We start from the raw sequence: 142,253 nt of genomic DNA, 5'->3' as shown, positions 1-142,253 counted from the left end.
CATGAGCCATCAGCTGGGAGAGTCAGCATAGGGCATATAGGCTATGACTCAGTTTCCCACAGTCCAATTCCTTTCATGCTAGTACTAACCAGTATCGGTATCACGAGTGCCAAAGCTCCACATCTTGCTCACAAGCTGGGGACAGTGATGCTATTGGCATGGAGGAACATCCCAGTAGATAAGGAGGCCAAGAGCATGGCATGTACAGCAGAGCTGAAGCCACTATATCTAGCAGGAGCTTTTCTTCCCCCCACTGGCAGCAGGAGAACATGAGTCTGTAGACCTCCACCCTTTCCAGCTGAGAAGCATCTGCCACAGCCCATTTCTTATAGCCAATATACTGCCTCTGCTTCCACTTCCCTCCAGAAGATCTCTTTTCAACAGCTGCCTCCAAGGACCCTCTGCTCAGTCCTTTCTCCAAGCCATTCACCCCAGCCTCACCCATAAAGCTCAAGTTAAACCTCAGAAAGCCTCATCTGCTTCTCCCCAGGAGCTGCATGGCCATTTCCATGGATCCATATCCCCACTCCACTTAAAGTGGAGCCTATAATCAGGACACTTAGGGCACACTTTGTAGCAGACTCTCATAAAAACTGTTGCTGGTCTCAGCTCAGCTTGAGAGGAGAGGAACAAGAGGATCAGCCCAGGTCCCGCTGCTGTTCCCTAAGCATAGAAGCAGACTTTGCTCAGATGATCCCAATACCAGGAAACATAGCAGAGAAATAAGCTTCTACAGCAGGGTCAAGCCAGGGTCTAAGCTCTGTGCACCTGGAACATGATTTAAATTGCTGGAAGCCCAACAAAGACCATCTTGCCGGTCAAGAAAGATTGCCACCCCCAAGAAGTGAGGTGGCAACCTACAGAAATTATGTGTGGTGGGGATCCAGTTATCCAGAATAGAAGAATATAACTTTTCTTTCTTTTCATTAGAGCAGAATTTCTTATCATCATGTTCCCTACGCTTCACTTCTGTCCTTTAGCTGGAATAGGGCAGAAGAAAACAGCTTGTGTGTACTTTAGCCTGTAATGATGGGGACATTTCTTTGGGGATGGGAGAGAAATTCACATCAAGTTAAAAAGGAGAGACTGTTGGGATAGCCAAAAGTACAGCTGTAAGCCAGAGGTACAAACATGTTCCCAGCCTTCAGGAACAAGGAAGAAGGCAAAAAAGGCAGGCGCAGAACCAGGAGTCGCACGTGAGCACTGTGCACTTAGCTATCCACCGCCTACAAGTACCACTAAACACCAGTCCACCAAACTTTTACAGCAGGAAGAGGAAACCATAGCCAGAACCATTCCTCGGGAAATTTCCACATGAACCTCTCATCCAGTAAACCAGCACAACCTCTTCCTTCTCATTATTCATTCATGTAATACCTCTACAAACTGTGCTCCTTGCTATCTTCACTTCCCTCTGTTTGTTCCCCTGCAAGATGGGTGGCAAAGCCCTAAGCTCCAAAGATAATGCTGTGCCAAGGCAGTTAGACACGGCTATGTCTGATTCTCAGCGCTATTGTCTGAATATCTCACTGCTTGCATGGAGATAGGACTTCTCAAGCCCTTTATGAAATAGGACAGGGCTTTTGCTGACCCAGGGAAGCTGAGGCGCAATAGAACCTATCCAAACCACCTCCCACAGCACCTAAAATAAACTTGAAAGCCTACTGTGATGTCAAAGTTTGAGAGAGCAATTGAGAGTTTCTGCTATCAAGGGTTTTGGGGAATTCGAATCACATCTGGGATGCTGGAAGGGCTGAGGGTTGCATTCAAGGTCCTCATACCCTGTCCTGCTGTCTCAAACATACTAGAGCTGGACGATTTTTATCATTTCCTGAACACTGTTATATTCAAGTGCACAAGGAGAGGCGTAACTTCAAGATGGCCACCAAGCCAAACAGAAGCAGCTCTGGTACAAACAGGGATGGAAAAGAAATAAAAAATCAGTCAGAATAAGTTGGAAGCTCTTCTGGACTAAAATGTTGGGTGGAGGATTTTGCACATGCCAAAAAACAAAGAAAGCAAGTAGTGGCACCCGTGGCTTATCTTAAAATTGTCTTTCTACTACTGGAGTGTATGCGGATAAAACACAACTCAGTATTACAAACTAGCAACAGAGATGTTGGTGATAGAAACATGATAGCATTATACCTACAGCAAGAACAAGAGGCTGAAACTACTAAAGGAAAAGTGTAAATTGAATCTATCAGCACAAGCCACAAGCTGCCACTCTGTGTTCCCTACAGCAACGATGAAAACGTCACTGATGTGGTCACTGCTAACTATGTGCAAACCCTTGCCAGAGGTAAAGCTGGTGCTGTAGAGTGATGCACTTGTAGCAGGGTCGGTGCTATACAGTTTTTTCTCACCCATGAAAGAGCATGCCATTTTACACCGAAGGATCAGAAGATTAACTGCATACAGTTACTGCAGAGTCTATGAGAAAACAACAAACTATAGCACAATGCTATTCTTGTCGTGGAGCCAAATGGCAGCAACTTCTTTGCTTGCCAACGCATTCAATCCTTCGTCTACAGGACTGCTTTCTTGGGCCAGAAAGTTCAAGCATGATATTAGACAACCAGAGATGTTGAGTGTGTTTTTCTTGTGCTAAGCCAACACAAGAATATATTGCAGCTTATGCATTGTTTTTTCTGGCTTGACTTTACGTTGGCTTATCAAATCATGAACATCACCACCTGCCAGGATGGAGGAGATGTTTTCACAGACAGATCATCTAATTTATGTTATTATTTCCTAGTTCATAGATTTTAGGACCACTGCAATAAACTATTCCAGTTTCATGAGTAGTACAGACTAGAATCAAGAAGGTTGTAAAATTTCAATACCGTCACAAGTAGGGCAAGAGCACATCTCTGCAACTGCAAGAGGCTATTACAGAGGTCTAAACAAAGATGAATAGGAGATGATTGTAGCTTGGCCCTCATAATGTAAGGCTGAAAGGAGACAGGCTCATAACAAAGAAGATTAAGCACTTCATGTAATGCGTCACTGAACAGTTCAAGTCTGACACCAGACATTAAGGAAACAGAAAGCTTGCATGGACTTAAAACCTGAATGGACAGATTAATGGAAAAACAATTCATCAAGGGCTCCTAATCACAGATACAGCAACAGCACCTCTGAGCCACCAGATGCTGGGAGAGCTACCTGTGAAGCATCATCCTTGCACAGGCACCCACTGTTGGCCTCTGTCAGAGAGAGGGTTTGGGACAGCTGGACATTTGGTTTAATGTGGCTCTCAAATGGAAACCACTGGCAGGCCACACTGAATTTTCAGGACTATCCTGAGCCTGAGACCAGTCTTTTAATCTGTGCCTGTAGGCAGTGGATTTGTGAGCATGGTCCAAGGTCGTACTTCACCAAATCTAGGGCTGCATGTGCTCCAGAGGGTTGATCCCTGGTTCCCCAGGAAGCAGCTGAACAGACGTGAAGTGGGTTGATCTGGGAGTTCTTCATTCTCCCAGTCGTTCCCAAAACCACATTTCAGAGCAGCATAGACAGAGCCTTGAGGACTTGTGCTCCTCTGTTTGAAGTACAAACCCTTCACATCAGTTGTCTTCTAGCCTTGGAAAAATACTTAAGGTACTTAAGTGTGAAACCAAGTGAGTCTCCTCCTTCATCCCTGCCAGGAAGCGCTCCAGAGGGGTGGAATTTGTTTTTCCGATTAGACTTCACACAGCACGACCTTTGCCATCTCCAAGCCAGGTCGGGTTGATTAATGGGCTGTCATCCCAGCACAATGAGGTCCAGAGGGGTGTGGAGTTGCTAGGACATTCTTGTAACAGCTTCTGCAGGAGAATCACTTTTGGATCGCTCTGCACCATTAAGCAAAGAACCTGGGGGTCTTTAATTTATCAGGTGGGAAGTGAGGATAATTACTTTTCAAGCAGCCAATATACCCGATGTGCACTCACAGCGGAAGCAAAGCATGGAAGTTGGGGGATTCAGACACTGTTTACATTCCGGTGAAACTGGATCTCAGAGCTATACACCAAGCTTGGGAAGGGAGTGTCGGACCGGGATGTAGAGGAGGACAGGCTGTTATATAGAGTGACTGACAGATTAATCTAATAGTCTGGACTCTGAGGCTCCACAGGTGTTCAGACCAGTGGTCGGACCAGCCAGATTTGCAGACAATAAATTCCAAAGCTGCATGGGGCCATCATGACTAATTTTGCTAGGGGCACTGTCAGGTGTGCGATAGGATACAGGTCCCCCCCTGCAAGGACCAAAAGGATCAAGTGAATATTGAGATCATTTTGAAAAATTAATTTCTTTCCCCTTTCCTACCTCTCTCTGGTTTTGATATTACACTTTATTGTCAGGATCTTCAGTCACTACATAATGTTGTGGTTTAACCTGGCAGCAGCTAAAACAACCACAGCTCACTCCCCCACTTCAGTGGGATGGGGAAGAGAATCGGGAAAAAAAAAAATTAAAATTTGTGAGTTGAGGTAAAGACAGTTTAATAGGACAAAAAAGGAAGAGGAGGAGGATGATAATAATAATAACAACAGTAATAATAAGAGAATATACAAAACAAATGATGCGCAGCACAATTGCTCACTACCCCCAGACCACTGATGCCCAGCTAGTTTCCAAGCCACGGTCTAAACCCCTGTCCCCAGCCAGCTTCTCCCAAGTTATATACTGAGCATGATGTCATACGGCATGGAACTTTGGCCAGTTTGGGTCAGCTGTCCTGGCCGTGTCCCCTCCCAGCCTCTTGTGCACCGCCAGCCTCCTCTCTGGTGGAGCATATGAGAAGCTGAAAAGTCCTTGACTTGGTGTAAACGTTGCCTAGCAACAACCAAATCATCAGTGTGTTATCAACATCACTCTCATCCTAAATCCAAACTACAGCACTATACCCATTACTATAGGAAGAAAATTAACTCTATTGCAGCTGAAACCAGGAGACATAAACACATAGAGAATCAAAGCCCAAAGGTGGACCACACTTTCCCTTCTCCTGAGCAAAGGGCTGGAGTAGTTTCCTGTCACACAGCACTGTAGTTACTGTTTATTTAACTTTCAGGGGAGTGGTTAAAAACATCAATGTCAGATGATGGTCTCATCCAAGAGAAGCTTTTTTTGTATCTTAACCTGGGATCCAGGACCCCTCTGTGCTCTTTTCCAAAGGTGGAGCAGTGGTTTGACCAGTGACTGGTCTCTGAAACTGGGATGGGTCAGCTGCACCTGGCCTGGGAAATCATTTGGGACAAGAGTGGAGAGTGAGGGATGATGGATTCCTCCCATCTAACGAAGGCTGTCTGAGAGGCAGGACCAGCAAGGCTTGCTGTCATGCTCAGGAAAACAGTTGGGAAGGAAGCAGCTGAAAAAGAGAGAATCTAAATGTTCTTTTAAATGCCTAGGAAAAAGACTTGGGAACTGACATCTTTAGCAAGCAGACAGATCTCTGTAGGAGGCACAAGAGGGATGGGGCAAACACAAATCCTTTATCTGAGAGGAAGAGTGACTGAAATCTTGCTGTGAGTGATGCTAGTGAGCCTAGCATCCAGCCTTTTTTCCCATCCAACGCAACCAGAAGACACAGAAAACTCAGTATTTTGAGATCTGGAGCCTGTGTGCCATCCATCCTTTGAATATGGAGGGCTATCACTGAGCAAAGAGCCCTTTCCCCTGATCCAGGCCATCCCGCAGGAGCCATGGAAACATCATACCTCTTCCGCCTTTAGGTGAAACTAACTCATCAATGATATCTTAATAATATTTAACAGATGCACGGACCTCCCCTGGGATCAATAAATACATTCTGGGCTCATCTCCTATCCTTCTTAACAACACTAGTTAAAAGAACAGGAGGGGGGGAAAAATAACCCCAGATGCAGCCCAGTGCCCTGAGGGATGAGGCTTGGGTCTCAGAGCCTTCCTCATGCTGAAACCCCCTGCGAGTGAAATATGTCTCACTTGGGGCGAGAAGCAAAGAGATGGTGATCTATCAGCTGCTAAAAGGCATCAGCACCAAGCAAGGAAGGGGAGAAGCAGGCCCTGGGATTCAGGGAGGGATCATGCAGCAGCACAGGCAGCGGTGCTAGCGGCAGAGGCGGTTACAGAGGCCATAAATCTCGTGTTTCTAGGTCTGGGCGGCCCATCAGCTGGGATCAGGCAAGAGTTTCCTCCCCTGCATCATGCAGCACTGGTGTCAAGGACCTGAATTATGATGCTGAGTAGTGTAGGGGAAAAGGGCTCTGTATTTTGAAATATCTAGTGTTGGCTCACCATCAAAAACAGTATAGCAGGCTGCATGGAGCACCGGTCTGGGATCTCCAAGTCTTGAAGCAGCAGGATGGCTGCAGGTGGCTGCAGGACAGTTGTATCTAAATGCATTGCATTTGTGTTTCCAGCACCCTGGGAGGAAAGACGGGATGGTATCATTACTCCTTTCTCTAGAGTGGCAGCAGAGGTCCACAGGCATCACAAGAGGCCCCTGAATGCCAAAGAAGCCCCCTTATTTCTAACATTTCCCCCCTCCTTTCCCCAGTGTGGTGAAAGGAGTTACTGATCCATGACAAAGACTGGGCTGCAGGTGCCTGTCCTGGTTTCAGCTGGAACAGTGTTAATTTTCTTAGTAGCAGCTGGTGTCGTGCTGTGGTTTGGCTTTAGGATGAGAATAATGTTGATAACACACTGATATTTTAGTTGTTGCCAAGCAGTCAAGGACTTTTCAGCTTCTCATACTGCCCTGCCAGCAAGAAGGCAGGGGAGATCCAATAAGCTGTGAGGGGACACAGCCAGGACAGCTCACGCAAACTGACCAAAGGGATATTCCATACAATATGACATCATGTTCTGTATATAACTGGGGGAGTCAGCCAGGAGGCAGCATGGCTCAGGAACTAACTGAGCATCTGTTCCAGGTGGTGAGCAATTGTGGTCTGCATCACTTGTTTTGTATATTCTTTTATCATTATTGTTATTGTTGTTATTGTTGTTGTTGTTATTATGTTCCTTTTCTGTCCTATTAAACTGACTTTATCTCAACCCAAGAGTTTTACCCTTTTCTTTTCAATTCTCTCCCTCATCCCACTTGGGGGGGGGGCGGGGAGAGCGAGCAACAGCTGTGTGGTTTTTTTAGCTGCCTGCCTGGTTAAACCACAACAATGCCCCTTTCACCCATTGTCCTCCTTCCCCCTGTCTTCCACGACTGCTAGGTGCCCCGAGCATTGTATTATATCGGAGAGCTTTAGGCAGAGGATCAAGGCTTTGCTCTGTGCTTGTACAACGCCTAGCAGCTAAAGCCATTTGCCATGCAGAGCTCAGAGGCACTAGCTCAACAGTACTAGGAATAATAAAATACCACAAGAACAGTGTAGTTTCAGTGAAAAAATCTAACCACACATGAGCAGGGGGAATTCAGCTTTCTGGTGGAAATAAAAGGGTAAAGCAAAGCTCTTAAGGCTAATGAAATTTTCCTGGCTGTCATCAGGGCTGCAAGAAAAAAAAATGGGCTTTTCCTGTTGATTTTGCTATTTCCTCAAGCCAGTAATTATTTCCTTCACTTGCTCTAAGCTCTCACACCTTATCCTAGTAGTCTCAGAGGCTACAAGGATCCCACTCTGTGTATTTATCTGAGACATTTTGACAAGGTCCATTTAGACAGAGGAAACTTCTCTGTACTTTTATATGAGCAGTCATAAGGGTACATTGTCAGTTCCTTTGGGAATTTATGTGGGCAAAAAATCAGTTCCTGGTACAATGGTACTAGACAGGCATCTTTAACTTCCTCTTAACAGTAAACTGTCATGTTTTCAGATGATTAGAAAGAGATAGGCACACACACAGAGACATGCAGTTTGGTAGCCTGCGAATTTAATTGAATCATGAACTTACCTGCTGTGCATCTAATAAAATGGGTTCCTGAGTTAAGACATGGATCTTCCAGGGACCTTAACAGATAACACAAATTGTCATTATGCTACCTGAGGCTTTGGAGATTCAGCTTACTAAATGACCAGTTATCTCAGTATTATCTCAGCCATTTACAGACCCTCACCAGTTGTGAAGAGAGTGGTTGGGTATGGCTGGAGATAACCTCTTGGCCCTCTTTCTTCTGAATGGAGCAGCCATCTGGTCAAGATAGGGGAAATGTGACCTCCACAAGGGCACTGAGAATGGACATTAACAGGGAAAAATGGCACACAAAGAAAGACTTCATGTTAGAAAATATACAAACTATTTGTAGCCTAGTCGAGAGCTTTGAGCTAGCAGATGGCTTGACTGCAGCACTACCAAGTCAGTTGAAATGGTTTCATGGCTGTGAACATCTTAGAGGAATCTGTTTGCAACACCCACCATGGTACATATGCTTAAATAACACCACTTGACCTGACAACTACACAAACAGAATCCCCTTTAGAGGACCATCTTGTAGCACCTGTCAAAGATCCTCCTGCTCCTTTAACACAAGATCTAAGTGAAGAAATGGGGAATCTAACACCACACTCGCACGCTGTCTCACCCCACAGAGAAAACACAGGCAAAGTGAAATCCTTCCCAATCTGTCATCCACAACCAACCTGCCAGAAAGCAGCACGTATCTGTAAATACACTGTGGGAAGGAAAACACATTGTTACTACACATAAAAACACGCTTCTATTAGGAGAGAGGACAGAAATATGTTCGAGGCTAGCTAGCAGCAAGAGGGTCTCCAAAGTACGTGCTTCCTAAGAGCCCTCGATCCTTTCCACTGTAAGCGTTCGGCATGGCTTGAATCAATATTGCCAGTGCAAAATCTGTTCTTCATCAATGGCACAGTGTTAAGGCGAGCCTATGCTTTGCTTTGCCTTTCTGTTGGGATGGACGTCAATCGTCAGCTGCTAGGATCATGATCTAATTCTCTGGAAGACAGCAATGAGGTTACCAGGGGCAGTTCATTCATGTGGGAGTTTTTCTGCATTCGTCATTGCACAGAAGTAGATTTTTGCAAGAGATTATACCTTTTACAACTTTTCTGTTCCCTGGGTAAGTGCTGTTCTGGTCAGACCAGCAGAATTTGACAGTCTCACTCTGAACCTCTTTCTCTCCTGCTCCACCAGTTTAATTAACAAATGCTGAGGTGAAGAGTTCAGTTTCTTTCCCTAGTTATGTCCAGGGTCTCGCAAAGTGGGGCTTTGCTGAGCACAAGATCTTCTAAGAGTTATGTCAGTTGAAAATACTGTAATACTTTAGGATGTCAGTGGTTCCTCTTGGGAATGATCTGGGTATTTTCAGGCTGGGATGCTGCTTACAGATGTGGAGCCTAAGTAGCCTGCCTACCTTCCAGCCATGGGACTAAGCTGCCAAATAATCAATGGACATATGATAAGTACTGTCAATACACGACCAGAAATCTGGCCAGATGATCAAACTTAGGTGTCTACTCTATCTGTTTACAAAACACACAAATATGTAGCTTAGAGAAAAGGAAGAGGGGATGTGATGACTAGGATATCTCACAGATCTGTGAAACAAAAATATCGGTGAGATAGAGAGATGGCAGCAGAATAATTCTTTCCCACAGGAGAGGTGATTCATCTGAGATGGAAGATGAGGTACTGTCACTGTAAATAAGGGAAAGATGAGACATTCTGGGATAAGATAACTTTGTCCATATATTTGCCCTACCTTAAAAATCAGCTGTATTGTTGATCTGAAAATGCAGGACAGGCCGAGTTTACTGAGGGGACAGTTCATTCATAGCAGAGGATGTTAAGTCATTGGTCTGAATTAACGAGTAATGGAAAGAGGACACCAATGAGAACTGTTTGTAAACATCCCTATGAAATATGACAGGGAAAAGAGGGAAGAGATTGCTCAGTCCAGATCAGCAACACCTCCATCACCAAAGCTACCAGACCAAGCCTGGGACCTCAGCCTAGGAAGGTGATCTACCATTCCTTTTTCAAGGCTCCTCACTGCGATGGGGGAAAGCCATTTCCTTTTTGAGTCTCTTTGCCTGGTCTATGAATTAAGACACTGCTCTCCAGGGATATCCATCTGGAATGCATCTGACATATTTCTCCGGTGTTGCATTTGGCTCATGGGAATTGCTGTCCTCCCGAATCAGATCAGGGGTCCATCTACCCCATCTGCCTGTCTCTGAGAACAGACAACACCAGATGCTGGAGGTGAAGCTGCAGGAAACCCCTGTGGTCAGGAGTTATAGGATATCCTATCTAGGGAGACATTTTCCTTCAAAAATCCTATTGCTGAATGTTAACAAATGGAATGGAACGTGAGGTTTCTGCCTTCTCTAAGAATATGTGCCTGTGAGCGAACACAAGAAGTTGCTATTTATGGGTTACCCTCCCTCAGCTGAGCTGCTGTAAATAACCATATATGCCGATGGCCTGCTCCTGCTGAGAGAGAAAATGTGTTAGCTTAAAACTCAATGAACTCCTAGTTCAGCCCTGGCTCTTCCTGAAAAAATAAACTGCAATAAAACAAGAGTTTGGCTCATGTTTGATCAGCTCCATCCATCTGAACACACCCCACTGTTCCTGAATCAAGTATGCATTGAAGCAAGATCATACTGGAATTGCACAGCAAGTGAAACTATGAGAGCTGGCTGTTTTAGGTACAGCGCTTTCACAACAGGGCATAAATCTTCTCTGAGAGCAGGAGGACAAAGAGAAGGTACAAAGGAGAGGAAAAACAAGGTGCAGCTCTTATTTTCTGTAAAGGACCCAGACAGAAAGTACAAGCTCGAAGTCTTGACATGATGTGCTTAGATTCATATTTTTGTTTTACAGAGTGAAAAAAAAAAAAAATAAAAGCCTTACATTCCACAGCAGCAAGTCAGGACAAAGATGAGACTGAAACCGTGTTTGCAGGAGGAGAAACTGCAAAGATGCAAGACAGTTACCGAGAGAGAAAAGGAGCCAGCACTGTGGGGGTGTGAGCGGTACCTCCAGGGCTGACTACTGGGAGACTGAAAGTAGCCTTCCAGTAAAGGCCTGGTCCACAAAGCAATGGGGTGCCTGAATCCCACTGATTAATTCCTTGCTCTGCAAAGGAGTTGAGTGAAGGTAATGTTTAGGAAACAGAGGGGAAATGCACTTTCTGCAACTTCATGGATTTCAGCACCGAACGAATGATGTGGAAATCAGCACAGTGCTCAACTGTTTGCATCTACTGTAGGGCATTAAACGGTTGAAATCTTGCCATCAGTGAGAGCTATGACCAGATTTTTCAGAGGGAGAGGTGTTATATACCTGATGGATGAGAAAAGGTTAGGTCTGATACAGTGCTGTTGGACTCGATTACAATTATCTACCTTGTGCCAGTTCTGATCAGGCAACACCAAACAACACAGCTCTGTGGATTTTTTGATCCCAGCAAGTGTCCTATCCTTGGCACTGCTGGATGGAGTCAGGTTAGCTTAGCCAGCAGGTAATGAGTAGCTAAGCAGGTCGTTAGGCAGCCAGGATGACTGATGAATCTGGGGTTCCTATGGCTTTGTGCCTCGTGAGTCATCACCCATCCCGATTACCTGGTGTTAGAAAAGGCTGAGCCCATGCCTGGCTTTCTCTGGACATAGGCACTGAAGGAGTTTCCCTCCTTCAGCCAGCTGCTCATCTTATAATATGATCCAGTACACATGAGATGATGTTATGGGAGAAGAAAGACAAACCCACACAGTCTATTCTTGTTGCTTTAGGAATGAGAGTGAACAAGATAACAGCCCTTCCCAAAATGACTGCCTCTGAGAACTCACTCCTGGTCTGCATCTGAGACAACTCACTCCTGGTCTGCATCTGAGACAAACTCCCTGCCCTGCTCTTAGGGACTCCAGGACTTGACACACTTCCAGCCTTTCCCCACAGCTTGTAACGTTTCAGTGTTATCCCGCTCACCTGAGGAAGATAACATAAGACTGGATGAGATAATGCCCTGAGTAACCTGACCTAACTTTGAAGTTAGCCCTGCTTTGAGTAGCAGTTTGGATTAGAGACCTCCTGAAGGGCCTTTCAACCTAAACTGTCCCAACCTAAACTATGCTCTTCCAAGGGGACAACCACCACTGGAGATGTGCCACAATGCTCCTGCTGTCTGGATGCAATCCGACAGTGATATGCTGAGCCTCCGCAGCAACGCGCTGGTTTGATTGCTGAAAGACAGCTGCCTCCAGCGAAGGTGGAAAAGGCAGTCCCCAGTTGTTGGGTCTATTTAATCCTTCCCAAACTTGTGCCAATCAACACAAAAAGGCTTTTCTCAGCAGAAAAAAAAAAAAAAAAAAAAGACGAAAGAAAGAAAATTAAATAAGCCCTCATTCAAGGAGCTAACCATCCTGTCAGCCTAACACTTGAAGCTCCTGAGGGCTACCTTGTATTTCATCTCTCCTCTTGCCTTTCAGATTCTGGATTTCTCTTTCCCCTCCCCTCCCATTACAACAGCCCAGCCTTTGAGCCAGTCCTGGCACCTCTCTCCCTCTTGTGCAATGTTTGCCTACTGCATGATCCTCTCTCCAGCAAGAAGTTTCTCCTGCTGTAATGAAAGCTGACAGCAAACAGGGACCAAGGCTCATTTTCTGCAGAAATGCACACACCTCACAGATTCCTACATGCTTCTTGCTGTTGGCCATAATAAACTCTCCTGGCAGTCATAAGCAGAATTAAAGCATGTTTGAGTCCCCAGCTGGGGGGGCTGATGGCCCAGCAGATAAAACAAAAATTACTATTGTATTTCCAAAACAGCACCGGGGGAGATGTCTTTCCATGTGACACCACATCGCAAGAAATCACACAGATTTTTGCTAATGTTGAAGCTTCAGGGGATTGTTGTGTGAAGCAGAGAGGCAATGGCTCTCTACAGCTCTGCATCTGAGTCATTTGCAATTGTCTATGCCCTCACACGTATCAAAGGCTAAATCTGGAGAAATCTGGGCAGGATATGGGGCATTCAGGAAGGAGATATTTCCAGGATAATATCTAATAGGTATCATCTTTGAGAACAAATCATTGCAGGATACCACAGCACAGAGGTTATTAGGTAAGCCCAGTGGGCACTGAGATTGCTTTACGTCCTGTGCATTCATGGTCAGGTTGGTTGTGAGGCAGGATGTGTCTTCCTCTCCCTTTCCCTTCCCCTTCCAGGTTGGAGGATGAACTGAGCTCCCACAACAACCTCCCTCCCAAGAGCTCCAACATACCTTTCTGATAGCAACCCTCTCCTCCCTGCTAGAGACCAGCTATCTCATGGTGGTGAAACATGGTGGCTATTTAAACACAGTCTTAGCCTTATACAGCAGATTAACCCCGTCTGTCACAGCGGGACTGGGGCTACGTGACGAGCGGGGGGGAACCCCTCACCCGCCTCTTCTTTATCTAATAAGGATATATCAAGCCATAGCCCTATATGTAGTACCAAATAGAAGTAGTAGAAGTACTTTCTCTAGCCAAAGAAGCAGGATGTCTTTGGGAAGAGCAGCATGCAGTTAGCCAGGCAGGAATTAGGTAAAGACAACAGAAGCCTTTCCTGTAACACTTTTCCAAACTCCTTGTAGTGACTGAAAGGAGCTCTGTGTCCCTTTGTTATGTATTGGGATGTGCCTCTAAGGCAAAGATCCATCTCTGTTCCTTGTTCATTGCATGGACAGCTGAGTCTGCACTAGGAGACCATATCATACCAAACTGCAGAGCTCTCAGTGCTGCAGTGGGATGCTGAGCACTCATCTGGATGAACTGGATGCAGACAAACAATCCACTAAGCTTAGAGTTCCTGGAAATACCTCCTCTTCAGTACCCAGCTGAAGACTTGACTGCTTTCCTTGCAGTCTACACTGCAAACATTTGTTCAGCTTGGGATGCTCAGGCCATTTGCATTGCCATACAGATCCTGTACTACAAGCCCCTCTGGAGACAGCATCTTCCCTTTTCCAAACCACTAAGCGGGTGAAGCGTGGATATACAGGATAGCCCGGACAGACAGATTTAGTGCTTTTGCCTCTAGCAGATTTTAGAGAGCTGCAGTCCTTAGCTAAGAGTGGAGGGACTCTCAGAGCAGGCCTGAGGTGGCCAGGAATCTGCACTTTTGCTGCAGTGCTTCATACAAAAACAAATAAGGAAAGAAACAAAACATGTTGACTACTTCAGTTTGGGGTACTGAGAATAACTGTTATTATAACTCTAATGGCCAAAATGCAATCAAAGATCCAGGGTCAAAATGAGTTGTGAACTGAGTAGACCTACTGAGAGACTGTCTTTGCACTGAAGAAATTATAACAATACAGAGAGGATATTGCAATGAAAAGAGGGTGGTATTTCCCCAGGGAAAATGCCCCGCTGTAGGAACAGTGGTGAGGGCAGGTTCTGGAGGTCCCTGGCTGAATCAGGAACTGGACACCTCTTTTTCATCCCTTTCCAAGTCTATCCATCCCTCCCATCATTTGAATTTTTCACTTTTGTCAAAGCTTGTTGAAAACTAACAAAACTTCAGCATTCAAAGCCCTGTCTTTTTAAAACACCCCAGTGTCCCCACAGGATGAAAGTCAGTCCCACACGAATGGCTAGTAATAGGAGTTAAATGGCTTGCCAAAATTCTGCTAGTTCTGTCTTCATGGCTGACTTCCACTCTCCGAAAGCTGAGCTCACACAGGTCTGTGTTTCTGCTCACAGTGCCAATGCTTTGCCCTTCTGCTTTTGTTCAAAACTGCTGGAAAAAGAGGATTGTTTCTTCATCGGTTATCTGAAACCTTGGTGATCGTATTTTTCATTTCACAAGAGGATGGAGGGGGTGGAGATTAGACATTGCCTATAGCAAACTAGCAGTATTTCACTACCTCTGCGATGAGAGTTTCCAAAACCTTCGTAATCTGCTCGTGAAAGAACACACTGACCGTGAACTTATTTCTTCCAACCTCATTCGCTAGCTTTGACCCTAGACCTTCCTCTTGGTTTAGGATATTGGCTGAAATCTTGCTGTTGGGATTAATATGTCTCTCTCTCTTTAACTGACCTCTAGAAGGGAAAACAAGGTTTGCCTTACAGGGAATTAAGAAGAGGTTTGCAAAGCACCCAGAAGATAATTACTGAGCCTTTTCTCTATGCACAGCAGTGTCACTGAAATCGAGACGTATCACATGAGTTGGACCCAAAAGGAGTAGGAAGCATGAAGCAGTTTTCCTGTTGGAATCAGTTTTCCCATCTCTATGTTTTACTGGTTTGGCTGGGAGAGGAGAATGGGAGGTGAAAGAGATGTGTCTGTAGCCATGGAGCGACTCAGCTCTGGATCTGAGACAATGAATGCCCCTTCTTCTCTTAGCCTCTTGCCTTACTCAGTCAAGACCACACAATGTCCTTAGGCTGCTGACAGTTCCTCGGCAGCCAAGTTCCAGTTTATTCCTATAGACTTTTATGGCTACATATATCATCCTGAGACAATTTAATCTCTAAGTATCATCAAGTTTATTCTCTTTGATCTGACAAATCCAGTCTCTTTTTTTCTTTGCTTTTCAACAATCTTTGTGGTTAATCTTTTGCCCGTTGCAATGTTGTTGCTCTGCAGCTGTAGCAGGTCAGGGAACTTAGCTGCTGACTCTGCAAATATTGTTCTTAATCATGATTTGATGGCTTTTCATCCATAATGACAGCCGAACAACTATAAGCAGGGATCCTGTTCCATCACGTGAGTTACCCGAGTTTGGATAGTTGGACCCAAAAAAAAATACACAGACAAAAACCCTGCAACGAGTACCCAAGTGGCTTTAAGAGAAAGTCACTTTTTTCACAGCAGCATCCAAACAGGGAGCTTCTGGCCAGCTGGTCAGCTGAATTCCCTTCTTTTCAATGACCCAATTCACTCCTATCACTTGTGAATCAGAGGCATCCTTCAGGATTTGGCAAGAGGAGGGGTGCAAGATTCTTGGTCCAATCCCATCGGATGGACCAACAGTCCGTTCTTCCCTCCATAGGCCCCAATCCAGTAAAGCCCTTAAGCACGTGCAAAAACCCCCTTGACTTCAGTGGAATTTCTCACTGGCTTAACGCTAAGCATATGGTTGCGTTCATACCACCGCCTCAGCGTGCTTCTCCAATGGCTGTGTAACGTGCCCGTGACCTGGTAAGCAGCTGACACATTCCACCCGGCAGCAGTTCTCCACTGTGCAAAGCGATTTCTGCACCCAGAGTGGAAGGTCCTTCAGCAAGAGCCTTACTGCTAAATATCCTTTTATTTATTTCTTATCTTTGTGCCCAGCCCTCGGTAAAATATTAAACTGTCAGAAGGGCAGGGAGAGGGGAAAAACCCCTTAGTTTGCTTCTTATCAATCACTGAAAAAGGCTGCTAAGAGGAGAGGGAGCATGACGACCTGAATAAAACAGACCAGAGTAGGCCCACTACATGCAAGGATCGTAAGGGTATTACATGAGGGAGGGAGAAGGAGACTTAACATCTTGAGGAAAACATATCAAACTTAAAGAGAGCTGGGAGCAGGCAGGAATGTGCCCGTAGGAGACTTGCCTGACAGGTGAGAAAATTCTCTCAGCAGATGACAAACCCATGGCCAACACTTCATGGTCCCTTGCTCCTTTCTTTTAAGAATAACTATGCTTTCTCCAGCTGCTTTTCTTCATCCCTTTTCCTTAGGGTCATCCTGGCCCAAAAAAGCTTGGGCAGAGATTCTTCTCACCTGCAGGGCTTGTTCTTCTCTCCCATCCCATCACTGTGGCGGACATAGAAACACCACGGTTTGGAGGCCAGCTACAGAGATGCCTGAGGAAGCATTGCATGGAAACTGCAGCTGGGACAGGATGGTTGGGGCAGGATTCAGAACCTGCTACAGAGAAAAAGACTGAAAAGTTCTTCTAGGAACATTTTATTTTAAAAATAGGTTCACCTACAATTTAAGCCCATGTCTGTTCTGTTACATTTCCAGCTCCATCTCACCAGTGCAAACACACTGAGGACGATCGTTAGCAACCCAGACTAACAAGATTTGTTCAAATGTTTCCCATGGGAGAGAGCTGAACCTGGCCAACTTCTGTTGATCTTTCACCTGTCCCTGTGCCAGAGGACTTGGTAAAAGACACTGACTTTGTGTTGCTTTTGTTTGTTGACCTCACTAGATTTTACTGCTACAGCTCTGCTGCCCCAGCCATGTGTGTGCTTTGGCAGAGGGTGAATAACTTCAGAAATGTTGACATCTGCCCCATGTTTCCTTAGCAGGGTTTGGAGTTCATTGGCGATCGTTACTTTTGGAAAGCTGCAGGGAGAAAGTTGTTGACTGAGACACAAGTGACTCAACAAATAAAAAGCTTGAGCTAGAAATGTGAGGTATACCAAATTCTTCCCCTTGCTAGAAGGGCTGCAGTAAATTTGAAGAGATAAGGAAGCAGGTAAACTTGTACAGCCCATCCCCACCTTCTTTCTATTTGCTTTGCAATATTCAAGTTTAAAGTACTTAAAGTACTTAGTGTTGCAAGAGCAGTCACCAGACTTCAATTCTTCAAAGGCTTTCTGACTTCCCCCTGACCAGTTCATCTGGAAATTATTTTGCCTTGTGAAGAAGCATCTGTCATTGGCCAGAATTGGCAAAGTGGTGACATGAATGTGGGGGGAAGACCCCATTTTGACATCCATCCATCCAACTGTTAAAAAGCCACGTTTCTTTTTTCTCAGGTCTCCGCATAGGTGGTCCAAAGTTCCACTTGTTAGAAGGGACACTGAACAGGACTGAACTACTGCTTGAGTAGATATCCATGGGAAATTTGTATTTCACATCCTATCTTGGGGAATTAAATTAAGACTTTCCATCTGAAGACTTTGGTATATAAAATTTGACAACACAAAGGAGGTGTTTGCCCTGTGTAGGTTACTGGTTACAGCTCACATGATAGACTGAAAGTTGCTGAGAGAAGGTAGGTGTGACTGTTTCTGCCATAAATGTGTGTCTGACTTGGCAAGAAAATAACTTTTTTTTCTGCAGTATAAAAGGATATAAAAGAATAGTTTGCCATAATATCTGCACCAGGATGGAAATACATAGAAAAAAATCCAAATGGAAATTGCCAGCTGGTCACAGCTGACAAGGAAAATTTTGGAGGAGAAAAATGGTTCTGTTGGTTTTCAGTTCCTTATTTCTTCAAATAAAACCAAGTTGAGAGCACGCAGTGGACTAGTGGAAGATTCAAAAGTGTAATGTTGGCCTTCATAAGAATCCCCTTCTCTGGAAGGAATATTTTCATCTGTCCCACTTACAAAATGGATTAACCAGAAGTAGCACAGTGTGCCTCCTGGTAAAAGATCTAAGACAAACATCCTTAGACTTAATGACTTGGCCCTAGATTAGTCTCCCAAGAGGGAAGAAAACCACTGGTCCCATTTTCTAAAACATTCCAAACTAAACTAATTGTATAGCTGTGATAATTAATGATTTATCCTTTCAGTGGACAGAGAGAACAGATGAGAAGATTAATAGCTTTATTTAACTTTGATATCTGTAACTTCATAAACATGGCACTCATGTTGAGTGTTTATCAAAGTAAATAATGCATTTTGAAATCATGTAGAAAAATGGATAAATGTTCCGTGACCACAGGTCTTCAGGGGATGGCAGAAAGCAGCTTGCTTTCAAGGGCTAGCTACATATAATAGAAGTTTGAATGATGCACAAGAGATTTACTTGGTGACTGCGGCTTTTTCTTGTAGCAAATGGTCATGACCAAGACTTCAGTATTCTCAGAAGTGTTCAGTATGGGGGATTTATTTGTGAATTCTTAAGCAACCAAAATTATTAATATCTCCAACTGTTTTAGACTACTGATAGTTTTTGACTGTTTGGCTAGCCTGACATTAGTGTATAGGAAGCCTTATGAATTTTGCAAGTCTGTACTGTAAAACAAAAGAAAATAGATGGGAAGTGACTTCATTTTGCTCCCATTACCACCTAATTAAACATTCCCCTTAGAAGGAAGAAACAGATCCTCTAGAGGCATCAATCCTGCACCTCTGACTATAGCATGAGCCTAGAGAACTAGAAAAGATTACATTTCTTTAAAGCTTGAGATAAAATGTTGTGAAACAAATTCCACCTCTAATTTCACCTTATGCTGCATTTTCTCACTCCTAGCCATAAGTGGATTTGCACTGAAGGAAAGTTTTATCTCATGGCCATCATCAAACATGATTGCTCGTAAACAATTTGAGATCTTTGTGGAGCACCTTTTCAAGAAACACTGAGCTTCCACAACTCTCAGGGAGATCCTCAGCACCTCACCACATTGGGACCTTTGCTAACTGGTGTCCTCACTGCCAGCAGCATTGCATGTCAGTGGCACGTCCATTTCCACGTGGAGAAACACAAGTAGCTGGTGCGCACAAAACATATGAAGCCTGTCTCCAAATCAGCATACAGATCCAAAACACAACACTGATTTATTATTTACTAATTATTGTGCAGATTCACCTAATGGAGGAGAGAAAACCCTCTTTATCTTTGGTGACTGATTAGCCAAGAATCATGAGGAATGAGAAATGTAATCCAGATACTACCACCAAAGCAAGAAGAGTGAAATTCTGGAACAGATGGCCTGGAAAGTTTGTGAAATCTCCATCACTGGGGGATTTTAAGAGCAGTCCAGGCACAGACTGCTTTCAGTTGAGTTGCCATTGTCTTGGGGAAGATCACTGCAGTGAACTGCCTCTCAGGACCCCTCCCATCTGTTTTCTGTGGCTCTGAAAATTCCCTTTTCTCTGAAAAGTTTGAGGTGTATTTGCACACAAGAGCTGCCATGCACCGAGGTGTTCCAGAGGTGAGCAGTACATTCAGTAAATGCTTTCTTCACAGATTGCCTTGCCTGACTCGAAAGCTGAATGGTTTTTCTGGTCACTGAAACACAGACATTATAATGAAGGGAGCAGCAAAATCCACCACAGGCAAGGTTTTTGGCTACTGCAGCACTCCTTGGAGTGAATATCTACAGAAAAGGCGTGATTTGCTAGAACAAGAGTTTTGATGGGGATGAATCCCTGTGGGTAAGTGTCTTCGTACTTCCTTCTCTTGAGGAGACAAAAGCCCAGTGCAGCAGAGCCTACACTGACACCAGTCCCAGCCTGGGGAAGGGAAAGCAGCTGTCCCACCGGGCACACGGCAGCAGGATGCACATCACCCCTGCGCCCAGCAGCTAGAAAAGCTGAGGCACCCCCAGGCTGCTTTAATAAATACCCTGGCCCAAGTCTGGTTAAGAGACAGCCCATTTCTCCTGTAGAACAGCATGCTGGACCTCCCGGGGATACAGCAGCAGCACGATGACAGCACAACTGGAGACCCTCAGCCCCAAGTCTGAGCTGCCAGCTCAACGTCTCCCAGCACACCCCTTCTGTCCCAGGCCAGACACGAGGGAACAGCAGCTCTCCTTTTGTCTGCTAACGCTGCTGACAGCGTTTCTCTCTGCTGCAGATTACAACAAGCAGCCTCCTGCCCTCCCTGCCTGGCTCTCATCCACACAGCCCCTCAAAGTTCGGCCGTAAACCCCAGCCTCCCCCGGCCGAGCAGGGGAGGGGGATGTTTTGAAATGGCTCTTCACCGTTGGCTTCTTAGTTCCAATGCAGAGTTCAGGTCGCAGCAGACTCACTTGTTTGCTTATATTTAAAAGGAGGGGGTGGAAAGGAAGAAAGAAGGAGGACGTGGGACAGGAGATGCACAAACTTTTTGTTTTCAGGCAGAGCAAGAGCACCCTCTACAGCTTACTGCTCAGAGCACAGACAGGCTTGGAAAAGGAGGGTGGATTGCCTCTAGCCCTGTCCATCTTAGGGAGAAGGGATGGAAAGAGGCAAAGCACTGACTGACCCTCAGTGTTTCCTGGCTCATCATGGCCTCCAGGCTCCTTGCAGTGCCCTCAGACCTGTTAAGCAGACCAGCTTGGTCTGCCCAAGACACATGTAGGCTTTTGCAACTGTCTCCATAGCCAGAGGAGCGGGATTTCAGGGAAGGGTGAAGGTCACTTTGGTTCACTACAGTTCTGATCTGGAAAGCTGTTTGTACCAGCTTCAAGGATTGAGATCAGGCTAACGCCGGTCTGACTCTTCAGTTGTTGCAGTGTTTCCAGACATAAGTGTTGGAGCACCACAAGGTGGGCTGTCCTACACCGAGAGGATCAGAAAATCCCAGGGTTGGCTTGGATGTCATGAGACTTCACAAGAATGCAAAATGTTGTTTCTTTTTTTGTTGGATTCTGGGTGCTTTTTGTCTTTAACTCAGGGGTTTCTTCCTTATTGCAGAAGTCAGAAGTTTGTTCTCTTTCTCAGAAAGTGAAAGCAAAGAGCCCTGTCTTAGGAAGATCACATGAATCTCAAAGCTACAGCTTCATGACAACAACCAAAAACTGTTAGACTGAGGAATGAGGAACACAGCTATTAGTCTCCTCCCATCCCTTCCCATTTTCACATATGAATATAGTTTTTGTAGCCTGCTTGTATTAAAGATTAGATGATTTTGTGTTTAGAAACAAAAAGAAAAGCCCTTCCTCCACCTTCTATCTGACCTTAAAGACAGTGAGGAAGTTCTCTCCCTGCAGGTCCACAGAGCCTCTATTGATTGTCACAAGAAAATATTGTGAATTTCACAACCAGGGCCATCCTGGATAATCGCAACAGCACAAGGATGTGAAGGGACCTATTGTGTCACAGAATCCAGATCTCTGCCATGGCAGGCCACCAAGTCATACCCTCTCCATAAAATGATCAGCATCCATCATACAAGAATATCCTAGTTGTGATGAGGTAGTTAAAACTTTTTATGACCCTAGTGCAACCCTTTCTACAGCTTTTCCTGACATCAGGTGACCATAGGGTAGTTAATAAAACAGCCTAAGGTGGAGTGAGGCCAATATGGGCTAAGGACAACCAGAAAAGCCTATTTATTTGAATGGGGGGGCAGGCAATAGAGTTACATCATTTAATATTTGAATTAAATGGCACTGTAGATATGGCTAATGACACTACAATAGGAGAGTAGCAGAAGACCTCCTTATTTGTATTTAAAACACTTCACAGGACAGGTCTCCAAGAAGCTGATGTTCAGCCTCTTGATTCAACTCTTGCTACTGGAGAAGGTTGAAAGGAAAATCTACAGAAATTTAGAGAGCTTAAATAATGTCTTGTTGGCATGAATATTCATTGAAATAGCTTGGCTTTTCCTGTTGAATCCCAAGAATTAAATTATTTGGGGTGGGTGAGGAAAGAAGAACAGACAACCAGTATCTTTTGGCTTAGAACAGAATTGGTATGTTTTTCCATTTTCAACAACAAAAAGGTAAAATGGCACTTTCCAAAACTCCAGGTCCTCACTATGAAAGGACTAAAGCCATTTTGCCATTGTTTTCAAGGTCACTCATTCAGTCATGCAACATCTCTGTGATCAGATGCATGTCATCAGAGCATCAAAAAGAAGCGATGTTCCTTGACAGCAAACACCAGCAGCTTGTTGCACCTGGTGACTTGTGCAGAAGTCCCATAGAAGTCAACAAGCTATTTCTTGTGAAATTTTGTATCATTTCAGATCTAGTTCCGAGGGGCAGGCAGGATAATGAAATAATAACCAGGAAACCCATTCCGTGGCTTTCCAGAGCTAGAATTTGATCCAGTTTTTCTCTGTTGTTGTAATAGACGTTTGCAAATGGACTGATTGCCCCGGACTTTTCTTCAGCAGAATATAAGTTGAATTTTGTGAGAGCTGGGGCCCATTTGGCTTCTTTGGAGATCTGAACCATATTGTAACAACTAGAAATGACACGGTTGCACCCAGAGACTCCAAAGCTCCTAAATTCTGAAATCAGACCCAACTCATGAGTTGGCTGGTCTCATGTCCAAAACTATGAACAACCCTTTCTTCCTCCCAGCTGAAAGGATAGTTTGACTTGAAAACAGACTAGATTCATTAGGTCCCATTGTTTTTTCTCCTGCACATTAGAAGAAACAAACTTCTGGCATCTGTCTTCTCTCCCAGCTGCAGAACCTCTGGATCTCAGCATGTGCTGAAAGGGCCATCTGACTCCTTTTGCACCTTGCTTCTATACACACATTTTTGCCTTCATGACAGGTTTTGGAAAGATGGACCATGCTCCCTGCAGCATAGTTGCACTTAAAAGAGATTCCTGTGGTAGTGCTGTGATACAGGGGTGCATCTGCAGAACATGGCAACACCTCTACATCCTCTTGAGGTCAGGAACTTCATCACTGCTTCACCCACGTCCTGTAGGTGCTCTTGCTCCTCTCCCACAGTAGTCCCCAGAAATGCAGAAATCAAGCCAGGAGGAACAGAGATGATAACCTGGAGGTAGTCTTCTGCTTGCTCAGGCAAAAGCACTGGGTTTTCTGAAGGGACACAATGCCTGGTGCTACTGGGAAAGTCAGGAGGTCAATACCATTTGGGTGTTACAAGAAAAGCATCCTGAGATTTTTCAGTGCTGCAGAGAGTCTGGAGCTGTTTCGTTCGAGCCAGATGATGCCCTGCTCATCTTTTGCACGCACAGCTAGCTGCTTGTCCCTAGTTAGTTTTCTACGCAACTTATCCCTTAAGCAGGTGCTCAGGTCACAGCCTGGGCTAGACAAAGCCTCTCATCCCAACAGGGAGCAGCCCAGACAATCCAAGCAGAGAAAAGTGCCCCTCAAACCACAGGGATCTGACTTTTCTTTTGGTTTAAATTCTGTGTTCTTTTTGCATAATGCCTCATTTTGCATTTCAAAAGCCAAGCCCTAGCCTTTCTTCTTGCAGGTAATTAGCTGGAAAAATGCCAATTCAAGGCCCATAAGGAGTTAGGATATTCCTGATCCAGCTCTCTGTACTTCCTCTTTAAAGTTACAGGCATCCTCAGCAGTAGACCTTGAACACTTCATAGGACAAGTTCTTCCTGATGTATGCTTTAAATTCCTAAATGCATTTGTGATGCTCTACCCATGGTTAGGTGGAGGAACACTTTCAAGGAAAGCCATTGAATCCCAATGCCACCATCCTCTACTCAAGGCGAGACAACAGTCTGAATTTTCACCCACAAAATGTCATCTGCAAACACCAAGCATCCTCTGTCTGAGTTTCAGCACATGCTTTCAAACAGGCCTGAGATTATGGTGCTGCCTGTGTGGCCTCAGAGGCAGCTGCTGGGGTCACAGAGAGCAGCTTAAAATCATGGCTGGCTATAGCTAAACAGTGGCCACGTAAGCCTCAGTTGCAACAAGAGGGGATTGTAAATTGAAGAGAAATAGACCCTTTCCAAAGGGAAAACATCAGATTCCACCCACATTTAGGTTGTGCCTAATTGACAAGGATAGTTAGGCATAATTACCCTCAATTTCCAAAAGAAGGGAGGAAAACATGGAGGTTAAGGTTCTTTGCCCAAGGGTACTTTATGTTACATAGTGTTTCAAAGACAAGCATTTTGAGTTTGGACTCTAAAGTAGTGGTTTCAAAACTGGGATTTGAAAGGGTTTCCAGGCAAGTATCTTTGGCAAACCAAAGAACATCACATCCCAGAAAACCAACCCAGTCTTTCTTACTCCCAACCAACAGTACAATGCTTTGGGGCAACCAGCTCTTGTATGAGATGTCTAATGTTGGGTACAACTGAACATCTAGCATAGCTGACCCACTACTACAAGTGCAATGACAAAGAGTAAGTAAAGTGTCTGTTCCCCGTTTCAAGCAATTCTGATGGCTTCACAGCGATGAGTTGAGCAATTAGACATGCATTTTGCATGCACAATTGCACATCTATACTGTCTGAGAATCTGGTTCCAGGCTAATGCTTGCCAACAGTATCAGGCCATCAGTGTTTGAGCAGGGTGCAATGTGGCCCACATTCAAATGATATGTCTCACTTCTAAATGGATGGTTTCTTTTAAACGTCCCCATCCAAACAGCAGCATTGTCAGCTTCCTACAGACCCCACTGTCCAAGAGCTAATGTGTCTCCTGGTCACCCAAGGCAAAACACCTCTCTTTCACTCCAAAGCCAACTTACATGCCTCAAAATTTTGCCCTCGTTTCCTTAATCAAACTGGTGATGGGTTTGGATATGATTTCTTCAGTCTGAAGACCCTCCTGTCATGGCCACATGCTCCTCATTTTGCATGACATTTTTGCTTGCACAAACAATCCTTTGTACGTGCAAAAGCTCGCGTTTGTGCTTGCCAGTCAAGCAAGCCATTGTCTGCTTAGCCTGTCTTTGTGCTTGCAAAAATTCTAGGGCAAATGCAAAGGCTGGACAGAAGAGCCTTTGGGACTCCCAATTTTCTTAGCAGCCAAAGCCAGACACATTTCTAACTCACAACGACCTTATCACAGTGAATGCAAGCACACATCCATCCATCCCAGCACAAAGGCTGATGTCCTGGTCCTATCCAAGCTGATGGCAGCCTTGCCTCTGATTTCCAAGAGATGCCTGAATTTCACTTCTGTGTTTTTTTTCAAGTCTCCCCTTAGCAGAAACGATGCTCCTCAGTTGCATGTGCTCTGCCACTTGTAGCAGCGGAGGCAGCCACATGACCCAAAGTAATTAAGGCACCGAGTGCTCCGGCCGGCTTGCTCTCGCATTCTGTTTGGTCACAAAAGAGCAGTCATGGACCGTTTCGACCGAAAACAGACCTGAACACAGAGAGTTCATTGTCCCAAGGCCAGAAGAGATGGCTGCTGGGAAGAATTTGAAAGGCATAGGTTTCAGTATATATGTTGCTTTTCCGTGAAACTATATACACTTTTGCAAATTATAAGCTGTTTCCTGTCTACGTTCCAGCACTTTGGGCTCAAATTAAAATCTCCTTAAAATCGGACCAGCAGGAGGGGGAAGAAGGAGGAGGTGTTTGCTGGAGTTCTTGAGCAAATGGGAGGAATTTAAGGTCTTGTCCTCTCTAATTCCCCCCCTATAAAGGAACGTACTTCACCAGGTTGCCACACACTGAAATAAACTTGGCAGCAGTGAGAGAAGCAATGTTTTCTTTTGGGTTTTTAATGCTTTTGGCTTGAACTGCATTCTCGTTGCTTCTTCCTATTGCATTCTCCTGCCTTTCCATCCAGGTGCCACTTAGCACACTGGCCATTTTGCGCAGGGGCATGGCAATAAAGAAACCATTCCATCAGGCTGTGATGTTTTCCTTCCCTTTTGCCACTGGTGACCAGGAGGCCTCCAGGCAGGAGGCATTGGCCAAGGGATAGGTAATGTTTTATATGCCCCTTGCATGGGGCTTGCTTGCATACCAATTACAGCCTGGCACGCCTCTGTCCCCCCGAGGGCTGAGAACATCTGGAAGCATTCACAGTCCAAGCACAATCTGGGCCAAGTCCCAAACTGGAGGGAAAACAAACCAGGGAGCCCGGGAAGTCAGCAGAGCAAGGTTAACTCGAGGCACACCAGGGACCTGCCTCTGATGTCTCTGCTCCTCCCTCTGCTGTATGATGGGAGTGCTATGGGTTGAAGATATCCACCTGTTTGCTGACCCCATGCTGTGCCTCTTCGCCATCTCCACTGATCCTCTCATCAGTGCGAAGGATCTATCTCATGGGTTGCTTTCCTTCTGTCCTCAAGAAGGACTCCGTGTCCTGGTCTCAAACTCAATATTCACATATTTCAAGCCTTGAACTTTTCCAGCCTCCTGAAACTGGTCTCCTGTTTCCCTGGATAAGGTTTTCCAGTGCATCCTGGGTGCCTTGAGAGAGCACACAACCTCACCGAGACGCTGGCAGGCACTTCAGCTCCCAGGAGACAGCTGTTCTCTCTAACTCCAGTGCTCAGTCATGGCCCATCTTCAGGCACCTATTTCAGCCAGTAGAAAGAGCTCAGCACCTGCCAGGAGACAATTTGGACCATGCACTTTACACACTGACCTGAGGCTGGTGTGGTGCTGTGAGGAGCTCGTCTGTCTTTGCTGACATTGCTCTGAAGGGATGGATACCAGCTTCCTAAAGCGACACTGCTATGGTGACTACAGTGTTGTGCAGAGGTAGAGTGCTCAGTGCCAGCTTGCTGTGCCAGTGCAGAGCTCAGCGTAAGGTAACTCACCCTACTTCTGAGGTGGGTTTTCTAGGTCATGTTCAGTTCCACGTTAGCCTGGCTGGATCAATACTGGTCTCTAGGCATTTGTTTTAAAAGCTGAAACTCGAGCAAGTAAGGAAACCAAAGAGAATGGTTTGATGTAGAAGAAAATATGGACTGGTCTTCACATTTTTTTACTGATAGTTGTGTTCATAATGAAAGATAATGCCATACCAGAGGCATCTATGGACTAAATATGTGCATGATTTATAGCCCAATATAAGTTGTCAGTTCCGATTTACATCCAATGTTACGGAAACCATGAACAGTCTTTCTAGGTGTATCCTTGGTGGAGAAAGGTGACAAAAGAATGTGGAGAAAGCTTTTGGATTTTCTATTTTGACATACCTGCAACTTTGAAAGCAGAGTGGATGGTGGCTATCATGAATCCAGCCCAGGACAGCACCAAGGAAAGAAACAGGCAATCCGATGGGGAGACCATGATGTAGCATGAGTAGAGAGGATAAAAGTTCTTCCACCAGGACACAGGTAGCCTGGTAGACAAGGACATGTATTCACTTCAGATAATATAAATCAGAATTCAATTGTGGCTTCATGTTTTAGGTGGGGAATTTCATGGCATCAGATAGATTTGTAGTCTGGGAGACCAAGTCCATTTATGTGATCATCACAAGCAGGTACAGGACCAGCAAGAACAGCATTTCCCTTCCTGTACTCTCAATTTCCTTCAGCTCTGCTGCTAAGGCCAAGCAATGCTGAGAACAAAAAAATTCCTTCATTTTTGCCAGCTTCAGCTGGAAGGCCCAGAGGTCTGAACTCAGCTAAATAAGCCAATTTTTCTAAAACTGAATTTTATAAAGGAAGAAAAAATAATACAGAGAGTATAATAATACACAAAGCATGCTGTCACTCCTCCATGACCATGATTTGCCTTTTGCTGGAGGATGCAGAGGTGCAGAGTCAATGTGCAGAACTCAGAGGAGGATCCTTCCTACTCACCCACAATCAGTCGCCCTGGGAAGAGTATGTCTGTAGGCACATACCTGCTCTGGCCCCAGATCCGTGCTGAAGCCAAAGGAAGTTGTAGCTGCAGCAGGCAATTTCTAGAGCTACCCAGACCCCAGCTGCTCTTGGGGCCACCTTGCTGCTCTGCTCCCCCTGTCCACGACCAGCTCCTTGGGATGTGGTGTGCAGGTTCACTTGCTTTGCACCTCATCGCAACCTGATCCATCAGTCCCAAAAGATTTAATAGCTCTGCCGTGGTGGTGTGGGTTTTTTTCCCGTGCAAAGCAAAACACAACAGCCTGTGTTGAGAGGCCTGTCACAGACAGGTATATTTTGTCTCTAGTTAGGGTGCTCGGAAAAAGTACTGACGAGGCAGATTATGTCCTGTCTCTAGTTAGGGTGCTCTGAAAAAGTACTGACGAGGCAGATTTTTTGCCTAATGAGGGGAAGAAATAGAGGGAGGAAAAAACCCTGGGGAATCCCCTTCCATTATATTTCCATTATATTTTCCACTTGAGCGAACGAAACAAGGTAACTTTTGGTACAGCATTTGGGGTTTTTCTAATCAAGACGGCTAAGTGCTGTCTGAAACCAATGTAGACAGGGCTTCCCTTTGGTCTTTTGGCAACGCTCCATGTGCCAACCTCAAATCCTACAAGCAACAGTGAATTTTAAGTGTGCAGTTGAATTTGGCTGTGCCCTTCTCCCCATTTTCTGAGAGCTTCAGGGTAAAGCCTGGTCTGTGAACACCCTGTGCATGCCAGAGGAGGAACCTCTAGATGTTCCAGTAGAGGCTGAAGACAAGAGAGATTTAAGGCAATTACAATTGTTCTAGGTCCCTGATCATGCTAGGACTCTGGAGACCTACCATCAGCCAGGACAGAACTGATGAGTGTTATACCTGGCTGCCCAAGCTCTGTTTGTAGACAAGGAAATCAGCATCTCCAGACATCAGTTTATCCAACCTTTCTTGCTTCGTTCCTGAAAGCCGATGAATCCTTCCAGTCTAAACAATCTATTCTCTATTCATTGATCCCAACTGTTCCTATCCTAAGCATCACATGTCTCTACATACTCTTAATTTTAGTACAAAAACCAAACAAACAAGCAAAATACCAGTGGATGCAAATATTGACTTTATCTTAATTCCTGATTCCCCAGAGTGGCAAGACTCCTTTAATATAGCTCCCTTTCCTCATGGAAGAGGAGCACAACTTGAACGTATCAAGTTCCAACCCGCAGGGAGAGTTTATGAGCCGGCCGTAAGAGCCTGAAATGCGACTCCAAGATGTGTCTTTGAGAATATTGCCACTGAAAGCCCCTCGACTGAAAACCCTTCATATAAAAACATTCATTGGAGCAGCCAAAGGAGAATGCTGGTGTCTGAGTACAGACTGAGGAATCAGCAAATTCATTTGAAATTCAGATGCCAGCACTAAGACACATATGGAAACAGGCCCTACCCCTTCTAATCTAGATGATCATGGGGATCGGGTTCCTTGCAGGACCCAGGCCTCAGACAGACAGGGGATTTAGGCAATGGATGACCTTGAAAATGCCACAGCATAAATCACCATGCAAACCCAGGAGGGTGGGTCTGTTTTCCCCATATAAATATTTAAAGAACACTCATTTTTTCTAAGTGATAGATGACAAGCAGGTGGCCTGAAAACTGGAAATATTCCTGCCATTTGTTCAGAGAGCTTTCTACACAGGTTTTGCATTTACTTCTTTATCTATTTATTTATTTATTGGTGGTTTGCCATGTTATTCTCCAAGGCCAGGAGTTGGTTTTGGAAACTTTCCTGGAGAACGGCGCTCCTGCTCTGAGATTGCTTTCTAAGCCTGGTTTTGATTTTAAGCAAGCAAGATCTGATTTCCCTGCTTTGCTCCAAGCTACCTTGCAGACCACGCTGTGGGCCAGACCCTCAGCGCTTGCTCCGCAGTCGGGACTGCGCTGATTTCATTAGCATGTGAGTACAGCCAGATCTGATCAGCCCAAAGGGCCCAATGTCTTTTCTTTGACATTATGCAGTAACAGGTGCCCAGTGAAGAATATAAGGGCCGGGCAAGTGCACAGTGATGCTTCCCTGGAGCACTCTCCCACCCTCCAATGATCAAAGACAGTAGCTTTATGCTCAAAAGCCCTTTATTTATCCAGTTAGTTTTTGAACCCATGCCAGCTTCTAGCCTTAATAGCCTCCTGTGCCAAGGAGCTCCTTTGGTTAACTTTTGGAAGTTTTGGGAGTTTGAATTTGTTTCCTTGTTTGTTTGCATCCTTCATACTTTTCCTGCCTTTACAGATATCCATAAAATCTTCTCTTGGCCACTTTGTTTCCCAAATGAAGAGTTGTAATCTGCTTATTTCTCTTACAAAAGCTCTTTCCTGCTTCTGAACACCCCTGTCAGAAACATGAGACACAAGTGTGAAATCCATCACTAAGTCCCACCACCTGATGGGTCTGCGAAGTGGGCCAAGGCTGTTCGTATTTCCACTGTGGCAGAGCTCGTATCTACGCATACGCAACACATCTCTATCCAGCACAAACACATCTGTAAAGGGGAACTCTACCCCAGTGGCTTTTACAACGTAGATAGGAACTGGAGGGAACAAGGCAAAACACAAAGCATAAGGCAGAGGGCAAGGATATTTTCTCAGATCCACCAAGGCCAATTCCCAAGTATGGTTTTAAGAGTGGGTAGGTGAACAGCACTGTGAAAGCACTCTCCATGGCACAAAGTGGTGCTGGGACAGGGTATAGAGAGGACTGGCAGGGAGAGAGCAGGTCATGAGCCTCAGTCTGCCCTAGTTTATTTCCTCCCCCTCCTCGTTAGCATGAATAATAATGAAATAAGAGGAGGGGGGTTGCTGGCAAGGCTGGTGGCAGGACTCCTGAGTCCCTAAGGAGAGCGTATGCAATTATCTGAATCTGAATGAGTTAAGACTGAAGCCAGAGATAACCAGTACGAATAAATGAGCAGAGATGAGATCAGGCTGATGTAATTCACCCCAGGCAAATTTTGGATGTCTCTCTGGGCGGAAGTTTCGCTAACCAGCGCAGTGGAAATAGGAAATTAAAAACAAGCCTCTGAACCATGAATTTCACCATTGAGAGCTAACACAACTCTCTCCCCAAAGCCAAGGAGGAGGCCAAGTGGGGGAGAAAAGATCAGGTTCCCATTTATCTCCGATCTATCTCCCAGTCCCCAGCAGTGCTTTGACATGGTTGAGTGGCTTCCGATGAGTCACTTCCCTTCAGCCTCCCCTTCCAATTTTCCTCCACCTTGTGTAGTTAGATGTTGGGCTCATGGAGGTAAGACACAACCCCCTTGCTAGTGGTCAGACCTAACAGTCCTGACATTTGCCAAGGCTCCAGAAATTGTGCTAGCAATTTTTTGGAAGTGTTAAGCACCACTTCGCACCAACAGGACTCACAGAGACTCAACAAGCTTTCAAAACAAAGCCAGAAGAGAAAATTGAGCTACCGCTGTCTTTTTTTTTTTTTTTTTTTTCTTTTTCAGTGGAAGCATGTGTATTGAGAGCGGAACTGCTGACTGGTCTCCCAGTAACTGACATGCGACGACTCAGTGAAGCCATTGGCCATGGATGCACAAGAGTTGTTTTCTTCTTTTATCTCACCAGTCATATTTATAGATTTGCAGAATGCTCTGTACAGTTTGCAAATAACTGCCTCAAACAGCTCTCTCCATCTTTAAGATTTTTATGATGTGGAGCGTTTAGACCAATAATGATAGCCCACATCTCAGCCAAGCCTTTTCTTAATTGTCCACAGGGCTGGCGAGGAAATATAAACATTCGTACAAATGGCGACATTACTAAAAAAGCTTTGACTAGCTGGCATCTTTCCCTGCCAGTCTTGGGGCAGCTTCTTACTCTATATTTCCTAGAGCTCAATCCAGTCTGGTCTTAAAATAGCTGAAATGATGGCAGTGCCCTGAAAAAAAAGATAATTTCTGTAGAAAATGTAATGGCTGAAGACTTGCCTTCTGATTCTGTCCCTTGGGGTAAAGCTTTGTTACTTCTTTATTCACCTTCAGATCTCTCAGCTTCTTTTTGACACAGCACACTAGGGCCAGGTTTCTGAGGTTTCTGTTGGGAAGGCATAGCCTCCTCCCTCTCCCATCCATCTTCCACATCTCACACGTTGGAGTATCAGAGCCGTGGGGTGTCCCAGTGTCAGCTGCAAAGTGCCCCGGTCCCATTTAGAGTCTACAGGTACTGCCATGGTGCAAAAATATCCTTGTCTCAAAAGACAGTAGTTTGTATTGGAGGAAGTTTGGCTGAGCTACCTAGACATATGCCTATGGCACCCCTTTCTCAAACTCTATTCTTTTCTTCTGGACCTTCAACACCTCCTGAATAAGGTTATGACCTTTTTTTTGGAGCACAGCTTTCTGCCATGTGTCTCCCCAGCCAGCTGTCATGCAATTTGGTGATCTCATCACTCTTCCACAGTTTCTCCAGTTCACTTCCAGATTTTTTGATTGTCTGTCCTCCCACTTTGGCTATGCATCTTTGCAAAAAAACATACCCAAGGCCAAGTGTTGTGATCCAGGTGTGGCTGTAGCAGCAGCTATGACAAATCTTTCCCTAAATGTCTCCAAAACTGAGATGCTCACAAAATGTGTCATCAATCCTTGACATTACATGGCCTTGTGCCTTTGTGTTCGCCTCTCCATAGCCACCTATTGTATCTCACTCGAGACTGTAAACTCACTGATACGTGATGCTACTCTTAATTTGGGGGTTTAAATAGCACCAGGCAAAAGGAGAGAGGAGTGGGGAAGGAAATGAATCAGGTTGCTCAGTGTGCCCTCCAGATCAATGATTATTAATAAGAACCACCCCCAAACTGCCCATCTCTCTTGCACTTACAGTGAGAACCCCACCTCACCAGCCCAGACCTTGTGTACCCCATCCCAGCAGGGGCTAAGCTTCATTTCAAGTCCAACTCAAGCTATACTTTGTGGCATTAAATGGGAATTAAGTACTGAGCAGGCTTTATGCAAGCTCTGGGCAGAGAGGGAAGTTTTACCACAAAAGCATTATCAGAGATCGCTGACTCAACCGCTGCAGCACCTCATTTTCAATTGCATGAAAGCTGCAGGATCCGGGCTCCAATGTCAGGGGGGCAGGAGCTTCAGGGTTTCGGTTGGGGCCTATGTCCTCTTGCAAATTACCCACTGAAGACACAAGTGAAGCTGTGGGCTGTCATGTAATATGAGGCATTTTACTGCAGCTGGGTTGGGGTTTTAAAATAACATGATACCATGCAGTTGGGGAACAGAGCTAGGGAGAGTGCCACTCCAAGCCTTGCCCGCTGGGAGCCAGCGGCAGAGCCAGGAAATAAACCCACAGCTCCCAAGACCCAGACTAGTGGCTGAGCCACAGGATCATTCCTCTCCCCCTTCTGCAATCACAGCAATTGCCCCACCCAAGGGCCTGCAAGCTCCCCAGCATACCAGTACCCCCACAAGCAGAGTAGGCTTCCAAAACATCCCCGCCAGAATGACTGAAGTGATGCTGGGGCTTGTCCCCATGGCATAGAAAGGGCTCTTGCTGCTCCCCAAGATGTAATCATTCTGCGCCTCTGTGCCATGCTTGCTGGCAGAGTCCAAGGAAGCTGCAGTTGCTTCCACCTTCCAAGTATTCAGCTTCCTTTCTCAGATACTAGAAACCCAGGGAGTCCAGATATAAGGATTCTTCCCTCTCCACTAAAAAAATGCAACCATCCCATTTCATCTGCACATCAGAGAAGGAACATATGTCTCTTCACACCATCAGGTTGTCAATGTCATGGAGTAAAAGAGGTGCAAATGGAAGTTGAAATGCATGGTACTCTGGATAGAAAAGCATCAAGCTGGGCAAGTCTATCAAAAAGAACTTTCACCAGTGGTTGCTATGTGTTCTCTTTGGTTCCTGACAACCCCTTGGAAACACCCAGGTGCTGGGTTAGCACAGTGCCAAGCACCCATTCTGCAGCTGGACTCAAGTGGAAGTGGGCACTAAATGTACACCAATGAGCCATGTCCAGTGCACATCAAGTCATTCAGGGACCTCACAAAACACAAATTAGAAACATATGCCACCACATCCAAGTAAACGTTGCACAGGAAGCCTATTTCCAGGTATTTCTGGTCTCTTGACCTTGAATTTGCAAGTGGAGCACTATTCACTTCATTTTATTTGGTGTAATAATATCAGCAGAGTTCTTTCATACCTGTTACTCAAAGGATTATGTCAGCTCTTCTAACCTCATCAGTGCACTAGGAGTGTGTATTCAGCTGGACATTCACTGTAAACCCAATGTCTTTTGCATAGTCACCATCTTTGGGAGAACAGCTTTTCCTTTTTTCCAATTCACCTTTCCTTTTTATTCATAGATAATATATGCATAGATATATGCATGTGGCCCTGTTAAAACCCACTTCCATGCGCAACCAACCGTCACTGTTCAGTTGGTTATTAGCAGCCAAGGGGTTGAGCCAGATGGACACATCACTGCAAACTTGTGGTAATGACAACATTGCCCTGGCACACAAATTATAGGGTTTATCATCTCCTCTGCTTCATTGTTCCCTAGAAGTCTAGGTCTTCCAGATTGCAACCTGGTGCTCTAGGTTACTAGGAGCATTGGTACTATAGAAACAAAATAGATGGGTGGCTAGATGGTTGAAGACTTGCCAAGCCAACAAAAATAGCTGAGCAATTCCACAGCTTAAGCCAAGAATGGATAATTTCTAAATTCTTGAGAAACTCTTATTCACAGCCAGGTGTTCAGGGACCAGGCAGATACAGCTTAATGCTGCAACTTTATTAATAAACCCTACCAGATCTAAACCAGGTCTGCATTGCTCCCACAAACACACTCCCAAGATGGCAGGTCCAACTGGATATCGGGGCCTGCATCCAACTTTTGGGTCGTCTGTTAGTCAACTTTAAACAATCTAAACAGAGAATGTAAACATGAGATACAGGCACCTCTCTCACGTTGACAATGCTCTTTACCTTGGATAAAAATGTGAAGGCTTCCCAGCTCCACAATCCTTTCCATTTGTAAGGACACAAAGAAAATAACACACATTAAGCAGACCATAAACTGCTCTAGGCATTGATTCCAAAAATTCTCACATTTGGAGCATGACATCAACTTGGCCCAGTGATCACATGAATTCCCAGGCCTGCATCTCTCCTCTCCTTTTTCTTCTAGCTTACACACAAGCCCACATTGTCCCCATTGACAAAGACTGCAGAGGAAGCCAGAGCAAGGGCAAGGATGTTTCTTCCCTGAGGCCAGAGGCAGCTCCAGAAGTGTGATGTAGAACTGGCAAGTCCACCTTTGGGGGCGGAGGGAGAGGGAGACAACAGGCAACAATTGCTTTGGGATGAACCAGGCATAGCTGTTCTTCGTTTGCCATCTGGTGCCCAGCCTAGCTGGCCTAGCCAGGACCTTCCTGCAGGAATGTTTCATTATCTGTCAGTGCCCACCATGTGCTGCAGTCCTGGATCAGAGGTCATCTGATTCTGGGGACATAAGACTGAGGTTTAGCAGGTCCATTCCTCACTGGACCACAAACCATTTTGGGGAATGTAAATAAATCCCATTTCTACTTGTAAACTGTAGATAATGTTTCTTTTCAGACCTTCTTTGCCTATTAAATATATAATCCCTTGATGGCCAGCACTATGTCCTTAGAGCACTCCACACCCCACACACCCATTTTCACATAGAATCATTTAGGTTGAAAAGGACCTTTAAGCTCATCAAGTCCAACTGTTGACCTAACACTGCCATCTCATATTGAGATGACCTACTCTTGATGCCTCATTTATTCATTGCACATGCTATGCACTCAAAAAAAAAAAAAAAGGCAAGAAATTCTGGTTGTTTTCTCTCCAGAGCTGTAGATCCATTAGATCCCTGTGCAATCAGTGAAGAGAGAGAGTCATAACAATGAAGTTGGCTTCTTAGTATTGTTGGCCTGCAGTTGCTTGTGGCCACCTTTCCACACAATAGGTTTCAGCTTCACCTCAAAGTGGATTCAACAGAAGAATCATTAGAGAAAATTCTCCAGGGTTTGACTTATCTGCCACATGTCAGGATTCATTTTCATAATTGTCCTTTCCAACCCCACTGCTCAGGGACCACAATATAGAAAGCCTTTGGGAAGAACTAAGGAGCACCATAGAGATTGTCAATTAGATAAATTGCAATCAGCTAAAACTTAGTCCATTTGGGGACTTTCTGCTAGGGCTACAGCTTTGGGTATTTAGTCAGCTATGACAGGTAAAGGGAGAAAAAAATCAGAACAGTCAGTTCCCCCTTTTGTGGGATGAACATATCCACGACCTGCATGATCACCATTTGTCATCAGTAAAGAAAGGGTTAAGCAGGGCCAAGAATGCCTTGCCTTGTAAACAGACTGAAAGTGTAACCTTTGCTTATAAATCATGTGTTCAGTCTCAGAACATGCCTTTAATCCTGTAATTACATTCAGAACTCACTGTTTCAGTTAAGGAAATACGAGCTCCTCTCCAAATGGCACCGGGGCTGACCTTAAATGATATGTTAGCTCCCCAAAACGTCCACAGAGCCCCACAGCTTCCAGCATCCCATTCCCGGGCAGCAGAGCAGGGAGGAGCATGCACCAGGCTGTGTCACCCTGGGTTTTGTGAAACTCATCTGCAGGGACCCTGCCTCCAGCCAGCAGTTCCCCGAGAGAGAAAAACTGCCCGCAGGCGTCGGGTTGGCTTTGCAGCTGTGGCTGACAGGAGTCCAGATCCCCGGCAGCTTGGGAGCACGCAGGACCTCAGCGGTTGGCAGTAGGGTGAGGGGACAGGCGTTATTGGAGGAGCATTGCATCCCCTCTTTTGCAGCTCTCCTTTTCTGGGCACAGCCTGTCCCCATGATTCCTGGAGAACAAGCAATGGTCAAGAGCAGGGTGAGGGCAGTCAGGCAGCTTGCTTTCTGGTCCCAACTCTGCTTCAGCACCAGCCTCTCCCTGGGAGCAGACCGATGTCTTTCTCTGGTCACTGCGTGACTGCAGCAGGCAATGCAGCTCACAAGGCCATCCTCAGGATGGTCCTTAGTCAGGGTCCTGCCTGCACCTCTCAATTCTTATTCACAAATGAAAGACTGGGAACTTAGAAAGAGGTTTCCACCACAACAGCGATGTGCAGGCAGCTGGCCAGCCCCACACGAGTCCAGAGCAAGCCAGCTAGGTGGTGTTGCCTGCAGTTGCTGGACCCAGCTGGAGCAGGTCAGAGACTGCACAGGTAACCCCACGGGGCAGAGCTCCCAGCACTGACACCCACCCAGACAATGTAAGCTGCAGACCAGGAGTATTCCTGGGAGGAAGATTAGATATGCCCCTTCTCTGGAGGGAAAAGGGCTCAGCTGCACAAATGCATACTGTACCATTTGGCAGCAGGGCTCAAGTCCATTCCCCAACCTATTTTAGTTTCCATACAGGCTTGGAAGAGGAGCTGGAGGACCTGCAGAACGTCTGCAGCAAAGCAGGAACCTGAAGCTAGACCCAAAGCCCCTGACAGGCATTTTTCCCAGCCCAGTGTGCAGACACATCTGTGCAGGGAGCTGCCCAGCATGGTGGGGTGGTCACCTGCCCTTGGGTAGCTGTAAAAGAGCAACTATGCGACCAAGGTTTTCATCTATTCCCAGGGCATCTACATTATCTTCTTTTGGTTAACCCCAGGATTATTTTCACCCCCATTGACCTCCTTTCCATATCAGTTTCCTGCAGAACATGTGCACCAGCATCATCTTACACATCCTTGGAAAGGGTTGGGGTTTTTTTGTCTGATCAGGAACCTTCCACAGATTTGTTTTCTCCAGTAATTTCAGAGTTTCTGTGGGTAGGTCAGCAAGAAAAAAAAAGAAAAAGAAAAAATAACCATAATGGCAGTATGACACCTGGCTTCCAGCTGGTCTGCTCTGGTATAATTACTTGAGCTAAAAATTTTTGCAAGTTTAGCAGAGCTTTCAGTTTCCATGGGGAAGTGAAGCAGAGTTGCTTCTTCCTAGACCCATTTAGCCTTCCTTAGGATATAACAAAGTGCAGTTTCTAAGGCATCTCAAAATGGACAAATGAAGCACAGAGCTAGTATCTCCAAAGAGAGGCTGACAAGATCCTGCAATAAGCAGATGTTCTGCCAGCACCTCCTGAATTTCTGGCGCTCTTAAAGTAGTAAACAGGGTTATCACATTGCAATGAACTCCCAAGATCTCTCTGGATTGGATCCATTTTCCGTCCCCTTCATGGGAGTGATCCAGGAGCTGGATGATTCATTAGCGGCGCCTGGCCAGAGCATGCAGAAACAGCACACCTCCTGGGTTTTTATGGGAGCAGTTGTATTGTCCTCACTGCAGAAAGAGTGGTACATTTCAATTCACAGCTGCCTCGCTGCTGTCTTTACTGAATCCTCACTTGGAAGACTGTGCTTTCCCCTTATATTTGCTTTGACAAGCATCTAAAGGGCAGGGAATGCCAAAGGCAAAGCTGGACCAGCAGATCGTGGTCTGTTGTTGGTGACATCAAACAATAGAGTCTCAAATGTCACTTTGCAAAACATGCACCCATGGTTCCCCTTTAAACCACATGCGTATCCTTCACACTAGGCAAGAAATTCCATTATTCACACCCATCTCCCACATACCTACCGCATCTGCAGGGATGATGTGGTAGCCTGAGATAGTGCAGAAACTACCAGTGTCTTATTCAGGGTCTGTAGGTAATGTGCGTTTCATTGTTCATACCTGATGGGACACCGCAACAGCCTGTTGACCTGGATGGAAAGCAAAGCTCCTGGGCTATTCTGGTTTGGAAATGTAATGAAATCAGTAAGGACAGAGGGTAATACAAGCAGCACAATTGTGGTTGGTGCAGTCCTGTAGAACTGGCTGTTGAAGGGACACTTGGTTTTCAAACTTGCTGTTGAAAATACTTCTTGCAGTTGAGCCAGTTCATATCAAATTCTCGAGTCCTGACCTCTAACTCAGCGACTAGGAATTTAGTCCCTTTCTCTTAGGAAGCCTGAGTATAGTAGTTCTGCAAGGATCCTGAATTTCTGAATGTGTGATAATCTTCCATCTTTACTCACAGTCAGGTAATTTCTTGCTTGAAAAAGCCTCCTTCAGCTTTTACAACCTATCTCCCCAAATATGCTTTTATTTCCTCTCTCCTTCCATTGCAAAATGTTAGCATTAATACTAGTTCTGTGCCTTTCCAGCAACACGTGGCTGATAGCCTTTGAGGCTTGGCTCCCTTTCTGGGCAAGATTGCCTAGAACTGATCTGTCCCCCAGTGCTGAGGAACAGTGATTGCAGCTACACAGCCTTTTTCAGAGTTACATCCCAATTTTTTTCAGGCCAGAAGTATTCAGTTTTGCCTGAAGCACCAGAAAAATCTTCCATCTTACACACAGGATACATGCCACTGAGTCTTACCATGTCTTTGTAATTCCTTTTAAGCCCATACTCCTGATGACAGGAAGGCAGATCCAGTTAATTTAAGAAAAAAAAAGAACAATCGCCTTTATTCTAGGGTCTCCATCCTGTTACTGCTGCTCCCACAGACTGCATTTGAACAGGTTAAACTGTCGTCCATTAGTGCCCTGTGCTTCTGGGAGAAAACCACAATACCACATCAATTTAGATTGTCAGATTTCAGCTGCAGCGGTATGGCAGGACTATCGTAGAACTGATTTACGTGACCAAATGGATGTGGTGTGGTCGAATCTGGCTTCAGAAATCACAGCTTTTCCACAAGACCTCCTCCTCTTCCCTCTAGGTCTGCTGTGAGATTTTATCACAAATAGCTCCAGGATGAGAGGAAGTAGATCTCACATAATGGGATTTTTCTGCCATGTGTTTTGAAGAAGGCTGAACCAAGGAAAAGGAAAGCTCAGACTCCACTCATTGACTGGTGGACGGGAGCGGAAATTTGGCTGCAGAGCAAGAACGGTCGGATAATTCTCAATGGGATCCTTTCTAAGCAGGAAGGAAGTTGCTTGTGGAATACCACAAGGATTAGCACTGGGCCTGCACAGCTTTTAATTATTTATATTGCATAAATTAGAGCTGGGGAGCACTTGGAAGGGGAAAAAAACCTTTACCTGGCAAGCCAATTATTCTTCCTCCAAACTCAGCTTTCTCTTTCATGCCTACTCTCTCCCTTGTCCCTTTCAGCCCTCTACTCTCCACCATTCCCCATTTTTGTTTGTTGGGGTTTTTTTTTTTCTTCCTTTTTACCTTCCTTTGCTCTAAGATTCTATGGCATGATGCTGTGCTCTCATACGATCTATATAGATTGCACTCCACCAGCTTGTGAGCTCAGAGGGAGGCACAGTCAAGGCTGTGCTAGCATTTTGACTTTTAACCTGTTAATTTCCAGTCATTAGTGATGCATAATTCACGAGATCCTCGCTGCAATAGGGCATCATGCCTTCCCCATAATACAAGAAGGTTTCTGCCCCAATGAGCCAGCTCTAGGCAGGAACCTCACACTGCAGCAGATCTGTCCCAAGCACTTCCCTAGTTGTGTCCTCGTGGTACCTTAGCATGACACAGTCCAGACTGGGTTCCTTCCAGGACATGGGTGTACATAGACAAGAGTGCAAAGGGGCCAAGATTTAGATTTAGCAACTGGGAGTCTGCCTCCTCCTGAAAGGTAGTCCAAGGCTGTGCAGAATGATATTTCCATCACTTTCAAGGGGTATTTTTATTTCCGCTCCCACTGAAAAGGGGTTTGGGCTTTGTTATTTAATTAAAAGATTAAGTGATAGGAAACAGCCCCTTTGCTTTTTAGAGGTAGAACCTGAGCTTTTCTCTAGTGTTGTCCCACTTCAGTGGGTCAGCTGCCTGTAGAGGTTCAGTGTTGAACATGAGCCACCTGCAGAGTCTGATTTCTAGCATTTGCTCTTTACTTTAACTGAGGCAATATGACCATTCGGTGAGCAAACCAACTCAATCTGCAGCTTCACAGGGTGAACATGCAATTGGGAGGAAAAGTCAAGGGCCACAAATTTTGCAGTGAAAAGGAATCACTTGAGCACTTATCTGACCCATCTTGCATTTTCCCAGCAAAGCCTTTTTTTTTTTTTTAAGGGCTGAACTAAAACATATGAGAAAGATACACAGCCAGTCACACCAAGTCTGAATCTGATTCTCAGAACAGAAGAAAATAAACAAACAAACTCCAAGAAGGTCAAACAGCCAAAGAAAGTGAGAAGAGTGGAATGGGAAACCCAGTCAGTGGTTTCCCTTATGTCCCGAACTACTCATGGGCCTGAATCCTAAGCCCACAATGTAAGCACAGACATTTTTTCACTACAATAGAGGTATTTCAAAGTATTGGGACCTTCGGCAATTGAGCTTAAATCTGTCTATACAGCCCCCACCAGGAGCCAAAGGGGATCAGTTTCATAGCTAAGGTGGCTAAATAGGATCAAACAAGGACTAGTTTGGGATTGCTTGCCCCTGTGCTCTACAACCACTCATCCAGCAGGAAGGCAGGTAGAAAGTGATGGGATGGAAATAGATGTTCCCTTTAGACTGACCTTTCCTAGGAAAAGCAAATTCATTGAGGCAAAAGCTGTTCTGACCCCAGTACATTCTTATTCAATCAAATATTGGTGCTTCCACTCACAGGAATGGAGATTTCCATCCCAAACCAGTGTGCTGATATCCTTTCTCTGATAGCAGCCAAGACTTAGTGCTAGAGGAAAGCAATAAACTGCTACAATGCACCTGGCCAATTTCATGTGACTGAAAGGAGTGGAGAAAGGGGCTAATTCCTTCCTGGCTCCTAGGATGATCCCCCCACTGATGCCTGAGATCTCATTACCTTCCTCTTTCCTTGAATGGCTCCAAATGTTTCTGACCCAGTATTTATCCTACCACACTGCTGAACTTGCAGCAAGAGTGTTGGGTTGAATGAAATGAATGGTCTCTTGCTCACCCTTGCTCCGATTATGGGAGCCTCTCAGAGGGCTCAGATTCTGACCCAACTGTACCTCCCTCCATCTAGAGTATTAAGCCCCATTAAAAACTAAGGCTGGCACTCTCAAGACAAAGTTTCCTATCAACGTCCTTGTGATCCTGCAGATATCTAGTCCTGCATAGGATCCCAGCAAAGGCAGAGGAAGCACGCGTGATCAGGCGAGGCCCAAGAACAGAACCAGAGCATCAGAGGAGCAGTGAGAACCAGCCAACTAGCCCTTGGCATGCACAATGTTCTGCAAGAACTTAGGGAACGGCTTTCAGCTGTGCCTGGAAGGGGTCTAGAAGTCCCTCTGAGAATAACATGTTGCCCATTTCCATCTAAAATGTCCGCTGAGCTAAAGACACAGCGGCCCTGGTTGTTTGAATGCCACACTAGCACACCACCAGCTATCTCAATCATCACCACCAGTGAGGGAAGCTGTCAATATGGCTGTGATTTGACTGCAAGAGTAGGTCAGAGGAAACTGAGACAAGGTATATTTTTTAAAAAGAAGTGTCTCCAATGAGACAAGAGGAACAGCCAGACCAAGAACACAACCTAGCTCTCCAGAGCCTCCCCAGTCTTCCTGTTTATACATGTATAGTCAAAACCTGTCTCAAAAACCTGCCAAGCTTGTCAGTACAAACTCCAGTCCTCCTTACATACTGAATATTTGTTAGCTGCATCTCCCAAGCACGCTGCATCCCAATAGTCACATGACACAGGCATCAGCTGATCCACAATAGCAGATAGACTTGAGGTTACAAATACAGACGTGCTACTGTGTATTTACAAGCCCCTCTCAGGTGACACAACAAACATGCACATCTGCACTTCACTGTGTTGCAAGCCACTGCATTCCTGAAAGTTTCTGGTGTCTGCTCTCTGTCCTGCATGTAATGCAAACGCAGCCCCAGCTGTCATGACTAGCTGTACCAGCCAAACCAGTTGTGTAATCAGAGTGAGAACCAGAGCATCCCATGCATCCTGGTGGGCATGGAGGAAACAAAAATCTCCATGGCTTTGCTCTGCTTGGACAGAGAGCATATCAGCTCCAAGCCCACAGAAGGGTTGTACAGTCATCTCATCGGAGCACAATGCTCACCTTGTGCCGTGCAGCCACAGACCATAGCCAGGAGTTGCCCGTTTTCTTTGTCTGCCACCTCCTGTTACCTTGACTTCCTAAGAAACATGACTGGTGTCATGCATGTTTGCTCTGCCACAGGTAATTTTTAATCCAGTTAGTTACTTTCAACCAGCTTCTATAACAGGAGCTCAGAGTCATATCTAGACACCAACATTTGTGTGTTCATCTTGAACTGAATCCTACTCTTATACCGAAAATGGGGCTGAGAGTAGTTCAACCCTAATTAGCCATCAGAGCATCTACATGAGACACCACATATCCTTTGAAGAACGTCAGCCATGGGACAAGTTTCAGCAGGAACCTACACCCTCTGAGAAACCAAAGTGAGCCAACTGTGAGGCAGAGCTCTGCAGGTGGTCAAGTACCCATCATCCTGCCCTGCACCGTACCAACATAGAGCACAACATCCTCTTAGAAAGAAGAGGGAAGAGGCAGAACATGGGAAGCAGCAGTAGCACCAGAGCATACCCAAACAGCAAAGAACAACCCTGCATGGGAAGATACTTAACCTGCCTTCGAGTGTTTCGGCCCAAGGGCTACACAGAGGCAGGGCAGAAAGGCTCCTTCCAGTTGAGTCAAGCTGCAGTGGAAAAGCTTTGGTTAGGAAAGGAAAAAGCTTTTGTGTGGAGGTTTAATTACATGCATGATGCATCCTTTCTGATGAAGGTTGAGGGGGGCGAAGTGTTTCCGTTGAAACAATAATAGAAAGGGAAAGTTTCCACATCCCTGTTCTCAGGATGAACAGAGGGGTGGGTGGCAAGGGCTCATAGTCTATTGTTTGCTGACAACTTTGCTTTGTATTTCTGAAACCAACCAACTAAAGACCCAGATGGCTGCCAGGCTGCTACAAACCCCACACCTTCCAGTCCCTCCTATTTTACAACATGCTTTTTATTTTTAACATGGTTCCTTAAGTGAACAGGCTTATGCGATCTCACTGTCTGCATGTCATACTCTCTCCATCTGTCCCCACCATTAGTGGCTCTGGAACCCATAGGCCCTTCCCACTGAGTTTGCTCAAAGGGAAGAGAACTCAAAGATAGGAAGCTACTGCCAGATTTGTGAAAAGAAACATCCAGAGAGAAGATACTGCCTGTATTAGGGATCCTGCTGTACAGTAGGGCGAGATATGAACTCAGACATACTAATCCACACACAGGTGCACCATCAGTTATTACATTTAGGCTCTAAGGCCAGGCTGCCCAGGGGTCACAGCCTTGTTCAAAGAGTAGCAAGAGCTAATATGCAACAAGCCAAAACCAAACCATGCTCCCCACAGCATCCGAGGTGCTGCACTCTCCTAAGCCCAGACACTGTTGTGTTTGGAGATGCCTCTGGGCCACCCATGGGAATACAAGAAAGCTTTGGTGGAGGAAAACAGTTAGCAGAACCTTGCTAGTAGCCACAGGCAGGACTTGAACTCAGTGCCAAAGCAGTTACAGCCCATAAGACTTCACCTTGAGCATCCTGACTACCCTGCTAGGGCTGTCCCTTCCCACAGAGGACAGGAAGGGCCAGCTATGCCTCCTTACAAAGAGCCTGGCAGAAGCTGGTGGCTGCATGTGAGTGGCCTCACTCTTTGAGGGGAAGTCATCTCCAGCAGGGCAGAATCAAAGGCACTACAAAGCTCAGGCTCAAAATGGGTGCTCTGCTCTAGGGTTTGTTTCTAGTACAAGTTCCTGGGCAAGGGGAATAAAGACTATCCACCGAGATTTCTGACCTGGCCCCTGGGAAACAGTTCATAGCAGTGTCCATCACAGACTGGTTTAATGTGCTTGTACCTTGAGGCTGTGTCTGGTGGCCTCAGTCTCTGATGGGAAGCAGGTTCCTCTCTCTTCCCACAAGGAATACAGGATGGTGCAATGTTTCCATCGTCGCAGAAGGGGGAAACAACAAACTGCTGCATGAATCTATGGCATGGCTGGACTCAGAGCCACTCGGCCAGAGGTCCTGTACTGTTCACAACAATTCCCTGCCAGCCCCTCCATGGCTCATTTTTCCAGCAGAACCCTCTGAATCCTATTGCTCCTGCAGCTGCAACGCTCAGGTTCCAGCAACACTGGGATTGAGATCAATAGATTTGTTACAGCCTCCCTCATTTTGCAAGACTGTTTCAGGCACTCTTGTTTGCCTTGGGGACGTGACTGATGTGGCCAAACAGAATCACCAGCTGAGACCCAGTTTCTCAAGATGCCACCCTCTCTCACAGCAGCAAGAAGCTAGATGAAGAAGGCTTGGCTTCAGGGAAGGCGGTAAGCCCATCAGCTCTGTCTCACACCACCATGGGAGTGCAAAGCCAAGCAACTTAGCCCCCCCTCCCTTTTTTTCTTTTTGACACCACCTTAGTGGGTGCTGTGGGCATGAAGCAGCACTCCATGGTTCAGAGAAGCCAACTTCCTGGCAAGGGGTACCCCCAGTGGGATGGCATCCCAACATTTTTCCACTTCTGTCTCTTTGCCACCCAAACTCCATCTCCCTAGCTGCCGCTTTCCCATGTCTCTGTCTCATTCCCAGCTGTGCTGAGGCTCCTCCATCCGCTGTCAGGCAGTGGAGCTCACCACAAATTACTGACTCCATGTGTCTATAGGAAACATGCCCCATCATTGGGGGGGGTGGGCGGGAAGAGGGGAAGGAGGTGTTAACTCTGTGCCAAACACACACGCAGTGCTCCCTCCAACTGCCATTGTTTTCCCTGCAAGGCTGCTATGGCTCCAAAGAAAGCTCCCTGAACCCACAGAGCAACTGCCGGCTCAGACAACATAGCTTCAGGGCCCTGAGCCCAGCTGTGGCTCCGTGCCCCAGCCCCTGTGCTCACACACACTTTCCACTTCACGTAGATGCTGCTTAGCTAACCAAAGACCAGGCTGCAGGAGTCAGCAAACCTCAGAAGGGGAGGCTGTGAAGGAAGAGGGAGGCACTGCTATTTGCTCCTGGGCAAGCAGCCACTCTGGGCTGAGCACGCCTCTCAGCAAGGAGCAGCGCTGCATGCCAAGGTGCGTCCACAGTGGGCACCTCTCACCATCTTGCTGATGGTGTAACTCAAAAACAAGCCTTCATCTGCAGCCACTTCCCCCCCCCCCCCCCCCCATACTAGCAGTTTTCCATCATTGCTACTATATCCTTTTCCTTCTTTTTCCCCAGGACAACTCTGCAACCTGGCAGAATCCCATTAGCCCTTTCCTGGGACTGCAGGAGTCTGTTGGCCACCCTAGGATGAAGGGGGCCTTTCTTGCTCCTGCTTCACCAAAGAGGAGTGAGAAGATTCAGAGCTTGGAGCTTTGCTTCTCTCCTGTTTCCCCAAAAAAGTGTCACTGGAATTGAGACTGAGGGCAGAAGCTTCATCCAGGAACCTTGGGAAGTCAAAAACCATCAGCCATCAAGGACTGATCTGCCAGAAACACTGGGCAGCATTGGTGACTCCAGACTTCCTTCCTACTGTGAGGGACCAGGCAAAATGTTTTGCCCATAAGTCTGGTGTGAGGACAGATGCTAGGAGGGCTCTTGAGATCTATGTGCTCATGGCCTCCTTCAAAATAGATAAAATGCAAAAGCTGGTATCTCCCCCCAAACCACTGGAACCTTTTATATACATACTGCTGTCAAGCCCAGCCCAGGGTAGCCAAAACCAGCATTAAGCAGACCTTTACTAGTCAGATTCACACCCCAGCTCTTTCTGCCTGGATTATTGTTTCTTCCATTGCTGTTCATGCTCCACCATGGCCATTGCTCAGACCTGAGTCTGCAAAGCCTGGGTTTCTCCAGGAAAGCATCTAGCAACTTCAGCTCTACACTGAGACTTGAGAAGTGAGTGCACAATGTCCACCTGAGCCACACTTGTTAGTGTGGTTAAGATCACATCATACTTAAACTCCTCAGTAAATAATCCCTTACAGTCTGTTCTCTGCTCTTTTTATTTTATGCCCTACACAAGATGGGCTTCTTGGTGCCTCCCAGTGTCTATCCACAAGAGTTCCTAAATACAGAAGAACTGCTAAGCAGACAGGGCTGAGTCTGGTGCAAGGGGAAGATGTATTTTGCTGGAGCTGACTTTGAGTGAACTACCTCAAATACAGGAAAGGCTGTGAATGCCCCCAAACCTCTGTATCATTTACCAGCATGCCTCCCCCACCCACCAAGTGGAAAGTGTCTGAGTTTGCAGCTGCTGGAAGGTGACTGGGTAAACATGCAAAATACGCTAAAAAAATCCAAAGAAACAAATAATGTTGTGAAACATGCTGATATCATTTAACCAGCACAGTCTCAGCGTAAGCTCCATCAAAGAGGAACCAAGTCTCCAGAAAGGAAAGCAGTGCTTGATCTCATCTGCAATTTCAGAGCCTCTGACATCAACAGGAAAAATGAAATCCCCAGATGGGCAAGAGGTGAAAGTCATGCATTGCTTTGTGCAATGTTTGCTGATGTCTGTAAGAGCAGGACAGGCAGAAAAGACCCCATAGATACCACATGAGGACTGCCTGGTTAAGAAAGAAAATATATATATTTTTCAAGTCCTGACAGCAGGCTTTTTGCTCGGCCTGGCTGCAAACTAGTTTCTTAGAGCAGGGTGTTTTTTCATTACTGGGCTGAGCTCCAGCAAAGGGAAGCACAAGTCATGTTGTCCTCTACTGGGAAGGCCATGGAAGGCTTGGCTGGCTGGAGGGCTGACAGAGATCATAAAGGTGATCAGCAGGAACCCATAGGCCTCACACTAAGACGAGAAGTGGGGGAGCTGCAGTCTGGTCTAGCTCTGCTCATCTAGGATTATTGTCAAGACATGTTTCCCAATTCCCCCTCCATCTGTCCTCTCTCTGCCCAGATGAGCAAGCAATGCTCTAGCCAGGACAGTCTGTCTATTGGGTAACTGGACATGGACAGTAATACAGCTCCTGGAGATGAGATGAGCTACCTGTGCTATCCAGAACCTAACTAGGTAGATAGCAGGTAGAGAAGCAAACCTGGGTTTCTGCTCTGTTCATTGGGCAGGTAGCTCACCTTGGTGTCCCCACCTAAGAAGCACAGATGATCTGCTGACATCCTGTGCAGTTACATCCCCCTCCTGAAGTGGAAATACAGCAAGTGGTTTGCATATTTTCCTCAGTGACTCCTCATGGCTTATCACCATCAAAATGTTCACTGTGTGTCTGGGCTGTCAGACATTCCCTGCAGCATGGCCACATGGTGCTGTCCAGGGGATTTAGAGGCATCATTCCAAAGCAAATGCTTGCTTGGCTTCATAACAGTATCTTTGCAAAACAGATCACCCCTCTCCCTGCCTTCCCCATCCAAGAGCAGCATTTATAATCAGAACTTTTATTTTGTGAAGCAGAGCTGCACTCTGACCTCCAAGAGGGGAGGGAGAAGATGCCTCCTCTCTCCTGGAAGGAGGTCTGTCCTCAGTCTCGAATGGCACAGATGAGTTCAGCAGGGGCAGCATCCAGTGCTGGAAGGAAAGGTCCCTTTGACACAGCCCATTTGAGGTTTGGAGTGAGGAACTGTGGTGGGAAGGAATTAAACACCATAAAAGCGTAGAAGGAGTGCTAAAGACATACACTGCCATTTAAATAGGTCGGTGTGATTAAAACCTGATGTGTTGTAAGATCTTATGGGCATCTCATTAAAAACCTATTACTTAAAAAACACAGCTTAGATGGGAATGTTGTTAAAGGGCAACTTAAAATAAAACTGACCATCTGGTCCTCGTTAGGCAATTGTCTATAACCACTGTGTTATTATAAAATCCACTGTGTGCTCCACATCTGCTTATCTCCTGCCTGCCCCTAAAAGGGCAACATCAGCTGAGACTCAAAGTCTGGAAGGGCCATGGTCTGGGGGAGGCATAGGGGGTCCATGCTGGTGTAGAATTTCTAGGTGATAGTGAACAGCTCTTCCCACATTGCCTATCTATCCATGCACCCCTGATTTTATTTATCACCATGCTTTTTATCCATGTATGCATGGAATTTCTGTTGCAGTACACACTTTCTTTGTCTGTCTCCCAGCATAAATCACTCATCCTTCCACCTCATCCCCACTTTCAGCCTTGCCCAGCGCCCACAGCATACCTAAAGCACAGTTAGCAACCCCAGTTGGGCCAGGGACTCCAAGGTCTTTCACCCCAACCCACAACAGTGTGATCCCAAGACCAATGCCCTATGCTGCAGCCCTGGACCATCCACACTGCAAAAGCATGGAGGGTATCAGCATCACAGGAGGAACATGAAAGACAAGAACCCATCCCCAATAGACACTAGACTAGTAAGTCCAACATTTCCTGAAGGCATTGGGCTCTCATGTGGTGTCTAGCTACCAAGCACAGACTCCACCAGGGATTCCTTGTCCCAAGGCAGCGCTGATGGAATAACCACCACGTTATTGATACCAAACCTACATTCAGAGCCATCAAGACTTCTACCAAAATATTACAGAAAATCCCATTCTAACATCAGAAATCCTCCAAATAGGCTCAGAAAATACTTTCTGTGAAGAAATAAAAAGGATGAACACCACCAAAACCCAATAAGTATGACTAGGGTTTTGTTCTTGTTAATTGCAAAGTTTAGGATAAGGGGCTTTGTAGGAACAGCTGAAGGAATTTCTACTTAAGGAAGGTGTACACTGACAAGAGTTGTCCCCAGAGAAGTTTGTTCTCTGGACTATGCCTGGAAACAGGACCACAAGTTGATCATAGAGTACAACAACCCCCAGATGAGACAAAAAAATGAACTGGTCCAGGGTTCATGCAAAGAGCCCAGTCAGGATCAAAAGGATACAGGGCCAAAGATAGGTCTGGCAACAAGTGACAACCCACATCAGAGGGACATATCTAGGACACAAGTTACCTGGAGCATAGATTCAAGGTCTGTCAAGGAAGCAGGATCAGAGGCAAGGCTGCAGCCAGACATACCTACAACACAGCTCAGGAAAGGACTAAATACCCTGGCCTGAGCTGAAATGGGGCTCCTGGGGCATGGGCAGAGGGTGTGGGTGGAGGTCCCAAGTGAGGCTAGTTAAGGCAGTTAATACCTATTAGTACACTGAGGGACCTGGCAGAAGAGCTTCTGCACCAAGGGAGGTCGGAGACAGGGGTGTTGTGAGAGGAGGAGTGATTTCGGTAAAGCATTGAGTCTGCACTGGAATAACTCACAAAATTAATTCCTTCATCTCAGCGTACTCAGCATAATCTCCAAGCACTCCAGCTAGATCTGCAAGAGGACCCCTGCCTGTGCCTTTCCTACATACGTGTAACAGGTCAAAACAGACCCAGGACACTCAGCCACACAGCTCAAATACATCCAGAATGTCATAGCCCATCTAGACATAGAGGGAAGCCAATTTCTTCTACCATAAGTGCCTCATTTTCCACAAGGAGAATAATTGAAACTAAGGCATAACAACATCTCTGTGTTGACATTAGCACTTCGGCTGCCACCTGGAATAGAGGTCATTATCTTTTGTTATCTTATCTACCTTGTTATCTCATGTTGCCCATGAGAGAGAAGGGGATGCACAAGGTGTGCTATCCATAGCCATGGCTTCACCTATGCATGTTACCTCAGTAAAGACCACCTGCTTTAATTTGTGTAGCAGCTTCATTAGCCTCCATCAGACCTCTGTAACATACATGCTCTTTAGAGACAAGTGGCCTTCCCTCAAGCTGGCTCTCACAGGTGTGAATGAACCGGAATTCTTCTTTCCTGAAAGGGCTTGCAGTAAAGTTAACCTCCCCCTCCAAGCTCAGGCTAACATTTGGATAGACAAAACCATGGGCAGATGTGAGCATCTCCTATCTCACCATGGCAAGGCAGATGTATTGTAACTATGCCACCCCTTCCATAAAGAGCAGACACCTTTCCCCCCACTTCTAGGAAGAAGCAGCCTTCTAGACTTCAGAAAGTGATGTGTGGTGTGATGTGCCTTCCTGTATGCCCAGCTGTGAAGAGGATAACTGGGCATACCTGAGAAGTGCTTACAAGAAGCATTCTCCAAGAGCATCGTCCACTGCAGGAAACTGAACTTTAATAGTACTGGTGACATGATGAGGTTTACTCTTCACTTTTTCCTCTCCCTCTCCCATCAGCCTGCACCCTCCAGAGAGTCAGCTCACTTGATCCAGAATGAATTCCTGCCCACAGTGTCTTCCTAGCCTTCAAGCACGAACTTAGAACAACTGTGTCCTTCCATCTGGTTTCTCTGAAACCACAGCTGGCTCCAAAAATTTCAGCAGCATGGGCATGGCTGCATGTTGCCACTCCGAGGATTTGGCTGCTTCTGCTGAAAGAGGAGTTGTGGAGACATGCAGAGACAGGTCACAGAACTGGGAGAAAACCAGAGAGAGATGACTCTGTTGCTCTTGCTGCCTGGGAGGTGAAATGTAGGGCCAGTGACTGCCCTTCTGGGAAGAGATGGGCTGCAGAAAAGCTTCAGGCACAGAAACTTCATTCTTTCTCCAGACATAGCCAGCCTGGCATTTCTGTTCTGCACAACTCCTTGCTTTAGACAAGCACTTGCTTGACCTGCCACGAGAGTCTGCCTTGTCTGACCCTCCCCACAATATCCAACTAGCATACTCCTCCATGCAGAAGATGTGGGACCATGCTTTTCTGGTGTAGTACATTCATCCATCCAGCATATAGAGGACCAAACCAATGGGCACTCCTCCATTCATAGAACTTGGGCTCAGGAAGCAGACAGGACCACTCTGAATGTCCAAACCATCTTTCCATGCCCAAGGATGGGGCTTTTTCCAAGAGGCAAGGTTCAGAGGAACCATTTGGCAGACCCTCAGCACTTTCAATATAAAGCATGGCCAATTCTGACCAGGAGGAACACACAAGTAACCCACAGTCATGGCATGTGAGCTTGTGATCCCTGAGGACACACCACCTGTCAATCCCATCTGAAGTGGTAGAAAGACAGGTTTCCAAGAGGGAGCCAACACCATTGGAGAAATGGCTTTCGGCTTGCTCACAGAGAAGGAAGGTGAAGGAGGGGAAGGAAACAGGCACTGGTCCAGTAGAAAATGACAGCTGGAGGAACAACAACCTGACCCAGTTCTGTCTTAGAGGGGCTGGACCCACTAAACAGTTTTTGCTGGAGTTTTCCTCCTACTTCCCCAGAGAAGTCGTCAGTGATTTGCAGTTTGGTCCAAGTGTTCACCCTGACACAAGTGCTCTTTATCACCAAGGTACACCTCCTGCCCCCGGGCTCTGGAGAGCAGGGTCAGATGCTGTTTCAGGAACACAGTGTGTGTGCGCTTGTTTGTTTATTTGTCATTGGGATATTGTGAGAGCTGCTTGGTTTGTTTGTTTCTTAAATCTCCCAGGGGACGTTTCTGGCAGAAAGCGCCTCCTGAGCAAGCTTGGTCCAGGGTGTGCTTTGGCTGGAAACTGAGGCGATCTGCATATGAAGAAACAAGAGGTGAAGAGAAGTGTCAGGCCAGAGGGCTAAGGATTTGGCTTTGCTATGTAATGTGGTCATCAGGCAGAGACAAAAACAAACAGAAAATCAGAAACAAGCTTTGCCCACCACACAACTCAAACCTCAGCAAAAGCCATTGGAAATATTTCCATTTAAATTTTTTTGCCACTATTGTGTGTTTTATGTGATGGGGCTACTCTAGTTCTTATTGATATCAGTGGAAAGCTGCCTACTTTAGGCTGGAGCAATGTGAATCCCCTGCTTGGAGAGAGATCAAGAGAGATGTCAATGCAGCCTAACATGTCTCAGAGATGTTAGAGATGGTTTTTCTTGGAGTTGCATCCAAGGCAGTTAAAATTCCCTATTGGGGGCACCTGTCAGCCAGCCTTACCTTTGCCACTCATTGAACTACTTCTACAGGGACTTCTCCTGCAAAGAAATCCACAGAGCTCCAAAATAAGTCTGATGGGGAAATCTCCAGACACAAGAGAGAGCCAGAGGGCTGGCTCACTGGTGTCACAACAGTCAAAGAAACACGTCCTGCAGCTGCTGAGCTATCACAAAGCCATAGGAGCTGTGGTGACCTGCAGCAGTAGGCAGCAGTTTTCATGTAGGCAGGCTCTGCAAGCCACCGTAGCTGACTATATCATTGGTTTAAAGTAGCTGGACATGTGGAAAATAGACCTACCTTTCCTGTTCACTGTTTCCCTTGGGATAAGTGAATATTGCACAGGTCACTACAAAGAAATCTTTCTAACGAGATGCCAGGTCCCATCTGCTCTGGGAGAAATCACAGTCCTGCATTCAAAAAATGCTGATGGAAGTAACAGATGATGTACTAATGATCCTTGGGGCTTTTAGACAGGTTTACTTAGGAAACCAGGCATGTGAGATCACAGTGTCTTTTAGTCTGCCAATACATTTGTCTGGGTCTTTTCTAATAGCTTTTTAACTCACAGGTCAGTTTTAAGAAAATATAACAGAAGAGTATAAGCCTTCAAAATAGGAATTTTCTATGCGTTTCATTTAAATTATTGGCCAAGTGGAAGAAAAAAAAGTATAGGTCTAATAAAAACACCCACTGCTGCATGAGCTCAACCCTTTACAAGGCTTCAGAGAATCCACAGGGGTGCTAACCTTCAAGTGGCATGAGAAACAAAGCTTCCTTGGTTTTGCTGCTCACACAATGATTTTGGTCATCTTCAGGCTTCAGGTACTGAATAAATGGGTGTTCTTGTCCCCTTTATCATGCAAAGCATCTGTCTTTTCAGGTCAGGACAGAGACAGATCAAGCAGGCCCAGAAGATGTTGCAATGCAGGACACATGAGGTCATAAGCAGGTAAGGCTTATGGAGCTTGTGTTCGGAAAGCAGCAAGGGAAAAATCTATATAATTCTTAAACCCCAAAAGAATGATGCAGATTTGGGCACACTCATCTCATTTTTGTGTTTGAGCTTTGTTTGCTTTTCATCCCGCAAGCTCTAATGTAAAGGAATCTATTTGCCTAAAAAAACATGTACTTATATATTCAATGCAATTTCCTTTGGAACAAAAAGCAGCATTTAAGAAAAAAAGCAATCTAAATGAGGTTGAAAAGGGTTCTCAAAAATGGGTGCTGCAGACCATCATTTGCAGAACCACCACACCATCCTGCCACCAGCACACACATGCACACCAGCACGTGCTCATTGGTGTAAATGATGTTCTGGGTGGTGAGGAAGGAAACACGGAAAGGTGAGAGAAAGCTGTAGACCCCAGCACCCAAGGGATCAGCTTGGTGTTAATTACTGGAACTGGTACTAACACAGGAACACTAAAGCACAACTCTCATGGCAGCATCTGGCACGACATGCCTGGGGACGTACCAGAGCACTGATGCCAAACAAAACTCTTCCCTTGTTGACGCGGTTCAGCCGCAGCCGCAGCTGAGCACCACACCGCTGGCTCAGCCCCCCTCCCCCGGCGGGATGGGGAGGAGAACGGGAAGACAAAGGCAAAGCCTCGTGGGTTGGGGTAAGGACAGGTTACTGGGTTGGGGTAAGGACAGGTTACTGGGTTGGGGTAAGGACAGGTTACTGGGACGGCACGGGAGAGGGGAACAGCAACAGCAGTACTGATAACAGAGAGTCACAGCGGGTGATAACAGAAAACAATTTACCGATCCCACGACCTACCGGACGCTCAGCCCGTCCCGGAGCCACAGCGAGCCCGCCCCTCCCCGACTAGCCCCCTTTTGTGGTGAGCATGATGTCACATGGCAGGGGATAGCCCCTGGCCAGCTCGGCTCACCGGTCCTGGCTCCTTGTGAAGATTAACTCTGTCCTAGCCAGAACCAGGACACTTGTTTTTAAAACAGCCACAGCCCTCTCTCTCCCCTCCTTAGCACCCCTCTTTCCACCGATCACATCACTGGTTTGGAGGACAGGTTTCCTCAGTTTTCCCTCCAGAGACTGATGCAAGAGGAGACCCACCAGAGTTAGCATGTGGCCATATACAGAAGAGGACTTGATCTCCTCATCCCACCTGCTGCTTCTCATCACACACCCGATACTCCTTGCATATTAATGTCTGGAATGACACCTCTGCTACTTTATCCTGGGCTTCCTTGCCCAGCTATGTCAAGTGCAAAAAGCCTTTTACTTCCCCGATCTCCTCCTGGATCTGTCACAAATGTGCAGAAAGAGAGGGGGGATGGAAAGGTATTTGTTTTCTTTTTCCTTTCCTTTATTTTGTATCACCTAAAGATTTCAGTGATGAAAGAATCTCTGGCAATGTGTGCTGTGGGTGATGAAGCATATCATGTAGGGTTAGCTATGAGCAGACAGCAGGTTGTGGTTACTGTCCCCGGCCAGCTGGGAATTGCACATCTCCTATCATATTTATTAGTCACCCATCCTCTGTCACCTCCCCCTTCCTATTTACCCCGTCGTCCAGCTGCTGCCTCTCATCTTTTAGATCTCTGGGACATGGAGATTCAATTAGGATGGTTATAGCCATGTAGGAGCCTTCAACTGTCTCCTAATATACATATTTGTAATAATATTTACATGCTTATTTCCATTCAAAGGCCCTGTCAAACTTGACTTCATATGCTGATATACATAAGCAGAAAGTTAAAGATCTACCCAAGACTCAGCAGCCCAAGGAAAATGGAGTTAAGGAACTGTAAAGTATAGATTCACAGCATCGGCAATGACATATCCCGAGATATTTTGGGCACATCTTGAGTGTCTGATGATGAATGGATCAGCCTGCGTATGTTTTAGAAAACCCTTTGAACCTTCATTAAAATATTCTAACAATGTTATACATCAAAATCAGACGTTATTCTTTTTCAGCAAGCAAATTCCTAGAGCAACTCAAGGAAAATACTCATTCAGCTTGTTACAAGAACTATAAATAAGATAGAAAAGCATATTGCTTTTTTTTTTTCATTTACACCCAAACAATTAACAACATGGGGGAAATTTTATTATTGTCTCCATTAGAAAAACTGATGATACAAGAACAATATATTCTTGATGTCAACTTGTAGACTTTTTTTTGCTGAAAATTTATTTTAAAAAAGACTAGTTTCCCTTAATAACAGGGTCATCCCATTTTATTGCTGGAAATTCCCTATGTAAGTTCCCTATGTTCCTGTAAATTTTGTTTCTAGAAAACCATACCATCTTTCTTTGCTTCCTTGCATGTTGTGTCCTCACTGCACAGGTAATTCGGAACTTGTCTCAATTTTAGCTTATCTCTATTCCATTTCTAAAGAAAAAAAAATATCCTGGACTTGGGTTTGGAGGTGCCTGGGCAGGTTTAGCTGGCCTGAGGTGTTTGTCAGAGCTGTCCCACTTTGAAGGAAAGGGTCTGACAAAATCACAAGGGTGCTGATAGTCCTCCCCTCCATGTTTTCCCACAGTTGTTCCTGAAGGACAGACTAAATTCTTCAGAAATGAACACAAGAGATGGAAAAAGAAACAAAGCAGAAAAGCTGCTGGGGATTCACCCCTCAACATAGTTATGAAGAAGTAGGGGTGACATGAGCTGTATATTTTGCTGTGATTGACATACCAGCAAAAGTTGGAAGACTTTTCCCCAAGGCAGCCAGCCTTCTGGCATACCCACATCTCCACATGGCCAAGAGATGTAGACTGAAACTCTGAGGGCTGAGGTGCAAGACAGCTTCAGGGGAAGTCCACAGTCAAGAGATGGTAATAGCTGTCCAAGGGGGTACTCCACTCCATAGTTTGGAAAAAGCTGAACAGGGTGTGATGCTGGGTCCAGGGTAATCCAGAGATCTCTGGGTTAAAATACCTGGAGGTATTTCTCTCTGGCTGTCTTCACGCCAAGATTTCACATCACCAATATAGCCCAAGAACAGGTCATGCAAAACCTCCACCACTTCAAATGCCACCTCTTGCAATACATGCAAGAAACAAAGCAGGTGACCTTTTAACAGCCACTGGAGAACCTCAACCTGAATGTGTCTGAGCACTCAGAAGTCATGTGGGCATCTGTGGAAAGGAGCAGGCAGCAGAGAGACTGATTTAGAAAAGAAGTGAAGGGATGTAGAGATGCTCAGGTGCACTGGAATCCAAAGGAAGGGTACCTGGAGGAAGAGCCAAGCACTCTTCCTCTACGCTACTCAAGTGTAGAAGTCCCTCGGCCTAGACCCAGTTTGTGCAACCTGTCCATGATGCATCAGGATGTCTTTGAGCCCATACTAGAAGAAGACATTATTCTTCCAAGCTCACTTCAGAGATTGCGTGGGCACAAGGAGGACAGTTAGCATTTGGCCATACATGAACATACCCCAGAAATTCAGCAGTACGTGAGCAGTCAGAAGTTATCTGTGTCTGTGACTGCTTTTTGCTGTGCCCATAGAACAGCCCAGGAGTTGCTGGTCCTCTTCTTCTCCCAAGCCATCCCTTTTCAGGAACTACCCAAGTTGCTTCTGCAAGTTGCCTCCTATTTGCCCTCTTCCTTTCCCTTCCCCTCCTACTGGGAACCTCTTTCCATCTCTTATTGCCAACGCAGCACTTCGCCTTTGAGGGAGGTGGCCAGGTATGGGCTCAGTGGAACACGGACATAATCTAGGTGCAAAAGGACCCTGCTTTGGGGCAGCCTCCAATCCATGTTTAACCCTTTGGTCACAGCTTTCCCTTTCTGCTTCTGGACCCACTGTATCCCTGCAGCTTCCTCTCCCCATCCAGGAAGAGTTGGAGGAGAAAGGGAAAGTATTTTCTTCTCCCAGTCATGCTTTGGAAGATGTACTGTGCCCATGCACAGCATTCCCCTCCCCCTCTGCCATCCCTCCCCCAGGGTTGCTCCTGGTGGCCACAATAAGAGGTTAGCCAGCCTATTTCAATTAGTGGCAAACTGTGTGGCGTGACTCCAGGGCCTCCATATGTTCATAAGTATAGGCAACCGCACTTTCCTTGACGCATTCCTCATTCCAGGGAAAGGCCACATCTCCACAGCTTGCTGGCACAAGTCACACAGGCAACTGCAGAAGAGATGGGATAATAAATACACACTCACATATACATACACACACATATACGTAGGAAAACTTGGCACCCTCCCACCCTCTCCCGTGTTGACTGCCACATGGTCCCCATCAATTTTTGTCAGAGCCAGCAAGCCAGCCAACCGCTCACGGATGCTGACAAGGCATTTTCAACAGCTGAAGAGACTTCTCTGCTTTCCTCCTCCAACCCTTAGGATTTTGGTTGGGATTTTTTTTTTAAAGGCATCTGCTCCTAGGAGACATTTCCCAGTCATGGCATTGCCAGCATGCCAGGTGCTCCTTGGCTAGGGTGCCTGTCTCTGCAGCTGGGGGTCAGCAGGTTCCACTTTGTCCTGTGTGGAGATGGGATGGGGTCTGAAAGCAAAGAGGTCCTCATAATGTGCCACCTCTACTATCTCAAGCATCCCTGGAGGAGACTGGAAGTCTCCCAACCCAGTTGCTGCCATTTTTCCGTATTGGCCTCAAGGGTGCAGATTCCATCCACTCCTCCTCTACCCTGAACACAATTGCTACTCTCACATTCCTCCATCCCACCGCTTTCACCAGCCATCCTCCTCCTTCCCTAAAGCTGTTCCCCACTCCTCACTCTCCTTTCTTCTATCTACAGCTTTCTTTGCACCCATTCCTTTGTCCCTCCTTTGACACTGATCTTTCTATCATTTATTTGATCCTTCTATCATTTCTTGACTGCCAGTTCTCCTTTACACCATGCTGTGCCCTGAAAAGTTTGCTTTTATCTATGACCTCATTACCTTCACCCATCCATGTACATCTAGTGATCCTTCCTTAATTTATAGTGTGGCTTCCAGCAATGCCTAAGAGAGTGATGGAGACATGATTTTCTTCAGCAATTTGAACACTATAAGCTTCTTCCCCTTGCAGGCACTTTACACAACCAGACTCCAAAGAGCACCCTATGCTCTAACCTGCCTGGAACCTGCTGTACTCAGTATGAATGGGCTGTGCTCGGCACCTGTCCTTTGAAGGGCTCACACTTGGGCTTAGCCATGCAGTCAGGTGAAGGGTCCAAGAAATTCCAATTCCTTTAGCATGAACAGCTTGAATCCTCACCCCCTGAGGACCCTGGAGAGATTCATCCAACTCTCAGCTTTGACACTATATTAATGCAATGCTCAAAGACTTTGATGGTGGTTGAGGCCATGTCTCAGTGTTCAGGAGATCCTCCTGTAAGGGGCTCCTCCTTCCATGTCATGTTTTCAGGGCTTTCTGCAGGTGACCAGGAGTTTGTGTCTAGAGTCAAAGTCAGGCCTGAATTAATGGAGAACTCCAAAAAGCTATTTGACACATCTCAATGGGTTTTCTAATACTTAATGACACAACACACACTGCAATGGCCCCTAGGCTAAGCTGAAGGGCAGGAACTGTGCTCTCAAGAGAAAGGAGTACAGAAGTATTTGGGGGAGGAAACAGAAAGCAGTGGTGGCAGAATAAGGACTTTCAATCTCAGTGAAATCCTAGTCCCACTGAAACTCTGGCAAAACCTCTCACAGTTGCTCACCCCAACCCTATCCTGGGTAAAGCTCAAGAATACTAGTCTGGTGCCATATGGGTTGGTGTTTTCAGCCCCATGAGAAAAGGCATTTTTGTGTCCTGGGCCTGGAGGGTTCCTACCCATCACCTGTGCAAATCCACCATATCTGGCCCTTCTTTCTCCACTCAGTCCTACCCCAGGTCAGGAGGGAGGTCTGTGTTCAAAATGTGGTTCAACACAGAGAAAAATTCCCCAGTCAGGCACCACCCCCTGACCAGCTGTTTGCAATACAGCTGTGGGGCTGCGTTTCGCAGGCAGGAACGTGCTGCTTGCTCATATGCCCGGAAACATCTGTGCAGACAGTGAGACAGACAGGCACATGGTGGGATGGGAAGAGGGGGAAGAGCAGAAATGGGGGAACTAGGAAGGGATTGAAGGGAACTGTTTCAGATGAGCAAGCAGTTTGGCAAGTCTTCACAACCAGGGTGCACAAGCAGGTCTGGCAGAACTCTCCAGCTAGCACAGGAGCACTCTTCTTCCTCCACCCCAGCCCTCATGTCCATAATGGACAAGACAACTGAAGCTTCTCCCACATTGCCAAATGCCAGGTCATGTCAGCCTTTGCCATGCAGATGAAGAAACCACAGTGCTTGAGCAGACCCATTTCTCTGAGCTGGAGGCAGCTGAGTCGAGGAGATGCTTCAGGAAATATGGAGTTCAGTGAGCGGCTTGGTCCTGGATGGGGTCATGGGTAGAGTCAAAGCAATTATGAGGAAGTGCTCTGACCACAAGCCCACACTGCCTATCACTTCCACTAAGAGATGTATCTTCTGACATGTACAAGGATCCTGTTAGCAGAACAGGCCCTGAAAGCCATCCAAAGCTGACGAACCTTTTCCAAACCACTAGCCTGGGCTCAAGATGCAGCATCATGGGATTTCCCTATACCTATATTATGGTGCTGCTCAATTATATGCATTATGGTATTTTTATCTCTCAGAAGCCCTGGGTGTTGATCACAAGTGATGACAGGAGAGTGGGCAAGGATAACCATCAACTTGGAGCTTGAGACTACAAGCTTTGGGAAGCAAGCTAGGCAGCCTGGCCTCACAGAGCAAAATATCACCATTTCCAAGGATGTACAAAGTGAAAGATGAAATAAGGTGCTGGGATGAGCTGAGGAACCAAGAATCCTCGCAACACTGCGTTTTGCTTCACTGGTCTGTCACATCTTAGCTTAGAGACCCATAAAATCTGATTGGGACTAAGGTGGGATGTAGAAACTTGGCCATGTCAAGGACAGGGGCTACAAATGGAAAAGGGGCTGGAGGACAAAAAGCCATGAAGACTTTGTCAGTGCACAGGACTTTGGCAGCTTCCCCAAACTCTCTGATGGATTGCCCACTGCAGCTGTAGCTGTCTCATCAGGCCAAAATCAGGTGTATCAGCTGTGATTTGAGGTGGATGAACAGGGTAGAAGAATCTGAAAGCCGTCTCAAAGAGTCCTGGCAAGTCACCATGGGAAGTACTGTTTCCTCATGCAGCTAACAAAGAGATCCATGCTAGAAGAAACTTGCTGCTCCTACCACAGCTCAGGACTTCCAGTCTTCTTCCTGAGCATGGATCCTGCACTGTAAATGAAAGAGAGAGATCCCAGATTTACCCGGAGAGTCTTCCAAGGAAGATAAAATGATACCATGACATGGAACCAGTCCCCTGTATCTGACTCTTGAGATGTTCTTCCATATTCCTGCCTGCACATCTGGGAAGGTCAGAAAAATAACAGGAGAAACTAGAGAAAGTTGCAGAGAAAGCACAGTTGTTTTCAGACTCAACCCAAATGTGTAGGGAACTCTGTCCCATGTTTCCAGATGACCAGTGATTTCAAGAGATCACTGCCAACTCAATGCCTGGGGTGAACACTTTCTTTCCTATTACTGCTCTGCAGGTAGCAGTGGAGACACACGATCCAAGAAAGCATGGATGTGGGAATTTTACTTCCAATGGTCCAAATCTTTCTTCAAGCAGTCCTGAAACACCCACATCCTTCTGGATCACAGTTGACAGCAACAAATATCATCTGCAGGGAAGGAGGCAAAAGAGAAGGAATAATTGGATTTGTCAGCTTTGCCAAACTGATCTAAGGCTAATTGTCCCTGCCTCTGCCTAGGTCAGAGCTAAACCTCATCACCAGTTTGAAATCTCACTTGCTGGCCATCCCTGGGTGGCTGGAGCCAGATGGAGAACAGGGGCATGCAGACAGTTGGAAAGACCTCCAAGCAGAGCTCAAGGAAAGATCTAGAGTTTCACTGTTGGTTGAATGAAATGAGCTGATTTTGCCAGTTGTCAGGCAGCAATCACAGCCCTGATGAATGACAGAATAAACCAAGTTCCTTCTGCAGCCAAATTCCATTGACACCTCCACAGAGTTGGCTTTCACCATCCATCACGACATCTGCTGAGGTCCATGGGAAGGGGAGAGGGTGTAGCTCTCCGTCCCACCCTGGGTTATTTTTACAGCTGGGAAAGGAGGTGGTGAACCTGGACGAGAGGGTTGGAGGCTTTTCCAAGGCAGCTCACAAAAGCTGTGAAACCAGAGCCGGAGCTTGCAAGGCCCCAGATCCCCAGATCAGCAGCTCTAAATGTGTCATTGGCACTGAACCTATAAGGGCCATGTGCCCCAGAAAGGAATTTCCCTAGTTCTGCCCAAGCAGAATTTTTCTGCACACAAATAAAATCTCCCAGCCAAGTACCTGTCTCCCCCACTGGTGTAGAAACCCAAAATAGATGCTGGGAACTCATAAGCATCTCCAGCTCTTCCTGAGGACACAGCCTCAGGGGGTACAGGCAGGACAGTGGGACAGAAAGACCGTCTATGACATGCAAACCTTTTCCCTGCCCAGATACAAGATTTTTGGAAAATATCCAACCAAGCAAAGACCATGGAGATGTGCTGATTTACATCAGATGAAGATGGGTCCCTTGAAAATCAGTTCCAGGTGAGCTGCATGGAGCTGCCCAGAAGTTGCATGCTAGTTTTTTTTTCCTCTCTGTCTCCCTGTTCCTTGTTGCCAAAATGTGTTGAAGCTGAGGATTCACAGGCAACGCAGAGCTGTTCCCTTGGGAGGAGCCGTTCCACACATGCCTTCCCAATAAGCTATCCCAGCAGAGTGGCAATGTTTAGAAACCAAGCTGGTCATCGTTGGCAATTGTAGAAATGGACAAAAATAGCAGAAAAAAAATTTCACAATTTCCTGCGCATTTTTTCTGATTGTTCCACAAGAAAATGTTGGGTTATCCAAAAGAGAAGAATGGGTTTAGCAAGCAAAACAACAGTAATCACCTGCTTTGCTAAGTGTTTGCAAATACCATAAACTGTTTTTCTTAGCCAAATGTCATTCCTTTCCACAACCATCACCCCCTTCTCCCAGTTACTCACTCTGACTAATGGGAGGGGAAAGAGATTGTTGCCTTTTTTTTTCCAATGGTTTTTAACTCCAAAATTTTAATTTTAGTTTGAAAGTGCTCTCCTCGCCTCCTCTTTGCCCCACAGGATGGGTGACACCATCGCATCTGTGGCACGAAATGCTTTGGCTTTGGTCACTTAAACATTCGGCAGTAGAAGATAGCATCTAGCTAAGTTCTCTCTGGCAAACTGTCAGTGATGGGACAGGACCTCTAAGTTTGTAACACTTCTCCAAGACAGACAAGGTTCCTCAGTGCATCCTTCATCAAATTCTCAATTTTGCTAATTGAGCTATCCAAACCATGTTGGAGGGGAGAATTGTTTATATTTATTTCTTTCTGGATTGTAGACATTGCCAGTAGAGTCTTCAAAATAAGAAAAGAAAAACCCTCTGACTCGCTGCCCAGAAACTCAATCCCAAAAGCCTCCTCCCAACCTCTGTTTACAAAATTATAAGCTTTCTTTGTCCTAACCATTTTCCTGTTACAATAATATTCTTCATCTTCTATCTGACTTTTTTTTGGTGCATGGAAAATATGATTTCATTGTGAAAAGATTTCTTATGAATCAATACAGCAAAGGGAACACAGAGATGCTTGCAGTAAATCACCCTCGAAGCAGAGACATGTAGAAAATGAGTTACAAGAAAAAGTAGATAATCCCAAGCCATTTCCAGATGGAAGGAGGTTATATTTTCCATACACTGTATCTGGTTTTTGTGTCACAAAGCATGCCGGTATTTATTTAAAGTATTTTTTCTTGTACCATAGGGTTATGATTACATGAAATGAGTTTCCAAAAATTACAAAAATTGGCCTGCTTTAGGTAACAAATGGAAGAACTGAGATACTGAGTTCAAACCAGCTAAGGCTCAGCCCCTTTTGAAGTTAAGAGCCGAGTCCAGCAGCAGAAGGCTAACTTCCATCCAGCAAGGTTCCCTCTGCTGCGGGGACGGTCATGACCAGTGCAGAGGTCTGATTTTCCAGCCTTTTGCAGTTTCTTTCACCCACTTCTCCATAGCTGGCAGGGAAGATGCTGGGAGGTAGGCTTGCTTCTCCCCTTCTGCAAAGTGAACTCTGTCATCACCATCTCCTCAGAGAAGGCTTGGCAGGACTGAGCGCCTGGCGACTTGAGGGAGCCACTGGATCGCTGAGTTCTTGGAAGCACTGGACAGGGAGCAGCCTGTCTGAGCCACGCACCAAACTGAGTGTTAGGTACCAAACTGAGTGTTAGGTACCAAGTTGCTCTCCTAAAGGAGAGACATCTGAAAGCCATTTGGAGAGCATCTGGATGGAATCGGATCGGGCTGCTACCCAGGGGACTGAGGCACATCCTCTGAGTGGTTCACTCCTGCAGTGACCTAAAGTTTAGACAGGTAGATGAGAGAACTACATCCCCCTTCCAACAACTCCCTGAAACCTGAAAATCTGGTGAAACATCATCCCATGGGCTCTTCATGGACCTGTTGTTCATAGACACTGTGGGTGTGTAGCATCCTGCAAGGCAACTGAGAAACCGATGACTAATAGATACAACCTCAGACATGCAAGCAAACAAGCAAGCTGTGAAGAGTAAAACCAGACTTCTCTAAGCTCAGTTTAGCTGTGGGCAGACAGAATAGAAAAGCTTCTGTGCAGGCATTTGGGGGTCATGTTCCAGAAAGGGGAAAAGGTCCTTGAATTTTAAAAACTGGTGAGAAATATTATTGTGGTGCCCACATAAGCAACGCAGTTTGGGTCAGGGCTACCTATAGCATGGCTAGTAGTCCATCTCCAACCAGCTTGGAAGGTGGCTGGGTCCTGGCCCAAGGACCCACTTGCAATATTGCTGATGTTTTCTGCCTCAGCATACTTTAATCTCTGGCTGTCACAGAGCGATGCAGCTGTGTTGGGCCTCTCTCATGTGTGGTTTGGATAAAGCACCAACAAGAAGAGCTGGAGTCACACAAGCCAGCCAGACAGGAGGGCTGCACAAAGGGTGGATAGTTTCAGGGAGAGTAGGTGATGTATCAAAGCTCCTGTCCTTCGTTATCCAGTTAGTGCAACATTCACAACCAACCCGTCACCTGCTGTTCACAGTTTTGCTGAGCTGAAGGACTCCCAATAACACATGTATCCTGCCTTCTCCAGTTACGCCAGACCAACCTCTTCCCTTGCTTGATAGATGGACAGAACTGAGCAAAACAGGAGCTGGATCTTCATTAAAGCCTCTGATTGTTCCCTAATCCTAATTGCACTAACAGGAGGTGAGACCCAGACCTGGTGGTTATAAGTGTTTCATGCTCAATGAAAGGTCCTGAGGGCATGACCAGGTCCTGAGTTCCTGCGGGTCACTGTGCAATGGGGGAGTGCAACCAGTGCCGAGACCCCTCTCCATGAAACTGAGGGTGACTCTCTTCACCTTTCTGATGGCTGGGGCTGCCTCTGAGGCTGCCAGAGTTCTGTGTGCTTGAATCTTTCTTTTTTTTTTTTTTTTTTTTTTCTTTTTTCCAGGAAAAGCTGGCACTCCAGCTATTCCAGCGCTCCCCTGCCCTTAAAGATCTGGATTTTTTCTAGCATGTCAAATACACCAATCTATAAGACGAGCAGCACCAACCCTGAAAAGCTGGCCCGGGGCCGGGAGAAATGTCAATACGAGAGGAAGTGTCTGTCACATACACACATACACACACACACACACACACGGCTCCATGAGCCAAGCTATTTGAAGTCATCTTTGGCTTGCTGCTCCCTTCTCCTGCTTTCAGCGGTCCCATCGGTAGGGACCGGCCGACCTCTAGTGGTGTGAGCCCTCAGTGCTAGCCAGGAGACTCCGGGCCGGGAGGAAACCTACATCCCAGCAGAGCATCTTACCTGTGCGTGGCTTTCTTCCCTGGATAATAAAAGGTCCCACACGACTGGAGAAACCAAAAAGGGAGGAAAGGGATGGGAGAGCATATGGCAGGAGTAGGGAAGCAGCCAGAAGAGCTCAGATCATCAGTGTTGCCTTGGGACTTGCGTTACCAAACCCTTCAGCATCCCTACCTGAGATGCTCCCTGAGGGCTGGTGGCTCTGAGACGATGCTTGGTCAAAAGCAAGTTGAGGAAGAGAGCAGAGATGGGATAGCAGGGTGCTGACCCTGGAGGCTTCTGAGGCCAGGTGGACTATGGCTAGGGTCCCTGCGTTCATGCCCCACGCTCTGCACAGTCATTTTTCTTTCCCTCATGGAGCAGTTCCCGAAGTATTTGAAGAGGGGGTGCCCCCCTGTTTCCCAGAAGGGAACAAGAGGAAAGCCAGGAATGAGCACCAAAACCCTGAGAAAGCTCAAAGCCAAGCACTTCCTCCTTGCTGGAAGATATTTAGGATCTCCCTCTGAGTGGGGCTGAGGCTGGAGCCAGGGGCACTTGGGAGTGAAGGACAGACATCACTTGCAACCCATCAAGCCGAGGCAGATAGCAGCCTGCCTGAGCAAGGCTGAGGTTTCTCTCACGTGGAAGTGCGAGCTATAAAGACATGTGAAACCCTATCTCCAGTGCTATCCATATCAAAGAGTTCAAGGGGGCTGCTTTAAAATAGGACCTTGGCACAGGTTCCTGCTTCTCCTCACGTCTTACTGAGAGGCACTCTGCCAAAATGTCAGCTTGGCTGCTCCACATGTCCCCGGCATCCCAGGCATGTCCTACAAACCTTTCCGGTGCTCCCAGGGAGATCGCTGCCTCCATAAACAGCCTCTCTTCCCTCCTCTCAGCTGTGGAGGATCCTGGTGACCCCTGAGCACCATCTCCCCAGCTGAGGAGCAAGTGGAGTGTCTTTCCTGAAGTGCCAGCAGCAAGGGCTGGGGGCATGCATGAAAAGGTCTTTGAAGACAGTGTTGGCCAAACTGTGTGCAAGGACCCTCTTTTTCCCTCTCCTCTGCGTGAGTGCAAGGGATCCATGGAGAACCAGGGGGCACAAGGCAAAGCTGGTGGGAATGAACTTGACTTACTAGTTGTGCTGGCTTTGGCTGGGATAGAGTTGATTTTCTTCCTAGTCGCTATGTTACATAGTAGCATAGGGGCTATGTTTTGGATTTGTGCTGGAAACAGTGTTGATAATACAGGGATGTTTTCGTTACTGCTGAGCAGTGCTTACACAAAGCCAAGGGCTTTTCTGCTCCTCACCCCACCAGTGAGTAGGCTGGGGGTGCACAGGGAGTTGGGAGGGGACACAGCTGGGACAGCTGACCCCAACTGACCAAAGGGATATTCCATACCATATGATGTCATGCATATAAAGCTGGGGGAAGAAGAAGGAAGAGGAGGACATTCAAAGTCTGGTGTTTGTCTTTCCAAGTAACCATTGTGCACAGTGGAGCCCTGCTTTCCTGGAGATGGCCAATGGGAAGTGGTGAATGAATTCCTTGTTTTGCTTTGCTTGCGCATGTAGCTTTTGCTTTACTTATTAAACTATCTTTATCTCAATCCAGGAGTTTTCTCACTTTTACTCTTCTGATTCCCACCAGGGGGGAGTGAGTGAGCAGCTGCGTGGTGCTTAGCTGCCAGCTGGGGTTAAACCATGACAGTAGTATAAGTGGAAAAAGAGATTTCAGCTGAGGTGATCATAGGTGTCCAAAGACTATGTCCATGAAGAGCCAGAGGCAGGCAAAGCTATGGCATTTCAGAAACCATGCATATAAACCATGAGGTCATCTCCCACGGGTCATCCAAATATCACAGTAAAACCCTAGAGGGACCACACAGAGTCCCCTGATGCCGTCCTGGGATACTGGCTTAATCCAAGCTGTCTCAAAGGGAAAAGATTATACCCTGAGCCACCATACCCTTTTTCTCCCATCCCACACAGGTTTTCCTCCTGCCTTTTGCCCTTCTCAGCCTAGTGCACTTGCTAAATCCCAGCCTAGAGAAGGAGCCGAGCAAAAGCCTTTCAAGATTACCCCGAGGCTGGTGAGTGAACATTCCACCCCTGCTCTCCCAGCTGGAGGAACAGGCAAGGGTGGCTCAGCGCTGGAAAAACAGATCTCAGTAAAGCTAAAGGCATTTGCTAAGCATCTCCTATTAAGACAGGTTGCTCTCACACAAGCTGCCCCACAGACAGCCAAGAGAGCGAGGTGCTTCAGCAATAAACTGCTCTTCTCCTCTCCTCCCTGGCCCTCTTGAGCAACTGCAGTGCATCCCAGCGGAGCTCTGCTACACCAGGGACAAGGTCACTGCTGCACTCTGCTTTGATTCAGTGCAGCCTCCCCTCCCACATGCAGTTTTCATTAGAGCCCAGCTCTTCTGGCAAGAATGCTGTGCACAGTCACGAGAAGCTGTTCACTGGTGGCTTGTTTTATCCAGTTCTTGGAGGCTTAAAACAATGAGCTTGCAAATATTGCATTCCTCCCTGTGCTTTTTCTTTCTTTCCTTCATTCATTCTTTTTTTTTTTTTTTTTTTTTAAAGTAAGATGGGGGAGATACATAGCACTAGAGCTTGGGGTTAGATGTGTGGGGAAGGCTTGGTTTTCACTGGACATGAACTGCATGCCTGTTTCTGCTGGGCACTGCCTGAGCCCCATGTAGGGATGAGGGGGAAAAGAGATGGGTCAGGGCAAATACGGGGTGGCAGCCAAGAGGTAGGAGGTTGTGAGTCACCCTGAGATCATCAAGACATGAGGAGGCAGAGACCAGTTCCACTTGGGTTGTGCCACCACATAGACCTGTGGGTACAGCCAGCTGGGGGCCATTGATGGTGTAGTTTGCAGTAGACACAAGGCAGAGCATGAATGAGGTGGGAAATGAAGGACCACTGAGCATGTTAGAACCCCCGTGTCCTGGGACAGAGAGGTTGTGAACAAGGTGCTTCATATCCCTTCTCTAAATTACATTGCTTTTTTAGCCTGGCTCTACATAGACCTGTTCTGCATGCTGGAACGGTCTGGACTCTTACCTGTCACTACTTCATATCTGCCTAAAATTGCTGGTATAAGGGCATGCGAGGAAGGACAGTGACATGGTGAGCATCAACTAAACAGAGGAGAGACCTGGCTAATGCTGCTTTTACTCACCTGAGCTTTTGAATTAGGCTGCTGCCTGATTTAGCTTGGACTATATGGTCTCGTGGGAGCCAAGGCTGCACGGTGCTGCCATGGGGGTGGAAAGGGTCACCGGCACCCAAGGCCTGCAGAGGGGCATCTTTGGGCTGTGCTCATGTGAAAGGTAGGCAGGGCTTGGCAGAGGCTGTGCAGAGCAAGCAAGTCTGGGACCAGCAGTGCTGGGAGCACCCTGCACCCAGCTCAAGGTGCTCCTGCTGCACCCCAGTCCTGCAGCCACCCAGCAGGCTCCCAGGCCCTTTATCTCAGGGATGTGCAACCCCCACTGCATCCAAGCTTGTCTGTCCATCGCAGAGCAGTGGGAGCACAACTCGGAGGTGCGCTGCGAGAGAGGAGCTGCAGGAGAAGCCAGCTGCAAGTAAGGAGACATCACCTCCTGCCCAGCCTGCTTTGGTCATGCATCAGTCCAAGGCATCCATCACTTGGAAGCACATCCCTGTAGATGGAGCCAGAACCTCACACGGCAGAAGAACAGCCCAGTTCTACCCATAGCCCATTGCTCTGCTCTGAAGAGGAACTAGCCCAGCCCTTCTCCTCCCTGTCCTCAAACACCTCCAGGGTTTTGACTCCACTCCCTCTCCAGATAAACCATTCCAGAGTGTCACGCTGTCCCTCTTTATTCAATATTTAACCCAAATCCCCTTCTGCTGCCTTTTCCTGTCCACCGCGGCCATGGAGAGTGGGTAACTCCTGCACCACAGGCTGCATGTTGATGCATGCCCCTCTCCAAGCAGAAACTGCCACTCCCACGCGTGCAGCCCCCCGAGCAAGCTCATGTGTGTGCCCACATTTATCTGTGTGTGGTGTGTTGCACAAGGGTGGCATGTGTGCATGGCAGGCAGCACTCTACCCAGCGTGCCCACCTCCCTGGAGAGGAACATTGATCAAACCTTCTAGCACGCTTGAGTGATTTCAACACCCAGAGGCTGTTTCTCATGTCAGGTCCCAGTCCATCACAACACTGCAGAGCCTGAACTGGTCAGGGAAATGGGACACAGGCACTTGGCAGGCAGCGATGTGGCATCGGGCCCAGCTCCGGGTGGATGAGTCCCTCCCTTCAGTGACGATGGGGCGAAGGCAAGTTCGGAATGGCAGGAGGGACATGGCTGGGGTGGTTTGACATCGGTGGTTGCAGCAGGACAGGGGACAGGGATGCTGTTTGCCAAATAGTGTGCAGATATGAGCAGAGCTCATCCCAGCCCCAGGGTGGCTTTTGCCCGCATCAGGTCTGCTCCACCCTTCCCACCCTGGGGAGGCTGGCTGGCTCCTGGCCTTTGCTCATACAGGAAGCTCGGGAAAAGCCAGGATGTGTCACGCTTTCTGTCCCTTGGGGACACTTCTGAGGGGGCCTCGGCATCACTGAGAAGCCTGGGAAAGAGTAAAAGTGAAAGAAAACTGCCCATCCCCACCACCATGACTCCAGTTTTGCTCCAGATCTGATGGTTGTTTCTAGCTTAGTCAACGGAAAATAATGTTGGTGGGAGAACAGACCCACCTCCAGGGTTTCTCCCCAGGAGCACCCCTCCTTGCTGGGGCTCCCCCCGGACTTGAGGCATGGCTTTCCATCTAGCTTTTATCTGCCAACAGCACCCCACAACCCAATAACCCTGTGGGTCCCGGGGTCTGGGCTTTAAAATCTGTAAAATAAAGGTTGCTGGGAGTCTGACCACATTTGCAAGTGGGCCGACTAGGAATACTTGCCCTTGGTGAAGGCTTGGTGCCCCGACCCCAACCCAGGGTTTCCTGGCTGCTCTTCTGTCCGATAGTGTGCCCACCTCTTTCTCCTGGAGTAAGAGGCAGAGAGGAGCGAGAAACTTCTCTGCCTTTCACAGCCCCACAAGAAACACTCCTTGGGTGGCCCAGAGCCTCCAGAGCAGGGGCTGAAATTAGGAAAAAAACCTGCTGATTTGGGAACCTGAAGGTGGGAACTCGATAGGGACAGGGAGATGCGATGGGGCCAAGGTTTCCCGGTGTGGAGCTGGTGGGTCCTGCCCTTCCTCACGGTCACACCCAGAGCCACCAGCCTGGCCTGGAGACACCCACAAGCTGCAAAGAGGGAGACCCTGGAAAGCCCGTGCTGTGAGAGCCAGCGAGGGGAAGCGGGTGGCAGATAAGAACATGTCGAGGAAAAACACAAACCAGAAGCTCCGGAGGAATTTTGGAAAGGAAATGGGGAATTAGCTGCAAAAAAGGAGCGGGGGGGGGGGGGGGGGGGGGGGGGGGGGGGGGGGGGGGGGGACGGGACACGGGAAATGCACGGTCGTTTAAGGCTCGCAAGGGATAGTCTGTCCGTACAGTTTAAGGCTCGCAAGGGATAGTCTGTCCGTGCCACCCCGCCAGGCACTCGCCGCCTCTCCTTCCTGCCCGGGGGACACCCACCAGCAGCCACCCCGGCCGGACAGGAGCACCGGGAACGGGCAGGCGGCTGGTGCCGGCTCCTGGGGGAGGGGAGGCTATTCCAGCAGGAACCGGGAAAGAAAAAAACCCAAGAGCAGCTGGCAAGGAAATACCATCCCCGCTGTGTCGGATAGGGAGAGGAGGCTGCAGGTCCCGTCTTGCTGGTGGGCAGACAGGGGACAGCCGGGGCCAAGGCTGGCAGATGCCAGGTACCTCCCCGAGGTCCCGTGGTGCAGCCTGGCTCACACGGCACGTCGCTTGGGTGCCCACCCACCACCCCACAGCTATTTCGGGGGGGGGGGGGGGGGGGGGCAGAAACCATCCCATCTCCTCCCCTTTCTTTTTTTACCCTTCTTGCCTTCGCCTCCCAGCACAAGCCCCACAGCACGGGGTCCCAGCACAAGCAGCCCCCTCAATCCGCCCCTTGCCCTGCAGCTATTTTAGAGAAAGGCGGGAGGTATTTTTAGTGCCGCCGGCTCCCGGGAGAAGCTCTGAGCCTCTGAGCCGCAGCAGCGCTGGCGCCAGAGAAACTGCCGCTGCTCTGGCTGTTATTTCTTGTATAATTAAACTCAATCCATCCCGGGGGCCGGGTCTTGGCCACCAACTCGGCGAGCAGGGGAAGGAGCGGAGCCAGAGCCGAGGGCTGAGGGCTCTGACAGATGCTGGGAATTGGTCTGTGAGAGCTGGAAAAGCCAGGCCTGAGACTTTGAGGGGAATTTAGCCAGGCACGGGGGAGCAGGATGGCTCCAAAAGGGGCAGGGAGATATAATGGGAGCAGATCTTCGCAAAGGCAAAAGACCCCATACCAGCATCACCCGGTCCCGCTCCGCTGCGGGAGATGGACTCAAAGGGGATGCCCGAGGCTGGACAGATGGCACCTAAAGGCAACCTGGGAGAAAGCAGCAGAATTCGAAGAGCACCCAGTGCCTACGGGGCAAGACAGAGATCCCTCCTGGTAAACAAAAGCCCAAGCTGGAGCTGGAGCCATGTAGGAAGTTTTGGGGCTGTCTGGTTAGCGAGCATCTGGTGAACATAAGCTGCTGCTGGAGGCTGACAAGCAGCAGCACGACCCCTCCTTCTTCCCACACCCACCGCCCGGCGTCTGTCCGGGGGCCCCAATCTGCCGTCGAGGAACAGGGGGAATGACAGGCCGGAGAAAACACAGCACCCACCGGGTTTTAGGGTTGGTTTTTTTTTCCCCTGTGCAAAAAGAACAGAGCATTTATTCCTGCGCTCCCTTAAATTTCAAGATACATTTCCAGCGATCCAGACACGAAGCTGGCATTCCAAGCAACAGTATATTTTATATAACTGATTTTTTTTGTTTTTACCACTTTATAAAGCCATACAAGGAACTGCAAAGAATCCGACATCTGTACAATGGGAAGACAACAGCAGAGTCACATTCACACACGGACATGGTGTGACCGAAGTCATCCTTACACACGCAACATTATGGGAACAAAGATACAAAATATAACGTATTTTTTTTTCCATCTATATAAATACACAGAAATGGGCGAGTCTAAAAGTTTGAAACTGTTCATTAACACTGATTAGCAAATAAATCTGTAACATTCCCAAAGTAACAAAGACGACAACAAGAACAACAAAAAAAAAAACCCCACGCATAACACGGCAGCACAGGATCCACCAACAGAAATGTCGGGTTGCTTCCTTTTTTTTTTTCTTTTTTTTTTTTCCTTTTTAAGGAAAAAAAAAAAATAGTAACCCCAAACCAACCTCGCAATTTGCAAAACAAACGAACGAAATGAAACAAGCCCCTGCGGGCTCCTTTGCTGTCTGATCCTCCTGCCTGCTCCAACGGGAAGGGTTGCCTTTTGTTGATGCTGCTGTCTGGGGTTTTTGGGGCAACTGGTTTCTTTACCCGCCTGACCTGCTGGGTGGGGATTTACTTTGCGCTTTGGTTCAGGCGGTTGAACTCACTGGAAAAATCAATGCCCGGAGGCTGGGTTGGGTTTTTCTCCCTACCTGCTTTGTTTTCCATGTGTGGTTTGACCAGGGGCAGCCAGCAAATGTTGCATTCAGACCAACTCCAAACTTTGCTCAATTTATCTGCTTAAACCCATGAACCCTCCCATCTCCACTGGCAACGGGGGGCTGGCAAGGACCATGAGAATGCTGCATCCCATCAGCAGATGATGACATGGATCATGCCCCAAAATAGCTCCGGAGAGCCAGAGGCAGCCCCGTTGAACGGGAACCCCACGTTTTGCACATCGCAGGCGCTACCATTTGGGACAGACAGCAAACGAACCACCCTGGGGAGCTTTTCCCAACAGACAGCAACATCAACAGCAAAGGGAGGACGGGTAGGAAGGGGCTTCTCCAAAGAACAAACCAACACAAAAAGGGCACGTACAATAAATTTACACACACCAAAAAAAAAAATATAATATATATATATATGTGGGGAAAAGTGCGTTTTTAAGGATATCTTTGGCAAGAATATATGCAGTTCTTTGTGCAGGAAGGAGGGATGTGTTTGTGTGTGTGTGTGAGAGAGAGAGATACCATCCAGCTGCTGACAACGGCAGTGTGATTACAAGAAAACATATGCTGGGCTTAACTCGCGCAAGCTCAAATCTCAAATACCATGACTGCATTCAAAAACCAAAGAAAAAAAACCCCAAAGAGTCTTTTCTGTCCCTTTTGTAAGGAAAAAATATCAACACTAGGTCCCTGCCAGCCCCACGAGCTGGGTGATCCTCAACGGGGGCTGACAGTCTCTCCCAGGGACAGAAAGGGTAGTTACACCTAAAAATGTAACTTCTGAAAGGAGATAAAAGGAAAAAAAAAAAGTGCCTTTAAAGGGAGCTGACAAACACCCAGCTACATCATTGGAAGGTGATTAGCTCTGTGTTAAAAATAATAATATAATCATCGGACAATTTTGTTAGTGTTCGAGATTTGGATACGGTCTAAATCTTCAGCTAGTGGGTTAGTGGGAAGCTGTGAGCGGCTCAGGGCCCGAAGCAGGCGTGATGCTATCGGCAGGTATCTGCTGGGGTCAGCTTCTACGCGACACCTCTGGGGTGCTTAGATCTGCTTCGTTTGTATGGGAAGAAATAGAGGAACGGGAGTTTTCAAGCACCGGTTTCTGAGGCAGCAGATTAAAATAAAATTACATTATTATCATCTCTTTTCTTAGCAGTGAGAAAACCAAGTCTGAAAAATAGAGGCTTTCAAAAATATATCTTTATGTATCTATAAACACAGTGTTTTCTCTAATCGGTGAACGGCAGGGTGAGGAGATTACGGGTGAGATCATCTCTCATCTCACTTGAATTTCGCAGAAGGAGGGAATCGCTTTTTGGAAACATCAAAAATGAAATGGTCTCCGCATCCATGCGGCTGGGGAGCCGGAGAGGGGGAAAGCCCCCCCACCCCGAACCTCCCATCCCACCGCCATCTCGCAACCAACTCCCCACTATGCATCCTTTCACGCTCGCTTCAGTACATTTGTACAGCCTCCGGCCGTGCCAGCCCCCTCCGGGCGCCCACGCCGATCACTCCCCCACGCACACACACACACGCACATGCACACCGGTCACACGCATGCTGCCCCGGGGCGGGGGACACACACACACGCCCCCAACACGGGGAACCCCCATGCCTCTTCCCCCATCTGTAATTTTCCTTGCTCTGGATTTTCTTTTAACGTGCAGGTGTTTGCCCGGGGCAGGGGAAGGTGGGGAGGGCGGGGGGGGGGGGCAGATATAATGGCGGAGATATGATGCGCGGAAAGCAATATGGCAAAAATAAATATTTTCAGAGTGTAAATTTAACCTTTTTTTCCTCCTTAAGATTTTGTTAGCTTACAGTATTTCATCAGTATAGCTTGTATATATATTATAGCTATCAAGGCAAGGGCGGTCTGAGGGAGACAAGCTCTCCAGGGGGGCTGCAGTGCTATGTTTCTAATTGTTGCCCCCAATAGACTACCTGGGCCACTTTGCACTGAAAACTTCTCCCAAAAAGCTCGGGGCGGGGGGGATATTTGCAGCAGAGGGCTCAGTGATGACCGTTCTTCCCACCCCAAACCTGCACATGTGACCAAAGCATCCTCTGCCCCCTCCCCAGCATCGTGGGGCTGGGACCTCCGCCTGCTGCCCCCCAACCATGATCCCCCCCCCAGCAGCACGGGGGCCCTTCGCCCCTCTTCCCCTCCGGCTAGCCCTCCTCACCTCCTGAAGCAAAGGGAAAAGCCAACAGCACCGAAGCCACTGCAAAACTACGGTGCTTTCGGGAGGCGGAGGCGGGGGGGGCACGAGCCTCCAGACAGCCGGTTTTGGGGGTTCGTGCATGCCGAGCAGGGTGGCTCTCGGAGGACCTGTTACCTCCCCACTGAGCCAAAGTTGCCCAGCAACTGCAGGTCCTTTCCTTTTTTCTTTTTTTTTTTAATTTTCTTCCTTTTCTTTTTTTTAACGTGGCCTCCAAAATAAAAGGAGAAAAAAGCGCCTGAGTTACTTGTAGTCATTTGCCTTTCGTGCAACTTGAACGTTCATGCAATTTAAAAACCGCTTGCACATCTCCAAAGAGCGAGATGGGGTAGCCACGGGTCTGCTGCTTTGCACAGGGAACCCACCTGTGCCAGCATCTGCTATTATTATAATTATTATTATTATTATTACAATGTTTTTCTTTCCTTTCTCAGGGTTTTTTTTTTGTGTTAAGAGAATATGTGACAGGCCGCAGGAGAAAAGTGCCAAAGAGGACTAGTGATGGGAGGGAAAAGGGGAAGACGGGAGAGGAGGCGACTTTCTGCATCCTCCCAGGAGGTTCTTGGGGAGCATCTGCCTTCCCCAGGCATGGGATGGCAGGAGCCCCCCACACCTCCCCGCGGGCTGGGGGGGGGGCACAAGCACCCCCGGGGAGGTGGGGAAATGCCATGAGCCCCCCTCTCCAAGGGGACTCACAGCGGCTCACCTGCGACCGGCGCTGGGCTCTGGGTCAGCAATGGAGGTCAGCCCATGGCCGAGCTCCCTGGGGATGGGAGGGCTCGGGACCAAGCCCCCTCCATGCCCCCAGCAAGTTGTCAGGTGGCTGGCAGGTTTTGGGAGAAGCGCAGGGGGTGGCAAGGACCCTCTGCTGCAACCAGGCAAGGGAAGGTTTCCAAGGGCATCTCCTGCGGTGTCCTGCAGACCTGGCCCACTTCATTATCTCCTACGGGTCATTTCAAACACACAGCAGACGTTTGCTGACGGAGCTGCTGGGATGGAGCTTCTTCCATGGGTTTTGCTGGTTGTCTCCTTTTTTCCAGATGGAAAACATCAGTCATGGTCCCGCGTTCAGTTGTGAGTGGATGTCACTGCTCGAGACTGTGATGCCAAAAGCTGGGAACACACCTCTCGCTGCCGCCTTCGCTTTGGTCACCTTCCCTGCGATGGGACATGCATCCTGTCTGGCGTGACTTTGTGGCTCTCTTACGTAGGTTTTGGTTCCTCTGTGTGTGTGTTTGGCTTATGTTGAGTTTTTAGGGGTTTCGTTGGGCTTTTTTTGTTGTTTGCTGTTTTCCTCCAAAATTCCAACCCTTTCCCCCCCCCGATTCACTTCCCTCTCCCACAATGCACTTCCTCACACTCCTTCTCGGATCAGCTCCAAGTCCTTCTACAAAATTCAAGAATCACCCGCAAGCGCCGGTTCATCTTTTCTGGCCGGAGCCGAGCATGACTCTGGAGACAAAGTTGACGATGGCTGCAGCCGGCTGGTCCGGGTCCAGCTCAGCAAAGAGGTGGCAGACGTTGTCTGTGGTGCTCCCTTGTTTCCTGGCCACAAAGCCGAAGAGCCTGAGTGGGGTGAAGTAGAGAGGTTCAGCGAGGTACACCACCACCCTCTTCCTGCATGGTCTTGTTCATCTGCCCCTCTTTAACATTCGCCTCGTACGATGCACAGGGAGACATTGCAACCAGCCTGGCGTGAAGACCAGCCTACGCTTCCCTTTGCAGCAGTTTCGTTCAAGCCCAGCACTGCGTTTCCATCATCTCTTACCCAAACCCCCCTTCTTGCTCTGACCATCCCTGCCACCTTTCTCTAGACTGTCCCCAAGAAGGGACCTTCCAGATGCTCACAGCACTGCCTTGGTTTGGGTGATGACCCTTGAAACCACGGAGGTGTGATGGGCTTGCCATTGAGGTTGAAAGATCCTGTAGAACTGGGAAGGCCATGTGGGGACACGGGGAGCTGGGCGAGACCATGTGGTTATTTCTGTCTGTCTCTACCCTGATAAATAAAATGTCCCATCCCATCCCCCCCCTTTTTTTTTTTTAATTAGAACGTGCAAACTCAAGTTATAAATACGGGGGAACAGAATGTGAGACAGGCCCAGGCTGTGGCATTTCTAATTGGAGAGGGGAAATATCCCAGCAGCTGGACATCCTAATAAAAACCCCTCTGCTAACACAATGACTAAAATTAGTGGGAATTGGGCCCTGGAAATGGGCTCAGCCAGCGGCTCTGTGCTCCCGTGGGTCAGGGCAGGGAGGATGGGAGGAAAGGGAAGATCCGGCTGGTGGCTCACGCGCCATCAGCATAACCCCCAGCTCTGCTCCATGAGTCAGCTCCTGCTGACTCCAGTGGGAGAGTTCCCAGTAAGGCCAGTTCAGCAAGGGTCGTGCCTGCTCTGGCCAGGAATTTGGGGCTGAAAGATGCTTCCTGAGTCCCCAGGACCAAGGTCTCATACTTGGGTGAAATGTTCCTGCAGCGAGGAGCTGAGCCCATCTCACACATGGCCGAGAGGCTTCCCTGCATGGGGCATCTCCCAGCCAATGCTCAAACACAAGCAGAAACCACCCCGACAGAGGCTGAGAGGAATAAAGTACTTACTTGGCTGGGCCACCGCCGTCGGTTTTAGTCCACCTGCAGGGAGAAAAGGAGATGTGAGGGATGGTGCCTCCTGCAACCCACAGGGAGACAGGGCTGTAACAGAGCCACCACACTGATGCTGGAGGACCAGTCTAACTTCGCACAGGCTTGGCACTTTGGAAAAAAACCTGACACACTTCTCCCCCACAGGGAAGATACTTGCAGACACCAAGAAGTCACCAGGAGAAGCTGGTGCTGCCACACAGTAGCCAACTGGACCTTCCATCCCTGCCCTCCGCAAAAGCAAGGGGGATGGAGCAAATAGAGACCCCGCTCCAAGAAACCCCAGAGCCTGGCGGAGGGAAAGGGGCAGGGGACACATGCTCCTCCCACTTCAGGGCACTCACTTTCGTTCCTGGGGGTCCAGGTCACAGAAGGTGACTGTGTTGAGGGGGTAGTGTCGTCGGAAGAACAATCTGAAACACAAGGCAGGGAGCGTCAGGGCCAGCGAGCCCCCACCTCTGCCCCATCACAGCCCAGCCCCATTGGCATGGGGAACATCCACGAGGATGCTCCAGGAATCAAGGCCAAAACCAGCCTTGCCCATGACCAGGCTCATGCCACCCCAGGGACATCCTTCATCAACATGCTCCCTGGACCACGTCCCCGTTGGCTTTGGGGAGCTGGGGACGTGGCCATGGGGGGCTCTTACTTCCTCTGGTTGTCGGTTAAGGTGATGCCTTGTGCGGAGACTTTGAAGTGGACGATGGTAGCGGTGGGTGTGGGGTCGGCCACCAGCGTCTCAGCAACAGCCTTTGCAATGGCCTGGGGGCCTGTCAGCGACTCCATCTCCACCGAATTGATGAATAGGACATTGCAGGCTGGAAAGGATGACAGCAAGTATGGGGTCAACCACTGCTCCGGGCCACGTCCACCCCGTGGCAGCCCCTCTCTACTCACCCGCACCCTGTTTGAGGAGGTCCGTGGCTGAGTTGGTGGCCGATGCATTGTCTTTCTTTTCTTCCATGGGATCTAGAAGACATGGGATGGTTACTGCTGCTCCCTGCTTGGAAACCTACCCTGTCCCCACAGGCTGTGGGGGCGGATGGACTCCCATCTGGCCCTGGCTTTTACCTCGGTCAGGAATGACCAGCTTGCAGGGTAGGGCCAAGGGCATGATGGAGTGCTGGTACACCAGAGCCGAGAGGCAGCCTGGAAAGAGAAGGGAGATTGTCATCGCAGGGCTGGGGACATGGGTTCCCTGGTGCTAGGTTGTTGTTGCTCCGAGTGGATGGGAACAGGCTTTTTGGTGGGTTTCTTTACTGTGGTCCTAAATGCCACATGTGGTAATTCCTCTCGCTGGAACCACCATGCCCGCGGAGGGCTCAGGGAGGGGGCAGAGATGCCAGGGCCACCTTAGGAACAACAAATGGGGCAGAGGTCCTCGAGCAGTGGTGCCTCAGAGCACATTAGCCATGGGATAACTGGAACAAGGGGAGCCCCTGCCCTCCACCCTGCCCAGCAGCATCATTTGTACTACGCGTGTGTGCAGGAAGGTGCAGAGCTGTGCATACAGGCACATTTGTGTGCACTCATGAATGTGCATGACCCCAGAGGCTCCGAATGCCCACAGGACTCAGTTACGCAGGGACAGGAGGCAGTAACAGAGGTGCAGGCTCTCCCAGACAGCTGACTGCTCTGCTTTGATAGTCCAGCAAAGGAAAGGTTCTCCCAACCCATGTGGGAAGCACACTGGGGGCACTCACCAAAATTGGGCTCGTTGGGGCATCCTTTTAGTTTCACACCCCGCGGACTGGTCTCAATGAGGAAGTGCCTCACCAGCTCGTTGGTGATGTCGCCTGGGAAGAGATGGGATGTTCTCACACCAGAGCCACCCTCTTCCTCCTCCCACTCTACAGTCCCACTGGGGAAACCAGTGCTCTGGCTCAAAGGAGAGGTCCCTGCCACTCCACACACCCTCCATGACTCCAGCACTTTGCACGGGGTCGACCCAAGCCTGGATCCCGATGGTGCTGGTGGGCTGGGGAGGTTATGCCCATTTCACCATGCAAAAGCCCAAGATACAGATGTCCCTGAGCCCTTCACAGCCCAGGGACGAGGATGTCTGGTGCTTCCCTGTGCCTTGGGAGAAGAGGGCTGGGAGGGAGGGATCCTGCCACATCAGCACATACCCAAGGGCACAACTGGCTCAGCAGACCCGGCTGCCCGCTCGCCCCAGCTGAACGATAGAAAGCATCTCGGCGTGGGATGCAGAAGGGCACACAATACCTTTCTTGTTCTGCTGCATGACTGTGGGAGGCGGAGAAGCTACTTTCATGGCGAGGCCGTAGGCTCCCCGGAAGGAATGGCTGTCTCGGATGATGAAAGCCCCCGGCTCCCTGTCCTTCAGCAGCGCGATGGCTGCAGGAGAGAACAGCAGACCTCAGAGACGGCACGGCAAGAGCCGACGTGCCCTTCAAAACCAGCAATTGTGTGTCGGGATGGGGCACCCCGGCTCCATGGCCTCACAGCTGGGCATCACAATGTTACCATCCCCCCTGCACATCTGGATGGGGGTCTTGAGTGGGTCTGTGGCCAGACAAGGGCTCATCTCCCCCACTCCGTTGCCTTTGCCTGGGTATCTCAGAGCATCCATTCCCATCCATCCCAGCTCTGAGCACCCAAGCTCTGGAGAGCAGGCAGAGACCAAGGGCCAAATGCTGGGACCTTAGCCCTGAAAGGCACCTTGCCCCCAACTTGTTCTCCCCTCTTATTTTAGCCATGTCTCCGAGACCCCCGGAGCTCTCTCAACACAAGATCTGGGTGCTTTGCACCACAAACTATATAGATCCACTGCATGCTGCAGGGACCAGTGCTCCTCCACGAAGGTGAAGGTCTGAGGAGGTCACATTGTGCAAACCTGCAGCTGAGCTGGCCTCCAACTCCCCTCTGCCATGATCTGAGCATCTACAATCCACCTTCACTCCTAACCCAGCCCCTAAGGGAAATCCTCGCTAATCCCTGTGATCCCAGATACACCCCAACTCCCAAGCATGGCTCACTTGGCCGTATCCTTCACCCTGTGTCATCTACCCACCCTGCTCCCTGGAGATCTCTGGTTTGTACCAGTACTTGGAAGTATCCTGCACAAACTTGACATTGGCACGAGTCTCAGGGCTGATGTCTGCAAGGAAAGGAAGAGAAGACAAGAAAAAAGTTAAAAGATGCTGTATCTAAAACTCCACGTGAGTTTTTAGCAAATCCAGCTAAAGCATTAATACCTGCACCTCCTTTCAGTCCCAGCACATTGCTTTAACCTCAACCCAATCTTCCATACCCAGGCAGGCTGATCATCTCCTGGAGCTTATGGGGTTGCTGGGCATCCAAAGCTAAACCCAAGCACAAAGGCCCTCAAAGGGCTGTGCGTCAGATGAGCCTCTTTGCCACACAGCCAGAGACAAAATGGGATTTCATCATTTAAAAGTGAGCTGGCCAGATGAAATGAAAGCTGTCACAGGAAAGAGATATGTCCAGACGGTGGTGGAGAGATCCCCTGACTTCAGAGGACCTTCACTGCCTTCTGATGTTCAAGATTTGGCTTGTCCATCATAAAAATAAACTTCTTCCCTTATTTTTGCTCCGTGCAGAGGATCTGGACAGGCCAACCTACCCTCGGAAACGCAGCCCCCGGCCCCAGCCCTGCCTCGCTCGGTGCCCATCAGCAGCACCGCCCCAGTGGGAGCTGGTCCTCTGGACATGAAGCCACCGCTTTGTTCGGGCAACGTTTCCAACCACCTGCTTTCCAAAACCAAAGTAAACAACCCAGCGGGCCAGATAGCATCTCTGCTGGAGACACGTTATCAGCCCTCTGCAATCTGGTCGCCTTCGGAGGGGGCGGGGGGCTTGCTCTCCTTCTCAGCCTGCTTGCTAATTGTTACGATTTTTAATTGCTTGCACTTCCCGGCTGGGAAATGCGAGTCACAGCACCAGGGCAGGCGCCAGCGTGCCCACAAAGGGCTGCCCACTCGGTAGCAAAACCGGCCTGGCAGCCGGAGCCACCACTGCCCCACGGCTTTATTCCCCTGGTCCTATCTGCCTGATCTTGGCGTCACAGAGGTGTCCCGTAACAGGAGCCAGCAAAGGCGTTCCAGGCACGGGGGGCATCCAGGGCACAGCACACCATTTGAAACAAGGAGGCAGTGCCGCAGCGGGGTCTCGGCAGGGTAAAGCCCGCTGGGAACGGGGCCGGGAGGTCAGCGCATCCCCACGGCAGAGAAAAGTCGCCTCCGGGCGCTTTGATCTCCCAGTACACAACTCTGGGCGCTGCTTACGCTAGCGATGCCGGGTCAGTGCTTTTCCTGTTTGGATTTGCCGGAAAGCACAGGAAATGGCCCAAGCCCCGGCGGTGCTGCCGGTTTGTGGACGGGCAGGAGGGGTAAATCAGGACACGGCTGCAACCCCTTCCCCGCTGGCTGGCGAGGAGGAGGAGGAGGAGGAGGGCGGCGGGATGCAGGAACCTCCAAGGGCATCCCTTACCTGGCATGGACAACTTGGAGAAGTCTGGCAGGGTGTGGGAGAAGGCGACGGCACTCCCACCGCTGGGGCTGGACATGCCACTGGAGAGGGGCGAGGACGCCTTGCCATTGATGGTGGCGTAGTTGGGCAGGCTGTTGGAGCGGTCCCCGGCCGACATCCGCCGCTTCTCAGGCAGCGCAGGCTGCGGCGTGGGGCTGCCCTGGCGATAGGCAGCCGAGTCTGGGGAGGAGGAGTGTGGCGTGCTTGTGCCGGGGTAGTACGCCGGCGAGACGGGGAAGGACGGCGTGGAGGGAGGCTGGTAGCCGGAGGAGCTGCTCTGCCGAGACAGCGTCGGGTGCCTCTCTTCCGGGCTGGGGTAGCCATACAGAGGGCTGCCAGGGGGGACAGCCGCTGCGGCTTGATGCCTGGCCAGGCTGGGGCTTCCCGGGGGAGCCACCAGGTTGCCGTGGGCTGCCATGGCGTGCCTGCCCAGCCCAGGGCTGCCGGGAGCACCGCTCATGCCAGGATTGACGGCTCTTCGCCCAAAGCCAGGGCTGGGCGGCGTGTTGGTAGCCACTGTCCGGTGCAGCGTGCGGGGGCTCCCCGGCAGGACATGGACCCCCACCACATTGACCTGCGGCTGTGGCCGAGCTTGGGGGTCTGTCTGGAGGCCGGCTCGGCCATCAGGATAGTCGGGACTGGTGTATGCCAAGCCTGGGACCCCGCCTTGGACCATTGTAAAGGAAGATGGAGACGAGTTTTGGTAGCTGCTGTGAGCAGAGGGCATCTGCGAGCCAACAGGTGACCGGTAAACAGGCTCAGCCAAGGTGTGGGGAGGTGTAACCGTGCCGTGGGGGCTGCCCTCCGACGGGTAGCTGCGGAGGGAGGCCCTGAGGAGAGATGAAAAGAAGGAGGATTCAGCTCCACCCCTCATTCCTGCTGCTGACACGCTCCCGTGAGTGGTGCACAGGGAAACTGAGGCATCCGCGAGCTGCTTGGTTGCTCAGAGGCAATGGTGGGATGGGTCCTGCCAGCTGCATGAAAGCAACTAGAAGCAGCTTTAGTTCCCCTATGCATCCCAATTCCCTCTAAAAATATGACTTTCTGGGAGACAGAGCCTTTCTCCAGCTCCTCTCACAGCAAAAGGCCTGGTTGGTTCCTCCCTGCCAGCCTCGCCAGGTGAGCTGGTGCAGAACACCCCATGGGCAGGGTGGAGAGAGGACAGAGATGATGGCTCCATCGCACCACAGGGCACCCATGCTCAGCCCAACCCAGGGCTAGGGGTTAGCACAGACCCCATCCTTCCTCCTGCCCCAAGCCCCAGCCCCACCAGCCCCCCTGGGACCCGCACCCACTGCCTTACCCGTCCACGCTGTGAATGGGGCTGCTGGTGGAGATGGGGCTGGGGGCAGTGAAGGAGTTGGCGAAGGCACCGTTCCTGGTGGGCACCTCCGGGCCCCCGGGCTGGGCAGTGGGCAGGCTCCCTCCTCTGCCCGTCGTGGCCGTGCGGGCCACAGACTCAACGTAGCTCCTGGGCTCTGCAGCAGAAGAGAAGGGGAAATGGATGAGCCCACAGCTCCCATGGGAAGGGGGCCATGACCTTCCCGGCATCCCTGTTTCAGCCAGTGAAGGTACTTGAGCTGAGCTCCTCCAGCTGTGCATTTCCCATGTCCCTCTTCCCCCAGGGGTTGTGCAAAACCCCATCTGGCTCATCTGGGCTTTTAGGTTGCTCCAACGGATGTTGAGGACCCTGGCCACAGCACAGGAGGGGAGCTGTGCCCACCCCTTTCCCCAAGGGGACCAGAGCACATGGGACCACCGTCCCTTCCCATGCCACAGTCCCTCCGCCCTGCTCTGAGTCAGCGTCCCTCCCCACCAGGGATGCCACATAGCACACGTCGTGCTCGCTGCTCATCTCCAGGCCCTAAAAATAGAGCCAGTGACTCTGCCCAGCCTGCAGTGACTCACGCAGGACTGATGATGATGCCCAGTGGTCTCTGCCCCGCGCAGCCCACCTCTGCCAGCCATCTCCAACAGTAGACTGGAGAGCAGTTCCAGCTATTTCCACTGCAGTATCCAACATTCTCACTCCCAGCCCAGCTTGAAACCGGAGCCCACGAGCATGACCAAGAAAAGTAATTTTCCTTTGGAGCCGCTGAGCTGTCCCGTGCCAGGAGCAGCAGGCTGGGCTGGCCATCACCAGCCAAGGCAGCCGCCAGACCCAGCCCTCCCTCCTCCCTTTCCCCCCTGCCTCCTCCTCCATCCAGGCTGGTCCCCATCCCTACAACAGCCCCCACAGACCCTGCAAAAGCTGCACCAGATAAAGGGGCTGCAGCTTCAGCCCCGTTCCCCCGTGCTCCCGCAGCTGTGTCACACCTCAGCTGGCACGTGCCACCAGCTGGGGCACAACACCCTAAACGAGACCCATCGGCGTCAAATGCTATGGGCCAGGCATCCTTGCAGGTCCCCAGCTCCAGGCTGGCCGTGCCCGAGGCAGCTCCACAGTAGTAATTAGCATGACAAACATTATTATTATTATTAGTCATAACAGCCGGGCTATGGCTAAGCCTGCCGGCAAGCCAGCCCACTGGCAGCCAGCAATGCCAACGCACAGCTCTGTGTTTGGTGCCGCACCAGGAGGTTGCAAGGAAAAAGACTGTCACGGCTCCCCCTCAAGCATCTCCATGCCTCGTCCGCCTGCAGACAGAGGAGGAGTCTTCCATCCCTTGGGCTGATCTCCCTGCCCAGCCATACTCAGCCACCCCAGTAAAGGTCTGAGCCAAAACCAGACCGAGGACCACAGGCTGCGTACCAGCATCCAAGGCAGGACGCGCGGCTCTGAGCGACAGGGACAAGGCACTGCCCAGGGGGACGCCCAGGGCAGCTGCGAGAAACTCATCGCCGCTTAGGTAATTAAATTAATTTCACAGCTACTCACTTTTCTCCCCCAGCTCCCCACCCGGACTAAAATTAGGCAGACAGTACATATGAGTCAGCCTGCAAGAGGTTAAGACCAAACGGCTGCAAAAATTCCAGCCCCTCTTGCAAAGGTGGGGGCTGAAGCAAGGCAGGAGCTGGGGGCTCAAGGAGGGGGGACAGCATACATGTGCCACAGCAAGGTGCGTGACGTGGGCACGTGCTCAAGTCATTTGGTTCAATACAGGAAAAAAAGAAAGGAAAAAAAAAAGAGAAGTTTCAGGCAGGGTTTTTTTAGGTGGAAAAAATCGGATCTTGCCTCTTCGTGTTTTCTTGGAAGAGGGTCCAGAGACGGGAAAACGGTGGGAGAATAGAGAGGCTGTGAGTCACAGGGGGTGGGCAGTTGTTCGGGAATCCCAAATCCAGGCAGGGCTGCGCTTCTGCCAGAAATACCCAGTGCTGTGACTGCACCGGGCTGTTTTAAAGCCTGCTTGGAAGCAGCAGCCTGGCCCTGAGCTCCCTCACTGCCAGAGCATCCCCCCACCCCAGGCACAGTGGAGCAGAGCCCAGAGGGGCAAGGATCTTCATGGAGCGTGTGGCTGGGTGCAGGGGCGTTTAGCCAAAGCTTCTTTAAGCCAAAACACCCGTCCCTGCTCAGAACCGCAGGTTCCACTCTCCAAAAACCATCGTGTTATCTATCCAAGAGGAAGAAGAACAAAAGCAGGGCAAGAGGCTAGTGATGGCCACTCAGCCTGGCCAGCACGGGCTCACCGGTCATCCTTTAATGTACCCAAGAAACCATTGTGGAAAAATCAGCTTTGGAAACAGAACATTTTCTTCAAGCAAACACTTTCTCCAATATTACACAAAGTTCAGGTTTGGGTTATGCACATTTTGAGGAACTCCAGAGGAGAAATGCTGACGGCTCCCAGGGCCGTGGGAAGCATCACAAACTCACCAAGAAGAGACATCCTCTCCCCATAACCCATCTTGAACACACAGTTCCCCATCCCGGCCCCAAGGGCCCAAAGTTTCATTAAAGAAGAAAGAAAAATCACCCAACAACCGTTAGATAGCAGGCAGCACTCCAGGGAATCACAGCTGCTCCCGAAGCCTCCTTTCCCCTGGGAGATGTGCCGCCCTGGAGCCCGCAGTGCCCCACCATCAGTGGAGCCATCCCCGGCTGCCGTCCCAGCTCAGCCCAGTCCTCAGCATCCCAAAAGAGGCGCAGCCCAGGGATGGGAGAGGTGGGGGGAATCTGGGCAGCATCCCAGCCAGCAGAAGATGCGCACCGGCTGCCGGCTGAGCTGGCAGCATGCTGGTGGCCTCTGCGCCTGGTGACCTTTTGTGCTGCACTTTGGTTTATTTTCGCTCCAAACAGCAGCAGCAAAGCCAGAAGGGGAGGGCAGGAGCCCAAAACCAGGGTTGCAGCTCCCAGCCCCCCACCAGGCTTGCCCGAAGCTGGCAGTGATGTGCCAGCATCCCCAGCGCACCACCGGCAAGGATGTCACGCACCAACAAAGGGCTTTCAGCCCTCATGGACGATTGCCACCTAACATGACAGACCTCCAGCTCCAATCTGGACATATGGGGAGTCAACCACAAAACAAGGCACAACGTTCCCTTCCTTGAAAGAAAGCGGTACCGGCAAGAGTCAGGCTCCTACATCCCTGGAGGCCAGTGCAAGGGAAGGCTGCTGGCACGGACAGCTGGAGCCTGCTCTGAGCAACTGTCCCGACAACAGGGATGAGCAGAGAAGAGAGGGACCGAGAAAGAAAAGCCTTTCTTACCTTCTTCAGAGCCACCGCCCGCCTCTCCTTCTAGCTCTGAGAGACAGAGGGGCAGGGGAGCGATGGGAGCAGGGAGAGGAGGAAGAAGGGAGGTGCAAGACAGAAATAAAGAGAAATCCAAGTTAAGCAGCTTTGCCTTATTCAGGCAGGGTGGGGAGGAGAGCCTCACACCTCCCCAACACTGCACCCCAAACCAGGCCCCTGGCCTCAAACACCCCCAGAGTCCACCTGGGTATCCCAGAGATGATGTCCAAACCCCAAGAGGCTGGTTTCAGGTGGGGAAGAGGGAACAATGGGGAGTCACCATGAAGGGCTGCTCCGGGAAACCCAGCAAGCACCAAAAAAGCATCAGCTCACCCTTGGGGGCAAAGCGAGAAGGGTCTTGCTTGGTGGGCTCAGCCAAGCTGTGCTCCTCAGGCTCAGCTGCATTTTGGGGAGGTCACACTCAGCCCTGAAATGGCCCAGGGAAGGGCCCCTGGGTGTTGGGGAGCAGCAAGGTCTGGTTTGGCAGGCTGCTCTAGGACATGCCCCCAGGACAGTGGGGTCTTTGCACCCAGGGACCGCTCTCCAGAATGGAGAGGACTCTGGATACTGTTCTGTCTGACAGGTCAGCTCCCAGAGGGCAAACCCTCTCTGGCTGTGCTGGGGAGGAGAAGGGATGGAGTGGGGAGAGGGAGGAGTATGGGGCTGGGGAAGAGGCAGGACCCCAGGATATTCCAGCCTCCACCACCAGAGACCCTGCTGGGCTAAGCACCCCCAGAGCAGCATCACCATCCCCCAACCTCACAGAGCCCCAGAGTCCCCACAGGAGGTGACAAGGACCCCAGGGCTACCTGGCCCCAAAAGGGAGGCCCAAGTGCCTTGTCCAGCCAGGGGACACTTCCAGGGGTATCCTCACGGATGCCCACCCCCCCCACCCCCCAAAAGAAAGCACCTGCAGACCCCATGCCTGTACTCACCTCCCACCGGGTGCAGCAGGATCTCAGCCGGGTTGTGGGGTTTCAGCCCCAGTGCTGAGAGCGGGGTCTTGGCCAGGCCGGGGGGAGAACGCACTGTCGGCACGGGAGACACAAGAGTATTAGTGGAGGGGTGGGAGGTGAAGCTTCAGAAAGGCTGGAGCTGTTGCTGCCCAGGGCTTCAGAGCCCCATGACCCATCCCACCCACCAGCTGCAATAGGGGGCTGCCAGGAAGAGCCCTTGTGTGAAGCAGCACCCCAGGTAAGGGCACCAATCCCCCTCTCCATTTGGGGATGCACACAGGGCAGGAGGTGCCCAGGAACAAGCAGTCTGCCACATTGTGGGGCTGCCAAGATGGAGAAAGGGGGCAACTCCCACCAGGGCAGGCAGAGACCCCATCTTCCAGCAGCATCCCCACAGGGAATGGTTCCACCATAGGCATGAAGCCTCTTTTATTGCAACTGTGTGAGCAGCCACCCCCCAATCCAGTGCTCCCAAACCTTAACCCCCCTCTGCTGATCCCTACATCTGGCTGCACTGGGGCCGGGCTGTCCTGGAGCAGCTCATCACCCCCATGAAAGGGGCAGCGGGACTGCCAAAAAAGCCCCTGCCCTCCAGACCAGCTCAATAGATGGGTGAGGATGTTCACACAGAGCATGTTCTCTGAGGGGTGGGCAAGTTCACATGAGGTCTGTACCCCTGTGGCCATACGTACATACCAGGAGGAGCTGCATATGTATGTACGGCTATGGTATGGATGCACCAGCAGTGTGGGGCAGCAGGGTTTCACAGGGCACGGCAGACCTCCCCAAGTCTACTGTGCCTCCTCTCCCCTCCTGCCCCCAGGTTTGACCCATCTCTTTGATGCTGCATCTCCCTGGGGGAGACTTCCAGGTCACATCTCCAGCAAGAGGGACCAGAGGGCACATCCTTCCATCAGCATTTGAACATCCCCGACTGGTGGCATGGGCACAGGGCCCACGGCGAGGCCGGGAGGTGGTGGGTGCTCTAGAGGAAAGCCAGACCCTCGCCCCGAGGTCAGGTTCCCCTGGCAGCCTGGGACTGGAGCAGCCGCGAGCAGCCGAATCCCTGAGAAACCAAGAGGGCAGCGCCTTCCCCGGCGGGTGTCCAATTTCCCCAAATCTGGTTGGCCACAAGCCGCAGTGTCAGCTCACGCCTCTGTTGGCTGACGAGCAGTGGGGTCTTTCCAGGGCTGGGAATTCCCTGGGGACCACCGTCTCCCCATGGAGGAGAATCTCTCCGTGGGGGGCACTCTGGTGAAGCCTGCAAGCTCTCAGCCCCCTCCCCAGCTGGCACTAGCTAAGAAGCCCTACCTCAGGGCCACGTCCCCAGCCAGGCTGTTCTGTCACCTCTGCAAGTGACTCATCCCCCAAAGGAGCCACTGTTCCACTGCCAAGGAGCTGCTGCCCCAGGCCGAACTCTCTGGCTCCCTGGAACAACGGGGCCATTTCCGAGCTGCCAAACGCCCCGGGGACGCTCCCACACTCCAGTCACTGCATCCCACGAGACAGGGCTCAAATGCCAGGGGGTTGCAGGAGAGGAACAGCAACAGCACAGGAGGAAAGAGTCTTGAGCCCCACGGGCTGAGCTGAACGCCCAGCCTGAGCATCCCCAGCCCTAGAGCATCCCTCAGCACCCAGCCTACAAAAGCGGTTTTGGGGGGGGGGGGCGTGGACTGCCATCTTTTTGATGGGTTTCCCAGTTGATTGGCTGCTCTGTTGCACTGGTCCAGCCCAAGTCGTGCAGTGCCAACATTAGGCTGCTCATCGGGGTTTGTTCACTTGAGCCAGTCACACAAACCCGGTCCACACAAACCCACCACGACTGTGCAGTCAGGGTTAGTCAGAAAGGAGGCATGCCTGCCAGAGGAGCAGAGACAAGCTTCGTGCAAAGGGCTGGCATCTCCCAGCCTTTTTCCCCTCCTGCCCTGGAAACAGCAAACGAGAAGTGGCACAGCATGCAAGGGTCTGCCCTGAGCCTCCTCCGGGTCTTGTCCCTCCTGCCTCCCCCTGGCTCGCCTGCCACCATAGCATCACTGTCCCTCTTGCCGTGCCCGCAGGAAAGATGGGGAAGTGCAGCACTAGGACAGGGTGAAAGGCTGCTGTCTTTTGGACCCTGCCTCTTTCCTTATCCCACCTTGGGATCCCATCCAAGAAATGCCCCAGTAAGCGGAGGGTGGGAAAAAGCCAACAGGAGAGTGCCAAGCATGGGATGCTGGTGGCAGCATGGAGTAGTGGGATGCAGAGAAGGATGGAGAGGAGAGAGGAGGATGAAAAGGAATGATTAATGTGGCGGTGGGTGTCTGGAGCCCGGAGCTGTCTGACCCTTGGCGTATTTCTGGCTTGCCAAGAGCCACCCACCAAGCCCTTCCACCTCCCGGAGCCGCAGCACTTACAAGGGTCGGAGTAAGGGGTTTGTGGCGAGACAGGGAAGGCTGGGGTGGGGGGAGAAATCTCACCGCCGCTGGAGGGTGGGCTGCTGGGGGAGGCACCCTCCATCTCTTCAAAGGCTTCCTTGTAGCTGTGGAGGTGAGGCTGGGGAGAGCAAGACAAAGGGTCAGTCCCATTCCTATGATGGGCACAACCCTCCAGGACACCACCACCACCACAAGCATCATTAACCCCCAACCCTGCAGGACCCCACAGTTGCTGAAAGTCCCATACTCCCCTCAAAGCCTTCTCCCTCCCCGGAGATGGCTGCATCCCACCAGCCACCCCCTCCTCCTCCAGCAACTCCCCCTCACCCCAGCACACCTCTTTGGGCCTCCCTCCAGGGTTGGCCGCGATGGTGCTGACCACCTCGGGCGAGAGGATGGTGGGGCTGCGGGGTGAGCTGGGCTCCGGCGAGCTCTTCTCATAGTGGCTGTCACTGGGGGTCCGCTTGCGGGCAGGGACAGTGCTCTCCTCCGGGGGCTTGTCCCGGGACTGCACCCCTGCAGGGCAAGCACAGGGTGGGAAATGGATGAAGAGGTACCAGCTAAGATGGAGACCAGCTGGAGATGCTCCGGTGCTAATCTGAGAGGTCTCCATGGGGCCATGTGCCATGGAGCGGGCTCTGCCCATGGAGATGGTTCTGCCCAGCAGAGATAGCAGCTTCAGCACTCATTTGCATCTAACCACTGGACCAGCATGGTCAGTTTTGAGCTGGAGCAGATATACCCTACAGCATTTGGCCCTGGGCCGAGCAAAAAAGCAAGGCAGGGTTGTGGCTAGTGGCTGGATCGCTGCATTAGCCCTCCCAAGCACCTCGAGTCTTGCCCTTGGGGACAGTATCCCCCGGCAGTGGGTGCAAGTGGCATGAGCATCCTGTAAGCAGCCCAGCCAGCCCAGCCCTGCAGAGCTGGGGAGGACTAGGACCTCCCAACACCGTCATGGTGGGAAGGGGCCAAATCCCCCAGCACTGGAGCAGCCGCGTTCAGCTGTGTCCCTTCTCCCACAGTCTGATGCAGCTTCAACCACAGCAACGGAAAAAGCCTGAGTTTGTGAGTCCCCAAGGCAGAGGGAGCACTGGGTCAGGAGGAAGAACCTCAACAGAGGGATGGTGCAGGGAACCCCAACAAACCACTGCTGATCTCCTGCCCCCAGCACAAAGCCTTCCTAAAAGGGGAGATGGGTATCTCCTCTCCATCTCCCCCCAAACCTCCTTCCCAGACCCCAGCACTACAAGCCACCGGTGCCCACAGCCTGGGGCAGTGCCAAGGGGCTCTGAGACCCAGGGGGTAGAAGGAACCAAACAAGTCACCGCAGAAGAATTTGCTTCTCTGGGCTGTCGGGTTCTGGTACATCCCACTGGCGATCCCCATGGGCTGGGATAAAGCCCAGGAATGGGGACAAAGCCAGAGCAGTGCAGGGGGCTGGGATGAGGGGTGCGACGCCAACTCTCCCAGCACCCAGCATGGCCAAACAGTCTCCGCCCCATCTCGCCTGATGAAGAGGTTAATTAGGGCTCAGGGATGATGGTGCCAGGTTCGGTGCAGGGAAACCACACAGAGCATCACGGGCGCAGCTCAGAGCCTCACCGGACTCCTGCTCCTCCCTTGGACCCACATGGCAGCAGGGTGACCCCTGGTCTCAGCCCCACTAGCTGAGGTGACAGCACCGTCCCTTCCACCCTTCCTGCAGAGTCAGGGAGTGCTCACACTCCTCTTGGACCAGCACATTGGAGAGAAAAAAAAAAAAAAAAAAGACAGAAAAAAAGTTAAAAAAAAAAAAAAGAGGCCAGCATCACGCTCCAGGAAATGCACTTTTCAAACACCAACTCCTTTCCCACGGGCTGGCGGAGGAAAACCAGCCATCAGCTGCTTCCCCTCGCTCCCCGGGGCTCCGTGCAGGACCCACGCCTCACACCCGCTGACCTCCCCCCTTCACTGCTCTGACACCCACACCACAGCTCTCCCGGCCCCGGGGAAAGGGCTGGGAGTGCGGGAGGGAGGGAGGGAGGCGGCCTGGGTGCATTTCTAAATAATCAGCCCAGTGAATGGCAACAACAATAAAATCGCGGTTCGGGGGGGAGAGGCGGCCGGGCTGCAAGGCAGGGGACGCGAGCCAACGGGGCCGGCTCCAGCCGCGGAGGCAGCCTGGAAAATTCCACTAAGAGCGGCTTTGAAACACAACTCCCCGATCCCTTCTGCAGGTGCTCGCCGGTGCGGGGGACGGCCATTAAAAAAAAACCCATGGGGAGAACAGGGGACAGAGAGGGTCTCTGGGAAGCTGCCCTGCAGGCACAGTGGCCATGGGTAACATCGTATAGGGCCACCCTATATTTTTTTCCCTGCTCCTTGCTTTAAGGGAACAAAGCCTTGAGTTGTGAGCATAGGGAGAAACAAAATGGGGGGGAAATAAAGCAAACCTTTATATTTCATTTTCACGCCTCCACTTTGTGCACTGTAGGGTGTCCTGCACGCTGCAAGGGCATCACCAGGAGCATCCCTTGGCCCATCACAAAGTGTGCTGCAGTGACCAAGTGCAGCGGAGAGGCAGGGACCAGGCTCCTCGTGTCGTACATGCCTGCCTCGCTTTACATTTTTTCATTTGGGAAGCACAAACAGCAGCTCGCCAGAGCCTGGCTCTCAGTGCACACCACACATCTACAGTGTGGGACCCCCAGCTCCATCCCCGGGGGCTGTGTGTTACCCAGCTGCAGGGTGCTGGATCTGGCCCTTCGGGACACCCAGGAGCTCATCAGGCTTTGGCTGCTCCGCTCCCCAGATGGGGAAAGTGGCCGGGGCCGTGGGGAGGGGAGGGAGGAGAGGGGGGAAAAAGGGACTCATTGTTCAGGAGCAGAGAGTGGGAAACTTCATGGGCTGCCCAGAGCAAAGCCTGGAGGAAACCCAGGCTCTGAGCACGGCTCCCCCGACCCCCTGGGTGATTTATGGGCTGGAAACTACGCCTGAAAAACAAACTCTCCTTTCCCTGCTCACTGTGCCCCCTCGGCAGACGTACAGCCTCCCTTAGCCATGGTACCCCCATGGCCCCCCCAGGGATGCACGCCCAGCTGCGGGAGGGGGTTTTCCCATCACAAAGGGGGAACAGCAGGCTGCACCCCACTCCCCACCCTCACCACCTATGACACTGCCATGCCTTCTGCTGCTCATTTAACTTCCTAACCTGGCAGCAACCCTCTCCCAGCAAAGTCCTGCCTTTGGACTACACACAGCTCTAGGGCTGGGGAAGGGCAGGAGGACAACAGCCAGGGGAGAAGGAAACAAGGAGGATTTAAATCCAGGTAGTTTTGTGGCTGGGGAGCTGCGTTTCTGGGCCAAATCAGGAGGCAATTGCTTTTTGGGCATGAGATGCTGGATCCACTGCCAGTGGAGAGGAGAGAGCAAAGCAGCACCCCACGGCCCTTGGGATGCGGCACCCAGCAGTTAAAGCCACACAGGGATACACGAAGCCCAGGGAAAAGAGAGATGCAAACTTGCTACCTGCCTGCACGAGGAACAGCAGCAGATGTTGCCCTGTACCGCTCTCCACCAGAGCCCAACTCGCCCCATCCCACCGGGCACAGACAACTCTACTGCTGCCCTCCTCCCAGGGCACTTCATTGATGTGGCTGTCTGTTTCACCCCAAAACAAGCACAGCTGGGGTCCCTCCCTCGACCACCCCCAGCTGCAGATGGACCCACAGGAGAAACCCCAGGACTGAGGCAGGCGAGACCCTGCTGGGCCAGGCGCTGGCTGAACCAGGGGTCTGTGGAGCTGCACCCCAGCCGTTGCCTCCCCGCGGGGTAAGCCACAGCCAGGGCAAAGCTCAGAGGGGCTGAAGCGAGGGTCCAGATCCAGCCCAGCAACAAAGCCCCACCAGAGAGCAGTGCCAGGCTTGGATGAGATGCAAAACCAAGCGTGGGCAGGGGAGTCTGTAGCCAGGGCCAGGGCCTCCCCCATCACTGGAGGAGGTCAAGGAGAGCCCTGAGCATCGCCCTGCTGAGAAAGGGCATCAAGCCTGCATGGAGAGGGTCTCACAAACCTCCCTCCATCCCACATCCATGCAACACACAGACCACCCAGCATGCAGGGACAGGGGAGGAAGGAGGAACGAGGGAGAAAGAGGGAAGAGTGAGCAGAAGGAAAAAGGAAGGAAGTATGAGAAGGAAGGAGGGAGGAGAGGAATGGAAGAAGAATGGATGGGTAAGGATGGAGGACAAGGAAGGAAGGAGGTGGAATGAACGAACCGGAGAAGGACCGTTGCTGGTTCAGAGGAGGACGGGGGGCTTTGGTGCTCTTGTTGAGGTTCCTGAGCTTGGCGTTGTACTCTGCCAGCATACCAGGACAGGGGGTGCAAGGGGGGGTGGGAGGTCACAGGGGACAGACACGGTCCCCCATAGGGAGAGGAAGGGGCAGACAGGACAAATGTCACAAGATACAATAGGGAGAGAGAGAGAAAACAAGAGAAAATATTAGTCAGGCTCCAATGGGTGAGCCTGACGTTGCCTGGGGTCCAAAGGAGCTCAGATCCCACTTGGAGCTGCTTTCCCATCAGCCAAATTGCCTGGCTCCAGGCACCATTTAAATCCACATGGGAAATCAATGGTGGCTCCCAGCCACATGTGGCCTTGTGCAATGCCACAAATGTCCTATTAGTGTCCCCTCCACCATCGGATGCCCAGGGCTGGGACAAGAAGGGATGACCCCAGGTGCCTCGCTGGGAGATGATGGGGACTGAGGAATGGCAGGACCAGCTCGTCTCTGCAGGAAGGCGGTGGGGATGCCAGCACTGCCCCATCCCATCTCTTCCCCTCCATCACCAGTGGGAAGCAGGAACGGGAGCGCTCCCCTGCCGGGTACAGAGGAGGTGTGAGATGCTCCTCATTGCTGCGCCAGGACACGCAGGCAATTTATAGCAGCAGGGAATGTAAACAAACCCATCCATGCCTCACCGTCCCCATCAGCCGTCCCCTCCCGGCGCTGGCTTCGGGACACCTCGTTCCTGCCGGAGGTCAGGCCACCCGCCTGCGCTGTCCCCACCTCAGCACAGACGGCCAGGCTCCAGCGGGGACAGGTGGCTGCAGGCTGGGGACCGTCCCTGGGACACCTCTCCTCCCCGGGAAGCCCAGCAGCTGCAGGGGGATGAGAGTGATCTCAGCCCAGCCTTGAGGACCTGACCCCAGGGTCCGGGGGACGGATTTTGTGGTAGACACCATCAAACATCCATTTCCTACACACTGCAAATACTGCTCCTCCTCTCCTGAGGCTCTCATCTTTTCCACCCCATTTTTTCCCCTCCATAGTTGGGCGGGGGGGGGGGGAGGGAGGGGAGATCTGCTCCTTATAATATTCAGTCCAGACATACAGCACAGTTTAGGCATCTGTGTGTTCTTGGGTTTGTATACACCCTCTGCGCAAGCCCTGGGTCCCTCTGTGGATCTGGCCTGGATCACCAAGGTCAGGTTCGGATGGATGGAAACTGTCCCCAACACCTCTGCGTCCCTCCACGTCCCCTGCCCCACCGCTGGCACCCCTCCTGCCCCTCACCCCCATGACTCAGCCCCTGCGCCTGGAAGGTTGGTGCTGTTGGATTTTTCCAGCCAAGCCTTTTCCCCCTCCCTCTAATGCCAGGCGAGTTTCTGGACTGAGCGCAGAGCTGGAAGGGACGGAGCTGCCAAGCCCCAGCATCACGAGCTGGCCCCCAGCCTGTGGCCACAGCCCCAAACCCTTCCCAAATGTCGCTCCGCAATTCAACAACTGCAGCCGAAGCAGCGGGGAGGAAGGGAGGAAGGGGGAGGGCACCCGCCCTGCCGCAGGGCCACGGCACCTCCTTCCAGGGGCACTGCAACCCCGTGTCCCCAAAGCCCCCGAGGTAGAGCTGTGGGAGGGCAGGGAGTCAGAGGACGTGGTTTCCCCTCTGCAGCACGGAGCGAACGCCTTCCTCCAGCCACGGCATGGATACTCGGCACTGCACCCAGCCAACCATTGCACCAAACCCCTCTGGCAGGGCTGGGAAATGCCTTCCCAGCCCCTCACCATCACCCCAAAGCCAGGTCAAGCTTTAAACCACCCAGGACCAAGCTGGCTGGGCCACCAGGGCAGAAAGGCTGCTGCCAGCCTGTACCCTGGACCCCTCACTCTGGCAACACCCCAGCTGCCCAGGGGAGGTCCAAGCACAAAGCCCAGTTCACTGGGGGTAAAGTAGGGGCTGAAACTGGGAGGAGCCCAGCTACATTAAACACAAGGCAAGTGCTCTGCTGGGACCTTAGACCAGAGCACGCTCCAGGCAGGGAGAGCATCATGTCCAAGGCGGGGTCCAGGCAGGACACCCTCAGCCAGAGCTGAAAATTTCTTCTCAAACTGGGCCATATTCTCCCTGAAAGGGAGAAATTCCCCTGGGACCCAGCGAGCAGCCCTGCCGCAGGGGACAGACCAGCCCCATACCTCAAAGGGGTGAGGATGGGGGGCTCAACCCCCTCGACCACCCCTTTTCCCTACCTCTGGGCAATGCTGCTGCGGTCGGCGAGCTGCAAAGGGGAGGTCTCGGCAAAGGAGAGTGTCACAGGCTGCCGCCCTGTCTGGCATGCCCCCACGGCGGGTGGCTCAGTCCCAAGCCGAGATATGGCATGGACGAGGAGTCGCCGCATCTCCCATCCCCGGCTCCACCATGCATGCCACCCCCATGGCTCCGGCTTCTCGGGACATCCCCCCCAAGGAATCAAAGCATCCTACCTGCCACCCTGTGGGCCACCAGGCCCTCCAGATTCAATGGCTCTTCTGCTGACCTCGACAGGTCTTCGTAGCTCTCCAGTCCCTTGGGGGGCATCTGGGTTTGTGGCGGGACAGTGGGAGAAGGCGGGGAGGAGATGAGGAGCTGCTGAGACCCCACGGGGCTGTAGGAGGTGCTGAGCGGGAGGATGCCCATCGGTGCTCCAACTGGGGCATGGCTGTAACTCCTTGGCTCCGGCACTGGGGCCGGCTGGTAGCTGTAGGGTGAATAGGTTTCGCGGTACTCATGCACCCCATAGTCCGGCTCCCCAGGAGAATAGGCTTTACCCCCAGGCTCGGAGACCACGGGGCTCACAGAGGTGCCGAAGGACCTCGGCTGTGCCACTTGCGGAGCCGGCCGAGCATAGAGACCAGCGATGGGCTGGGCGGAGAGGGAGGAGAGCAGGGGTCCCGCCGGCTTGTCCTGGCGGGAGGCGGTGGGCACGCTCTGCGACTTGTGGACGGCAGGCGCGAGGTCCAGCATAAGGACGTCAAGTGCTTCAATGGACTGCTCAATCTCCCGGCGGGAAGGCGCCCGGGGGAACTCAGGCATGCTGTGGCTGTGGGGGGGCACTGGCTGCAGCGGGCTGGGCTGGGGGCTGCAGCTGGAGACGCTGGGGCTGTGGCTCTCCACGCCACCCTCCTGCAGCCGGGAAGGTGGCCGGCTCCCTCCTTGTTGCTGCCAGGAATTCAAGCCCCTCTGCACGGCCTCCCGGCTGCTGGTGCTGCGAGCTGGGGCCTGGGGCAGTGCCGGGTTCACATCGTACTTGGCAACGTCCACCACTGGGAAGGACCGGGAGCGGTAGGCGCTGGGGGGGTCATAGCTGTACAGGTAGGGCTGGGAGCCAGGCAGTGGCTGGGGCTGTAGCCAGCCCGAGGTGTGGGAGCCCGGCGGGCGCTGAGGGTAGCCAGCCAGGTGGTCCTGAGCAGATGCCGAGGGCCGCAAGGGAGGCAGTGGGTCGCGGAGGTGGTGGCCCATCAGGGTGTTCTGGTTGTTGTACGGGTAGCCACCGTTGGAGAGCGGCTCGCTGTCGTACAGCCCCTCCTTCAGCAGCTTCTCAGCCCCGTTGCAGCTCGAGGGACCGTTGGGCAGGGAGGAGAGGCTGCCCACCCGGGGCGCCTCCTGGTAGCCGACCTCACTGGCAGTGGTGGTGCCATCCAAGGAGGAGAGCGTGCCCAGGCTGCCCACGCTGTGCCCGTCCTGGTTGGGCAGTTCGTCATCCAAGATATCTGTCTCCCGCTCGGCCACCAGCGCCGCAGCGTTCCCGTTGACGTGCACCTGAGCCGGCACCACATGGCGGCCCGGCATGGTGGACAGGCGTGCCGGCGCGGGGCCGGGCGCGTGGTTGTGCATGGGCGGTGCGCTCTCCAAGCCGAAGCCAACGAGGAGACGATCCAGCTCCCGCTTCTCCTCGGGGCTCAGCACCGCCTGGCTGCCAGGTGCCCCGGGCACCCCCGGCTCATCGGTCCGGTCGGTCTTGGTGGAGGCGGTGGAGTTGCCCGAGTCACTGCTCACTGAGAGCGTGTGCTCGACGTGGTTGGGAGCTGCCGAAAGTGGGAGGCGGGTGGCGTTGACGGCGCCAGTGCTGCCGTGGAGGGAGTCTTTCTTCTTCACTTTAGCGTAGAGGCTCCCGTCCAGAGGCCCTTGCGTGTGCCCAACCTCTGCAAGGGGAGAAACGAACACGAGACCCCAGATCAATTGCTGGCTCTCTGCACAGAGCTAATGGGTCCCATTAGCCGATGGTTTCGATCTCTTCCGTGCCGCCGGAACGCTTAACGACCAGCATCACCGTCTCCTCAGCACCCTCCGCAATCCCACGGGCGCCACCATGCAGAGACACCGGAGCCAGACCCACCCCCCTCTCCTGTGCCCACGCTGCCCCCTGCTCCGCACGCCGTCCTGCCCTGCCCTGCAAGCACCGCCTGCTCCGCTGGGATCCACCAAATAGCCCCCTCCCGGTTCCAGGCATCTCTCCTGGCAATTCCCCTCTGCAGCTGGTGAGGGCCGGGGCTGCCCATACCGTCGGCCATGGCTTCACCGGTGCTCCGCAGGGCTCAGCCGGCCCCAAAGGGCCACACGGCACCAGGGAGGAGAACGGGGAGGGTGGGGGAGATGCACCACGGGCCGTAGGAGGACGGGCGGAGGCGGTCAGGATCTGGCTTCGTAGCTCTGTGTGTCTCCAGCTGGGTGGATGTACTCAGCCCATGGGTGAAGGACAGATGCACCACGGACCCAACTTCCCCCTCCCTGCCCACTCTCCTGCCAGATGATGCATGGATCCAGCCAGCTGCCCATCCTTGACATTTTCTTCCCTGACTACAGGCAGGCTCCCACCCTTTCTGTCCTTCCCCTTCTCTCTCTCAGGCCGGGTAAATCTGCCCCAGACCTTTCCTCGCAGCCGGACGCTGCCCTGAAGCTCCTGCACAGGCAGCGCCTCTGCCCAACCCCAAACACGCAGCATCTCCTCCCCAGGGAGGTACCAAGCACCCTGACCCCACGATTCAAGGCTGGTGTGAGCAGCCGGCTCCACTCCACTCCCCTGAAAAACCGGTGTGCAGCCCGGGTACAGCAACATCACCACTGGCAACCCTGCATCCCAGCTCCCAGCCCCCTCAGCTCCCACCAGCCCTGGCAGTCCCAACACCACAACGAGCTGCACCCTTTAAAGGTTTCCAAATGGGGCGGCCAGATTTTGGGGGCACAGAGGAGACCCCAGCCACCGAGACAGCAATGGGGACGGCCCCCAAGCTGTGTGTCCTCCCGCCAGAGTGTGCGCAGCATCGGCTGGGTTGCAGACTCCTGTTTTTCCAGCTCCCCGCCGAGGTTTCCTGGAAGGGCCCACGAGCAGTGTTAAACACTTTCTTTTGGAGGAAAAAATGACTCTTCCCTGGCAGGGCGCCAGGCGGCTGACTCAGGGACGGAAGACGGCCCTAACGCGATAGTGTGAAATCAGAGCGTTCCTATCTGCAAGCAAAACACTTCCGAAAGCCAGCCCCGAGCCGGGGACAGCTTAACCAGTCCCATGCCACAGCGCCTGCACGCCAGCAGCTCCCGCACCATCAACCCCCCTCACCGTAAAGCAGAGGGGGGCAATAACACCCAGCACGTGTCCTACCAAGTCAGGGCCCCCTCCTCGCCACTGATTTTCCACTCCCAAATCCCTGCCAGCAGCATCCCAAGGAGGCAGCCGAAGCCCTCCCTTGGCTTGAAGATGTCCCAGGACCATGCAGCAAGGTCCCCTCTGGGCACTCAGACAGGGAAAGGATGAGGATGGGGTCCATGACTTCTCTCGGAGACTCAGAGCTCCTTCATCCAGCCAGTGTGGCCAGGAATTGGCATCGTTTGACTCTGCAACACCTCCCATATGGGAAAAAGGGGGAGAGAGGGAAGGAATCCCTTCCCATGGAGGGAGAAAGGAAAAAGCAGCGTGTCCATGGGCAGTGTCAAAGCCGGAGAGGCTGAGACATTGCCTGGAGCCGGGACGTCGCCTAGCCCTCCTGTCTGATGGCAGCGATGGGTGCTGGCTGGTCCCAGGAAACAGGGCAAGAGCCAGGGTGGGGGCTGGGATAAATAGGGCAAGGGAATAGAAAGGAAAAGGGAATAAATAAATATAAATGAAAGCACGTGGCGCCAAGGGAGAAAATAGATGGGAAAGGCTTTAATTAAACTGTGGGCTGGGCACCGCCCCATGGCTGGGAGAAACGTCTCGAAGCAGGTCAAGATGGGGCACAACACAGTTCACGGCAGAGCCAGAAAGCCCCAAACGCCCCATCCCACCCTCCCCAGACCCTCTGGTCAGGTGGAGACATTGGGGGGTCTGGTGATCCCCACCCCAAAAGCAGTATCAGGGTGGCAAGCAAGGAAGGGGCTGTGACACCTCCACCATCAGCCGAGCCGTCGTCCCATGGCTGCTCTGCCCCACATCTGATTGCCCACCCTCTCCTCATCCCCACGTGCCCCCTGGGCTCCGATGCCAAGAGCCAAATCCTGATATCCCCTGCCACTCCCAGCCCCACTCCACCACCACTGGGCCACACTATCGCTCATATGTCTATTGCTTGTCACCCAAGAAGTTGAATAAAATCCCCCAAAAAAGACCAAGGGAAGCGGGGACAGGCTGCCTTAGCCGAGGCAGCCATCCCCAAAACAGCAGGCTCCCAGGTCCCTCTTTGCAAAGCATTTGCAGCTCCTACCAAGGTCGATTTCATTCCCGAAGGTCAGAGCAGCTCCAGCCTGGCAGGCTGTGCCACCCCAGCGTGGGCCGGGTTTGCCCAGGGCTCAGCCCCAGAAGCAGCTCTGCTCCAGCTCTATCTGCTCCGGCTCTGTCGAGGCAGCTGGGGAAAGCGCTGAGCCCAGCCTGGTCCTACCCCTGCTGCCAGGCTCCCTGCCCCAGCACGGCAAGGCTCTGCCTTCTCCCTCCCCAGCACCCTGCAGCTCAGCCCAGGAGAAAAACTGTTCCAGGGCACACAGGATGGGGGGTCAGCTCACATCCCCAAATCCCAGCCACCCACCTCATGCCCAGTGGGGTGCACCATAAAGTATCACGCACCAGCACAAATCCTGGCTGGGGCTCTGCACCAGCGTAGAAGATGAGGCTGGGGCACCACCGTGTCTCCCCTGGTCCTGCCCCCAGCAGCATCCCACCTGCTGCCTCCACTCCCCACCACCCAGAGCCCTGGTCCTGGGGCATCTCCAGAGCATCAGCCAGCAGGGGAGATCTTGGGGTCCTAGGACTCTATGGGCTAAGCCCCATGGGGAAGAGCTCAGCCCCCCCCCAGCTCTGGTTTCATCCTGTGCCCAGATATGATGGCAAGAATTAACCCCAGCCCCTGTGCCATGGATCGCCACGGCCATGAATTTCCCACCCACTCCCAGCCCTTTCCCCCATCCCATCCAGCTCAAAGAAAAGCAAAGTCAGGACTTACCAAAAGGGACAGGGAAGAAAAGATTCCAAGCGAAGAGAAGGAGTGGGTGGCAAAATCCCTGTCCTTCACTCCTTCCAGCACCAGAGCCTTCCAGGGGGACCTGGCGTGGTGGCAGCTCGAGCAGCGTCTGCAGCCGGCTCCGTGTGTCCGTCCAGGACAGGAGCCGACGGCCCGGGGCTGGCTTTGGTTGGTGTTTGTCCTTTTGGCTTTGCTTTCCCTTGCACGGAGGGAGTTATTCCCTCCCCAGCGCCGTGTCCCGCGGGGCCAGCGAGAGGGGCATCCTGACGGCAGCGGGGTGCCGGAGAGGCTCGGATATGGGGTATCCTCAGGACATGGGGTGCCAGAGGGAAGGATGGAGGAGAGGAAGGCGGCGGAGGCAGGAGATGGGCTGGAGGCAAGGAGGTGAGGTTGTGCTCCACTCCGCCCCAGACCACACAGGGACGGGCGGGAGGGGAAGGGGAGAGGCGGAGGGGAAGGCAGCTGGGGGCCGCCCAAGCCTAAGCCCCAGCCCGGGTTAACCCCAGCGAGGTGCAGAGAGAGGACGAGAGCCACTGAGGGAGGACAGCGGGGCAGACAGCTCCTAGCTATGAATATTAACTACTTCCTCCACAGGCAGGGCTGCGTAGCGTTAACTGTTTCCTAGTCACGACGGACAGACAGCTGGACAGCCTACCCACCCACACCAGGTGCTGAGCATCACCCCGCTGGATGACCCCCCCCAGTTTGAGACCCACAGTGCTGCCCAGCTCCTGCCTGCACACGTCACACCTGTCTCCAAAAAGCAGTGACATATTCGGGGTGGGGATGTCCTTTCAGGCCACACGTGATGCTGTAACCCAGCCAGGACCACAAACCCAAATGTCTTGCCGGAGACTTGAGTTTCTCCATCTTAAATAAATACACAGCTGACGAGGAGTGGAAATCCACCGTGGCCCCGCCAGCACCAAACCCGACCCATTTTCACAACCCCCCTTCTGTGCCCCACCACTCCCCTGGCACAGCATGGACATGCCAGCATCAGTTTTGGGATGGCATGTGCCACCCTGTCCCGTGGCAGAAGACACAGCACAGATCCTGTCCATCCCAGAGCTGCCTGCGACCATGCTGCTCCATCCCAGGAAAAATCCACGCTGGGATGTTGCTGACAATTCACTGGTCCAGGTGACGGTGAGCCTACCCTGTGTCCGTGCTCCTGCTTGAGCCCATGTTCAAGCCTCCGCTCCTCCACTGATCCAAAATACTCAGAAAAACGTGAGACTCTCCCCATTCTAATCCCCCAAATCATGCATTTCCCACACCCCTGCGGATGACGGCAGGGGATGAGAGCAGCATTTCCAGCCGGCCCCCTGACTCACAGCCCCATTTGTTCCCAAACAGTGGCACACACCAAGTCAGCATCCTCCCAAAACCTCCAAGGCTTGCTGACTTCTCTGCCTTTTTATTTTTTGCCCCGGTTGTGCAGCGGTGGGCAGCCTGCAGGAGGGCAGGCTGGGAGCTCCCTGCTCCAGGCCAGCTGCCCAGGGACAGCCCCCGCCCCACGCACACACGCTCCGGCAGGTTTTTACTTCAAGGACGGTATAAAGGGGGAAGAGAAGGGGCTGAGCTTCCACCAGCTCGTCCCTCTCTCCCTGCATCCCAGTCCTGCCTGGTTCCCAATCCCAGGGGGACCAAGCCCCATCACCCCCCCCACATCACAACCCCAAATACCAGGTCAGAGGACTGACCCTGCCCTGCGAGCAGCCATGCTCCAGTCGAAATGTCTAGCCAAGCCCGTGAATGCTCCAGCATTTCTCCCATGGGGAATAACCAGAAGCAAGGGGGAGACACTCCCGTGGATCCCCATCCGGCCTGGCCGAATCCCCACTGCCCCCCAAAACGCCCACCCCGCAGAGCCCTTACCTTACAACGGCCAGAGCGAAAGCAGAGAGCAGCAGAGAGGGGTGGGATGGGGAGGGGGAAGTGGATTCCTTTGGCTTTAGTCAGCTGGCGAAGGCAAGAGGAGAGCCAGTGGCTCCCCTCCCCGACAAGCCTGGCCAGGGGATGGATCCAGCCGCGGGGGGAGAGCAGCAGCCCGCCGGCAGCTCCAGCGATGGATTTAACAGCTCCAGCCTGGCCCATTTGGCTCTCCGCCTCTGCACAGCCTGGCTCGCCCTCCTGGGCAGCCGCAACCCCAGATAAGTGGGGCAGGATTTGACCCCACTAGGGAAGATGTACCCCACGAGTTGCCAACCCTCCTGGGGGCCCAACAGATGACAGCAACACCATCTAGGGGCTTACTGCCCCATGGAAAGGTGCAGGACTGACATCCAGCTCGACCTGGGGGGCTCTGGGACCCCCCAGCCTTTGCCACGTGGGGGTCAGGCTCTGCCGTGACCTCCCATCCCCAGAGGGGTGGGATGCTGATCCTGCTCCCCACCCCGGCCAGCTCTGCACCACGCATGGGGCTGAGCTGCAGGGGAGCCCCATGCCAGAACCATGACTCAGGTGGGGATTTAGCAAGTCTCCCGCAGATGTTGGATTTGGCCAGGCCCTGGCCAACCCTCTTCCAGCCCCAGTAAAGCCAGGGGGCAGGACCAGCCCACAGCAGGCACTGGGATGGTACAGAGGTGGGAGGCAGGGAGGGGGACAGGACACAGGGTGCGGCAGACCAGCCAGGGTGGGTGCAAGGTACAGCCAGTATAGGGAGCTGCTGGGTCAGGGACAGACACCCGGCCCTTTTGCATTATCCTGCACCAGGATGGCAAAGCCTGGTATCCCCCCACCACAGTCACACATCCAGACCCTGGGGACAACCCCTCCACCGGCTCTGTGCCAGCCTCAGTTCCCTGTTCTCCATCAGCATTTGTTTTCTCAGCAAAACCAAACCAAGCCATAGATGTTCCCCATCCAGCTTTGCCAACCTGCCTCTGCAGTACCCCAGAAATTTCTCTGTGGTCATCCTCCAACCAGCTGCAAACCCAACAGTGCCGCATCCAGCCATGGGTGGGTGCCCTGGAGCCAGCCTGGCCCCCCAAGGAGAGGCACCACTGTGCTGGCAAAGCATCCTTCTTCCACTCTGGATAGGGGACATCCAAACAGCCAAAGGAGGAAACACCCCATCACTACCCTTCAGCCTCCAAACACCCTCTCAGCCAACTGATGGCTACGGGGACTGCAGCAGGAAACTGCCACGCAGCCGGCACCGACCCCAAAGCCCCTTCGAGGAGGACGAAGGAGGAAGGTGAAGCCACAAGGCACTCGGGGACACCACTCGCCTCCCCCATGCTACATGGGGATGGATGATTGGCATCAGGATGGGTCTGCAGGGGTACCCCAGCGCACCCCTCTTGCTAAGGACCACAGGGCAGCCCAAGCCCAGTGGGCAGCAAGGGCTGTGCCTGGGTAAGGCAGGAGGGTGAGCTCACCGACGGGGACAGCCTGTGCCGTGGGGGTGGTTCATGGAGCAGCCCCCACCTGCCAGACCCAGACAGGTCCCCTTGGCCAGAGAGCAAGATGTGGGGGGTTCAAATCCCCCTTTCATGCCCCCTGCCCTAGGCGAGCTCGGTCAGCTGGTGACCCTGCCGTGACTCAGTTTCCCCTTCCCAAGCCCCCGTGGATAAGCACGGCAGAGACAAGGGCAACACCGGGACAAGCACCATCCCCAGCCATCCACCTGCCCCGCCAGCTTCGGGATCCCGCAGGGTCACCCCCACCCTGTCGGGCAACCCCCCCAGCCCATACAGATGCCCCAAGCTGAGCCAAAGCCACCAGAGAAAGGGCATCCACGTCCAGCGAGAGCGGCTGCGGCCAGCAGAGACACGGTGCGGGGGGACCCACCGTTTGGCAGGCGATCCAGTCGGCCCGGGCTGCGGCGCCAGTCTGCGGGGAGCCTTCGCCGAGCGGCGGGGACGGGCAGCAGCAGGGACGAGGAGCAGCGGCTGATCCCACCCCGGCGCGGGTCCCCGTGCCAACCTCACCCCCCTCCGCCCCCGGCCGCCGCTCGTTCGCGCCTGGTGGTGCCAAAAATGTGGCGTGCGATTCCCTGACCAAATAAGGCGAGAACAACCATAAACAGGGACCCCCCTCGCACAGCCAGGCACCGGGGTCCCCATCCCGGCCTGGGACAGGCTGGAGAAGAGGGAAAGTGCCAACAGAGAGGGAGGAAGGCAGGAGACCTCCGAGCCCACGTTGGCTCTCCCCGCTGCTGCTTAAGGTGCCCCACGGGGTGGCCGGGGGGAGACCCCCGATAGATAGGCTGTGTCACAGCTGCCTGTGCTGGCACGGGTCAGAGGACGGTCTCCTGCCTCCGGCAGTCCCGGCTCATCCCCAAACCAATTGCAAAGGTGCCCTCGTTCCCCATCACCACCCTCCCTGCAGGGAAGACGGCCCAGCTGGCACGTGGAGGGACCTCCACAGCCCTGACACCCACCGAGACCCCCAGGAGGGGACAGAGGGGAGTCCTGGGGTACCTCTGTAGCCCTGTGAGGGGCTGGGAGTGCTGGGGGCCAGAGGGGAACACACATGCACTGAGGCACTCAGGTCTCTGCAGGTAGGAGGGTGCTGCCAGACAGCCCTGCCAGCTCAGGGCAGGAGCAGAGCCACAGTCTGAGCTCACGGTGGGGATGCATGTCCCCTCCCATCGGGGCCGGACCCACAGCTCCCAGCTCCCCCCACATAGCTGAGCCTGCGTGTCACGAGTTGCCTGTTTACTGCCCCGTGCCAAGGCAGGTGCCCATGCCAGCTCCATGCAGCTGCCCCGGGGCCAGCCCCACGTCCTCACCAGTGGCAGGGACCCCCTCGCCCATCCCAGGCAGAGTCTCCACCCTCCCCAGTGAGCCCGGCCACCCACAGCTCCCACTCAGAGCAGCCAGTGACCTTCAGGGACGTCAGGGACCGCAGCTGTCCCCACTCCGGGGACGCGTGTCTGGACCAGGCCAGGAAAGCTCAGGCATCTGCTCAGCCACAGGTGGCTTTGCTGCCAGGACAGGGGCCCACCACCCTTCGACATACAAGTACTGCCTGTTCCTGCCAAGCAGGCGAGGGTGGCTGACTCGCTGCATCCAGGCGGGTGCTCAAGGGGCTTTTCCCAGCTCCAAGCCATGGTGCAGACCCTCCAGGGCCAGTGAGGTCTCCACATCCCCCAGGGGAAACTGAGGCACAGCTACATCCCTCTACGCTTGTGCCACGAGCAAGGAGCTGGGAGACCTAATGGGGGGACCATTAGGTCCTGCTCCCAAAAGACTTGGGGTTTGGGTTTCCCAAAGCTCTGGGGCATGAACCAGGGCTCGACCTTGCTCTGTGCAAACAGGGCTTTGAAAGCAAAAGCACTGAAAACAGAGCCTGAGCTCCCTGGCACTGCCAGCAGGAGGGAAAGTCCACCAGATCTTCCTCTCCAATCCTGTGGCCACACTCCTCCAGTAGTGGCTGCCTGCCCCCAGCTCTGCTGCCCACCGGTGTCCCCTTCCCTGGGATTCCCATGGGGACACTTTGGCCACCAACCACCCCATGAGCCCTAACCTTTCTCCAGGTGCTTGCCGGGCAGGGGCGGCTCAGCCCAGGCGCCCTCTGCGCTGTCCTCACGCTGGATGTTGAAGTTCTCGTAGGAATCCCACCGGATGAGCGGGTCAGATGTGTTGTAGTCCACAGAGACGCTGGGGCCATTCTCCAGATGTTCCATACCTGGGAAGAGGCAGGATGGTCTGTCAGGGTGACGATGGAGCCAGCACGGGTGGGATGGAGGGAGGAGACGGAGAGAAGGTGCAGGCAAGGGAAAGAGGGCAGGAGCCGTAGGGCAAGGCACGAGAGTCATGTAGGAATGGGGGCACTGAGAGGGATGGATGAGCATGGGAGGCACATCAAGACCCACAAACAAGGTGTACAAGGCTGGCTGGGGCTTTTGGGATTGCCTAGGGACAGGCAGACGGACTGACCCTGTGCCTAGGTCTGGACTTTTTGGGTGGTGGGTCCTCTGCTCCCAATACTCCCTCCCTCTCTCCCGGGCCAGCAAGTGCTGCATTGAGCAGCCTTCTGGAGAAGAGAGTGAGGGCAATAGGACACCCATGTGTGCTCCTAGATCAGCATCACTGCCTGGACCCCTCATCCCACCCTGGTGACAAAGGGACTGCAAACAGGGCTGGGGGAGGTCGCCAGGGAGGCAGCAGGGGATAGAGCTGGGGAGTGGGAAAGGAGCCAGCCATACCTTGGATCTTCTCGGGGCCGTAAGAGAACACGAACTCCACCTTCCCATACTCGGGGAAGCGGTCATCTGTCAGGGAGAGAGCAGAGCAAAGGGACCATCTCCATCTATCCCTCCAGCAGAACACAGATGGCCACCCCAAACATGCCCGCAGGCCAGCTCAAGGCTGGGAGCTGGGAGAGGATGTCCTGGCAAAGGGCAGCACATCTCAGCCCCCAAAACAACCCAAGGCAGGCCTCCACATCAGTACCAGTTTTGGCAATGAAGGGGATGATGCTGCCACTGGTCCCCTGAGCGGCACCACACCTTGCAGATGGAGCAGGGATGCCCTGCTTCATGGGGGTGGATTTGGGGTGGGTGCCCAGATGTCCCTACAATGGGAGCAGTGTCAGAGGGGCAGGAGGAGGAGAGAGTTTTGAGTGGGGAGGTGCCGGGGTGGTTACCTCTGAAGGCCTCATCCAGGTCCTCCTTGCCAAAGACAACGTCAAGGTCATGCACGGCGCATGTGTGGAACTGCACGCGGAAAATCACGTCACGGGTCGGGCTGCGAAACTTCTTGTGGTAACACTTCAGCTGTGGAGGGGAGTGGGTTCAGGCTGTCAGGACGAGCCCCCAAAGCTGAGCAAGGGGGAACCAGAGGGTCCCAAGGCACAAGGACCACCTGTCCCCCAGCTGCTCCTCACATGGCGCTGAGCCGAGGCTCCTTACCAAGATATCACCCTTGAGGAGCAAGCCAGGCTCAATGGTGATGCAGATGCCCGTCTGGCTGTCTCCTTGCACGTTGCTGCAGAGAGGGATGGTGGGAGGAAATGAGGTGCGGTGTAGAGCCTCTCCAGGGTTCCCAGCATCGCCTCCACCAGCCCCTTCCACCCAAACCCAGCCAGAAAAGGTGCAAAGTATGGAGTTAGTCCTCCAGATGACAGAGTCCCGTCCCCCACCCCAAATGGCACCCATTCCCAGATTCCGGAAACAAGAAGGGGAAACTGAGGCACAGCTCAATGAGGATGCTAAAAACCCTGGATGGGAGGATTTGACTGGGGTCTGAGTGCTGGGGTTGGGCTATCAGCCATCCACCCTATGGGTCGAGCAGAGCATGGGACATGGAGGGACGGCTCTCAGGGAAGGCTCTCCTCCACGCCACAGTCTCCCTGCCGGAAGCCCTCCCCTCCCTGGGGCACAGGGGGGCTGCCTCCGGGCGGTGGCATCGGCAGTGGGGGAAGAGGGAAGAAGGGAGTTGGATTTCACAGGCAAGATAAACCTGGAGTTTATTACCAGCATCCCATAAACAGTCTATTAAAAGCTGAAAGGCGAGGCTGGGATGGCAGTAAATCTCGGCTAACGGGGACACCTGGCTGCAGGGAACGGAGATCCTGGTTCGGGGGCGGGGGGGGGGGCGAGAGATGGGAATACCCCCGAGGTGAGGGCACTGCTCCCTCCAGGGATCCCAGGCTGGGATGCAGCCCCAAGCAGAGCATCAGGGCGGCCGGAGAAATCATCTCCTGCTTTGCCTTCGCCAGTGCCTGCTCCCAGGAGCAGCATCAGAAAATGGTGTTGTGGCAAATCATGGGGAGGTTAAAATGGGGAAAAAAATCTCTTTTGGGGAGAGAAAGAGGGCTTTTAGGACAGTTCCGGGCAGAAGGAGCAGCTCTTTGGGCAGGGAAAGAAGAAATGCCTCCATCCCCCAGGGAGGTGTCCCCATCCCTGTCCCTGCTCCCTCCGGGGACGCCCAGCCCCAGGCTCTGCACAGCCCCGGGCTCCCTCTGCTGATACGCAGAGTCACTACAGCCCTCCCAGCAGAAGGGCCCAGTATGGCCCAGTATAGCCAGTTACCACCGCCAAGGAAAGGGGAGACCCTTTTTTTTCAGCTCCCTGGACCACAGATTAATAAGCACAGGGCATCAGGACTGCTGGGCACTTGGCCTTCACCCTCTCCATTTCTGCCCCCCTTGCCAAGCTCGCGGCGCTGGGGAAGAGGGAAGCCCCATGGTAAGGAGATAGTTACTAGATCCCCGAGGTGTAGACGGGCTGCATGGCCTGGTAGATTTTCAGGAAGGGCCGACAACCTGGAAGACATCAAGGCGGGGAGAGAAGGCACGCTGCTGTTAGCCGGCAGGGCGGAGGGGCCGGGGCAGGGATTAGTCATGGGGGAGAAATCCAAACAGAGAAGGAGCCAAGGCAAACAGCCGCTCCCCACACCGGCCATGGGCAACATCTGGGATGGGCAGAAAGGGATGCTCCAGATGGGGTGGGAAAAAGGGAAAGCCCCTATAGCCCAGTTTGGGTCCTATAGGACTTGGGGCAAGTGCTGGGCTGGGGATGGAGGCGGGATGATGGTCTCTGAGGAAGGGACTGCTTCTGGGTATTGGCACCGGGCATGGTACTGCATCCCAACCCCCATCTGGTGCCATCCTCCAAAAAGCCATCAGAAAAGGCTCATCACCCCACAGTTCGGGTTAGTGCCCAGCCCCAGGCACCCTGCACAGGGGGGGCATGTCAGTGGGAAAAGGGTAGTGCCCTGCTACAGTGAACAGTCACAGAGAAGGAACAGTCCTGAGAGGGAAAGAGAAATTCAAATTGCAGAGGAAACTGGGGAAAACATCCCCCATGGAGAGCAAGCCTGGCCAGGCAGTGTGGGGTGGTGGTGTGTGCGTGGGGGGAGGTGTGGGAGCACCTACCGCCTTTTGACTCAAAGTTGGGGATGCCGTGCATGATGACGTGGTGGAGGAAGAGGGGCTTGTTGTTCATCTTGATGCTGCCAGAGAGGAGCCCGCTGAAGTAATGGATGTACCTAGAGGGCAGACAGGCAGCTCAGGGCAGGACCCACAGCAGAGCACCCCCCTTGAGCCCTCCTGCACCCACCCGCCCTGGCCACGGGGGTAAAACGCACACCAGGACCCACCTCTTCTGGGATGGCTGACCCACCGGCACCACCTTGTCCTCATAGAAGCGCTTCATGGCAAACCTGTCCAGAGCCTGGTCGGCGCTGCAGAGACAAAAAGGAAGATGAGGTTGAAGGAAAGCGTCGTCACCAGCACCCCAGCACTGCTGGGACAGAGGTCAGCAGTGGGCCTGGGGGCCACATGTCCCTCTCACCTGGCCGAGATGTTGCTGTAGTGCATGTAGGCAGCCACCACCACCCCCAGCCGGCCACGGTTTCCCTGCAGACACACAGCAGAAGGGGTGTCACGGGGGCAGCGGCGCCTGCAAGCACCCAGGCACGGCCGCCCCACATGCAGGCACGCACCCACCGGTCCCTATATGCACGCACTAACTCATACGCACACCCCAACCCTTACATACACACACCAATGCACATGCATGCTGACACCAACCCACAAACCCTCACGTTCCCTACATCCCTCAGCTTCTGAGGCTGCTCAGCCCCATCCCTGCAGCCCCTCATTTCCCTCAGACTCCCATCGCTGTGCATCCTGAGGACAGGATCCAGCCTACCTTGTTGTGCAGCACCACCACGTTGTGTGTCGCCGCGTTGAGCCATGTGTCCATGGCTTTGCAAATGCTGCAGATCTTCTCCAGCGCTGGGGTGTGCAGGTCAGGCCACCCAAAATCCAGTACCTGGGCAGGAGGAACAGCCAGGGGTCACATCCACACCAGGCTCTGCCCCACCTGCAGTTCCCAGCCTGCCAGTGTGCAAAGCCCAGGGCACGTACCCCAGGGTGAGCACCACTGCATTGACCTGACGTGTCCCTTCCAGCCTCTTCCTCCACCCCGCACCCCACTGCCCAGCCCCCTGTCCTGGGCAGGCCATTGGGGGCCCAGATCTCAGCCCCCCATCCAGGTCACTAGGCTCAGCTGTCCAGGGCTCCCCCATGGTCACAGGGATGGGGTCGACGCCTTAGGGAGGTCTCTAAGAGGCCCCAACAGCCAGGTTTGGGCTGGGGATGGGAGGAGGGGTGGGTGTGTTTGTGGGGGGGGGGGTGTGAGACCCCACAAACTCACTGGGAAGTCTCAGTGTTTTCCTCTGGGTTTTCCCCCCTCTGCTCCTCCACCAGCTGGGTGGAATAGAAAGGGTGGCTGTTCCTCCCCCAAACAGCTTGCAGTGGGGAGCTGGTCCCACAGACAGCCCTGCCCTGAGTCCCTCTGCTCCCCACAGCTGTGACCCACCTTGGGGTGAAGTTTGCTGACATCATGTCTCCGCTCAGAGAGGTTGAAAAGCTTCAGGGAAGAGGAAAGACAGAGTGAGGGGACACCTTCCTTCCTCACTGCCACCTCCCACCTCTTCCTCACCCCAAAGCCTCCCCAAATTCCCCCTTAAGAGGCTTCCCTGGACACATTAACCCAAATAACACCTTGCCACAGGGCAACACAGCGGCCAAAAACTGCCAGAGGGTCCAAAAGGGACTGGAAAGCTTCAAGGAAGGAAAAAAATCCACCCGTCTTGGTGCAAAGACCCCCCCCTCACCAGAGTCAAGCCCAGACAGAGGCAAAGATCCAGCACCCATCCCCTGCAGCACCCCAGCCCCTTCCCCAGCCTGGCAGGGACCCAGCTGTGCCCCTCACCACGTAGTTGTCCCCATGCTTGGACTTCAGCATGTGGGCCACCTCGCGGAGGTTGCTGCAGAAGCTCTGCTCCTCAGCCGCGCTGGGGTAGGAGACGGCAATGATCCGCTCCGTGATGTACACCAGGTCCAGCTCACAGCTGCTCTCCATGGCCGCGGTCAGGCTCATGCTCCTGGGCAAGGGAAGGGACCGCTGTCAGGACGCAGTGTGGGAAGGGGACATGGTGACCCTTCCCCACCCTGCATGGCCCCTGGGGTTAAGCAAGACGGACTGGGACACACGGGGACTGCCCACAGCCTTTCCCCTGCTCCCAGGCCCATTGGGGTGTCTTGGAGACCCCAAGTTGGGGATGGTGGGTCATAACCCCCATGTCTTCTCCCTGGGGAGCACCTCCCAGCTGTAGCACATCTGGAGAAGAAAAGTGTTGGGGGAGGGGATGTTCAGGCAGGGCAGAGATGGTCACCAGAAGGGGAAACTGAGGCATCTACCTGGATGTTTTGTGGCGTGACTGCCCGCTCCTGGGGGATTTTGTGGCATCCTAAAGAACCAGAGAGGAAATGCAAGTTATTGCCCTGACCCAGCCCGCAGCCAGCACGGGGGTCCTGCTAGAGCTGGGTGTGATTGGTGCTGCTGGCGTATCCCACCCCCGCCACATTGCGCACCATAACACCCCCAAAATATCACTGTCTCCAAATCCCACCCACTGAGCATCCTGGTGGCTCCAAATGCCCCAAAGGCACCATCATCCCCCCACCATGGCCACGAGCAAAACCCGGCTCTCGCAACACTAGTGCGGCTGGTACAAGCCGCCACGGGCACTGCAGGTCCAGTGCCTTGGCACGGGGTCCCAGAGGACCTTTGAGGAGGGTGCTGTGGGTGGGGGGACAGTCTCAGGCATGTCACGAGTCCCTCTGGTCTCAGCCGGGCTCCAGGCACACACCTGGCAGGACAGAGTGGCTTTGGCCCTGCCCGGGCCAGGGGCAGGTTCGCTGCCCGAGCGGCGGCGAGGAGCCAGCCAGGCACGACAGTTTGCTTTGGCCCCGGCTCTGCAGAGCCCAACGCCGGGAGGAAATGTTTGAGCTCTTGGAGCAGGAAACTTCTATTTATGCATGTTCTCCAGCCTCAAGAATTTCATCTGCAGCCGGTTTGCTCGGTGACTTCGTGACCTCAACCGAAAAACAAAGCAGGGTTTCCAAAAAAAACCACTAAGGAAAAACACACTCACACCTCATTAGCTTTAGTATCTCCAGCTAACAAACAGGAGTCATTTAAAGACTCATCTTGCACAGGCAACACATCCCGAGCCCCCAGAAGGACCCAGAAACAAGAGATGCACCTCACAGCCGGCTCCCGGGATGTCCCTTTTGTCCCCCGGAGCTGCAGAACCTGCTGCCACCCTGCAACCGCCACACCAGAGGCAACGGGGCGAGGTGGGAGAGCTGTCCCCGGTGCCCTTCGCCTGCCGTCTCCCACCCAGCACGGTCCTGGGGCTGCTCCCGCAGGCAGCCGGCGTCACCCTCCATCACCCTCGCTTCCCCCTTTCAAGGTCAGGCTGCCTGGCAGAGCAGAGCCAGGCTTGGCAGCCCGTGGGGCCAGAGACAGTGGTCTCCCCTCCCAGCCAAAGCCACTCCAGGAGGCAGCAGCCCCATCCGAGCACCCAGGGGTGTGCGGGCAGCAGTGACAATCGCCACCCAGGTTGTCCCCAGGGTGCCCCAAATCTCCTGCTCACCCCAGAAATCCCCCAGCATTGCTGGGAGGAAAGAAGGAACTAAAATGCAGCAAAAATAGAGGTAAAACCTTTCCTGGCCAGGGTGTATGGAGCAAGCTTCAACCTGAGCGTGGGCTCGTCCCTGCATCACCCACCAGTGACCAGGACGGGACCCCACCACGGGCTCTGCTTTGCCCCAAACCTTCATAGCAGATGTCTGGGGTTCCCCACCCACACCCACCAGCCAGGGGAGCCCCAGCAGCCCCTGTCACCCCGCTGAGCTGCAGCAGCCTCCCAAACCGCAGCCATGCCCGACAGAAGAGCTGACATGGGGCAACCAGGACTCACTTGCCTCTCCTGCATAGGGAAACTGAGGCACGGGAGGGCGAGCAAGGCAGGGACGACAGACCCCCTCTCCCTCTCCGTACCTTGACAGCAGCAAGACCCTTGCTAATCCATTTCCATGGCATGGTGGCTCCGCTCCCAGCACTCTGCCCGCAGCAGGACCCTCCAGCGTCACCCAGCCTGGCAGGAGCCCCCCAGCTCTGCCCCACTCCCCGCCCCGATCTAACCACAGCCACGCTGACGTCTCTGCCGCCAGCCCCTGCACGAGGAAGAGTCAGCCCACGATCAGCTGATAGGAGCAAGCGCTCATGTTATTAAACGCTCCTGCCCGCTGCCAGGCTGGCAGACCCTGCAAAGGTCCCCACTGAAGCAGAGACCCCAGCCAAGCCAGTATGTCCCAGTCCAGCCCAGCCCAGGGCAGGCTGGTCTCAGCCACATTGGGTCGAAGACCCCCCCCGCTAACCCTATCGAGCATCCCCCTCCCAGTCGCAGGCTGGCTCGGTATGTCCCCAGGCTCTGGGCAGCATCGGAAACCTGCAGGTCGCTTCTGCATGGAAAGGGTGATGCGAGGCACAAGAAAGGCTGCAGAAATACCAGGAAGCTTCCCCAAAAGAAAGCAAAGCCGGCAAAGGGGGCTCCTGACTGTCCTGATGGATTTTTCTAGCTGTGGATGCTCTTTCTCCAGTTCAGAGAGGGGTTGGAAACATGTCCTGGACCAGCAAAGGGATGGGGCAAAGCCAGCTCCCAGGTGAGGAAGGCTTTCACTCTCTTCCTCGTGGGAACCACTCTGCCTCCATCCCTCGGGTCCCAGCCCCGGCACGCAGGGAGGCCTGCGAGCTGCTGCAGGCAGGGGGAAGCTGTCCGCGTTGACTTTGGCAGTGCGTTTGTCTACACTGTCTTAGCAATTTCATGTCCACAGATTAAATAACATATCCCCAGCTCCGAGACAGGAAAGCCGGCTTTGTGGCAAAAGCCCCGGCCCCCCCTCCGCCAGGCTCCGCCACCGCCTCAGCCACCGACCCCGGGCACCTCGCTTGGCCTTTGGCATGGCCATCATCACTTGGCTGGCAGGAATGTTGGGGGGCTACAGAAGCATCCCAGGCTGAAGGATTTGGGGTGCAACGGGTGCTTGCGACAATGGGACAGGCACAAGCGACCCCCGGGAAGTCTCAAGGCAGAGATCAGTCTCCGCGACTGGCAGCACTTACCAGGGCGTCTACCTGCTTCGTGATGCTCTCCCCCGGGGATGGCTGCAGGCGGGCAGGAGGAAGGGGAGGGTGAGAAAAAGGCAAGCGAGAGAGAAGGAGAGAGAGATTGAGAGACACACACACACACACACAGAGAGCGGGGGCTGGGGTCAAAAGTTTCCCCCTGGCTATTTCTGGCCCTTCCTAGGAAATGCACCACAGTCACATTTCCTTCCCTGCCTGCCAACATGTCCGCTCTTCCTAAAGGTCGGAAATCCCTCGAAACCCAAGCGCGAAGCCAGGGTGATGCTTGGGTACTGAGGGTGCTGCCATCCTGCCTCCCGGCAGCCACCCCCCATGCTGGACCACTGCCATGGATGGAGAGCGCTGGGCCGAACCTTGCGCCCACTCCGCAGCAGGCACCCGGTGGTCCCTACACCTCTGAGATCCCATCCGGATCCTCCATGGTCAGACCCCACAGCCAGGAGGTAAACAACGGGGTGAGCCCGGCACGGTCCCACGCCCAGCCTGGCTGCCAGCCACCAGCAAGCCCAGCTCCTTGAGATAAACCCGGTCCCGTAGGGCTGGCAAAGGACCCTGGTGGGAGCAGAGTGGGGGTCCGAGATGCTCAAAAAAGGGTGACATGCTGCTGGAGTCTGCAGAGAGCTTTGAAGTGGGGCTGGGGATAGGAATTAGCTTCCCAGGATGGGGGAGTGTCCAGACCCCAAATATCAGGAGCAGCAGACAGACCTCCCTGCCCGGGAACAGCTGTTTGGCACGCGTGGGGGTGGCACAGCAAAGGGACCCAGCTGGGTGGCTCATGGGGGTCTTGGGACCAAGGAGACCCCCAAGACCAGGCTGCTCCAGTCTTGGCTTGGGGCTGCCGCTTCCAGCCATGGGACAGGGCAAACCCCTTTCGATTTCCTCCTCAAGCCACAGTAACGGCCCCAGCTCAAAGTCAACATGTTTTTGCTGGTGATAAGTGCCCAGGGAGGCTGGCAGGGGTGGGGGGTGCAGGCAGAGATTAAACTTGGGGCAGATAACCACCACAGGGCCCCGGGGCAGGCAGCATGCTCTGCTCCCATCCCCTTGCTCAGGCTCACGCACAGCCCTCGTGAACTCAAGGGGGGCCATTCCATAACCCATTTTTTGGGTGAGACCCCTGCCCAGCTACAGGGTGCTCAGCCCAGGGCCCCACGTGAGGCATGGCCACCCCGGCACTGCCAGGCTGCCGAGCCCGGAGCTGAAAGCCTGCCAGGGCCTCCTCTCCCCAGTGCCTGCCCCAGCAAGCCTTGGCACACGTCCGGAGCAAGAAGGAAAGGCGGCCGCGCCAGCCTTGGGCAATGCCAGCCTCCCTGCCGCCACGTGCCCGCTCTACCCGCCGCCATAGGCACGGCTGGGCTGGGGATGGGGCAGGAAGGCAGCTCTGCCAGAAAGATGCTGCGTGGTGGGCACCACCATGCCACAATTCCCAAACCTCTGCCCCAGGCACGGTCCTGCTCCCAGAACCATCCCGGTGCCCTGCCATGGCCCAGAGCAGCATGGCAAGGGAACACGGCTGCCTGTCCAGCGCCCCCCGCCCGGCCTCCCCAGGACGGGATGAACGGAGATGGGGCGCCCAGCTGTTTTCCTGGTGTCCGGAGAGGACAGGGTGGGAAGGGCTGTGCGTCGCCCCGGCCCCAACTGCTCATTAAAGGTCCCCAGGAGGGACAAAAGAAGGGGGTGACAATAAGAAGGGCTGCAAACGCGTGGCCTTGGGCGCCCTGAGCCAAAGGCACATCTGGTAGAACCATCTCCGGGCATACAAGAAACCGCCCCGGCTCTGGCCAGGGAGGGGAGGCCCTCGGCGCTGGGGGACCCCAGAGACCAGGCTGGTCACGTCCCATCTGCCTGTCCCTCCCAGCAACCCCACAAGCCCCTCTTCCCGGAAAGTTCCAGCTCCAGAAGTCCCATGATAGCAGGGCTGCCCCAACTCATGCCGCTCCGACATGGGATGCCACCGAAATGGGGGGCTGCCATTAGTCCCAGCACAGGACCCCTGCGGTTTTAGGGGCGGGGAACTCACACCCTGACGCCCCCAGGCAGAGAAAGTCCCACGCCCAGTGCAGAACAGGGTGTCCTGTCCCACCCAGCATCCCCAGAGCCCTGCCTGCCACCCACGGCTCACGGCGGGGGGCTCGCTTACCGGCTCATAGTTGACAGTGGGGGAGCAGGGGGTCACAGCCTGCAAGGAAGCAGAAAGAGGGCCAGGATTAGTCCCTGCAGCCCCCAGCCCAGCACAGGGCATGGGAAGGGGCCGGGCTGCAGCATCCACACACATACCCCCCTCCCTGAGCAAACCCAGTGCCTCCCCAAGGGGGTGACAGGGGCACCCATGGCAGGCAGCGTCCTGAGGTCAACACTGGGCTCCCCGGTAAACGGGAGCGGGCTCAGGGCCGCAGCGGCGGTGCCATTCGTCCTTGGCCAGGGAACCCGGGCAGCCCCAGCCCGGGTGGGCACAGAAGGGCACGGCACGGCGCAGGGCGGCTGCCTGATGCCAAGAGCAGCTCCTGGAACAAACCCGAGCCCGACCTCGTGAGTGCTCCTGCAGCCGCCAGCTGAACAGCCCAGCTATTGTTACCTTAATTACCAGCGGCAATTACTGACAATTAACCTTGGGTTTTGCGTGCACCCCAGTCCGATGGGAAGCAGCGGCATGCCGGGGTGGGAGAGGCAATGCCTTGCTTCTCAGTGCTGGGGGCCACGGGAATAGCCGCTCCAGCCCCGCGTTGGCCTGCAGATGCCGACCGTAGTGGGGGGGGGGGGGGGGGTGATCTGGGGCACTTTTTCCCCTCCGAACCACTCCCCGTGCGTCCCCAGGAGAAGTGACCCCCAGCCAGCCATCCCCTGCCCTATCCCAGCATCAAGCCAATGTGCCAAACATCACTCAGCAGCTGGTCCCTCACCACGACAGCACGGGGACCCCCCCACACTCTGCTCAGCCTCCCCTGCCCTGGGGCATAAAAATCAGGATTTGCCCCAAGCGCTCTACTTGGAGCACCCGGATCCCGCCCCATCCCAGGTCCCACAGGGTGATGCCCAGAGCCTGCCCCCTCCACGGCCGCTGGCCTGTTCCCATCCCGCCTCCCTGTTTTCTTCAGGGGTTGTTCCTCCTCCTCCTCCCGCTCCCTTCCTCTGCGTATTATTATTATGATTTTATTCTAATGCAGAAATGCTTCCATAAAAGGCCCCTTTCCCTGCCCCGCGGCGCTGGCCCCACGCCAGCCTCCCTGGAATGTTCTCCGGCAGCGAGTCACTGCGGACGGGGCCGGCGAGGGCCATGCCGTACCCCGCACTGTGCCCCGCACACCGCCGTGCTCTTGCCCCAGGGATGCTCAACCAAGGGCCCCCGGCCCCCACCCAGCCCCAGCTCCCGAGGCCGGTGACGGGGGAGATGTGCAGCTTCCCCATCGTGGGGACACGCCAGTCCCACGGACAGGTAACATCCATGCCCACCCCTCCTCTGCTTTCAGCACCAGGTTTGCAGGCTACAAATGCTCCTTCAGCTGGAGAAGGGAGAAAACTGGGGTGCCCGTGGTGTAGTTCCCTGCCTAGCGGATTCTCTGATGTCTAATATGGGCTTGTGCTCACCCGACACCACTCCTCCCATCCACAGGAGACACAACCCCGGCTGTATGGCACTCTCTCATCCCAGAAAGGCAGTTTTACGAGGACTGCAGGAACGTAACACTGTTTTCAGCTTTCATCCCTCTCTCCAGTCTGGCTCAAACATACCCTGGGTTCAGGGAGAACCACCTTGAACCTTGCCCCATGCAACGGACCCCTTCCTAGGCAAGCCGAGCTCCTGGCCCCAGGGGTGCAGGAGCATCCCTCCTGCCCCACAGGATCAGTGAGAGCATTGCCCTGCACAGGACCGCTGCCACCTCCATCCCCAGGGACCCCCGCGTGCCCCTGTGCAAGCAGGGGTGGGAAAGGCGGGGGGACCTGCACACCCCTGGTCCGGGTTTCGCCTCTCGCAGCAGACACAGCAGCCTTTCTTCTCCCCCCCACCGGTGTTTGCATTCCTGCCGCCTGGCCCCCGCCGCCGCGACCCCACCGCCCGGCAGCCCTGCCCAGGAATGCGAGGAACGAGGCGCAGCGGGGCTGCCGCCCACCCCACCAGCCCCCCACGGTCCCCTGCCCGCCCACCCGGCCCCCCAGGTTGCAGCCCCGTCCTTTCCAGCAGCTACATCCTATGAGCCACTGCCTTGAGCCAAGCAGCAAAATCAGTTCCCTGGCCCACAAGGCCCCATGGCCATGAGCGGTGGGGACTCTCTGATGTTTCGTAAAGGGTTGGGCACACCCTGAAGCCTTCCCCCGGAGAGCAGCAATGGGCTCACTCACTTATAGCCAGCTGTCACCATACCTAGAGAAACTTGATACCCTCAAGATGTCCAAGCCCAGAAGTAAACACCTGGCCAGCAAACCCTTGGCAGCCCCTGGCCACGCTGCCCCAGGGCAGAGCAGCCCACAGGAGCCCTCCTCCACCAAACCCCAACGGCTGCAGCTCGGGGACCAGCCTCTGCACCCCAGATCTTCATCAGTTCACAAGCACTGAGTGAGGCTGGCGGGATGCGGACATCCACCATATACCTGGTGATGAGACACCCCAGAGACTTCTCCATGCGGCAACCACCACTTGCATCTCCCTCCCTCCCAAACCCATCTTCTCCCTCCTCCTCCTCCCTCAGCAAAATAACCCCTGCAACTGCGGAGGTGCCCAGAGGCATCCCTGCGGGTTGTAGGGCTGGGAGGAGACAAACCTCCATGGAGGGGCCCTGCGATTCGGGAGCGGGCTGGATCAGCGCAGCACTGGGCAACGGGGTGGGCTGGGGGAGCACAGGGGTCCCCCTGCAGCCAGGCTGCTGGAGCTGGGCGAGCGCTGGCCCACAGCCCACAGCACCGCCTGCCTGGCTGCCGGTGGGCGATGCAGGCCCATCTCTGACGCATATCCCTTCCTTTGGGTGGCGGTTTTTGTTTTTCCCTTCCCCAGGAGCTCTGATAAACATTCCCAAGCCAGCCGATATCCGGGCCGGTGCTGACCCTTGCAATGCCGGGAGCAGCCACCCCACCCCGCACACAGACCATGGCACACCGGAGCTGCTTCCCACAGCCAGGCGCCAAGGTGCCAGCAAGCGAGCCCGGCTGGTGCGGTCATAGCCAGAGATGTGCTGTCAAAGGGGACCCCCCCACTGTCAAAGACTCCCCCCTACAGCAAACCGGGATCAGGCAGGCTCAGCTCCCCTGGCCCCCCTACCCAGAAGGGATGTGGACCACGAAAGAGGAGAGCAAGACACTGTGCTCCCTCCAGCCCCCAGAAAGGGGGTTCCCTTCCCAAACCACCCTGTGGGTTGGAAACGCAGTTGCCAAAGAGGATGGTGACTCAGTGGCCAGATCAGCGTCCCGCGGGACGATGCTGGGGTGGCACCAATGCCAGCTCAGCCCACGCCAGGTCCCCCCTGCCCACACCACGTGCTGCCTGCTCCTGCCCTCGCATTTCTTGCTGCTCTGACAAATCTCCTGTTTATGCAACAAGTCCCCGGCGGGAGGACAGCATGTTTCCATCCACGCTCGCTCCCCCCCTCACCCCAGCTCCACCCTGCCCAGCACAGCCCCAGTGTGTGATGCACAGGGCAGCTGCACGGAGCCTCAGCCTGGGAGTCCCGGGGAGGGGGCAGCACCCCGGCACCACACAGCCCCCCTCCGCCCCCACCAGCATTCAGGGTCTCTGCTGCTTTTGGGGGTTCTCCCCTCTTTAACCAGCGGCTGTGCCGAAGGGCTGGGGAGCAACTTGGCCAGTGGCTCAGGGTGAGTCAGGCTGGGCTGAGGGGAGGGCACGGAGGTCTCGCTGCTCCCAGGCTTCCCTCTGAGCATCCCTGGCCCACGCCGCAGCTGGGCCAGGGACTGTCACCATGCCACCCCCTCTGTACCAGGATGCCTGGCAGCGCCTGTGCCAGGGCGGAGGCCACCAGGCTGCCCCACCCCTGTATTGCCCAAGAGATGCTGGTGGTACTTGGGGAGGGTACCGCACAGCAAAAAGCCACCACGATGCCACAGACATCCCCCAAGCTGGGACAGACCCCATCCCTCTATCTCCCCCCCTACTAGAGCTCCCATCCCCAGGGAGCCACCCTGGGACCCATCGCCACCAGGAAGGCAGCAGGGCCAGGAGAGAGATCACCCAGTGCACTCAGCCATGGAGATCAGGAACGAGATACCATGGGTGACACCAGCCCTTCCATCCCGCAGCAGCCCCAGGGGGCCACTACCAGCACCCCAAAGCATCCTGGGACCCACAGCACAGCCCAGAAGGTGATGGCCACCAGCAGCCCAGGCCAGTAGCCCTGGGCACAGGGAAGTCAACACACAGGGAAGCTCTGAAGGGTTGCGATGGAGGCAGCTGCACCAAAATAGCCCTGGTTTCAACCCAAATAAGGGCAGGTCCCAGCTCTGGGTGGTTTGAGCAATCAGCCCCAGGGCTGCCAAGTGCCAACTAGGGGAAGGGGGAAAAAGTAGCATCCACAGACCTTTTTGGGGGCAAAAAGAGGGTTTTGGGGTCAGGAGGGAAACAGAGGCACCTCCACATGCCCAGGACAGGGGCTGGCCCTGTTCTGCCAGCGGGTGCTGGCTCAGCACAGGGCTGGCCACCCGCGGGGATGTGCTGTGCTCCAGTGCCTAAAAAGGCAACATCTGCAGGCAACGGGTCTGGATCCGGCCCCACAGGCCAGCGCCTGCCTGGCACCAGCCCCACAGCCCCAGCCATGCCCTGCTGACAGCACCCACCCATGGGTGCTGCCACCCCACTGCAGGGACTCCACAACCAGCTTGCCCCAAGGGAGAGCATGGGGTCACTGCACCCAGCCCGCCCCAAGGGAGGGTAAGAGGGTGCCCCCTGGCCCCTCATCAACCCCCCCAGCCCCAAACCGGCCACTGGGATTGGCCAGAGAGCAGCTCCCACACCAGGGATTGGCCAGGAGCAGGGTCACACTGGGATTGGTTGAGACACAGTCTGCTGCAGGGGGCTTCACCAGGATTGGTCCATGCACAGGTTCTTTCATGGGACTGGTCAGCACCTGGATTCTCACCTGAGATTGGTCAGTGCACGGTTTCTCACCCAGGATTGGCCAGCACATGGATTCTTAGATGGGACTAGTCAGTGCATAGATTCTCACAGAGGATTGGTCATGGATTCTGACACGGGATTGGTCAGAGCACTGATTCTCATGCAGGATTGGCCAGAGCAGTGATTGCAGCACAAGATTGGTCAGTACATGGATTCTCACAACTGGTCAACAAATGGATTCCGACATGGGATTGGCTGGGGCATGGGTACTCATGGGGGATTGGCCAGCACAAGGGCCTATGAAGCAGGCAGGTTGGCTGCCTGCGCTCCATCGTGAGCCCTGTGTGGGACCTGCCCCACCGATCCCCTCTGCCATGCTGGTGGAGCACCAGGCAAGCCCCATCCCTTGGCACAGAGGCCCCACTGCGGGCTTTGGGCTGCCCCGTGGCATCAGGGGCACCTGCCAGCACCCATGGGACTGTGACCCACCTCAAGGGGTGGTCAAGGTGCCAAAATAAGCCCTCGCTACCACAGGGGGTCTGTGTCCCCTAGCACCGAGCCCAGAGGCTCCCGTCACGTGGGAAAGCCCCGAGCAGATGGACACTGGGATCAGTGCTGTGTCCCCACCCCACAGAGCTGAATATGCTGCGGTGAAACTGAACCACTGTGAGGCACCCCCAAAACTGATGTCCCCCATCTATGGTGTTGGGGGGTGTGGGAACAAGAGGGGGAAGCAGAGATGGAGCCGCTGCCCCCTGCCCAGGGGCTGTGCAGTGGGGCTGCTCATCTCCCTGCACCCCAGCAACCAGCAAGGTGGCTCCGGTGCTGATCGGGGGCTGCCGTCACTGTGACGGGATGCGCCAGGGATGGGCTGCAGGAGGCCAGGCACGGGACAGTGGCAAAGCAAGCAGGAGGGTGGCCCAGGGCAGGGCACAGCTCTGGTCCAGCAGCACCCCTAAAAAAGGCAGGGTGCAAATGGACACCCAGCTCGGGACCCGAAAACAGGGGGACACAGAGGGGCACGGCCCCAGGCGCAGCACCCTGCCCAGGGATGGGCAGCAGCCCCACGGGGCAGCAGGAGCCCTGACCTTCCTGAAACAGGGGCCAGCAGGATCGCTAACGAAGAGGCTTCATTAGAGGGTGTGGGCTGGGGGCTTCTTTTCTCCTGACCCACTTTCCCCGGGGGTGTCACCCCAGGGATGGCTTCAGACTCCAGGGAGGGCACACACAGCCCCCCAGTGCCACCACGCTGTAGGGACAAGGGGTACCTGCTCGGGTGCCCCCCAGCACCCCCAAACTTGTCACGCAGCAGATACCACCCCAGCAACCTCCATGATGATCCGGGGGGCGCAGCCACTGTCACCCCCCTGTCCCTGTCAGCTGCCCCCCATCACCCACACCGGGGTCACCGGTCCCACACCGGGGGCTGACCCTGATGCCGAGCGGGATCAGGCGCCCCAGGAACGGAGCAGTTCTCTTTTTCTTGTTTTCCCCTTAAAACCGAGAGGGCTGATGCCGCGCTCGGCCGTTTCCTCTCCCAGGAGCACAGCCCAAAAACATCTGCGCCGGGACCTGCCCTGCCGGATTTAACCCTCTGCGGGCCCGGCGGCGGCGAGAGGCCGGGGGTCCCTGCCCGGGGAGGGGGCTGGCACCCGCCGGGGCTGCCGGGCTCCTCGCCACTCATTAACCTGGGGTTTAACCATTGACGGTCCCGCAGCGGCGGGTCCGGGGAGGGGGGTTAACCCGTGGGCTGCCAGGGTGTCCCGGCCCAGGGGCTGCCCCTCCCGCGTCCCCCACCCCGGGGTGACAGGCACCCGCCCGGCATCGCCCGCCCGGCCGTGGGTTAGGAGTGGGGTGCCGGGGGAGGACCCCGCTTTCCCGCCCAGCCCTGGCTCCCCAGGGACAGGTCCCTACGCACTTCGCAGGGGACGCAGAGCCCAGTGCCTCTGTGTGTGTGTGTGTGTGTGTGTGTGTGTCCCGCGAGTCACCGCCCCGGCGAGTTGGGGAGGTGGGCATGGGGGGCACGGCCCCCCCCGAGCCGCTCAAAGGTGCCAGCTGGCAGCGAACCGGCCCTCACCCCCTCCCCAAATCCTACTCCCTGCGAGTACCGCACTTCCCCCCTCCAAACCCCCCCGCACGCCGAGACCCCCTCCAGGGACCAACAACTTGGGACCCCCAACACGGAGGGGCAGCACCCCCCCAGTCACGCACCACCCCACCACCGCTCGGACGTCACGCGTGGCCCCCGGTCCCCTGACGAGATGCCACCGCCCGCAGCATCCCCTCCGCCCCCCGGGGGGGGCTGGGGACCCCCGTGCTCTCGCCGCCCGCCCGTACCTGGTTCATGACGCTCCCGAAATCCATCCGGGGTCTCGCCTGCCTACATCCGAAAGGGACGGCAGCTCAGCCTCACCTGGCCCGGGGGCGCGGGGGGCGGCCGGGGGGCGGCCGGAGGGGCCGGGGGGGAGGGGGGGGCAGGCGGGAGCCCGGCGTCGCCCGGGCGGGCAGGCGTGAAGGCAGACTGCAGGCAGAGCCCCCCTCCCTCCCCGGGCCAAGCCTGGAGAAGGAAGGAAGGAAGGAGGGAGGGAGGAGGGAGGGGAGGGAAGGAGGGGGAGAGACCGAAGGGTTTCGCTCCCCGCAAGCGGGACCCCGGCGATGGAGGGGCGCGGGGGCGTCCCGCCGGCCCCCAGCTCCCCTCCGCACCTCCGGGGCGGCCGGGGGCTGGGGAGCCCGGGGGCGCCGGCCCCGGCCCTGGGGACGAAGGGGGTCCCGGGCGGCTTTTTCCACCGCTCCCCTCCCTCCTCTTGCTCCTTCTCCCTCTTTCTTCTCCTCTTCCCTCTCTCCCCAGCTGCACGGCACGCTCCAAGTCCAGCCCCGCTCCGCTCCCCTCGCCTCCCCCAAAAACGCCCTTAAAGGCAACCGGGAGCCCAACTCGGGCAGCCAGCCCTGGGCGAGGGGTGCTGGCAAGCAGGCAGCCACCCCCCCAAAAAAATATCCCGCTCCCACCTCCACCACCCCTGTCTGCAAAGCGCCTCGCACCCCGGGCTGAGGGGCTGCCGCGGGTGGTGGGGCGCAGCAGGGTCGGGGCCTTATCGCCCCGCGTGACGCCACTGGCGTCCCTGTGCCCTTGGCGGGGGGGTGGCAGGGACGGGGGTGTGAGGCCCAGCTTGGGGCCTTTTCTGCCTGGCACCCCCTGGCACAACTTGGTACCCCCTGCTGCGTATGGGATGGGGTGCTCAATTAGTGGTCCTTGGGTAGCCCGCACCCCCAGTGTTGGGGGGATGTGAAGAGTTACCAGACACATACACGCACACACACAATTAAAAAGCAAAGCCAAAATACTGGAAAAGCCCCGGCTGTCCCTCAATACGTGGAGCCATGCCAGTTCCCGCTTGCCTGTCCCAAACCCAGGGTGCGCCCAGCATCCCCCTTGCCTTCCTCCCATCTCCCATCCTCCTCCTCCCTGGGGGCTCTGTGTGGCGATGGATGGAGCCCTGCTCTCCCTAGCCACCCCTCGGGCAGCCCAGCCCCAGCCCTGCTGCACAAGCAAGTGTTCAGTGCTGGGAGACCCGGGAGCAAAGAGGGGAAGCCCCCAGCGGTGCGGGGCAGGGGGGAGCCCGCCCAGCAGTGCCCCACAGAGTGGCGAGCCAGCCGGGGAGGCGGCGAACCAGACACCCGGCCCAGCGCTGTTGACATTTTCTCACCCAACGCCTCCCCGTTCCTGTTTGCGTTTCCGTCCTCGTGCCGCGGCCTCCGCCAAAAGGCCGGGCCTGGCTTTGCTGGCATGAGGCAGGACGCCAGGGACCCCTCCTGCCTTGCCAACCCCCCAAAAGTCACCAGGGAGGGGTTGGTGGCGAGGCGCTCTCCCTCTACCCTCCTCCAAGACTCCTGCAACATCAATCACCCCCGTGAGTGCAATCCTACTCCAGCAGATCCCGCCCAGCCTCTCTGTGCCTCAGTTTCCCCAGCAGCCAGACAGCGCCGTGGGATGGGAGCACCGAGAGACACCAGCAGACCCTTCCTGCTGCCAAGGACAACGCGCTGGAGCCTTGACATCCCTGGGGGACACTTCTCCTCACCCCTGTCACGAGCAAGTGCCAGCCCCGCTGGCCTCCTCAGCATCCAAGGGCACAGGGCCAGACCCCAACAGCCACCACTATGGGGATAAACCCCCCCGCCAAGATCCACTGGCACCCCCAAAGAAGCCCCCCCAGCACCACAGCCCCCAAAAAGCAGGCATCCCAAAATGAATGGAGCGCTGCAACTGGGACGGAGGGGCAATGAACGCCCTGCGCCATGGGAGCTGGGCACAGACCCCGGCTTGGCTCCGGCACAGATCCCCACACGGATCCCCCCAGCCCTGGCTCCTCAGGAGGCAGCCGCAGGATGGCTCCTGGACCCTGGGAAACACCAGCAGCGGAAGAGCTGGGGCCAGATGGGAAAGTATCAGCGGCCAAGTGGGGTGGAAGTGAGCGGGTGAGCAAAGGCCACTGACAGCACGTTCCCATCCCCAGGGAGGTGACAGGAGCTGTCCCCTGGGGAGATGACGTGTCCCCTTTCCAGGACACAGCCAGAGAAGTCCTGACAACATCCCTGAACTCCAGCCACCAAATACCTCCTGGAGCCATGGGGGCCAAAGCACCAGTGGGAGTGGGTCCAGTAGTTGGCCAAATGTCTCTGGTGGCCCCTGTGCCATGTGGGGTCCCCCCAGCACCCCCAGAGAAACCACCCCCAACCTGAAACAACTCCTCCGCATCCCAAAACAAGTGGCCTCCAGCATCACCACCCCAAATGTCATCAGAAGAAGGGAGACCCAGGGACCAGGCACCAGGGGACGGGTCATCTCCAGAAGTAAAAGCCTGCGGGGAGGAGATGAAGCCCCAGCGTGGGGTCTGTAGAGCCCTTTTTTGAGTCAGACCTGGCTGTTTTGGCATTGGTGCCATCCCTTGGAGGGTGCTGAAGGTCCCTGGGGACCCAGTGCCCTTCCCAGGGCAGGTCCCAGGAGGGGTGGCCATGGGGACATGCAAAGTGGTCCAGGAAAGGAGAAAATTGGAGGGAAACAAGGCAGAGACCCACTGCCAGAGTCCCCATCCAGCCCGAATCCTGCCTCCCACCACCACAGGGCCCTGAGGGGCTGGATCTGACCCTGAGAGCCCCCGAGGAGGGAGGCCGGTGGTCCCCACTGCCTCGGCTGACACCTCCCAGGCCAGCCCTGGCCAGTGCTCACCAGTGCAGCGAGCGTGGGCAGTCTCAGCATCCTTGCTGCCCTGCCCACTCTCCCTGCACCCAGCAGCACCCGGAGGGTGCAGAGAAGGGCCCCAGCTCCTCCAAGCAGCAGAGCTGACACACACACACCCCCCCCTGGAGCTGAGAGAGGCCGAATATTTGGGTGGTGACGTAAAGAAGAGGAAAAAGGAAAGAGGGAGAAAAAGCCCCAGAACGCCCTCCAGGACCCACTGCACAAACACGACCTGGCATGGCACCGGGGCAGGGCTGACCCTCACAGCCACCCCGGCTGGGCCTGTGCCAGGGCCAAGGACACATTCCTGCAGCATTCCTTCCCCCCCCACCCCACCCCCCCCCCCCCCCCCCCCGCCCCACTGCCTGCTCTGTTGTGGAGACCAGGGATGTTGCTAATTATCTGTCCCGAAGCAGCGAGAAGGTGGCTTTTAACGGGGCATTGGGGACAGGGACCGGACGAGCAGCTCCCCGTGTGACTGACACGTCATCCCCTCTGCTGCAAGGCAGGAGGCTGCATGACAGTGGCTGGGGCGGTGAGTGGGGACGGGTCAGCCACGAGTGGGGATGGGTCAGCCACATATCCCCTAGCATGAGCCCACCGCAGCTGGGACATGGATGTCCCCTCCCTGCAGCCACCGTTCCTGGCACAGCCACAGGCAGCCCACGATGCACGGCCTGGCAGTGCACCCCAGCACTGCCCGGAGCCCCCAGCCACGGCACAGCTGCGGGGCGCCCACCACCACGAGTCAAGCCTGCCCAGAAGGGTCCAACCGCTCCCTGCCTCAGTTTCCCCACCTGGCCCTGACTCGCTTTGCAGGTATGGGGGTCTCCAACACCAGCTGAGGGCAGGAGATGCACATCCTCTTTGCCAGCACCACACGTCCCAGCACGGGTCCCACTGCGTCCCCCAGCTTCCCAAGGGCCCGTCGGCACCACGGGCACAGGGAGCGATTGCTCTGGCCAGGATGCGCCTCACTGCCTGGCCCTGGCCCCGCTCCAGCCCCCAGTTTAATAATGGACAAATCTCCCACCCCCGGAGTCCCTTCGCAGGGGGCACTCAAAAAACAAGCTGGGCCTGGCACGAGGCCAGCGGGGATGGATGGCACTGAGCTGGGAGCACACGCGTGTGACTGCCCACCCGTGTGCAAGCACACTTGTGCACACAGATGGGTGCTCTTGCATGCAAAGTCACACGCACATATATGCATCTGCGAGCATACATGATCATGCACATGCATGCACACAGATGATCGTGCAAACACACTCGTGCTCAGGCACACACACGCTCACACACGTGTTTCACATGCACAGACACACACATACTCACACACATGGCCTAGCAGCCTGGCACAGCTCCAGTGCCTGCTGTCAGCTCCCCGGGGGGAGACACTGGGGGACAAGACAGCCCCCAGGTGCCTTGGCCCCATGCTATGTGCCGTGCCTCAGTTTCCCCTCTTGGCACAGCCCGGCAGCCCCAATCCCCCAGGACCTGTGGGCCCCAGTGTGGCACAGGGCGAGCGGGGCACGCTGAAGCCCCGCCAGGCCCAGGGGCTGGCACAGCTGCCAGTTCCCAGAACCACCCGCCGGTGATCGCCAGCCGATTCGGCAGCCAAATGCCGCAGCCCTCCACTTCCCCCAGCCAAACCAGCTGTCACCAGGCCAGCTCCCACCATGAGGAGAAGCATCGTTGCCCATCTTTTCTCAGCCTCTCCAAGCAGCATCATGGCAAAATTCAGCCCCAGTCGCAGCGAGCACATCCTGGGGAACAGGGACGCCCCCAGCACCTCCCTTGCTCCATGATTTGGGACATGCCTGCACGGCCCTACTGCCTGGAGGGTCCTCGGGCTCATCCCTCCATCCCGGCTGGAAGGGCGGTGTCACCACCAGATCCTGGCTGTGCCACAGCCAGATCCTGTGCTGGCTATGTGACCAGCATATGCCAACACATGGGCTCACCCACGCCTGACTGCTGCCACGGAAAGCACTGCACCCCATGCTGTGTCCCCCACCTCCAGCTGCCCCCAGCCAGGGCTCTGTGACTCAGTTTCCCCACTTTTCAAAGGAAGCTACACCCCCCCCACTGCTTTGGGCAGGCAGTTTTGGTGCAGGGAGGGGGCAGGCTGGGGAGGGTCAGATACACACCAGTGTCCGTCCGTCCGTCCCCTTCGGAGGGAGGGAGGTTTGCTAAGCAAGGAAAAATCCCTGAGCAGAGGGGCCGGACGCGAGAAGGGCCTTACATGGGCATGGGAACGGCGTCGTGCCTCCCAGCCGATGTGTGTGCGGCTGCCCCAGCCCCCCCCCAGAGCCGCCCACAGGCGCCAGGCACCCTGCCAGCATCAGTGCCACTGTGCGGCACCACCGCTGTACCCCCCACTGTCCCTCGGGCAGGGGGGGACCTCGAGGGGTGCAGGTCATTGCTGGGACACAGGTTCTGCCTGCCTTGGCACAGCTCTGCCCGCTCCCCGCCTCCTTGGGGACATGGCACTTGCCAGCACCTCAAAACTTCCCTGGTGTCCCCACATGCACCCCAGTGCCCCCCCCCCAATATCCCCATCACACCCATGATACCTCCTGGCACCCCACACCCATCACCCCCAGTACAACCCCTCACACCCTGCCAGCCCCCCTACCCACACCCCCTATCTCTCCCCTCTCCCCTCCTCCCACCATACCCAGTCCATTTGGGGTTTGTAACTGGGAGCTACCCCCCAACTGGGCCAGAAGGCAGCTGGTCGGGAGCCGGCTGTGCTGGGGGGCAGCCATGGGGTCGGGGCAGGTCCCAAGGGGGTAAATATGGGGACCAAGGGGAAGATGCTGTGAACAGGATGGTGGGACAGGCTCCAGGGCCAGGAGCCACCGGAGAGGGACACACCGGGATCCTGGCAGCATCTCCAGGACGGCAGGAGGAAGCGTTCGGGGGTACAGCTGCCAGCACTTTGAGGGTGAGCCCATCTTCCCACTCCAAAGCACCCTGGGGGCGCAGGGGTTAAATGTGAGGGGCTTCAGGTAGACAAGAGGCCGTTTTTGCTCTGTGCCAAGCCCCCTCCCCACACGCACCCTCCCTGGAGACCCTACAATAACAAGTCGGTGTGTGAGTCAGCTGGCCGCTTGCCCGGCCGGAGGAGCCCCTCCCTGGGCGCTGGCCCAAAGGAGCTCTGCAGAAGGTCCCTGGCCCCGGCCTCATGCACGCGCCCCCCCCCCCCCCCCCAGCAGCACACCCCTCAGCCAGCCGGCCCCACCAAGGGGGCTCCAGCTTCCAGTGAGCGTGGGAAGGGTGATGGAGGCTAATGAAACACAGCCGGCCACAGGACCGAGCTATAGGCTGCCTGTGCGCGCAGGCTACCCAGATGCTGGGACGCTGGTGTGACCCCCTCTTGGTGCACAACCCTGTATCAGACATCAGAGAATCCCCACCGGGTGCATACCCAGGCACACGTGCTTCCCGACACTTCTTTCTGCCTGGAAACCACTGGCAGATGCTCCCCACCGCTGCCTGCCGTACTGTGGGCATCCCCCCACCCTGCACCACTCTCGTCTCTCCCAGTGGCACCCCTGCATCACATCAGAGGCACCCCCTCTGGCCTCAGACCCCGGGCACCTCTGGCAGAAGGTCCCCAGGGTGGCACAGGGTCCTGGGGTGGCACAGGGTGAGTGCTGGGGTTTGCACAGGGCCCCCAGGGTGGCACAGCCTCCCGGACACCTCTGCCCTGCCCGCTCAGGTCCCAGGGTGCCGGGCACAACCCCAGGGTGCCCCCGCAGCCCCCACCTCCTCCAACACTCCAGCTGGGGCTCAGAGCCAGGGCTGCTCCTAGCGCCTGCCCTGCAACACCACCCACGCCGCGGCACGCTGCGAAGCCCGACGTGTGCCTGGCCCCCGGCACAGGCACCCCCCCTGGGCCCTTCCTCTCCCTCCCTGCCCGTCCGGGCACAGGCATGGGCACAGGCACGTTCCAGCCTACGCTGCCTGCCCGGGGTGCACCAGCCTTTTCCCGCCCGAGATGCCAGCCCCAGAGCTGGCTGGCACACATGCCTCCCCAGGGATTCAGGAACACGCAGCCTCCCCTGCCCCGGCAGCAGGCACCATGCCCACCTCCAGCTCCCCGGGAAGCCTGGGTTGCCGTGGGGACCCTCTCCACCAGTGCGGCAGCCGGACAGACAGACATCACCACCGGGCATCCTCGGCTCCACTCCCTCCTGCCAGCGAGATCCGCCCCCGGCGGCGCTGGGTATCGGGAGAGGTGCCCAGCCTGCGTGCATGCTGCGGGCAGAACTCTGCCACGGCGCATGGCACCTGCACGCAGCAGCACCCACCCTGGCAAAAGGCACCCCACTCCAGGTGCTGGGGCACAGATCCCTGCCAGCCCCCTCTGAGAAGGGCTGCACCCCAAAACCCGGCCCCATACCCGGATAGGCAGGTGTTGTCAGGGGCCAGGCAGCAGGATGGCACTGCCAGCCTCAGCCGCTGGTGACACCACCACCAGCCCGCCCGGGTGCCCATCAGGCAGGGTCAGCTGGCACCGACTGTGGCATTCCCCCTCTGGGTCCCCAGTGTCCCCAGGCAGGGACGGGCACACCTTGGGGCGCCGGCCTTACCTTGGCTTGGCACTTGGTGTGGCAGGAGAGCTTGCAGCCTGCGGGCGAGAGAATGGGGAGAGGGTTAGTGGGGGCAGGAGAGGGGGCATTGCCAGGGGGCAGCCCATGGGCACCCCACGTGCAGGGCAGTACGGGGTTGGCACCCCACGCTGCAAGGCTTGGAGCACCCTGGCACTGGGCTGCCAGGACATGCACATATGCACGTGGATGCCCGCACCTTGCACACACACATGCATGCTCCAGGTGGCACCCGCACGGCACCATGTGCACACGCATGCAGCACTCGGGCACAAACCCATGCACATGAGCCTCTCCCCCATAGTGACAACGAGCCAGCGAACACGCGCATGTGCAAATCCCAGTGCCCAGGGGTTAATAGCATGAAGGGAGGCCGTGCACAGACATGTCTCACGAGGCCTCGTGCGTGCACCGGCATGCACGAGAGTGCCGCAGGGGTGCTGCCAGTGCCCATGTCCCCGCCTGCCCACGCGCTACTGTTGCACGCCTGTGCCCGTGCCCCTGCAGAGGACGGCATGTGCACACAGTCAGTGCGGGCCCGTACGTGGCACTGCTGGGGACACGCACTTATATAGGGCAGCACCATGCTGCCTGCAAATCTGTATGTTCCGTCCCCAGGGGATACAGGGGTCCCCGCGTGGCATGGCCCCAGCCATGGCCACCCCCCAGGCCCTGTCCGTCCCCCCCAGGCTGTTTCCTGCAACGAAGGAAGCCGCATTGTTCCCGCCGCCAGCAGCATTTCCACCCGCTGCCCCTCGCACGGGGCTCAGCGGCACCGCACACGTGCAAGGGGCCGCAGCACTGCCTGTGTCCCACCAGGCACCACGGGCAGCGAGCATGGCATAGGGCATGAGCACCCACCCATGCACACAGGCCTACATGCGTGGGCACACTTGTGAGGGGGACAGTTGCACACTCGCTGCATGCACATGCAGCTGACACGTGGCCATATGCACACTTGCAAGTGCCTCCACATGCTGTCCTCACCTCCCAGCCACCTTCCTGCCCACAAAGCCATACCCACATGTTCTTGCACACCCACGAGCTCCTCCTCCAGCACAGGCACACACACCCATGTGCACACAGGTTGGCACAGGCACATGTGCCCACTTTCACATCCTTGTGCACGCAGCTGTACATGCAGGTACAGACATGCATGCACATCTGTGCACATGCTTGCACACACACATGCACACACAGATGCGTGCCATGGGGCACTCGCACACTTTGACACCACTCGAACACACACCAGTGCCTTCACAACCACGCACGCTCACCTGCAGCCTGCTGCACAAGCACCAGTGCACGACAGCAGCTCCATGTGAGCACATGCACCGTTCTCCCACCTCCCCCCAGCACACACGCGTGCCCGCACCCCCGGCTCACCTCGGCAGGTGCTGCCCTGGCGCGTGATGGCCTGCCGGCAGATCCCACATGCCTTCACCTTCTTGAAGCTCGTCATCTTGAAGGCGTGTGCCGGGGGGGCCTCCAGGTCCTGGGGCTGGAGGGACATGGGGCTTCGTCAGCAGGAACGAGGTGGCATGGAGACCTGGGCACCCAGCCCTGCCCTGCCTCAGTTTCCCTCTGAGCAGGGTGTCATCCTCCACCTACCCCCCCACGTGAAAAACTGCGCGTGTGTCCCGCACCCCATCACCCTCGTGCCCTCTGCGGCAGGGCCGCGGCCATGGGGCTGTGGGGCGGTGGGCACGGCGTGCGGGGACCTCGGCTCCTGCCCGTGTGGGCAGGGGGAGTGCGGGGGGGGGGGGGAACGACAGTGGGGGGGGAGGGTGGCAGTGTGGGGGGGAGGGGGGCAGTGCGGGGGGGGGGGCACTGCACCCCCCACGGCCGCGGCCCCTTTAAAGAGTCTCTGCCGCCCCCTGGCGGTGAGTGCCGGAGGGGTGTGCGCACACGCAGGCGCTTGTGTACACACTGCATGCACACACACGAGCACATGCACGGTGGCGTGGATGTCTGTGCACACGTGTGCGAGCATCTGTGTGTGCACATACACGTGTGCGTGCGCGCGCAGGCACGTGCGCACACACACAGCTGTGCACTTGTGTCTCCCTGCGTGTTGGCGCACGTCTGCATTCGCATGTGTGTCCTTGTGAATGCGCGCCTGTGCGCAAGCGTTTCTATGAGCGCACGTGTGCAGACACAAGTGCGTGTACCTGCATGCATGGAGGTGTGAACATGCTCGGACGGACGTACATGTGTGCAAACTTGTGTGCACATGACCACATGTGAATGCACATATGTAAACGTGTGCGTGCACAGATGTGTTTGCATGTATGTGTGTGAATACACAGATCCATGTACGCAAACACGCGTGCACACACCCATGTCAGATGGGTGCCCATGCAGGGGGTGCCAGTGTCATGCTGTGTATTGGGGTGCACGCTGGACAGCAGGTGCTGGGGTTTCCCGGGGGGCTGTATAGGGGGTGTAGTGCCCCCTGAGTGTGAGAGCCCCTGCCCACCCTGTCTGGCACAGCCCACGGTGCGGAGAGACCAATGACATGAGTGTGAGTACAGGATGGATCTCAAGATGTGCAGGTGCCAGGGTGTGAGTGTGCAAGTGTGTGCGAGTGCTCACACGTGGGGGTTGGGGGGATCCTGGCACAGCTGCAGGCAGCCAGCACCCACCCCGACCCCCCTCCTGGCTGTTTGGGGGGGGCACCCCCTGGCAGCGCACCAGCCCTGCCCACCCACCCGCTGCCAGATGAAGACGCGAGCCCCCGTAAATCCGCCTTTTCATGCCAAGACTAATGAGATTAAGCAGAGGCCCGGCAGCCCCCCCCTCGCCCCCCGCTCTCCTCCAGCCTCAGCACCACACCAGAGAGCCAGAGGGGATGGTGCCAAAGTGTCGGGGTGCCAGGTACCCCCCCCAAAAGCTCCCTGCCTCAGTTTCCCCAGTGCACACATGGACAGGCAGACAGCCCACACATGTGCACAGCCTGCCTGCACGTGTGCAAATACCCCCAGGGCTGTAAGCATGCTGCGCGTGCTACACATGGCGCGTGTCAGGGTGCTGCATGCGTGTGCACGCCTGCAGGCGTGCGTGTGCGAGCGTGCACATCCCCACCAGCCACAGCAGCAGCAGACGTGTGGGCAGATTTCCATCTTCCCACATGCAGTTCCATGTGCAATCGTGTGCACACTCACACGGGTTTGTACACTTGTGTGCAAGCCCCTCTTCCCTGGGCACCTGCTCCCGCAGGGCCACTCGCTGCTCCCTTGGCAGCCCCCAGGTGCTTGCGCCACCCTATGAGGGACCAGGGCACACACAGCTGGGTGTACATACACGTGTGCACATGCATGTGCACAGGCATGTTGTAACACCCATCCAGCAGCCGTGGGAAAAGGTCCCCCAGGCCGGGGGCTCCCACGCCGCAGTTGCTGGGTGACAGCGAGGCCCAGCGATGCCATGAGCTCGTTTGCATATGCAAAGCAGCATCTTTGCTGCAGGGTGCCCCGGGAAGAGGCCTTACCCCCCGCTCCCAGGGACCCAGCTGGGATGCCCAGGGATGCCGACGTGTCTCCCACGCACGTACCCCCCACCCTGCCCTGGCCCACACATTAGCACGGGCCTGCTTCATTAACAGCATGATACTGGCTAGGGAAAGAGCTGCCCCCCCCATTCCCACCCCTCAGAGCCCCCTCCGTTTGTCCCGTTGCCAACACCATCCCCATGCCAGGGGGCTGCCAACCCAGTACCCGGCTTTACACCCCCACCTTCCTGCTGCCGGGGGGAGCACCCTGCCCACCCAGTGCTACCCTGCCAGCCGGGGAACCAGCCCATCCCACAAAACAACCTTTTCCCAGCTCCGTACTGGCAGGATCCCAGTTAGCTTCCCTGTCCCCAGGGCTAGAACTACCGTGAGGATGCATAGGGGGGCTGGGGTCCTCTTGGGGATGCCACCCAAGTACCCACCCATGGGTACCCACCTCCAGGGGCCGGCCTCTACACGGTGGGGGGGGGGGCACGGACATCCCTGGCTGTGGGCCCCCCAACACGCAGACCCAAGGAGGCTGGAAGGGGACCCAGGTGTCCTGGGCTGGAAGAGGCACCGGGGAGAGATGCCAGATTAATCAGGAGCTGGGAGGCCTGGGTCCATTGCCCAGCACTGCAGAGGTGCCGGGGGGGGGGGGGGGTGTGTGTGTGAACTGGGACACCCAGTTCCCCTGAGGCTGCAAAGCCAGAGTGGGGGGGGGGGGGGGCACCAGGACACCCGGATCCAGCCCTGTGGGCTGAGACCCACCCAGCACTTTGCACCACGCTGTGCCCCAGGGCCCAGCTCACCGTGGTGACTGGATGGGGGGGGGCAGAGCCCTACACCCCCAGCGCTAACTGGATCCCCCCAGTTTGCCCAGTTTCCTTCCCCTCCAGTGGGGCAGCAGAGCCTCAGCCCCAGGGAATGGCGGGGGCCCGCGGTCGGTGTCGCAGGCTGGGAGCCGTGGGGGATCAGCCCTCCGCCCTCCCCGTCCCCAACCCCACGCCCCTCCCTAGGCACACACACAGGACCCCCCCCAGTCCAGTGTCCCTGTCCCTCATCCCATCCCGGTCCCTCCTTCGTGCACCCCGCAGCCCGGTGCCCACCGCCGCCGCTCTCCCGGGCTGGGTCCCGCTCCACTCCCCCCGGTCCCCGGCGCTCCTCCCGGTCCCGCTCCCGGTCCGGTCCCCCAGCCCCGCCCCGGTGTCCGGCCGTCCCTGCCTGTCTCCGCTCGGTCCCGCTTGCTCCAGAGCCGATCCCAGTCCAGCACCTCCGGTTCCCCCCGCTCCCAGTCCGCCCGTTCTCGTGCAAACGCCCCCGCTCCGTCCCGGTCCCCCTCGCTCCACCCGCAACCAGCCCCATCCACCGCCCGCTCCCGGGACCAGCCCCGCTCCCAGACCCCGCTGCCGGGCCCCACCGCGGTGCTGTCCCGCTCCCCCCCCGGTGCCCCCCGGTGCTGGCGCGGCGGGCCGTACCCAAAGCAGGCAGGAGAGGCAGAGCCCGGTCATGCTGCCCGCGGCGCGACCCCGCAGCCGGCCGAGCCCCCCGGCCCCCCTCGCTCCGCCCGCCCGCCCCGCCCCGGCCCCACGCCCCCCCTCCAGGCGGGGGAGAAGGGGGGTGGCAAACTTCCCCCGACCCCCGCAACGCCCACTGGAACCCCGGCCGAGGTGGCCCCGGGGGTGGCCTGGACCCCCCCACCCTAGCAGAGGGGCTGCGGGACTGGGAGGGCCCGAGTGGGGCTGTGCCTTGTCCCGGCCCCTCTCCCCCCTCACACACACATTTGGGATCCATTTCCTCTGCAGACTCGGGGGGCACCCGCCACCCACCTCATCCCCATCCCTCTCCAGCCTCCAGCGGGTCCTGCGGCGTGGTGTCCCCCCCCATCCCCAGCCGTGTCCCCTGGGTGGTCCCGGGATGGGAGACAGGGAAGGAGCGGCGGACATCCATGTGCAGAGCTGGGGGGCCTCAGCAAGGGGGGAAAACCTCCAGGCAGGACAGAGAGCGGCTTGGCAGCCTGCAGCCCTGACGGGGATGGATTTGGCAGGGGAGTCCCCCAGCCCCTCCTGGGGGGGCTTGGCCGGGTGGCAAATGGTGTATGTCCCCCCACCACCAGCACTGACTCCAGCTCCAGCCTGGAAACTTGTGCTCAGCTGGCCATGACCATGAGGGTGTGAGTCAGGGTGGGGGACGTGCCGGAGGGAAGGACACGCAGGCAGGACGAGCTACCACTGGTGTGGGGACATGGGCACGGTGGGGACATGGGCACAACACAGATGCGGGCACTGTAACGACCCCTACCCATGCCTCAGTTTCCCATCTGTACGCTGCATACAGCTGCCAGCCCAAAAAGGAACGGTAGGGTGGGACAGGGGGGTGGACTACACTTCCTAGACACTTGGGTGGCATCTGACTCCCCCAAAGCGCAGCACCCTCTCCCCAAAATATCTGCTCTCTGCTCCACAGCTTCGCTGTGCCCGCCCAGCCCATGGTAGAGGTATCCCTGTGGGGATGTGCCAGCTGGGGCAGGGGATGGATGGGGACAGCACCCCCTGCCCTCCCAAAGGCCAGCCAGGCCCAGGGGCGGAGGGAGGTTGGGGGTCCTGATCCTGTTCACAGCACCAAACAGGCAGGCAGCGCCCGTCCCCCTCTGTCATTACAGCCTTCATTAATCAGCCTCGTTACTGCCCACAAATGAAAGCCCTACTAGAGAGGGGTGTCCCCACCCCCCCATAAATCACCCCCTCCCATTTAGGGCCATGACAAGCCCAGGCCCCTCAGAAGGAGAGGGACAACGGTCATGCGACAGGGGCAGGGTGGCTGCAGGACATCATGTAGGGCTCATTTTCTCAGCAGGGGGGGCACAGACAGGGGCACTTAGCCCAGGGACACCCCCCATGGGTATCACTGGTGTGGGCATGTACCCCCCGTGCAGGGCCAGCCTTGGCAGGAGTCATCCATGTCCCCCTCCCTGGGTCACCATGTCCCCACATCCCCCACACCCGCTTCCAGCAAAGCTGTCCCTGCACTGCCCTTGGGTGCATGGGGTGCACGCACCCATCACAAAGGTACCCCTCTGAGTACATGCTGGGGCACACTCATGCACGTCACACCTACCACCTAGCACACATGCTGGGAGGCACACACATGCATGCACACCCCCATGAATGGGTGCATGGGCATATGCACAAACCCGCACCCACACTGGGACACACGCCCCAAACCAGCTCCCCGGAGACCTGCTGTGCACTCACACTTGTGCAAGCTGCAGTTCACTCTTGCCCCAGTCCCAGCTGCACACTCGTGAACACGCATACATGAGCACGCATGTGCATTACACACACCTCTGTAAGTCCCTGTTCTCACACCCACATCAGGGACAAACAGACACAGGGATGGACATCGGACCACATAACTGCCACCCCACATCTCACCAGTGCCACCCACCCACCCGCAGCCCTGAGCACCCACCCACGCCCCTGACAGCTCACGGTCCTGCGTCCCCGACACACACTGGGGTCCCCGTACAGCCAGGGCCTCTCCCTCCTCCAGGCTGGGTCCCTGACCTGGCACATACTGGCCTGTCACCACCCTGCAGTGACACTCCCCCGGCGCTGCCTAGCAGTGGCTTTGGCACCCGCTCCACTGGCACGGTGCAGCTGGAGTGGCCCGTGCCACACCGCCAGGCACGGGGCAGCTTCCCAAAGGTTAAGGAACCAAGTGAGGGTGGTACAGCAGGAGCTCAGCACCCTCCACCAGCTTCTCCCCGCCTCAGTTTCCCTGGCACAGCAGCAAAACAGGACGGGTCCCCATGCACAGGGATCCCCTGTGCTGGGCAATCATTTGGCACAGGGATCACACACACACTGGGCGTTGAGGGGCACAGGGATGCCCCACACCGGGTGCTTATGGGCACAGGGTCTCTCATACCAGGCACTTTTTTGGGCACAGGGATCCCACACAGTTGAAGCACTTTACGGGCACAGAGCTCCCCAGTGCCAGGTGCTTATGGGCACAGGGATCCCCCACGCTGGGTATGGGCACAGGGATCTCTCATGCCAGGTGCTTTATGGACACAGGGGTCCCCTCACGCTAGGCACAGAGGTCACCCCACTGTGGGTGCTGTAAGGACACAGGGATCTCAGCAGATCCCTTTGTGTGAAACGCTGTACAGCAGATCCCAGCTGATCCCCTCCAGCCAGGCACTGCAGGGGCCCGCGGGTGCGGGGGGGGGGGGGGGTGACAGTGCCACGCTGAGGGGGGACACAGGAGGGACAAAGGACATGCCCAGCACCCTGGCATGCATATGTACAGTCTAACCCCACGCTGCCCGCAGCAAGCAGAGCCAGTGCCAGCCTGCACTCCCATCCCCCTGCACCCCCCGGAGCCTGCCCCAGTTCCGTGCCCCCCCTCGCAGACCTTGTCCCTAACGCCGTGCCCGGTGGTGCCCGCTTACCTCCCGATGGCGGCAGGCGCGGAGGGGCAGGAGGCAGGACACCAAGGACTTCCCCCAGCGAACCAAGGTGGCAAAGCACCAGCTCAGCCGGGTCATGGTGCCCCTGCCCGGGGGTCACCCGGCCGGGGGGGTGCAGGGGCCGATCCCTCCCCAGGGCACGCTGGGGGTGGGAGGGGGAGGCGGCCAAACCCAGCCGTGCCCCCCCCCGGCTCCAACAAGCTCCGGTGCCCGGGCAGTGCCCAGGAGGTGCCCGGCGGTGGGCACGGGGCCGCGCGGCGATAGGCTGGGGGGCTGCGGTCCCACCGGCCCCTGTCCCCCCCGCCGGTCCCCCAGCGTCTCCTGCGCGCTGGCAGTCAGGCAGGGAGCACCGTGCCCGCCCATGTCCTGCAGTGCTTGGGTGGGAGCCAGCTCCGCCACGCTCCCCCCCCTTCTCCTCCTCCTCCTTGTCCTCCTCCCCCTCCTCCTCTCCGCACGCGGGGCTCGGCACCCCCGGGCTCACCCACCTGCCCCCCGGGTATGGCATCCCCTGGGGTGGATGCCAGATCCTAACAGTGCCCCCTGCTCCAGCCCCCTCTGATTTGGGGGTAGAGGAACATGGACGCCTGGGTTTGATCACAGCTCAACCCATGACCCCCTCCCCGACTCTGCCTCAGTTTCCCCCTGGTACCCCCTCCCCACCCCAAACCCTAAATGGCAGTGCCTGCACATGGGGTGGGGGGGGCTTCTCTGCCCCTCCA

The 142,253-nt window shown here is 54.0% G+C and overlaps 1 protein-coding gene across 19 annotated transcripts; it reads right to left on the bottom strand.

The window, feature by feature from the left end:
• Positions 1-75,973: 75,973 nt before the first annotated feature.
• On the bottom strand, positions 75,974-141,627 carry TNS1 (tensin 1). 19 transcript variants are annotated; one of them, XM_075756953.1, is made up of 34 exons: positions 141,517-141,627; positions 134,957-135,071; positions 133,553-133,590; positions 118,802-118,840; positions 116,638-116,679; positions 113,865-113,914; positions 113,377-113,548; positions 112,981-113,031; positions 112,309-112,431; positions 111,949-112,013; positions 111,755-111,838; positions 111,531-111,643; positions 110,858-110,918; positions 109,564-109,639; positions 109,299-109,428; positions 108,859-108,924; positions 108,177-108,338; positions 97,719-99,416; positions 95,234-95,314; positions 91,317-91,495; positions 90,959-91,097; positions 88,545-88,637; positions 87,586-87,621; positions 84,243-84,417; positions 82,901-83,769; positions 81,462-81,548; positions 80,654-80,785; positions 80,131-80,223; positions 79,499-79,576; positions 79,325-79,396; positions 79,077-79,245; positions 78,772-78,840; positions 78,386-78,418; positions 75,974-77,349 (listed from the first exon to the last, which is right to left on the bottom strand). In XM_075756953.1, exons 1-34 carry the CDS (start codon positions 141,610-141,612, stop codon positions 77,205-77,207), a joined length of 5,631 nt encoding a protein of 1,876 aa, XP_075613068.1. In that variant the 5' UTR covers positions 141,613-141,627; the 3' UTR covers positions 75,974-77,204. The 19 variants fall into 19 exon arrangements, with proteins under 19 accessions (XP_075613068.1, XP_075613075.1, XP_075613067.1 ...); XM_075756960.1 differs by lacking the exon at positions 141,517-141,627 and adding an exon at positions 138,539-138,586; XM_075756952.1 differs by lacking the exon at positions 141,517-141,627 and having other exon boundaries at positions 79,331-79,396; positions 134,957-135,061.
• Between the last annotated feature and the right edge of the window lie 626 nt (positions 141,628-142,253).

The sequence above is a fragment of the Balearica regulorum genome, chromosome 6 (assembly GCF_011004875.1).
Source record: "Balearica regulorum gibbericeps isolate bBalReg1 chromosome 6, bBalReg1.pri, whole genome shotgun sequence".
NCBI lineage: Eukaryota > Metazoa > Chordata > Aves > Gruiformes > Gruidae > Balearica > Balearica regulorum.
This window is presented reverse-complemented; position numbering and strand designations above follow the sequence as displayed.

Coding starts and splice junctions, on each gene's coding strand:
- TNS1 (XM_075756953.1), bottom strand. CDS start 141,612: ATGACCCGGCTGAGCTGGTGCTTTGCCACCTTGGTTCGCTGGGGGAAG. Junction 112,014..112,308: donor TGGTGGTGCTGCACAACAAG/GTAGGCTGGATC, acceptor GTGTGTCTGCAG/GGAAACCGTGGCCGGCTGGG. Junction 79,577..80,130: donor CCCCAACGAGCCCAATTTTG/GTGAGTGCCCCC, acceptor TTCTCTTTCCAG/GCTGCCTCTCGGCTCTGGTG.